This window comes from Oryx dammah, unplaced genomic scaffold (genome assembly GCF_014754425.2).
Source record: "Oryx dammah isolate SB20612 unplaced genomic scaffold, SCBI_Odam_1.1 HiC_scaffold_4, whole genome shotgun sequence".
Taxonomy (NCBI): domain Eukaryota; kingdom Metazoa; phylum Chordata; class Mammalia; order Artiodactyla; family Bovidae; genus Oryx; species Oryx dammah.
Window position 1 is genome coordinate 15,817,233 of NW_024070188.1, and position 144,179 is coordinate 15,961,411.

At 38.3% G+C, this 144,179-nt stretch overlaps 1 protein-coding gene across 2 annotated transcripts; it reads right to left on the minus strand.

The window, feature by feature from the left end:
• Positions 1-10,812: 10,812 nt before the first annotated feature.
• CLVS2 (clavesin 2) lies at positions 10,813-98,462 on the minus strand. Of its 2 annotated transcripts, none has more exons than XM_040239009.1 (6): positions 97,949-98,462; positions 96,600-97,530; positions 84,249-84,423; positions 37,142-37,252; positions 29,940-30,160; positions 10,813-22,489 (listed from the first exon to the last, which is right to left on the minus strand). In XM_040239009.1, exons 2-6 carry the CDS (start codon positions 96,986-96,988, stop codon positions 22,402-22,404), a joined length of 984 nt encoding a protein of 327 aa, XP_040094943.1. In that variant the 5' UTR covers positions 96,989-97,530; positions 97,949-98,462; the 3' UTR covers positions 10,813-22,401. The 2 variants fall into 2 exon arrangements, with proteins under 2 accessions (XP_040094943.1, XP_040094945.1); XM_040239011.1 differs by having other exon boundaries at positions 98,001-98,204.
• Positions 98,463-144,179: the final 45,717 nt, after the last annotated feature.

The window sequence follows — 144,179 nt, forward strand, 5'->3', positions numbered from 1 at the left end:
AGAATGGACTGGTTGGATCTCCTTGCAGTCCAAGGGACCCTCAAGAGTCTTCTCCAACACCACAGTTCAAAAGCATCAATTCTTCGGCACTCAGCCTTCTTCACAGTCCAACTCTCACATCCATACATGACCACTGGAAAAACTATACCCTTGACTAGACGGACCTTAGTTGGCAAAGTAATGTCTCTGCTTACCCCTATCTAATATTACTATTTAAATGTTATTTCTGATTATGGTTTTCTGGAACACTCATATAAAATAAAGTAGAACCCTAAATCCACATAGTTATGAATTCTCAGGACCCATGCATATTTTCCCACCATGGCTCACACTACTACCTATAAGTTTCCTTGTGAGGGTGGATTTACTAATGAAGTAGCTAGTCTACTCTTTTAATAAGATTATAGCCCTTTGGGAGGGGCTTAGCTCAGTGCAGGATCTTATTTCTGATTCACCACCCCTTCCCTGGACCCAAATTCTCATTAAACTTTTACAGCCCAAGCCAAATAAAATAGCAACCACCTCCACATACTTCTCCAGAGAAGGCAATGGCAACCCAACTCCAGCACCCTTGCCTGGAGAATCCCATGGATGGAGGAGCCTGGTAGGCTGCAGTCCATGGGGTCGCTAAGAGTTGGACATAACTGAGCGACTTCACTTTCACTTTTCACTTTCATGCATTGGAGAGGGAAATGGCAACCCACTCCAGTGTTCTTGCCTGGAGAATCCCAGGGACGGGGGAGCCTGGTGGGCTGCCATCTATGGGGTCTCACAGGGTCAGACACGATTTAAGTGACTTAGCAGCAGTAGCAGCCACATACTTCTCACCCCAATGTTCCACAAACTCACCACCCAGTATAATTCAAGCACTTCAATACTTTTACTTTCTTGAGTATTTCCTTAATTTTCTCACTTGCCCAGCTATGCACTTAAAAGGATTTAAAAAAATACTGTGATCATTCTAGTTATTTTGTTGCTTATAAGTATTGTTATAAATGGATGACCTGTTTTTCTAAGTATTGTATATCAAATATATTCCCTTACTGATTCACTTTAATTAGATAAAGCAGGAATTTTAGTCTTAAAAAATTAATAAATAACTGTTCTATAGTTTCTATTTTCATTTCAGCATTTTTATGCATTTATTTTCTATTTAGAAATCACTTGGGAGATACAGCAAAGAGTTGAAAATCCAGGTTAACTTCCCATAAACAACACTACATCATGAATTATTTATTTTCAGAATTTAAACTCACTGTAACAACCTACCAAATTTCTGCTGTCATGTAAATTTCAAACCAAACAAAACAACTACCCAACTGAGATATTGTGCTACAAAGAAATGTTCCCCATCTCTACCACTTGCGAGTGGGAGCAGGGACAATTTAAATTTTTCCAATTTATGTCAAGAATATTTTTGGGTCACATACAGAACATCTTTCTAGGCAGTTTCCCAACTGATCTACTACTAATATCAGTTATCTAGTTATAGAAACAAATGATTCAATGTGTGTTAATTTCTCACTTCTTATTCCAGAGAGACTAACCAGGAAAAAAGTAAAAATCAACCAAAATATTTTTTATATATCACATGTCTTTATTTGTGCTTCTTTTTGTTTTCAAAATCTATGTTCTCGTTTGCCCTTGGAGAACTGGTAGAGGCCATATGGTTAATATAATCAACCAAGTAAAGGTTGGTTTCAATTGTTAGTGTTCCCAGAAATCTGTTAAATATCTTTTTTTTCCCTACTATGTCATCTCAATGAATAAGCGACATAATAAGGTTAGATAAATGGAATCAATGTAAGAGATTTTCTAAATTAGAGTTAAAAATAAGAATAAGCACTTGATTATGACTTTTTTTCCACTCAAAAAACCTGTTATGTTAAAGAGAGCAAGAAACCCACCCCCCAATGTCCCATTCTCTGCTCTATGAAGATTATATGTGTGTTAAATAAACTTTTCATGAATAGTAAGTGACGAGAACATTGGTTTCTCACATTTTTCTTTTATAAAATATTTTTGCTTAAAACCAAATCTTCAAACAGCTTTAACACATATAACATGTGCCACATTTCTTCTCAGTTATTAGGTACATTAAAAGACACTTCTTGGTTATCACTTCCAAGTAGCTTGAGATAAGTAAGATACATAATGTTGCGATAATACACTTGAATATGTTTTATGAGAATGTCCATCCTTATCTTCAATTCCTTTTTTTCACTTAGCTTCACTAGGACATTGAAGTAGTTATATACACCCACCAGAACTTTCACATCACCAGTCACTACCCTGAACTAAGAGCATGTCAACATTGCAGATAGTTCTGTTTTATGAGATCTATGTCTTCAATTTTCCCTTTACTAACACATTTTGCAAATGTGTCAATGGTGACGATCACATTATACAAAATAAACATAATAGAGAGGGATTTTTTATTACTATAAAGTGGCAAAATCAATTTTCAATAACACTTAAACAATCTAATTGCTTGGATTACATAATACATGTTATATATGACATGACCGATATGCTTCACAGGAAAACATGCTACGTTAAAACATTTCTATTACTGAGAAATATACAAAACAGAATATCCTGATTAAGTTAATTTGGGGTAATGTCAAGATACCTTCCAATGGCAGAAAGTTGCAATAGAAATAATTTACATTAGCTATTGCTCATTAATTATTGAGCATTAGATATCCAATTCTTTCAATCCTACTTTTCCCATTTATTACTCTGAACTTATCTTCACACAGTCTTTGCTTTCATCAAATTGAAGTATAAGTTAAAATAGCTTCTTACATTAAAAAAGTACTGTACATAATATATTCTCTCTTCTTCCATGTTTAATGTGTGTGTGGGGGGGTTGTGGGTGTGTGTGGGTGTGTGTGTTAGTTGCTAAGTCATGTTTGACTCTTTGTGACCCCATGGACTATAGCCCTCCAGGCTTCTCTGTCTGTGGAATTCTCCAGGCAAGAATACTGGCGTTGGTTATCATTTCTTTCTCCAGGGGATCTTCCCAACTCAGGGACTGAACCTGGGTCTCCTGCATTGCAAGCAGATTCTTTACCATCTGAACCACCAGGGAAGCCCCTCCATGTTTATTAAGAACATTTAAAAAGTAGAATATGCTATCTATTAATAAATAAGGTAAAGCTATATAATCCAATGTCTTGAATGATTATTAATCAATAATTATTTCACTGTTTGTACTGCTGACAATATTGACAACAGATATGGTGACCAATACTACTTCAACTTTCATCAGTATTTTGAGACTTTTTTGTCATGATATTCAGTTTTGTTCAATAACAGTCAGTGCAAACTGAGAAGATATGGTCTCCTCTGATTTCTAGTTCAGTTTCAAAACACTTGCTGTTTTCCAGCTCCCATTTGCCTTGGTGGGCTGCATCCACACCAAGGATGAGTTACTAGTGGCAAGAGCCCAGAGGATGGAAGTAGGTACACATTGATCAGAAGCACCGTGGTAGTTTCCTCTCTCTTCAAACTGGGCTCCAAGGCCAGGAAAAGGCTACCACACAAATCAATATAATGGGTGAAGGAATCAGAAGCAAAAGAGGCACAGAATGTTTATGGCTTTCAGTTATAGATGTCCCCTTAACACGCATGTCAGTTTATAATGATAAAAGGGTCAACTCATTGAAGACATACAGTTGTAAACCTTCAGGTTCATGATAGTAGAGCCCCAAAATACATGACGGGAAACTGACAGAACTGAAGGAAGAAACAGACAGTTCAACAGTAGCAGTTGGGGTCTTCAAACCTTCATTTTCAACAACAGATAGGACAACTTGACAGGTCAACGAGGAAACAGAATACACGAATGTTAGGGCTTCCCAGGCGGTGCTACTGGTAAAGAACTCACCTGCCAGTGCAGGAGAATTCAGAGACTCAGGATGAATCCCTGGGTTGGGAAGACCCCACTGAAGAAGAGCAATACCCACTCGGGTATTCTTGCCTGGAAAATCCCATGGAGAGAGGAGCCTGGCTAGCTAACATCCATAGGGTCGCAAAGAGTCGGGCATGACTGAAGCAACTTAGCACGCACATACTTACTTGATATCTTCAGACCCCTTGGTATTTCACAATTTTTACCAAAATGTAAAAATACACACTCTCCATTCCATAGTAATGAACACTAGTAATTAACATTTGCTATTTACCAGGCATTATCCTAACTGTTCTGCATGCTTCTTATTCTTTAAGAGTCATAATAATCCTAATAAGTACACGGAAGATTTTAAAAGATAGACATGTCTCTCACAGTTGATGAACAACAAACAAGGATGTTATGATCTGAATTCTGTTCTCACTTGCTCTCCACCCTGCCAAATTCATACACTGGGGCCCTAACCCCCAGGACCTAAGAACATGATGGTATTTGGAGATAGGGCTTTTAAAGAAGTGATTCAATTAAAATGAGGCTGTTAGGGTAGGTTCGAATCTAGTCTGACTGGTATTCTAATAAGAAGAAATTTGGGCATGGAGAAACACCAAGGATGTGGGTGCACAGTGGAAAGACCATGTGACATTATAGCGAGAAGCCAGCCACCCCCAAGTCAAGGAGAGAAGCCTCGGAAGAAACCAAACATGCAGATACCCTGACCTTGGACTTGTAGCCTCCATAATGGTGAGAAATAAATTTCTATTTGTTAAGCCACCTAATCTGTGGTATTTTGGTAAAGCAACTCTAGCAAACATACACAAGAGATATAAACTTACATAAAAGACATAAGACCTGAGAGGCTTCTGTGCTAACCCTTATTTTGGGGTATCATGGCAGACATGGTTAATTTCGTTTGCCTCTGATTTTCTATCTGTATTATTAATACCCACTTTGAACCTTTTTATCCAAGCAATTGTAGAGAGCTATTTACTAATCTGAAAGTCACTTTAGGTTCTGAGTATTTTGTGACAGATTTTTTTGTTGGTCCACAAATGACGACTCTTACAAGAGATCACCTGATTCTGGTACCTCCATTCTAAAAGGTGTAAAATGATTTTGTTAAGAAACTATTTTAGAAACAATCTGGAGGTTCTAAACAGTAGAAAAATTAGACACAGAATCCCACTGAAGTATTTTGCTTACTATAACATTACCCCCTACAATCCTGAAAGGATTTCACCTTTTATGTAATTATTTAAACAGAAGGAATCCATGGAAATGACAGATTCCATGCTGGATATTTTCTGTATATACATGACCTCAGAAAGTGCTACCTAAACTTACGGAAAAGTGCATAGGCAGCAAGTGAAATGTGAGAGCATTTTGCCTAGAACGATACATCAATTACATGCAAGAGAAAAATAAATGACTAAGCAATTGTGATTCCAAGGAAACTTACCAATTCCAACCAATAGAGAATACCTAACTTAATGTGTATCTACAATATCTAGAACACCTACTCTTAAATCAGTGAGTATTCAACTTTCTGTGTGCGTGCTGAGTCGTTTCAGTCATGTCCAACTCTTTGCAACCCCATGGACTGTAGCCCTCCAGGCTTCTCTGTCTATGGGAATTCTCCAGGCAAGTATACTGCCACGGGTTGCCTGCCCTCCTCCAGGGGATCTTCCCAACCCAGGGATCAAACTATATCTCTTAACATCTACTGCACTGGCAGGTGGGTTCTTTACCGTTAGTGCTCCCTGGGAAACCCCTTCAGCTTGCTACACTAATAATATTTTCTTTTCTGTCTTTTAATGTACAATATTGGAACACATTGCATCAAGGAAAATGTCAAAAGTATTGGTGATAAAAAACACATCACAGAGAGAGTAGCAAAGTTCCTAGAATATATATTTCTTAAAAACTAAATTATACTCATTATTCCAAAGCTTTTATTCTGCCATAGTTAAAAGTTCTTAAAACGGCAATCTTTATACTGTAGATATTGTAACAATTTCTCTTTTTACAAAACAAAAAGAAATGCTATACAATGCTAAACTGAGAAGAAAATAAGGGAAATTCTCAGATGATAAATAACAAGACGTGTGTGAATCTGAAGAAGGATTTCTAAGTCTGATGATGGTCACTAATCTGGAATTTTTTGCCATTCCTGTTTCATTTAAAGTTTTGGTTTAGATAATTACTGAGAGTACAGGAGATAAAGCAAGGGAAATATAAAGGGGCTGGAACATTTGAAATATACAACAATAAGAGAAGTCAGGACTACCAAACACTAAGGTTAGATGCTTGATGAGAGGCAATATTTGATCTCCACCATTCACTGCATATAAACAGTAATTCCACAGAGGTCAAGGATGAAATGTGAGAGGCAACAATGTAAAATACTTTGGAACAAAGAGGAAAACATTTTTTCTGAGAAAAAAATCATAGCTTAAAAAATTTTTAATATTAGAAAGACTCAAAATTAATAGTTCAGAACCCAAGTAAGAATTCATATTTTAAAAAAGAATATCCACAAAATTTAACACAAAGAAAGAAGCAAATGAAAAATAATATTAGTGGATTCATGTCGATCTATGCCAAGACCAATACAGAATTGTAAAGTAAAAATTAAAAATAAATAAATAAATTAAAAAAAAAGAAAAATAATATAGTGGAGTTAGTGAAATAGGAAGCAAAAGTACAATACAGTTTCAACTAAGCTATATAAAGGAGGCATATGGCAATACAAGCAAAAAAGATATATTATTAATATGAGGAATAGGAAGCGGAGGTGAACACAAATGCAAAAAACAGAGATTAGTATAAAGAGTTTATTGAAAATGATCAAATTTTTAGAAAAAGAAATACAGACAGGCATGCCTCAGAAATATTATGGGTTGAGTTCCAGACCACTGCAGTAAAGTGAATATCGCAATGTAGCCAGTTACACAATTTTTCTAATTTCTCAGTGCATATGAAAGTTTTGCTTACATTAAACCCTAGTCTATGACATATGCAACAACATTATGTCTGAAGAACAATGTACATACCCTTAATTAAAATATTCTCTATTGTTAAAAAATGCTTTCCGTCATCTGAGCCTTCAGTGAGTCATAGTGGTACAATTAAAGATCACTAATCACAGATCACCATAACACATATAATGATAATGAAAACGTTTGAAATAGTGCAAGAATTTCCAAAATGAGACACAGAGATACAAAGTAAGAAAATGCTGTTGGAAAAATGCAGCCAATAGACTTGCTTGAGGCAGGGTTGACTCACACCTTCAGTTCAGAAAAGAAAACCACAGTATCTGCAAAGCATAATAAAGCAAACCACAATAAAATGAGGCATGCCTGTACAATAGCGTAAATAACTCAACTAGAAAATGAAAATTGCAATAGTCCTGAAATCATTGAGGCTATGCTATTAAGAATATAAATATTTACATAAGGAAAAAATATCAGCCCCAGATAATTTTAACTGTGCTTGCCATTCAAAGAAGAGAAAATTTGATCTTGCTCTTTGCAAAAGCTATATTTTTCAAAGAACTACTCATAAGTGATAAAAACTACAGAGAAAATAAAATTAATAATCAACATAATTTGGGATAGCAATCTAAGCGAAATCAGATGTCACCATATGGAGATGTGAAGGAGGAGTTAAAACTATTGGTACTGGTCTTAAGCCAAAGTGTGGATATATGGGTACTCCTGTTATTCTGTATATATACTACAGACTTTTAAACTATTAGCAATGTCAAAATGGCTTAAGACATTAACAATTTCTTGCTTTTATTTGATTTTTCAATAAACAATACATGGACAAAGTTCAATTTAAAAAATACAGAAATGTGAAAAGTGCAAATTTCCTTCCCACCCTTGCTGGATCTACCCAATTTCCAACTCCCCCAACAGACAACCAATGCTATTAATTTTTTTATAGTCTTCTGCATTTTCTTAATATAGAAGCAAATATGTACATTTATTTTATTCCCTTCCCCACTTTTTTTTTAACATTTTTTTTACATTAAATAAACACATTCTGAACAGTAGAAGACTGTAATAAACACATTCAGTACAGGGGAAGACTCTTGAGAATCCCTTGGACTGCAAGATCAAACCAGTCCATCCTAAAGGAGAATAGTCCTGAATATTCATTGGAAGGACTGATGCTGAAGCTGAAACTCCAATAGTTTGGCCACCTGATGGGAAGAACTGACTCATTGGGAAAGACCCTGATGCTGGGAAAGATTGAAGGCGGGAGGAGAAGGGGATGACAGAGGATGAGATGGTTGATGGCATCACCGACTCAATGGACGTGAGTTTGAGTAAACTCCGGGAGTTGGTGATGGACAGGGAGGCCTGGCGTGCTGCAATTCATGGGGTCGCAAAGAGTCGGACACGACTGAGCAAATGAACTGAACTGAACTGTACAGTATTCTATACCTTGATATTTTTCTGAACAATGTATCTTTCTATTCTAGTACAGAAAGTGTTTCCTCATTTTTTTAGGTTTGTATGGTATTCTGGTTTATTTAAGCATTTTGTATTAGATCCGTATAGTATAGATTTGCACGTATTTTTTTCTATAGATATAGCATGTGCTGCTGCTGCTGCTAAGTCGCTTCAGTCGTGTCCGACTCTGTGCGACCCCAGAGATGGCAGCCCACCAGGCTCCCCCGTCCCTGGGATTCTCCAGGCAAGAACACTGGAGTGGGTTGCTATTTCCTTCTCCAGTGCATGACAGCGAAAAGTGAAAGTGAAGTCGCTCAGTCTGTAGTTTTTAAAGATACTGCCAAACTGTCATCCATCCTAAAAACAATGTGAGGAAGAACTTATTTCTCCATCACCTCCTCGAGAGAGGGTGTGCTATCAGACTATTCCACTGAATTTTTCTTTCTCTCATTTTGAGCATTGGTACAGGATCTCTTTATATTTTTAGAGATACTATATTTTCTTTTCTGTGAACTATAAGTTTAAATCAGCTGCCATATTTCTATTAGGTTTTTCTTTTTCTCATCAATTTCTAGAAACATTTTAATGTATTAGAGAACTTAGCTCTATGTCTGTGATATGAGTTGAAAAAATTTCCCAATTGTCATTTAGCTTTTGACTTTCAAATGACTTGCATTTGAAATTTATCATAATCTATGGTATGATGTATGAAACTATGCTGTTTTTCATCATAGTTTTGTTTCCCAAAGAGAAACTATATTTAAATTAAATTACTCTCAACTTAGAATACAATTGCATTATGAATACTACGGTTTTTTAAGTGCATTATTTTAAGATAGTTTACTCTGTGTAACATTTATGTTACTATTCTCAGTATGGGTCTAATACCATATTTTCACACATTATTTTAAAAAACAAAAGGGAGGGATATATGTATATATTAATATATGGCTTAAGCACTTTGCTGCATAATACAAACAAATACAACATTGTAAAACATCTAAAGTCCAATTAAAATTAATTAAAAAATTAAAAGAATGCAGTTTAAAAGTCAACTAAAATGATAATGACCCAGTAACTCCAAAGCCACCATTTTCCAATCTCAACAATAGCAATGCTGAGATAATCTCAGGTAAATTCTGAAACAGAATCTTCTTACTCCCTTTTAGTGAACTGAATTAAATATTTTTGTATACTTAGATTAACCAATTTATTAAGACCCAACTTTCTCTCCAACTTTCTCTTAAGATTTGAGGAAATCCAATCCATTAAGATTTTTGTTGTTTAGTCACTAAGCTGTATCTGACTCTTTGGCAGTCCATAAAATTCCTATAGCAAATCCTATGACCAAAGTACATAATAAGGTAACACATTAGGGAAAATGCGTGTGGGAAGCTATCTCCCAAACAGTACCACAACTCTCCCACACAACACAAAGTTGATTGGCAGCCACCATGACAGGAAAAGTCACCAACTTCCTGATCTTTGACTTGCCTTCAATCATTGACAAATGTAGAGAAGATAGTCAAGAGTTAAGCTGAGTAATTATGCTGAGGTGCTCCCCATCCCATTTTCTTCTTGAAATAAAGAAACACATGCTTCTGAACACAAGATAGCTGGCTTCGTAGAGTGACTATTGCTATTTTAGTCACAGGCCTGATAAACTTTCATCTTCCTGCAGGACTGGGATTATGCCACATATGCTGATGGTTAAGATCCTTTCAAGGTCTTCCCTTGTGGTTCAGCTGGTAAAGAATCCGCCTGCAATGCGGAAGACCTGGGTTCGATCTCTGGGTTCAATCCCTAGGTTGGGAAGAGCCCCTGGAGAAGGGAAAGGCCACCCACTCCAGTATTCTGGCCTGGAGAATTCCATGGACTATGGGGTTGCAAAGCGTCAGACACGACTGAGCGACTTTCACTAAAGATCGTTTCAAAGACGGAATAGGGGATATGTACAGTCTGTTTCTAATTTTAATAACCCTGAATATTGTGCTTTTTGCATTGGTAGATGTTTACCCAATATAATACTGGTTGAGAATTCCAAGCACATTAAATGGTATGGAAAAAAAATGAAACGGGATCATATGCAGAACATAGTTTAATAGAAAAGGGTGGAGAGAACAAGGAAGCAACAACATTGCTTAAAAGCAACAACATTATCTCCAAACTGGTTGAATCTTCATTCTAGTACCAGCATTTCACTTAACTAGTTGTGTGACTTTTAGCAAGACAAACCTTATATTATACTATAAATAATCGTATATTTATAGAAACACCAATAAAATGAGCAATCTGGATTGCTTAATCTCTAAAGGATCTTCCAGTAGTAATATCTATTATTCTCAAAGAAAGCAAAAAGAGAGGTGGTTTTGGGTTATGGTGAGGGGAGCCATGCCTGAGGGCTGAGTAATAAGAAAGCTTTTTTTTTTTTTTCCCGCTTTTTTTCCTTGGGTATTAACAATTCTTTGTCAGTGTTCATTAATCAAATATATTGAATAATTATCAAATATTCTCATCATTGTTCCAAGTTTAAAATTATTTAGGCCTACAGATTCTTAGATCTTTTTTTAAGTCTTGAATTATATCAATAATTTGCTTTATTATTTTTGAGAAAAATTTGTTAAGCCATGTTTATAACATCCGTTAAATGACAAAAGAGCAACTGTGGCAAAATAGGTTTAAAATTCTTTCTACAAGAAAAATTGCTTTCAAATGCCTTTTTGTATGAAAATTGTATAAAAGTCACTTTTTTTTTCTAGCTAAAATCTTTAGTATATAGTCAATGAGAGAAATAAATTTACAAAGACTTCAGAAACATATCAGTTCACAAAAATAGGCAATACTTTACTGCTTTCAAAGGCAGGATGTTTTATTATAACCATAATAGATTATCTGGGTTTTCCCCATGAATTTAAGAATCAATTGTTGACCATCTGAAATATCCCTTTATGAAAGTATATGAAAGATGACTCAGTTTTTATTTTAATTAATTAACCTGGCATTCCATCCTGCCCTAATGTAGATACTTTTATTCAGTGATTTGTTTTTCTAAGACAGAAGTCATTTGCTGTTTTTTTAATCTGTTTCATAAGAGAAACTTTTATTTGCTCACAGCTCCTCCTAGATGAGTTATAATCAATATTCATGGTATCCTGTACTCTGTCCAAATTTTCAGACTCTCCCATGACAAGATTCTCTGAATATTTTATAATATGACCCATTTATAAGAAAACAAAACTCACTAAGTTTCACATACCAAGAGGAAGTAATCCTTTTCATGCTACCTAAATTAACACCTCTGGGTGGACAATCAGAGCTCCCTTTAACTGTGGTACATAGAAGAAATACACCCAAACCCATCCAGGTTTTCTCTGTGGATAAGGGAAAGTAAGCTATTAAATGGAAAAATCAAATTGCTCAGTCTATTAGGACTCATTTATCTTTGGTTCTTTAGTCTTCTTTTCTTATGTTTCACTCATAATAAATTAAAGCAGTATGGAATTTCCCTTAAAAGTGACAAAACTGAGGAGAAGCTGGCACCGCTGGATGATCCTGAAAGGCAGGTTGCGAGATGCATTTTCTGTGAGCATAGGCAACCCTGGGAACCACTGCCAGCGCTGAGCAGAAAAGAAGAAACTGAAGAATCCTGATCACCATCCCCAGATAGCATGGATATAGAAAGATTATATTGTATTTTTCCATGAAGAGTAAGGGGCCAGACTAACAAGAGGATATATAATGAGATCTAGCTCATGTTTTCGGTACAAGTATTGTCCTACTTCACAGTTGAGGAAACAAGAGTGCCACAAAGCGTTAGTTGCTCAGTCGTGTCTGATTCTTTGTGATCCCATAGACTGTAGCCTACCAGGCTCCTTTGTCCATGGGATTCTCTAGGCAAGAATACTGGAGTGGGGATCTTCTCCAGGGGATCTTCCTGACCCAGAGATCAAACCCGAGTCTCCCGCACCTCGGCATATTCTTTACCATCTGAGCCTCCAGGGAAGCCCAGTGTGCCAGAGAGGACACAATTTAAACTAAGAAGTCTTCATTGTACTCACACTACTAACTGACAGTATATAATTTTGCTTATGTGCTTTTTGTATGTCTTCTCCCCTAGAATGAGACTTTCAGAAGGACACAGGCTTGGTTTTGTTTACTCCTGTACCTCTGGAGCCTAGGACAGTACCTGGGACAGAATAAGTGCTCAATAAATGTTTGTTAACGTTAAAAATGAAATAAACTGAAATCATCATCCAGTCCATTCCACTGCTTCAGGGGAGGACTTTATAACTAACACTGGCTTGGAGATACTCTGTCATTCCAGAAGTCACTAAGTTCTTTCTAGTGACTTGTTGTTTATAATAATCTCATAAAATGTATTTGATTGAGTCAACAATAAATTCAAAATAACATTACAATATGCCCACACATTCAAAGTCTTTTTAAAAGTATTTTATACTTTCAAATACTAACACCAGCTTCATGTTTCCATGTTTAATGACAAATGTATTATTCATAGCTATTTGATATGATGTGTCTTCTACATTTACAAAATTTTAGTTTATGATGAAAAGATTTAAAGGGCTACACACATTCACATTTCAGAATCTGAAATTTCATTTAGCAACATTTTATTTAACAGAAGTCCATTTGTCCTCAGAAATCAACAAAGGCATGAAATAATCTAGACATTAAATGAAATAATCTAGACATTAAAGGAAACATTGATACTATGGGCTTAAGAATATAATAAAAAGTGACCTACTTTGTAAAATTTCTTCGTGCATTAAACAGTGAATGTAACTAATACATTTATCAAAGAACATATTGTTAGGATTAAATCATAAAAAATAATAAAACAACACAACCTATAGTATCTTTCATATTCTATATGTACTGAGCTTGAACTCTTTATCTCTGAAGTGGTACTAAACACATTCTTGAAGACTGACAAAAAAGGAGACCACAGAGGCAAATGGCTTCCACTCTACAGACTGTCAAGGATATAAACACAAGAAAATCCTGCCTCGTTTCTGAGCAGGAGCCATTTAGACTCTTCTCTGTAGAAGATTTTCCAAACTATCCATTAACCCTGAATGCTATATTTTTAAGTAATTGACAAGAAACATGATCAACACTGAGTATCAGTGCACACAATATCCACCAAAAAGTCACTAAAGACTGGTTGTCTTCTGAAAACACTGTCAAATATCTATATTTTTCAACTTCTAGTTCCTTCTTCAATACCACTAACCAACCTTTTATGTTCAGTGTCTTCTTAACAGAAGTCCTGGTAGAAAAACTATAAACCTGTTGGATTGAACTACTGTAATGTAGGAAAAGGTGTAGTGGAAGAAAAGGAACAGAACCAGTTTAGTAAGAATAAAACAAACTGCAAAGGATGAAAGTCAAAACCTGTCATACCAAGAACCAATATCTAAGATCTCTGTTTACTAAAGCTATAAGGAAATCTGTCAAAATAGTAAAAAAAAAAAAAAGGTTGGAGGGATTGTTAAGGACCAAAAATGTGATTGTAAAATTCAGAAAACAGTATCTGCAAGTGAAATACAGAGGTGAAGGGAGAAAGCTGGAAATGCAGTTAGAACATATAAGCTTGATCAATTCCTATCATGTGGTGTCAGGATAGTGAAAAATATGGAAAGATATCAAATATAAAACCCAGTTGCGATAAGACTTCTGTTAAGAGGGTTCATCGATTAAGTGGTTGCAATATATAGATTTCTAGATAAGAAGAAGATTTAGAAACATAAAAGAACTTCCTCATTTATACTATTTATTGTTTCAGAGGAAGGATGATCATAATCTATTTCCTTCCTTCTCCTCTTTTCCTTTCCAGTAAAAGTAAGTATATATGCATATTCTCTTAATCTTTCTTTCATATTGAACATTCTTCAATTTTTAAAGATTGGAATTAACTAGAGTAATCAACTAAGAACAATTTGCTATTGTTTTTGAGTTCAAAATGACTTTTCATCTGAGGTATCTTGTAGTCTCTCTAGGTATAAATATAAGCCATGATTCTTTAGACACAATATTTAATGATCTTAGATAAAGCTTCCAAAGATGAAGCTCATACACTGATGTAAAACTTAGGCCCTGGGGTGGAAACCAGATTTGGGAGAAAGAGGAATGTAATTCTTGGTTCATGATTCCACCATCATCAGAGAGGTGAAATTCTCACTTTGATGATGAATTTTTTAAAAAACTTCTTAAAAAAAAAAGAGCCCTTCTCAAATGTATACTACCAGCTAATATATAACGAGCTGAAACAACAAATTAAGATATTCATGCAATCTTCTTGGATTTGCTACTAAATTCCAGGCACTATTCAAGGCACTGGTAATGCAGTGGTAAAGAAGACAGACAAAAATCCCTGCCTGTGTGTTCATATGCTATTAGAGGAAAATGTAAAGTGACCAAAATAAATAAGCTTTATGGCGTATTAGGAGGTGATAAAAGCTATGGAGAAGAAATAGAGCAGAAAAAAAATGTGAAGAATCAAAGGACCATGTAGTTTTAAACAGGGACATCCAGAGAGTTCTAAGAAGGTGATATTTGAGCAAAGATCTTAAGGAGATGAGGGGAAAAGTTACGGGGCTATCTGGCGGAAAGAGGCAGGAGCAACAGAGAGTGAAAGTTTTGAAGTGGAGGAATGCTTGACAAGTTCCTAGAATTGCAAGGATGACAAGGAGATAATAAAGAGTAGATGAAAGCTTAAGAGATGACCTAAGAAAAATCAAAGTCGGAGTGAAAGAGTACAGTGTCTAGAACTTCAGAAGCAAAAGATTACTTAACAATTATGTTGGCATTGTGCAGGTAATGATGCCAGCCCAATCAGAAGATATGTTCTTCTGCTATTCTGGTGCTTACAAACTTTCTATCAATCCTCAAACGTCAACATAAGGACCCTGGTTTTTACTCTTACAGAGGGTTTTCAGAAGAATGAAATCACCTGAGCTCATCCTTGCTAATGTGTTAGAAATTGACTCTAGAGGGCAAGAGCAGAAGCAAGGAGACGAGTTTTCAGATTATTATTCCAGGTGGAAAGTGAGGTCTTGGAGCAAGGTACTGATGATAAAGTTTAGAGAAGTAGACAGAGTGTGGAAACTATGAGCTAGCAGATTGGATGTGGTTCTGAGATATTTTAAAAAAGAGAGAGAAAGGGTGACTATAAAATTTTAAGCCCTAGAAACTGGAAGGTGAGGACTGACTTAGTGAGATGGGAAGGTTATAAAGAGGAAGCAGGTTCAGGATAAAGAAATTTAGTTTCATCAGTGTTAAATGCGGTATTCCATTAAATATCCAAATGAAATGTTTAGATATATGGATTCAACAGAAAGGATATTACCAGCCTTTTCCATGAATCCCAGATACAAAGAACATTTAATAATTTTCTAGCAATAAAGTCTTATTATATGTATTTTAAAATTTTCAAGACTTATAAATCAGCATGCAAATATTTCAGTCCTATGCAACTGAGTGAATTGTGTTTTTATGTGTATAATGCAGCATTTTTTTTCCTGAAAAGATTACAAAGCATATACAGTTTCCAGTGGATACTTTTATGTTTCCAGTTAGAAAAATGGGAATAAGAGCATCTGTGTGTGCTAAGCCCACTGAGTCGTGTCCTATGGACTATAGCCCACCAGGCTCCTCTGTCCATGGAATTCTCCTGGCAAGAATACTGAAGTGGGTTGCCATTTCTGCCTCCAGGGGGTCTTTCCTACCCAGGGATTGAACCCATGTCTTCAGCAGCTCCTACATTGCAGGTGGATTCTTTAAGGCTGAGCCCCTGGGGAAGCTAAAGGGGAATAAGAGTATATCTTATCTTCAGAGAAAAGTGATTACTCAGAGATAAGGGTTTTGGTGCTGCTCCACATCACCGCCCTGTCCATCATGTCCCCATGCCTTCTTTTCTTGATATTTAACTCTTGATATCAGAAACTCTTGACATTTTGAAATCATCTTCTGTATTTAGAATTAATGCTACAGTTAATGCACTTTTAGGCGACAAGAAGTGCAGGCTGTATCTCTGGCTTTTTTAGTATTCTCTGGTTGCCTGCGTTTATTCCCATCAGAATGCTCCAGTAGCTGCTAGAAAACTTGGGCTTCTCCTGACAGAGCTGGGGAAAGAAGTAACTCTAAGAGACATGATAACCTCAAAAGTTGTGCACAGGAAAATCATTTGCATCTGAGCTAAAGTCATACATCAATTATAAAGGGTTCCAGATGTCTCTTTCCCTCATTAGATGATTTTTCATGCACAGATAGGATAAATGAGGAAACTCACAGAAGATACAACGGTGTATTTATTGAGTAGGCATTTTTTTCAAGTTAAACTGAAAATTTTATTTTACTTAATATTTTGAACCAGAATTATTTTTATAGGATTTATTTAAATTAATGCTTTTAAAATTAGTTTCTTGTTTAATCCAATAACTTTGCATGAAAATGCTATTTTACTTATTGATCATTCCCACTGCTCCATGAGACTTAGAAGTTAACTTTCTTCTTTCAAGCTGTCCTTTGAAGACTTATCTAGAAGTTACAACATAATGAAAATGTAATTTTGATGAAACTGTGTTTTTCCCTTTAACCCCAAACATACAAGTATCAGAAAATTTCAGGTGTTCTAACCAAAATGGCTAACTACAATTTCTCTCAAAATGAAATTACTGTTGTCCATTTTTAGATGACATTTTAGAAATCTCCATTTCACAGATGCAACAGATCCACACTACAAAATTCAACATTTACCATATGCAAAATAAAGGCTTTTTTAAAAGCAGAAATGTATATTTATTCAAAATTATATCATTTATAATATTGTATTATAATAAACAACTCCTTCAAAAGGTCAAAGGTAGTTGAGCCAGATAGTAAAGAGTATGCTTAGTAGTATTCTTATTTAATCTGGACAGTTTTGAAAACAAAAACTACTTAGGTTGGAAAGTTTCATTTATCTTTTACAAAAATATGAAAACTGAAAGACTGAGTGAGAAACAAGACAAAGCTTTGAACCTCTGTTATATGTAAACCAATTATAATTCATTGCAATTTTTTAATATGGTTTAGGATTTGTTTACTCTTAACTGTTTTGTTAAAGTTTATTTTGATTCTCATCTAGGTCCCTCTCATTCACCATAAAAACTAATTTTGACAGAATAAATGCATCAGTATCATTAAGGACAAAAATGTATGCATGAAACTTGAAACTAAGTCAAATACTGACCAAACACCATCTAAATATAACAATGTCCACAATTTATTATAAAAGTGCATTTATTGTATTTAATACCTATACTTATTTGGTTTCTAAATATATCTTTTTATTTCAACAGTACCATTTGCACTCCTTTAAAAAAATAGTACAACTTGGGTGTTTCAGTCCAGTGAATGACTATATTTTTTCCCTATGGAACAGGGGAATAAATTTCTACACAGCACAGAATAGATTTCACAGTATTATGTCCATGTGTGGGGCTAACCTATAGATATTTACAAAATAAAAACTTCAACTCATGAAAAAAATTATATTCTTTAAGTTGAGATATAATAATTTTGAAAGCCAAGCCTTCTTTTATATTGATTATTTTCTCCCTTTCACTGTTTACTAATAGTGCTGGATATGTGTGTGTGTGCTGGGTCATGTCTGACCCTTTGCGACCTCATGGACTATACCCCACCAGGCTCTTCTGTCTGTGGAATTTTCCAGGCAAGAATACTGGTAACACTGCTAACTAGTTCTAATAACATATCAGAAAGCAGTTTTCTCAACTAAAGGAAAAATTTAAAAAAAAAATCCTTTTCATTGCTAAAGATAATTACACATGCTACCCACCTAGCCAATCCTCTCTGTTTGTTCCAATATATTTTAGATAATCTGCTGATTCCTACATGATCTAATAGCCTCATAAATTTAAAATGTATCACTGTTTCTTAGACCATATATCTATAATATCTATATAGCACATATAAAATGGAACATTTGCCTATTAGCTGACTGATGCAAAAAATATAAATACCAAATCTGAACGTTCACACATCGTACCAGAGCTCTGCTCCATTTATTTTGTGTGTTGAAAATCATTCTGAAAAAGCCGCATAACTGAAAGCAATGTTTCAAGTAATCATCAATAAATACATAACAAATAAGAAACCAAAGAGGTATTATTAACCAACCAAACCAGCTAGACACTTAAATAACAGAGGACTGTACAACTTTTCAGCAGATTTTCTTGATAGAACTTCTGTAAAGGTATGTCCATATGCTTTGGGGTTATTTGTAGAAGAAAAGGAAGTCTGTTCCTAAAGACACACTGCCATGGCCCCAAGTTTCTCTTTGTGACAAGTTGTAAACATATTTCTTGATATCTAAAACAACTCTGCATTTTCTGGATGCCTTAGAGGGCCTCTCTTTCCTCAGGAATATTACAGAAACTTCAAATGTTTAATTTAACAATGTGACCTAGTTAATATTAAAGAGAACCCGGCTGCTTGGCTTTCCTGCTTATGATTGTGTGAATTTCCAGTATTGTAAAGAAAACAAGGATTTTACATGGAAACACTTAAGGAATGTCCCTGCTCACACCTACATAAACCATTATTGAAATAAAAGTAATCATGCATGCCCATTTCAAAAACTTGCTTGCAAAACTCAATTTAATACTGTCTTTTTGTTTGTCAATAATGTTTTCAAGTTACTGTATTGAACTTGCACAATGAAGACTTAATACTATACAAGAAAGCTCAAAGTAAGACCTTAAATATCCTTCTTCAAATGACATCTGTATTTCACCCTTATAATAGAGATGCATGTATTTACTTTTTGGAAGAGAGAACAAATAGAATCCATTATTCTAGTATCACTGCTTTATTCCATTTTAAAAGAGGCACTTCATATTTCTTAGAGGATATTTTTATGATAATCTCTTCCTTTAAAAATATCAGTCAAAAATGTGTGCAAATACCACTGAAAACATAAGGAAGCTACTTATTTTTAACCAGCTTTGGAAGCAGCTGCCCCTGAAAAATTGGAGAAAAGAAATGTTACCAGATGTAGAAGGTAGGGAAGGCTGAGTGAAGGGAGTAAATGAATGACTGGCCTATCCCAAATCAAATGTGATGATTCTTTGACGTCTACAAAGTTTAAGTAACAAGATAACTGAAAAGGAAAAGCACAGCTGTCAAAATAGAGAGGCAAATCATTAGGGCGAACAGTGTAGTGTTTGTGTCTGTGTATGAGTGGGGATGTACTATCTCAAGCAAATCGAAAGAATATAAGGGTGCTTATTTATTAAGTACTGCAGGGGGTTGCTGTTTCCTTCTCCAGGGGATCTTCCCAGCCGAGGAATTGAACCCGGGTCTCCCACATTGTGGGCAGATGCTTTACCCGCTGAGCCACCAGGGAAGCCCCATTTATTAAGTTATGTAACATTAAACATAACCACATACCACAGAAAATCATGAGGAAAAAGAAAACTCCTAAATGGTGTCAGTTAGCTGGTGCTGAGGGGAAAATTCGTAAAGTTGATCAAATGTTCTATAAGCAGCTTTAAAAGATTACTGAAAGTTTTCTTTTCAGGCTGCAGATATCATAGGCAGACTGAACGAGATACAGCAATTTCAAATACAACATTGTTGTCATTTGTTCAGGCATTTAAAAATATTTTACACAACCCAGACAACTCTCAATTGCTCATTTGAAGGAGAGCAGTCGAGCAGCAATGCCAATGCAGGTTCCAAATGTTGGGTAGTGAGAGAGTGTGAATGACACTCATACGTGGGTAGGTATACATATAAAATATGCCTTCCGAGTTATTTTTACATATGACAGGGGAAAAAAGCCGGCTATGCTGGTTGACATCCGAAGCTGGTAGAATTCTGAATTTGGCAATAAATGGTGCATATCAAAGAAACTCATGAAAATGAAAAGTTGACTGGCCTTCTGAACTTAGTTGTTTCATTTTATTCCAATGCATCATACTGTCTAACACTTGCTTGTACAGTATATAGAGCCCAGGGCTAAAAAATGTACGACGCCAAGTAGGAAAAAAACATAAGAACACCTTTGGTCAGGGTTCTTAAAAAGATTAGAGTTACTGTGGCTTTTTCTTCCAGTGCATTCCAATCTCTACAACATTTATGGGTAGAGCAGAGGAACTGACTCATTATTCTTCTGCAGTTGATTGGAGGTTGGCATTTTAAAGGTATCTTTCATTCATAATATCTATGTGTATTTATGTATTTTTACAAATACTAGACAGTTCATTGGTGACACAGCAGAATCATGTATTGATATTAATTTTAAGATTCTGGGCTACAGAATTATAACTGGACTTTTTAAAGCTTTTGGCTAAAAAGTATATAAAGGCTGCTACATGCCTTTATTTCTGTTGGTTTCCATAAGTTCCTTGAGATAGTTTTCTTTCAAGACAATATTTTAATGGTTAAGTCTCAGTCTCAAAAATTACCACTCTGAAAGGGTGGTAAGAATCTTGGCTTTTTCACACTAGAATTGAAATTTAAAGTTAAATTTTTAAAATGTGCTATCCTTGCAAAATTTTTGTGAAAAGAAAACTTTAACATAAGGATTCCAAATCTAGATTTAATAACATAGGCTCTCAGATGCCCTCAGAAGCTTTCATTATGTCTCTTAGATGCAATATGTTCTTAAAATCTTTTCTGAGAAGAAAATGTGTACTTCCAGGATCATTAGGATAATTAACCTGAATTTGAGAAAAACAGTATTATTCTCTGTCACCTGATACTGCCTATGCTATGTTGAGACCTGTTGCGTTTTTTTTTTTTGAAGAAAAAAATATATTTCACTGACATGGCACAGATACAAGATTGCATTACAAATTAAATTGAATTCCCTTAAATAAATTCACAGGAAGTCTGTTTCACAATACCTCATTTTCATTAACTTTAGTGGAAGTGGTTTTCCAGAGTTAACATCTCAGACAATAATCTATAACATCTCTAAGACCATTGAATATGCATGATTTATTTTATAAGCCTGTCACGTCACAGATTTACCAAAGCTCAGTAAAAATATATATGTGTGTGTGTGTGTGAATATATATATTTTTTCAACCAGTCACAAGAATTAGAAATTAGCCCCTTCTCAGTACTTGGCAACTTTTCTGTTCAAAATCAGCTGTCAAACACTACTCAAGTATTGGTTCTCTTTCTCTTGGTCAAAGAGTTTTTTGGGATAAAGTTCTTAAAGTACACCAGACAGGCATATAATGGGATCTTGAGTCAAGGACACAGTGTGAAGGTAGCAGTTTATAAAGAATCCACTCCCTTTCAGAATTCCACGTCTTACTTTGGGGAACATATTTTTTCACAAGACTCCAGGAACTAAACAACATAGAAGAGTTCAAGTGTTGACTTTACCAAGTTATTTGCCATTTCTTGCCTCCCAAATTCAAGGCCAGTGATAGTCACTAGGGTACATTTTCTGTGAACTGAAAACCCCTAGACAGGAAATACATTTATCATAATAATTTCCTAGAATCATTTAGCTCCCTGTGCCCATTAAACATACATTTGAGTATGACAGAGAGTTTCAGAGGAAAACAACGAAACAATCACTATGATAGCTGAAATATGGCTCCATAGGAAACAGGGCTACATTTAATTAGCTTCGATTGTTTATGTATCTTTTCTGTTCTTGTTACAGTTCATATCACTGGCATGGACTCAAAAGCCAATCTTCCAATTTAAGTTACTACTAAAATTTACAAACTTGACGTGAAGATTACATTGTATTTACAAAGAACTTGGCACTTACAGAATAAATTATTGACTTTTCTTTAAATCTAGACCAGGGCACCCATGGTTCAGGCAAATGGGAAAGCCTGATGCCTTATTATATATTATGCTACATTAACATGAATAAATAAGTTTCCAGCTGGTAATTCATCCACAGCGCTGGCCCTGGTGCTGAAAACATGTACCTTCCGTTTCTAATCCATGGAGAGGGTAGAGACGCTATCAGTCCAGAGAGAGCAAAGGCTGCATGTTTTCTTCCTCACTTTTATCCATGCGTTTTAGCACTGTAGGATCCACAACTGATTGGGATCTGGAAATGATAAAGCCAATGTCAGCGCGTTACTGCCAAGCAATCACATTCTCTTCTCTGTCTTTTCTCCTTTATTCCTTCTCTCTCTGATGTGGATTAACTTCTACATCAAGGGATTTATGAACAGAGAATGCCGCACATTGAGAGAGATTCACACTTACGGTGATTGTTTCAGAGGAAGCAACCCCCTCTGGCCTCTAAACACAATAGTGCACAACAGAGGATTCTAAATACACCATAACAGGCTTAAGTTCTCATCTTTACAATCAAGAAGAGCCTTTCCTTTGCGACTGAGAACTTCTAGTACAGGACTGACATATTCCAAGAGGACATTACTAAAAGGGGAAATGATTATGGTGAATTTACCATGATAAGAAATGAAGTGGAAATAATAGGAGCCTTGATTTCTGGCTAAAAGGGCTTATGAAACAACTTCAACAGGAATGTGCATTGTTAACCATCTTTTCTTTTAACACATAACGAGCACATTAGGAGAAAATCAATATTTCAATATGAGTTTTGTTAAATTGTCCACTAGAACATCTGAATAAAATCAATCTTATACTTGAAAATCTATGAAACGCTTTAAAACTTTAAAAAAGTTTAAAACTTTAAAAAACTCTCTTATTTGGGCAGCAGTACTTTACTATTAGAGAAACAAATAATGTGAAAACCCTTACATATGCTTTTGATAGCAGGTGGGAATTACATCTCAATTCATCACCAGGAAACAACACTGAGAAGGAGGAAAGTCAATGAAACGTGCTACTGTGGTGGCAGGAAGCTGCCATCTTAATGGCTACGGCATTAAAGAAGCAGCCGTCCTTTTAAATTCCTCCTCCGTAATGAATTTTTCCCCTGCTGCTGCATTCCAGGCATTTGGCTATTGCTGGGACAATATGCATCTTAGTAGACCTCATTAACTTTCAAAAAGAAAGACTATAAGTGAAAATACAACTACACATGCTAATGAAAAAGAACAGCAATGGAAGGAATTATCAAAGCAAAAATAATTACAAGATTAACTGATAAATCGACTCTCATTTAAGTAAACTTCAATTCATTTCTAAAGCGAGAATAAAGAGGAAGGTGAGAACAGTTACATCAGGAGGTTTATTTTCTAAGTCATTTTCACTGTTTTATCTCAGTAATAGGTATTAGATGCATAAATCAGAATGGAGACTAACCACAGTTGAATATGGTGTGTGTTTGTGTGTGTGTGTGTATGCACATGTGTCTGTGCAGGAGAGAGAAAGAAAGAGGGAAAGGAGCAATGATAATTTATCTTAGAACATAGTACATGAATAAAATACACTTTAACACAATTGACAATTGCACAAAACACTTAGTGATTAGACCTGTCACATTATTTTTCTTAGACTCAACTAAAATAATTGGTTCCCCAAGATGAATCCATGCTAAAATACGCAGAGGTTCATTTAACGTCCTGCACTAAGAGGGTTAACCTGACAACTAGTGCCCGCTGGACTATGAGTTCCATAAGCAGGGACTTTATCAGTGTCTCTCTTACAACAGACACAATGTATGTCACAGAGTCTGTTACACAGTAGGATTTCAATGTCTTAATTCTTATCCAATAAATACTTTCCAAACTGAAAGAAGCTGGATGTCAAGCATTCAAACTGGAGAGTGATGAAGATAAAGCAATTTATCCTGTGAAGAAAAAAATTCTTTACAGAAAAGTTATTTTAAAATCTCACAAAGTATACAAATGTTGAGGCACATCCTAATAATATTAAGTACACGCTAAAGCTCTTCAGACAGCATAGAGTCTACACATTTAGCATTTGCTATAATGTTCTATTAAAACACACATTGTACACACACACACACACACACACACACGTCTTATATATTGTTACTTTCCTTAACTACTTTGGTGGTTCAGGTGGTAAAGCGTCTACCTGCAGTGCGGGAGACCTGGATTCAATCCCTGGGTCAGGAGGATCCCCTGGAGAAGGCAATGGCACCCCACTCCAGTACTCTTGTCTGGAAAATCCCAAGGACAGAAGAGCCTGGTAGGCTACAGTCTGTGGGGTCCCAAAGAGTTGGACACAAATGAGCGACTTCACTTTCTTTCTTTCTTTCTTTCTTTCTTTCATGGCAATTTTAATAAAATATTTTAAATTGTAGTGCACTATTCAAGCTGGGATTAACTTTCTAGTTTGTTTTTATCATGCGCTACAGATGTTAGACTTGTCTGATTATGAACGCTGCTGGCTCCATAGGCAGAGAAATTCTTCAATAAAGTAAGACAGAAAGAAACAATTTTCGATTAAGACTTTTTTGGTATTTAATTGTCCCAAGTGTCCTGTTTTGTTTTAGTCTAAACTTTCTTCTTGCCCTCTTGTACAAAACAACAGGGTTATTTGTGCATGGTTGGTTATTGAATTGGTCTTTTTCAACTACAACAGAGGAAGCTATCTGTCATTAACTTATGGTACGTCTTAGTCTCCAGCCTCCGCTGTCTTTCAATGAATAACTTTTTCCTGTGAAAACCTGTAGTTTGACTTTAATTATCCAGGTATCATTTATTCATTTATTATGCATTGACAATATTGTGCTATACCTTGGTGCTTGAAAGACTCGATTTTGGACAGAAATGGATTCCAATTCCACTTCCTGTGATTTACTAGTTCCATGACCAACTGGAGGCTATTTGAATGTCCTAAGATTTGTTCCCTTACTTGTGAAATGGGGAAAATAACATCTGCATCATAACAAATGTACTAAGGATCAAGTGCAATCAATAATGCATGCATAATCCCCAGCATTAATTCTGGTAAATAGCATATGGTAGCAGTTAAAGAAATGACTTACAGAATACTGCTGCCTGTGTTCCAATATTAGCATTGTGGCTTTGTAGCTACGAACAGGTAGAAGTTACTTACCTTCTCTGTACCTGGGTTTTCTCATCAATAAGATGGATACAGTATCACCTTATTAGTTGTTTAGAAAAGTAAAGGAGTTGATATATAAAAAACATTAGATAGAATTTGACAGGTAGTAACAATAGATGCTGAATATTATTTAATAAAGTGGAAGCACATATTACCCATCATCTAATGAGCTTTGTATTCTTTCACTTGATTATGCTATCTTTCCACAAATTTACACAAAACATAATCTTCTTCCTATCATGCTCAGTCACACAGTCATGTCCAACTTTTTGAGACCCCATGGACTGTAGCCCACCAGGCTGCTCTGTCCATGGGATTTTACAGGTGAGAATACTGCAGTGGGTTGCTATTTCTTCTTCCTATACAAGAAGCTGAATTCACCCAAAGGAACAGTTATCTACAACTCATTTGTGAAGGAATGATTTTCCCCCCTCTCAATCTAAAAGTGATATAAAACTGGAAAAGAAAATGAAGGAAAGGTGGGATCCAGAAACAATTTTATCCCATCCTTGATGGGGAACTGCTATTCCCTGCCAAAGAGAAGATAAAAATCATGTGAAACAACTCTCTTGATTTCATTCTTCAGGAGTTTTCAAATAGAACCATATAAGCTTCACAGGATGCAAAACCTATACCAAACAAAGGGTGTCTGAAATTCCAATTGGCCCAAGTTAGAAGCAAGAAACTTGGGGTTGGGGACGTCATCATGCTATGAGCTAAGTCTGCAGGGGACAAAATGGCCTAATTAATTGGGAAAGAGAAGCAGGATCCAAAAAGACTTCAAAAGGTGGATCGCCAGAACCAAATCTGACAAGATGATGTCAATCAATTAAAATAATGTGCTTAGAAGAAAGAGCTAAATATAGAAATAGAGAGTTATGAGGATAAAGGTGTAGAAGTAAGGAGACTAGTTTTAAGGATCTCAATGTGAGTCAGCAATGTACCTTGGCAGCCTGAAAGGCAGCAACAGTGAGAACAACAGTAAACGGAGGAAGCCAGTGAGGTCTACGCTGCAGAGCCAGGATTCTGGAATCTCAGCGGAAGCAGTGATAGCATCAGATGTCACCTCTACCGTTCTAAACACTGACCACTGACAGACAGAAGAGAACTCTTTCATTTGGCTGGTACTTCGTGAGCATGCTTTGTGCACCACATTCTACTCCAGGCACTGAAGATTCAGAAGAAAACAGGATAGACAAAGCCAATGAAGTCTCCCTGAAGCTTACATGGCAGGATGAAAGAGATAAACAATTAAATCCAATCAATCATTTCACAGGCTAATAATGAGCTATAAAGAAAATAAAGGAGATGATTGATTGGAAGTGGCTAAAAGGCAGAGTAGAGCTTATTAAGACCTGGTGACTAACCAAAAGACCTTCTGGAGGAGGTGACCTTTGATTGGGGCCAGCCATTGGAAGATAGAGGAAAAGGACATTCCAACCAGAGGCTGAAGGAGAATAAAGAAAACTGCTGTGTGTGAAAGGTGGAGAGTAAAGGGAGATAAACTTGGAGGAAAGAGGTAGGCAGAGTCAAGATTACACAGCATATTGTAAGTCACAATATGAAATTGATTGTATGCCTTGTATAATTACCAGTCATTAAAAATTCAAAGCAGAGAAGTTAAACAACCTGATTTATACTTTAAAAACATCATTTTGATTGACACATGGATAATAAATGGAGAAGGATAAGGGTAGAGGCAAAGACAGCAGGTAAGAAATTTTGGAGGAAGTGCAGGTGATGAGGATACAGCCAAGGCTGCAGAAGATATGGAGAGAAGTATGCTCAGAGGAAGGCACCGCACTAGTTAACAAGTCACAGAAGGCGGGGCTGAAGGAAACAAGCATCACTAGCTGGCAAGGGAAGAAACTGAGGACGCCTATGAGAGCTGTCTCTGAATCCTCCTATAGCTCAGTTCTAGAGGGAGGGCATTCTGTGTCACGCTGCCACAGAAGAGCAGAAAAGAGTTATATTCACAACGGGAAAGACTCCGTACCTCATACACTGGAATCCTGTTCCTTTACATATAGACTATGTGAGTTTGGGGATACAAATATCTATTTAATAGGGTTGCTATGAAAATTAAATGAATTTTACCCAAAAAAAGTACCTGGTAAGGGCTTAACTCAGGGCTTCCCTGGAGCTCAGCTGGTAAAGAACCTGCCTGCAATGCAGGAGACCCTGGTTCAATTTCTGGGCCAGGAAGTTCCCCTGGAGAAGGGACAGGCTACCCACTCCAGTATTCTTGGGCTTCCCTGGTGGCTCAGATGGTAACGAATCCACCTGCAATGCAGGAGACCTGGGTTCAATCCCTGGATTGGGAAGATTCCCCTGGAGGACGGCATGACAACCTACTCCCGTATTCTTGCCTGGAGAATTCCCATGGACAGGGGAGCCTGGAGGGCTACAGTCCATGGGGTTGCAAAGAGCCAGACATGACTGAGCAACTAAGCACAGTACACAAGGGCCTAACTCACGAGAAGTTGGTAATAAGTGATCAGTTCAGTTCAGTTCAGTTCAGTCGCTCAATTGTGTCCGACTCTTTGCAACCCCATGAATCGCAGCATGCCAGGCCTCCCTGTCCATCACCAACTCCCAGAGTTCACTCAGACTCACGTCCATTGAGTCAGTGATGCCATCCAGCCATCTCATCCTGGGTCGTCCCCTTCTCCTCCTGCCCCCAATCCCTCCCAGCATCAGAGTCTTTTCCAATGAGGCAACTCTTCGCATGAGGTGGCCAAAGTACTGGAGTTTCAGCTTTAGCATCATTCCTTCCAAAGAAATCCCAGGGTTGATCTCTTTCAGAACGGACCGGTTAATTACCATTAGGATTTTTATTTTTATCAGAAGGAACCAATTCTTAGGCAATGGCTTTTAACCATTTTTGTCTTAGAAAACTTTGAGAATGTCATGAAATATGCCTTCTCTCCTGAAAAAAAATGCACACAAAAACACACGTATATGTGTGTGTATATGTTAGCACTCAATTGTGTCTGGCTATTTGTGACCCCATGGACTGTAGCCCACCAGGCTCCTCTGTCCGTGGAATTCTCCAAGCAAGAATACTGGAGTGGGTAGCCATTCCCTTCTCCAGGTGTCCTGCACTGTAGACAGAAACTCTACCCTCTTAGCCACCAGGAAAATATATACACCCATATATATACACCCACACATATACACACACAGTTTTGAACACAACTTTTAGCACTTAACAGACTCCTTTGAGAGCCCATCAATGAACCCTTTTAGCAGAGCATAAAACTCAAATTAGGAAGACTTGTTTTAAAGGGAAATGAGTTGAGAATCCCAAACTTCATTTAAACATAATCTTGTCGATTAATGGAGAAATTAAAGCTGGAGATGTCACTGACCTTCCCATTTTGTCCAAGTTGTGGAGCAATCTGGGAGAGAAAGGCATCACACACACACACACACACCACACACACCACACACACTAGCATCAGCAACAGCAACAAATCTAAGAGGTCAGTCTAAAATAACAGGGTTGTCACTGCATGAGTCAGTGGTAACTGAAAGACCACAAGATTGTCACCAGAGAAGGATGTAAGACAGTGTTGGGGATGACATATAAGATGCTCCTGGGTCCTCCCTGAACTAGGTGAAGAAAAACTGTAGGAGCTGTGGTTCGTAAGTTTCCAGGACAGGAAATCAACCAAGAAATAATATTTGTTGCCATTATCCAAATGAAGCCTGGGCTGGTACAGCCTGGGGTGGCATGAGAATTAGAAGTCTTCTGGTTTGCTACAGAATGCGAACACAGAGTCAGTTCTGCATTCGCATGTGTCTAGCAACTCCCCTGCCCTCAGTCACCAGTAGACTATGGCAAGACATATGTTTTATACGCACTGAATCCAAAACATTTAGGAAAGCTTCTATTACAGAGCATGTGTTGAATAAATACACATTGATTGAGAGAAAACAGGCCTAATAATACTGCAAGAATCAAAGCAGAAAATGAGATATTCTCAAGAATGAATTCTGTAAAGATTAAAGCCGTAGGGAAACAGAAGCTTTTGCCCCGGGAATGGCTCGATAGAAACGTTTAAAGAGAAACCCGGCATGATACTGAAAAAGGAACAGCTTTGAATGATAATGTTTGAAGTGTGTGTGTGTGCGTGTGCTTGCTATGGATCCCTCTAAATCTTACACAGAAGTCCAAAAAATTGTTTAGACCATCAGTCTCACCGCAGTGGAGAGGGGCACTGTCCCCACGCCACCCCACTTGCCCTGAGGCACTCAACAAGAACCTTAAAGTACAGTTTGAAAAGCCCCTGGATTGGGTGACTTCTAAGGGGCCAGCTAGACTCTCTGTGAATCTGGAGCAGAACTCTGGGTTGAGGTGACCTCGAATGACTTCATCTTTGACTCAAAACTCCTAGACATCCAAACACAGGAACATGAAAGGCTTTAAAATCCCACCAAGTATCTACTTTAGAAAAATATAAAATCTGGGGTTGTATCAAGCGTGCCCACTGGCCCAGCCCACTTCCCAGGTACCCCCAGCTTACCTCTTCATGGACTTGGGGGACAGTTCCTTCTCTACCTCCTTGACAGGCATGCTGTAGGAGTCCACACTGTATTCACTGTCATCATCGTACTCATGGTCCAGCAGCGTTCTTGCCCAGGTGCCCATGTCATAAGGGGGCAGCATTCCTCCAAACTCAGAGGGCAGAATCTCAGGATGAATTAGTTGGTGTAGACTGTTCAGGTTGTTACCATGCAAAAATATCTACAAACACAAGAAGAGGGTGGGGAAAACCCATAGAGGAGAATGAATGCCACGTGGATGCCAGGGATTGGGGTAAGGTAGGAGGAGGGATTGAGGATAGAAAGAGCCAGAACAAGAGTTTTCCATGTCTGTTAACATATTTGAGCCTCTCTTCTACTCTGTGAAACAGGCAGGCTGGTATCGTAATCTTAATATTTCATAAAAAAAATCCTGAGGCTCAGGGACTTTAAGTAGCTTCTAGAAGGTGAGATCGTTTTTAAAGAATTGGAACTGAAAATGTAGTTTCCTGCTTCATAGCTGGGAACAAGAGTAGAATCGAATGTGCCTACTTCGATCTGCACATTATCCTGGTGTTAGTTGGGCAAAGCTGATGATGTCCATAATGAACGCTATTAAAACAGACTTTTCTCATGAGGGACTCATCCACTGCTGAGCCCATTCAAGTTATTGAACCCCAAAGCTGTCGCCAGTATGGCTTTGTCGTTATCATCAATAAAAATAAGAATACTATAACCACTAAATTACTGCTTTATAATGCAAAGTATATGATGTAAATAAAAGTAGATTAGCATCATCACAATGAAAGGTTGACTGAAGAGTCACATCCCAAAGGAGTTATGTCCTGTAGTGTTGCCAGCATCTTCTCTGCTACAGATTTCCATGCTTATCATTCAAATCGTAAATGGAATGAGTTGAAACTGTAAAGCTGCGTGTATATGTTAATCATTGTTATTACTGTCTGCACAGAGCTTTTTGTTAAATTGGAGGATCACTTAAGCTACATACTCAAGATTTGTTTCTCCCTAAACAGCTACCTCTTTTCTCTTCTTTTATATGAATCTCAAAACTGCAGGTCGGTCTTCTCTAATAAAGTACTACTGTCATCTTATATAGATTTATACATTTATTTAAAGATTATAGCTTATAAGTGGCTTAGAAATAATTTCATATTTTAGGTTCAAGATGAAAGAGCTAAGCCATTCATCTTGCTTTCCATACTTTTAGAATCCACTTAAGTAAATATTTTGGAAAACAAAGAAAGACTGTGTGTGCTGTGCTTAGTCATGTCCAGCTCTGCGACTGCATGGACTGTAGCCCGCGAGGTGCCTCTGTCCATGGAGATTCTCCAGGCAAGAATACTGGAGTGGGTTGCCCTGCCCTCCTCCAGGGGATCTTCCCAACCCAGGGATTGAACCGAGGTCTCCCACACTGCAGGCAGATTCTTTACCATCTGAGCCACTAGGGAAGCCCAAAGAAAGCCAAAGAAAGACTAGTCCATATCAAATAAAATGAGAAGAATGGGAGTCACCAATCAACAAGTAATACTAATAAATTATGGAAGAATGTAAAAGCACGTGAGAGCAGGTACTGGCCAAAATGACCACAGCAAGCGGCTGGAGGAGTACATAATACTACTGAGGTGGAAGATACTTTCTGACCCAAGTTAAATCAGGTTATCTGCAAATTCTCCACCTTCCCACTCCTATTTACAGAGCACAACAGCCCAGGAAAACATACACACCCCTATAATTTTCCCGGGAAGATGAAATTCTAGTGCCTGAAACCCCTGCTTTATTAGGTATACAACCTTTCTTTCATCAGATGTATTGCTTCACATCAGAAACATTCTCTTTCAAGTCATGCAAGAGTTATGGTGATAAATCCATAGAAAAGTAAATGTAATTCACACTACTTCTTCTCTTTTTGCCAACACTCTGTTACCTCCTCCCTCAACATCACTCTCAGCTCTGGCCTTGTTTCCTCTTTCCCAGAAAGAAAACAGGGCGGCCAGATGAGATCCGCCCACTAGCATCTGTGTCCACATGCTCTGCCTTTGCTCCCAGCACGATGGAAGAATACGCTCTACAAAGGCCAACCCCTCCACCTGTGCACTAGAATTCATCCTCTCTTGCACTCAGCTATATTTCCCCAGCAACTCTCTCTTGTCTCTCTCACATCATCAGATTTCTGCTTTGTGCTGTATGTTTTCCATCAAAGAACACACATAACAACTCTACTCTTGCCTCCCCCCCATACATATGCATTAAACCTATCTTGACCCTACTTCTATTTCCAGTTATTATCCTATTTACTCCTTCCTCTTACTGGAAAACGCAACGAAGGAATTATCTATATTCATTGCCCAAGTACATTTGTCCCATTTTTCCTGAATCCAATCCAAATAGGTTTGCCTCCCACCACTACACGGAAATAGCTCTTGTCAAGATCCTTCTCACTGCTAAATTCAGTGTCCAATAATTCTCTATTCTTATTTTTCTCAAACTCTCAGCAGCACTGGGTAGAGTAGATAATTCTCAATGAAAACACTTTCTCCCAAGATCTCTTGGTTTCCCACTATCTGATAGATGCCTTCTTCGGTCCCTCTTGCTGGTTGTCCCACTTCTGCAATATCTTAACATCAGAGAGCTTCAGGCTTCAGTTCTTGGATTTATTACCTTCTCTAACTGCACTCAGGTAATTTGGAAATCAACCGCAAATATTCATTGGAAGGACTGGTGCTGAACCTGAAGCTCCAATACTTTGGCCACCTGATTCAAAGAGCCGACTCATTGGAAAAGACCCTGATGCTGGGGAAGACTGAGGGCAGGAGGAGAAGAGAGTGGCAGAGGATGGGATGTTTGGATGGCATCACCAACTCAACGGACATCAGTTTGAGCAAACTCTGGGAAACTGAAGGACAGGGAAGGCTCATGTGCTGCCATTCATGGGATCACAAAGAGCCAGACACAACTTAGTGACTGAACAAATACAAGGTTTAAATATCATCCATACACTGAAAATGTGTATCCTGAATCCAAACCTCTCTTTTGAACTTCATATTACTATTTTTACTCTCTGTGTCTCACCTCCATTTAAATGATCAATGGGCACCTCAAACATGTCGTATCCAGAACGGAACTTATAACTTTCTCCCCTAAGTCAGACTCTCCCTATTTTCAAGGTCAGCTAATGGTACAAATGTGCTTCTAGTTACTCAGGCCAAAACCTCTGACTCATCTTTTACTTCTCTCATAATCTAAGTTGTCAGTAAATTCTTTTGGTACTACCTCCAAAATCTATCCTGAATTCAAACGTGAACAACTCCACTGCTACAACCCTCACTCAACTCCTATCATCCCTCCCACTGTGTTACTGAACGAGCCTCCTAACTGCTCTCCCCACTTCCACTCTTGCCACCGGGACTCTACTCGCAACACAGCAGCCAAAGGACTGTGTCAAAACTTGAGTCAGTCAGATCATACTAGTCTGCTCACAGTCCCCCACTGGCTTCTCCCTTCTCCTTGCTCCATTCCTTTAAGATCCTCTATGAACGCCTTCAGTGAACACATCTCCAGCGACTCATCTGCTGGGTTATCCACACACACATTTGTCTCATCGTTTATTGAAGTTTTACTACATTCTCCCTCTTACATATTTTTCTTCCTCCATTTCACTCAAGACATCTGGTCCTTAGGGGCTCTTTTGCCTCAGATTACCTTACAATTATACTTAGGCTGAATTTTTTAATTAAAAATTTTTTTAAAAAGTTTTTTTCCTAAACTGTGCCATTAAAGAGATTACGGTAGGAGACCATAATTATAGGAAGAGGAGGGTAAAATATTTTTAAGAATTAGCAAGAGAAAGTCCATGATACTGAGGAAGAAGTAGAAGCTTGTGACAACTAGGAGGAAAAATCAGTTCCTGTCAGCTCTTGGGGTGTGACAGGACCACATCTATGAACCGGCTAAGAAGTTCACTGGGATAGTGGATTGAAACCTAGTCATTGGACTCTAACATCAATAAAGATGCTTGGGTCCAAAAAGAGACCTTAATTCAAGGAACTAATACGAGCTTGAACAGTGAAGATGTCAAAAGTGGTCACGATGGATTGTAAGTTAGGCTATAGATGAAATATTCCAGACGTTGGTGAAATTTTGAGAAAGGATTTCTGTAACACTTAAGGTTGACATTCCCACCAGCCCAGCATGTTGGAAACTCAAAGTCTGCTTTGATTTAAGAAAATGAAGAACTAAATGTACATTTGTGAAAGATGATTCACAACTTTTCTTTAGGTTTTCTTTCACCAGCTTTTCAGAACATAAATTTATAGCATTTGCATTATAAGGTGCTTGAGTAATACTGTAAGGCTGAACCACTTGGGGTTCCAGGAAGGAAATATAACAACAGCATTGTACTGTGCATTGATTACATAAGCAGAAATTAAGGGTGCTTTAATTTATAATTATTTTCTCATACAAAAATTCCCAAATCGTGTAGTTTTAATTAAAATGGTTAAATTCAAATACCTCCCTTCCATCTAGAATAGTGCCAGCACTGTCTTCTTTTAGGCATCGTCAAAATAATCAAATTCCACCAAATAACTCCCGAACCTAGAGCTTTCCTCGTTTTAGAGATTTGACACTCTTCAATCTTTTCAACAGAGCAGAATCATGTCAAAATAATGTCACAACAAGTCACCCCTGAACTCAGTCTTTCAACTGCTACTCATTTCACTCTGACGGAAAGCCCAGATCTGATGGCAGTGTGCAAGGCCCTCCGAGAGCTGGCGCACCATGTTCCCACCCATCCAATGCATTACTATCCTCTCCAATGACTCATTTGGCTCCAACTTTTGTGATCTCCCTGCATGTGTGCTAACTCACTTCAGTCGTGTCCAACTGTTTGGACTCTATGGACTGTAGCCCACCAGGCTCCTCTGTCCATGGGATTCTCCAGGCAAGAATACTGGAGGGCGTTGCCATGCCCTCCTCCAGGGGATCTTCCTGACCCAGGGATTGAACTTGTGTCTCTTATGTCTCCTGCATTGGTAGGTGGGTTCTTTACCACTAGTGCCACCTGGGGAAGGCCTTCTTGCTATTTGTCAAATATTCCAGGCTTGTTTCTACTCAAGAACCACTACCTTTGCTATTCCCTGTACCTGGAACAGTCTTCCCAGTAAATCTGTATTTTCAGTTCTACTATTTCCTAGCTGAGATTTAGAGCAAATGGTTTCACCTTCCATGCCTCATTTTCCCATCTATAAAAGGAGAAAAATAATAATGCTTACCGTAAAGACTTGTTGGGAGGACTAAATGAGTTAACATATTGCAAGTACTTAGAACAGCACATGGTGTAGAGGGAAAGCTACATTAGCGTTCACAGGTATAATTTGTACTAAAAACCCCAGCAGGTACTTTGGATCACCTGATCATCCCTTCACAAAAGATTGCTTGAAAATGTTATTTCTGAGGCATGACATCCATTGTTTTGAACTATAAATTGTAAATTAACTTGATTTACAAATATTCATTGGAAGGACTGATGCTGAAGCTGAAACTCCAATACTCTGGCTACCTGATACAAAGAGCTGATTCATTGGAAAAGACTCTCCCGCTGGGAAAGATTGAGAACAGGAGGAGAAGGGGGCAACAGAAGATGAGATGGTTGGATGGCATCATTGACTCAATGGACATGAGTTTGAGCAAACTCCGGGAGATACTGAAGGACAGGGAAGCCTGGCATGCTGCAATCCATGGGGTTGCAAAGAGTCAGATGTGACTTAGCAACTGAACAACAAATTAACTTGAATCTTGGTGACAGACATAATTCCTAATATAAATTACCATTGTCTGCAGAATTCTTCCTCCTAAATTACTAAAACATATTCAACAAATTCATAAGCAGAAAACTCTGTTCACAAATGTTTGAAACCAACACATACCTAACAATGGCTTTACTTTCACACTTACAGGAAGGCTTTTATGGCACTAAAATACCTGAAGTGCCGTCTCATTCACTGAGAAACATGGAAAATTATCCTCTGTATGGATTTAGAAGGAACTATATTTTACTGTGGAACTAATCATTTGAAAATTGGTCACAGCACAGTGGTAAAAATATCTCTAAATGCGAAGCTATTTGGATTCAAATGTTAACTCTACAACTTTACAGCTGTGTAAATGAAAGCAAGTTATTTACCCATCCTAAAACTTACTTTCCTCAGCTTTAAATAGAAAATGATGCTACTAATCATACTTTTCAGAGATGTTTGCAAGATAAGATGAAATAATGTATATTAAATGCACTTTAAAATCATTATAATGATTAGTGTGTTTGGTATTATAGTATGGGGGCTTCCCAGGAGGCATACTGGTAAAGAACCCACCTGCCAATGCAGGAGACACAAGAGACGCAGGTTCCATCCCTGGGTCAGGGAGATCCCCTGGAGGAGGAAATGGAAACCTGCTTCATATTCTTGTCCAGAAAAATTCCATGGACAGAGGAGCCTGGTGGGCTACAGTCCATGGAGTCATAAAGAGTTGGCCACAGCTGAGGAACTGAGCACAGGCATTGTGTTAAATGAGTTACATAAATTTTTGTATTCTCAGAAAAATGATTATTTTGAAACATACTTTGAATATCCTAGTTGTTGGATAAAACTAAATCTTGGAATTCAAGTAACCTGTAATTTAAGGTAATATTAAAATTTCTACACATGAACATTCTGTCTGTAATGTATGATTGCTCATGACAATCACTACAGAATTATATTAAATATTACAAAATTCACCATATATAATGCAATACATATTGTAAAATTACTAACACCCATTTATCAACATATAAAAAACTTCTGTCTAAATGTTACTTGAAATTAAGTATACCAATAACAATACAGTAACAGGGCATAATTTTTTTTTTTTACTTTTAAACTGAGGATTTAATATATGATGATTGTGCTAAAATGTTCTCCCCATTTGTGGAAAAGCAAGAGAGTTTTTAAATATTTCTTTTACAGATACACTGTTCAGAATTAATCACAAAGTTTTAAATTTTGTAAAATATCTTTTATCTTAAATAGTTACATTCAGTATAGAAGCACACTTTTGCTGTAGCAAATGTTATACACACAGTATGCATGATAACTTATTGAATGGGGTGGGGAAAAAAAAAAAAAAAAACAAAGAAGCAAACAAATACCCTTTTCCGAGTCTTCTCCTTCAGGAAAGGCCGGATCACGGTGTACAGGGCATGGATGTACCATGGTTGGTTAACAAAATGAATTCCTCCAAATCGTGCTGGGAAACTATCCTAGAGTGACATGGAGGGGGAAAAAATCAAAACACACTTTAAAACACTGAGAAGGTTAAGGGAAGGCGTTATGGTGAACAAATTTGTTATTTCACACACTTAAATGAGATCATCTGTATAGCAAAGGACAAAAAGAAAAAAGAACCTTACTGCAATTAACACTGTAAATTTCATATGGAAACTGAAGGAGTATGTAATAAAGCATATCTTTCTCAAGAACTGGTTGTTGATAGGAATTTCAGTGTTTTTAAGAGTGCCACATTTCAAGCTTGCAAATTCTTAATTGTCATTATAAACCAAGAAATATACATAAAAGACCTGAGAAATTTGTTGCACAATGACTCTTTGTTAGATATATGTATGTTAAATTACATTTAAGTTAAAATGTTTTATTAATTTTCAATGTAGACATCTATAATGTAAGGACTGTCACATATCAAACTCATTTTATTCTCTTTATTATCAACTTTACTATGAACACTCTCCTTATTCCAGCTACCAAAAAAAGGAAATGTGCTTAAGCAAAATAAAAACCTGGAAGTGTAGTGTAAGAAAATTTGCACACGCATTTTGTCAGGGTAAATGAAACTCACATGCTCTGTTCTCATCCCACAGGAGGAAAATGGGGCTATCATAAAGCCAGCTTCTCTTTCAGTAAGAACTCTCCTGCGCAAGATTTGCATCTGAAGTGATGCAGAGGTGTTTTCTTCCCATCTGTGACTAAACAAGTGCATCTCAAGTGCACCCCCAAATCTGAACAGAATCCTTAAATCAAACAGATTACGACACTTGACAGTCCTAAGATTCTGCATAAATGCACCTGATGGTTCAAAATTCCATGCTGAGCTGACTACAAAGTCTCCTTTTAAATATCCATCCACTAGAAGTCTCTCTTGAGTGGCATCATAATAATTAACATATTTCTGGGTACTACATAGAGCATAAACAGGAACAAAAGAAAAGAAACTGAAATAATTGTAAATCTATTTTCTTAATCTAAATTTTCTCTTGAATAAGATTCAAAAGACTTGAAAACACTATTTTGGTTTTAGGGAACACATGAGCATTAAGGGCTTGGTTGGCTCAGACAGTAAAGAATTAGCCTGCAATGCAGGAGACTTGGGTTTGATCCCCAGGTGGGAAAGATCCCCTGGAGAAGGGAATGGCTAATGACTCCAGTATTCTTGCCTGGAGAATTCCAAGAACAGAAGTGCCTACCAGGCTACAGTCCATGGGGTTGCAAAGAGTCAGAAATGACTGAACAACTAACGTTTTCATTTTATGAGCATTAGAAATTAATTAGTGATTTTGTACAGTGGCTTTTGAGTCAACAAATATTATTTTGGCAAAGAAATTTCTATCTCTGAGAATAATACACTATGAAAACACCACGGTACTTCTAATAATAAATTGGTAAAATGTGTCTTATTGTATGTCAGTGTCTTACTTCTTTTATAAATATGTGGTTTTCATTCATCAAAAGATTACTACAAAACAGAAATGAATCAGGTAGAAAAGAAGACATCAGTTCAGTTCAGTTCAGTTGCTCAGTCGTGTCCGACTCTTTGTGATCCCATGAATCACAGCACGCCAGGCCTCCCTGTCCATCACCATCTCCCGGAGTTCACTCAGATTCACGTCCATCGAGTCCATGATGCCATCCAGCCATCTCATCCTGGGTCGTCCCCTTCTCCTCCTGCCCCCAATCCCTCCCAGCATCAGAGTCTTTTCCAATGAGTTAACTCTTTGCATGAGGTGGCCAAAGTACTGGAGTTTCAGCTTTAGCATCATTCCTTCCAAAGAAATCCCAGGGCTGATCTCCTTCAGAATGGACTGGTTGGATCTCCTTGTAGTCCAAGGGACTCTCAAGAGTCTTCTCCAACACCAGAGTTCAAAAGCATCAATTCTTCGGTGCTCAGCCTTCTTCACAGTCCAACTATCACATGCATACATGACTACTGGAAAAACCATAGCCTTGACTAGACAGACCTTAGTCAGCAAAGTAATGTCTCTGCTTTTCAATATGCTATCTCGGTTGGTCATAACTTTCCTTCGAAGGAGTAAGCGTCTTTTAATTTCATGGCTACAGTCAACATCTGCGGTGATTTTGGAGCCCCCCAAAATAAAGTCTGACACTGTTTCCACTGTTTTCCCATCTATTTCCCATGAAGTGATGGGACCGGATGCCATGATCTTCGTTTTATGAATGTTGAGCTTTAAGCCAACTTTTTCACTCTCCACTTTCCCTTTCATCAAGAGGCTTTTTAGTTCCTCTTCACTTTCTGCCATAAAGGTGGTGTCATCTGCATATCTGAGGTTATTGATATTTCTCCCGGCAATCTTGATTCCAGCTTGTGTTTCTTCCAGTCCAGCGTTTTTCATGATGTACTCTGCATATAAGTTAAATAAGCAGGGTGACAATATACAGCCTTGACGTACTCCTTTTTCATTCCAATCCCAAAGAAAGGCAATGCCAAAGAATGCTCAAACTACCGCACAATTGCACTCATCTCACATGCTAGTAAAGTAACGTTCAAAATTCTCCAAGTCAGGCTTCAGCAATACATGAACCATGAACTTCCTGATGTTCAAGCTGGTTTTAGAAAAGGCAGAGGAACTAGAGATCAAATTGCCAACATCCGCTGGATCATGGAAAAAGCAAAAGAGTTCCAGAAAAAAGAAGACATAGTTGTTTTTAAATCATATTTTTATACATAAAAAGAAGATAAATAAAGTATACACAGTAAAAAGAATACTAAAATGTGCCCTCCATTCAGCTTAAGAAATAGAATATGCTGGTAACCTTGAAGCCCACTGTATTTTCATATTCTTTCACTTACCCACATTTTAAAATTTCATATTTTATTTCAAATATAAGCATTTCTTTTGCTTATATTTTATATTATAAATATTATGACTATATATCATGTTTATTATTTTATATTTTGCATATTTTGTTTATTTTTATATTTTATTCTTTTGCTATGTGTGTTAGTTGCTCAGTCATGTCCGAATCTTTGAGAGATCATGAATTGTAGCTCACCAAGCTCCTCTCTCAGGCAAGAACACTACATATACAAATATACCAGGCTTCCCCCGGTGGCTCAGCAGTAGAAACCCGCCTGCAATGCAGGAGCCGCAGGAGATGCGAGTTAGATCCCTGGGTTGGGAAGATTCCCTGGAAGAGGGCATGGTAACCCACTCTAGTATTCTTACTTAGAGAATCCCATGGACAGAGGAGCCTGGTGGGCTACTGTCCATAGGGTCGCAAGGAGTCAGATTCAACTGAAGTGACTTAGCAAGCACCACGTAAACTTTACAAATGTCATAGTGAATGTCATCACATAATGGTGTTATTGAGGTTTGTTGATGTGAAATGTAAACATTTTGTGCGTAGCTGCAGTTGGCTGTCACTATCGTATAGCACACCATTGCATGGTTGCTGTCCGGTCGTTCAGTCATGTCCAGCTCTTTGTGACCCCATGGACTGAAGCACTCCAGGCTTTCCTGGCCTTCTCTGTCTCCCAGAATTTGATCAAACTCATGTCTATTAAGTTAGTGACACTATATAACCATCTCATCCTCTGCAGTCTCCTTCTAGTCTTGACCTCAGTCTTTCTGAGCATCATGGTCTTTTCCAATGAGTTAGCTCTTCGCACCAGGTGGCCAAAGTATTGGAGCTTCAGCTTCAACATCAGCATCAGTCCTTCCAGTAAGTTTTCAAGGTTGATTTCCTTTAAGATTGACTGGTTTGCTCTCCTTGCTGTCCAAGTGACTTTCAGGAGTCTTCTCCAGCACCAGAGTTTGAAAGCATCAATTCCTCGGCACTCAGCCTTCCTTTTGGGCCAACTTTTACATCAATACATGACTAATGGAAAAACCATAGCTTTGACTAGATGGACCTTTGTTGGCAAAGTGATGTCTTTGCTTTTTATTATGCTGTCTAGGTTGTTCATAGCTTTTATTCCAAGGAGCAAATGTCTTTTAATTTTGTGGCTACAGTCACCATCTGCAGTGATTTTGGAGCCCAAGAAAATAAAATCAGACAGTTTCTACTTTTTCCCCATCTATTTGCCATGAAGTGATAGGACTGGATGCCATGATCTTAGTTTTTTGAATGTTGAGTTTTAAGCCAGCTTTTTCACTCTCCTCTTTCACCTTCATCAAGAAGCTCTTTAGTTCCTCTTCAGTTAGAAGAAGTGAGATCAAATTGTAGCAATTTATACTCTTCCTTCTGCCAGCAATGCAGGAAAGTTCTGGTTATTCCTCGTACACTTGGTATTGTCAATCTTCCTAATGCCAATCTAACGGGTATAAAATAGGTTCTCTTGACACTTTAATTTGCTAGTTGCTTGGTCTTTGCTCTTTGTAATTCCATCATTAATAACTTGTTTGATAGCATAACCATTTTACTCAGAGGTATTCTGCTTCTGAGTCCTTGAGGGCCTGTCTCTGCTGACCTTTTTCATGATATCTTGTTTACAGTGAGTTTATATTTGGCTACTATTAATCATTGGGAATCCTGAAAGAGCTATCTTGAGGATGCTTCTCTCCAGGAAAGATCTATATCAGCTCCTATCAGGTTCTATCAACCTAGTTCGGCTATAATTTAATTTCTCATCTCACAGTTTCTCTGCCTGTAGAAGGTATGTATGTGCAAATGTCAGACACATGAGACGATTATTACTTCAGAGTATCAGGGAAGACTATTATCATCATCATTATTAATATTAATATTATTACTATTATTTTTTTTATACCTGAATATGGAAGAGGTGGACTTCCCTGGTGGCTTGGCAATGAGGAGTCTGTCTGCAATGCAGGAGAAGCAGGAGATGGGGGTTCAATCCTTGGGTTGGGAAGATCCTCTGGAGAAGAGCGCGGCAACCCACTCCAGTATTCTTGCCAGAAAAATCCCATGGACCGAGCAAGCTATTGTACGTGGGGTTGCAAAGCTAATCCCATCCCTGGCAAGCTATTGTACATGGGGTTGCAAAGAGGCGGACACGACTGAAGCAACGGAGCAAGCACGCATGGGAGAAGCAGACAGGTTTCCTTAAAGGTTTCCTGGCCAGCCGGGATTTTCCCAGCACAATCTTCCCCTAAGGATGTAGCACTTGGAGGAATGCAGGTTCTCATCAGTCACCAACTTGCCCTCAGTGTGTGCAAGCCTCATGCCTGCTCCTGCCAACCCCACAGCCCCAGCAACCATTACTCTCCAAAATTCTAGGTTCTTGTGTGTGTGTGTGTGCTCAGTTGCATCCAACTCTTTGCAGCCCCATGGACTGCACCAGGTTCCTCTGCCCATGGAATTTTCTAGGCAAGAATACTGGAGTGGGTTGCCATGCCCTCTTCCAGGAGATCTTTCCAACCCAGGGACTGAATCCTCATCTCTTGTCTCCTGCATTGGCCGGTGGATTCTTTACCACTAGCGCCACCTAGGTTCTTACAGTCAACATTTACCTGCAGAACCATTCAAACTTCACTTAAATTCTTTTTTCTTTCAAGTAGACTCTGTGTGCTAGTCTCTGTTGGGACTTGTCTTATGTTCACTACAGTTCAGTAGATCACCTAGACATATTTTCATTGTGATTTATTCAAGACTTTGATGTTTCATGGTAGGGCGTTCTTGAAGAATCTTTAACCTACAGCACTGCCTAAAGCAGAACTACTTGGTACACTTTTAAAATATACTCCTGAGTGGGCATTTTGATGTCTAGAACAAAAGGGAATGAACAACAGTTATCGGTTTATTTAACCAAAAGTCTTAGCTCGGAGACTTTTCACCTTTGAGAATCATTTGAAGGTCATGCTTCTATTGTGAAAAAGGAATATGCACACATAAGCACATAACTTACAAATGATGGCATTAGACACATCTTAACTTGGTCACAGTTAAGATGGTATAAAAGAGAAAGAAAAGCACTGACTTTGAAATCAAGTAGACTTGGGTTAAAATTCTAACTTAATACCGCCTGTGTCCTCTCAGGCACCCAGGTCCACAACAAGGACATAACAACTGATTCCTTCCTTTCCTCACTGTGACACCACTCATTTCCTCTCTCTTTCTCTCCTGCTTATGGTGTTACCATTATCCGTATGATACATCTTTTGTGGTTGCCCTGCAGTCCTTGGCTATTCTGTTCTGCTTTTTTCCCTTGGTTCTCTTTGCATTTCAGTTTTTGAGGTTCCCTATTGATATATCCTCAAGCTCAGGGCTTCTTCCTTAGCTGTGTCCAGTCTACTAAAAAGTCTATCAAAGACATCTCTCAGTCTTGTCACAGTGTTTTTGATCTCTAGCATTTCTTTCTTCGTTCTTTTTTAGACTTCCCACCTCTTGACTTACACTGCCCAGTTTATCTATTAAACTGCTTTCCAGTTTATCTAATAAAGCCCTTAGCATATTCCTCATAGTTGTTTAAATTCCCAGTTTAATAATTCCAGCACCCCTGCCATGTATCATTCTGATGATTATTTTGTCTCTTCAAATTGTGCTTTCTACCTTTTTTGAGCTATGCATTTTAATTTTTTCATGATAGCCAGGCATGACCTACCAGACAAAAGGAACTATTGTAAAAAGCCTTCAGTAGTATAACGGTAAGATGCGGGGCAGGGTAAAGCATTCTATAGTCCAGTGGACTAGCTCTCATGCTTTTAATGATCCTGTCACTGGACTGTGCACTCCCAAGTGTTTGGTTTTTGTTTTTTAATTTTTTTCTCCCCACTTAGGTAGAACAACACGGCTAAAGCACCCAGAGTTGGGTATTTCTCTTCTCCCATGTGGAAGACTAAAACTGGGAATTTTCTTTCCTTAAATTATTTGCGGTAGTTTAGTCACTAAGTCATGTCCTACTCTTGTGACCCCATGGACAGTAGCCTGCCAGGCTCCTCTGTCCATGGGATTCTCCAGGCAAGAATACTACAGTGAGTTGTCATTTCCTTCTCCACATAGGTCAGTTATATTCTAACAATACCCAGCCGGTTGGGCTCTGGTTACCTGCACCTACCAGGAGATACTAAAATTTTCTCTTAATTTACAAACTGTGAGCTCTTTAAGCGCAGAGTTTGTGTGTTCTCCTGAGAGCAAGCCTTGATGGCCAGAGCACAGTGCTCTGGCATATTCAAAAATGGTTCCTTTTCCCCACCCCCAAAGCAAACACAAGGGGATTTTTCTCAAATACTTACTGAGAAAACTTGGGTCAAGATTCTGGAGGAGGTAAATCTCACCAAAGTGTGGATGGCCCCCTATACCTGCACCCTTACTGGAGTTTTTCACTCTCAGCATTTTGTACAATGAGCCTCCAGCAGTTTGTCAATTATAATTCAGGCTCCAGCACTGGTTCCCACGTTGGATTCTGATCGAGGGTTTCTGCCCCACTAAGCCAAGACTGCCTGTATTCACCTGTTTCTCCAGTCTTGGAGGTAGGGGATTGCCCTGTATCCTTGTATCATCTTCAAAAATCTAAGAAGAGTCGTTAACTTTTCAACCTATTCCATTTTTTCCTTGTTAGGACAGAGTAGCAACTTCCAAGCTTTTTATATATGAAACTGAAAACCAGAAGTCTGATTCCTTCACTTCTTACCACAGCCCAAGTCCTGCAATATTTATACCCAATGCTGTGCAGCTTCATATTTTCATATTCACCTTCCATATGATGCCAATGTGATCCCAGGAAAATCTGAAACCACTATCCCCATTTCTCTGCTTAGTACCGTGTCACTTCCCTCCATCCCCTTCATGTCTGTTCATATTCATGTGCTGTTTTATTATTTGTTGATTCTATTTCTTTTTCCCCCTTTTTAAAATAATCTGCTCATACTGAACCCTTAAGAATCAGCTCAGGCAACATCTTCTCCAGGAAGCTTTTTTGATCCTTTTCCTCTCTTCTCATCCCACTGAAAGAAAGTAAAGTGAAAGTGAAGTCGCTCAGTTGTGTCGACTCTTTGCAATCCCATAGACTGTAGCCTGCCAGGCTCCTCCATCCATGGGATTCTCCAGGCAAGAATACTGGAGTGGGTTGCCATTTCCTTTTCCAGGGAGTATTCCTGACCCAGGGATTGAATTCGGGTCTCCTGCTTTGCAGGACTCTTTACCATCTGAGCCACTGGTAGCCTCATCCCACTACTCTCCCATAAAAGCCTACCTCTACCATCACAGTGCTGGAGTCCATCACTGCACCTACCATGAGATACTAAAATTGTCTCTTAATTTATCTGCTTTCACTACTAAACTGTGAGCTCTTTGAGTGCATAAACCTCTGCACTCAAAGTGTTCCATATGATCTGTTGGTGCTGGGCCTGCCATCCATTTCCATCCACTTCATGCCCACCTAAGAGAGCAGGGCATGGAAGGTTAAACCATAGGAATCTCACCACTGGGGTTCTTAATAGGAGAGATCTACATGAGATCTACTTGAGTAAGATTTAAAGGACTAAAAGGAGGCAGCAGTCACCTTCCTGTGCAATGACAGCTGCTAAAAAGCACCAGGCTTCCCCAAGGGCTCAAGGATGGAGAATCTGTCTGCCAGGGCAGGAGATGCAGGTTTGATCCCTGGGTCGGGAAGATGCCCTGGAGAAGGAAATGGCAACCTACTTCAGTATTCTTGCCTGGGAAATTCTATGGATGGAGGAGCCTAAAGTACATGGAGCCACAAAAGAGTTGGACATGACATAGTGACTAAATAACAACAAAAGCAAGCTCTCGAGGAGCAACTGTTTACAGCAGAATCTGGACGTGATCTTCCACTTTGTAGCTGTCACTTTGGCAGGTAAAAGTCTGCTGGGACATCAGTCAGTAAAAGAAGGTAAAGACATTTGTTTATTGAGCTCTGAATCTCATCTGCAAGGTTGTGACCTCAAAACAAGAGAGTAGTCACAGTCCTCCCTAATTTTCATTCCTCCTGCTCTTCCAATGAGGTTTCAGGCACTCACTCCCTGCATTTAAATCCACTTGAACTATCCAGAGATTTCTGTTTTGTGCACTGAATGTTGATCCAGACTGTGCTTGATTCACCTTTATACTCCTAGTGTTTTGAAAATGTGTGTATATATGTGTGTGTCCCAGAGCAAAGCTAGATGAATATTTATTAAATGAAATAGATCTTGATATTTATTATTTCAGTTCAGTTCAGTTGCTCAGTCATGTCCTACTCTTTGTGACTCCATGAACCGCAACATGCCAGGCCTCCCTGTCCATCACCAACTCCCAGAGTTCACCCAAACCCATGTCCATCGAGTTGGTGATGCCATCCAACCATCTCATCCTCTGTTGTCCCCTTCTCCTCCTGCCTTCAATCCTTTCCAGCATCAGGGTCTTTACAAATGAGTCCGCTCTTAGCATCAGGTGGCCAAAGTATTGGAGTTTCAGCTTCAACATCAGTCCTTCCAATGAATACCCAGGACTGATCTCCTTTATTTATTTATTTATTTTTGAGATAATATTTATTTTCCAAAATATTTTACAAGGGAATCGAACTAAAAATGAAAAAAAAAAAAAGCTTCAATTATTATGTTAATGCAGACATTTTTATTTTGTGCTCTCATGCTTCCTGTAATACAGAATGTTTCAGTGTATAACTTTAAAAAATATAAAAGGAATAGTTTGCTAATCTTCAGTTTCTTTATTTAATTTTTCAAAATAGATATTATTGTGTGTTATTTGGCACCACTTTTTAACTTAGGTGAAAATTTTGGCAATTTCTTAATATAATAGAATAATAATAAATGCTGAAAATTCTGTAATACTGTGTTGCATGATATGACAAACCATTTTTATTTTATTTTATTTTTTTTGACGATTGCCACCCTTTTATTTATTTATTTATTTAATTTATTTATTTATTTTTAATTTTTACTTTACAATTCTGTATTGGTTTTGGCATAGATTGACATGAATCCACCACAGGTGTACATGCGTTCCCAAACATGAACCCCCCTCCCACCCCCCTCCCCACAACATCTCTCTGGGTCATCCCCGTGCATCAGCCCCAAGCGTGTCATATCCTGCATCAGACATAGACTGGCATTTCGATTCTTACATGATATTATACATGTTTCAATGCCATTCTCCCAAATCATCACACCCTCTCCCTCTCCCTCTGAGTCCAAAAGTCCGCTATACACATCTGTGTCTTTTTTGCTGTCCTGCATACAGGGTCATCATTGCCATCTTCCTAAATTCCATATATATGTGTTAGTATACTGTATTGGTGTTTTTCTTTCTGGCTCACTTCACTCTGTATAATCGGCTCCAGTTTCATCCATCTCATCAGAACTGATTCAAATGTATTCTTTTTAATGGCTGAGCAATACTCCATTGTGTATATGTACCACAGCTTTCTTATCCATTCATCTACTGATGGACATCTAGGTTGTTTCTATGTCCTGGCTATTATAAACAGTGCTGCGATGAACACTGGGGTACATGGACTGGTTGGATATCCTTGCAGACTAAGGGGCTCTCAAGAGTCTTCTCCAACACCACAGTTCAAAAGCATCAATTCTTCGGTGCTCAGCCTTTTTTATAGTCTAACTCTCACATCCATACATGACCACTTTGTTGGAAAAGTAATATCTCTGCTTTTTAATATGCTATCTAGGTAAGCCATATTCTCTGAGCTACAATTTCTTTATCTGCAAAATGGGAACAACATTTAATAAGATTGCTACGGCTAATCATTGGTGTTACTCGTTCAGCACACCTCCTTGGTACTAAGCTACCAAGTTAACAATGAACTCTCCCTTTACACAAGTGGAAATGACCATAGATGAAATTTTACAATATGGCTTACTGGGCAGTTGCTGCTGCTGCCGCTAAGTCACTTCAGTCGTGTCTGACTCTGTGCAACCCCATAGATGGCAGCCCACCAGGCTCCCCCATCTCTGGGATTCTCCAGGCAAGAACACTGGAGTGGGTTGCCATTTCCTTCTCCAATGCATGAAAGTGAAAAGTGAAAGGGAAGTCGCTCCGTCATATCCGACTCTTAGCGACCCCATGGACTGCAGCCTACCAGGCTCCTTTGTTCGTAGGATTTTCCAGGCAAGAGTACTGGAGTGGAGTGCCAGTTGCTTGGCCTTAAATAACACTACAGAGTGCATGCATGGGTGCTAAGTTACTTCAGTTGTGTCCTATTCTTTGCGACGCTATGGACTGTAGCACACCAGGCCCCTCTGTCCATAGGGTTCTCCAGACAAGAATACTGGAGTGGGTTGCCATTCCCTCCTCCAACACTACAGAGTACAAAACAATAATAAAAATATCAAGAAAATACAATATGCTAGTCGTTGGCTCTGCTGGGCACATTGCTGTTCCCTGGAGACAATGAAACAAGAAATGCTTTGCAATTAATGAGAAGGGCCGAAAAGGGCTGAAGAAAGTTAATAGAATTTCTATCCTCCAAGAGCTTTTGCCAATTCACCTGCTTCCATTCATTTTCCGTTGAGCAGAACATTTGGGCTTAATGTACAAACTATCTTGAATAAATTCTTCAGTTAAATGCAATTGTGACCCACTAAAGCTCTAGTGGAATTCAGCATCTCTCCAAGCCTCTGTAGACCATTCAGTTCAGTTCAGTCAGGTCCGACTCTTTGTGACCCCATGAATTGCAGCACACCAGGCTTCCCTGTCTATCACCAACTCCTGGAGCTTGCTCAAACTATGTCCATTGAGTCAGTGATGCCATCCAATCATCTCATCCTTTGTCGACCATAAACTTAAATAAATATCATTCTTTGGGAGAAAATGGATTTGGAAATACTTCTATCCTGTAGTATGTGAGTTTCTTTAAGAGGTGACTGCCTTGACAAACAATTTCAAAACAAGCTCAGTTAAAGCAAAGCCTTACCATCTCCTTGTTGGCACAGAAAAACTATAGACACTATAGGCTTTGGCACCACTGGCACTATATGGAGGAGTTAACATATTTATGGGACCACCCAGGTGGCTCAGTGGTAAAGAATTTACCTGCCAAGCAGGAGACATGGGTTTGATCCCTAGGAGGGAAGATCCCCTGGAGAAGGAAATAGCAACCCACTTCAGTATTCTTGCCTGGGGAATCTCATGGACAGAGGAGCCTGGTAGTTCATGTGGTTGCAAAAGAGTCAGACATGACTTAATGACTAAACAACAACACAATGACAAACATATTTGTATCTATCAAATATACATAACTGATTATTCACATATTTCTAGCAAAAAAAATATGTTTGCTCCAAATACCTAACCATTCAAGAAGAAACCCAGAGACTCTATTAGCATATTACTTGAATTTTTTAACCAATCTTGATGAAATATAAAAATTGTGTAATAAGATTACTACTACCATGAATAAACTCAGATTTAAGAGCATAAATCAATATAATCTCTGGTGTAAAGTCTGACATCATAAATGTGAGGAAAATGAACTTTCTATTATTAAATCCACAATTTTGGTCTTGTTTCACAAGTAAGACTAGTTAGAATTCCTAAACCACACAGTCCAGGATTCCTAAACTTTTCAACTGTGTTAAGAATTGTCCTCCATGTGAATACAGGCAAAAATTCAACTTGTAGTTCACCCATTCTGAATTAAATCTATTCAGCTTTTTAAAATGCTTTTCTTTTCATCTTTTCTTGCACTTTTCTATAGCACTTAGTTTCAACTACTGTATGTGCTATGGCAAAATGCATTTAGTGATAATACACCAGCACCTAGAAATTAGATCTTTAATTCCATTAACTCTATCCCTAAAGTTACATTAGAATAAAAAATAATACACTATTCTTTTATGATGCTTTTAGCATCATAAAATAATAATAATAAATATAAAACATGCTTGTTGCAGAAATTTTTAACACAAAATAAGTATAATTTTTTAAAAGTCACTCATAATTTTACCAACCGGAGACAAAAAGCAATACTGTAAGCATCTTGGGATATGTTCCATTTTTTTTCAGTTAAATTTTATATAGATGACATGAAACTCTATCTAATAGTCAGGAATTACGATAATAGTGTTTTTTTTTTAAATAATGGCATGTATGTATTCAACATATGTAACATCACTCTCTCTAAAAGTATGAGCAGATATAGAAAGTAGAAGGCGATTATTATAGCAACTGATACTACTGGTTCCTTAGGTGGGCTTCCCAGGTGTCTCAATGGTAAAGAATCTGCCTGCCAATGCCAGAGACATAAGAGACACGAGTTCGATTCCTGGGTCGGGAAGATCCTGAGAAGGCAATGACAACCCACTCCAGTGCTCTTGCCTGGAAAATTCCATGGACAGAGGAGCTCAGTGGGCTTCAGTCCACAGGATGGCAGAGTCAGACATGACTGAGGACCAAGCACATATGCACATTCCTCAGGTAGCATCAGGTGAAATGAAAATATCTCCTGCCATATCAACAAACAAGAAATGTCAGGCCATCAGCAATTTCTGGCCTCCAAATGTGAATGCGGGCTCCCCAAACTGTGATCCAACAGGTGCTGTCACCCCCTACCCACAGTAACTGCTGAGGAGCTGGGGAATGCAAGAAGCAAGATGAAGGAAAGAGGATGGGCCCCAGACAGCTGAGGTTCATATGAAAGGATTGAATTCAGCGAGCCCAGAGGCTTGCATCTTCCCATACACAGAATGTTAAATTCCTTAAACTGACACCTGATCTTTGATGTTCAGATTGCCTGTTCCCTTTGTTGCAAACTTGTATATAGCCTGACTTCCCTTCCTTCCTTCTTAGAGCAGTTTTCTCAGAGCTACACATTCCCACCAAAAAAACAAAATAAAATAACTGTCTTTCAGGTTGTGACTATATTTTTTAGTCAACAGTCAACATTATTTTCCTTCAGATATGTTCAAACTTCTGAAGGTTGCTTTGCCATGCTAACCATACCATGTTTTCCTAAGTATGTATATTGAGGATATCCTTTCTAGATGGTAAACTAGTGTCTTACTACCTCATATCCATCTTCTGGAATGTTGTATTAGCTATCTGACTACATGCCATAACCATCTTCAAGGAGGTTAAATTCCTGAATGAAACATTTGTTCTAGTTCCAAAGCCTTGCTCCCATTCCCTAACACTAGCACCCTGAACAGTGTCTGGAACCAAAAATCAGTTGTGATCCTGTATGTTTAGTGTCCTTAATAGTGGACAGACAGATCCAGGTAAGTCATTCAATTGCGTTCACAAGGGAAACAAGAATTTTTACCAAAACATTCTAACTAGTGCCTTCTGCCAAACTGTGAGCAGACACACAGGAAAGTATTTAGTTATCAGCTAATTGGGATGTCTTTTTCTATGCCTGTCTCATAACTGGTAATAAGCCATATGTAAATAAATGCAAATAACATATTGAAAATGAAGGACTTTGACCCTGGTACACAGATAAGAGTTTACATTGAAATTGCACATGTGCAGAAGGCTGCTTCATCTCCATCCTCTTAACTTCTAACTGCCCATTAAAACCTCAAGCGACCTAGGTAGGCATACAATAAAAGAATTTGGTTGGAGGCAAAGAATAGTTAAGAAACAAAATTTTACCCCCCAAAAAGCAATTGCTCTGATCTGTAGGGAAACAATAATGATTAACACCTTCTAGAATCAGTTTATATAACATTTAGAGTTTGTCATCAGAGAAAAAAACGGGGGAAAAAAGTGAATGGTTGAAAAAATTAGTAAATTCTTGTTACAGGAAACAAGTCAGCCTTCAAAGATAGATCACACTGCATTTTGAAATAAGCACTTAGCAAAGCTTTTTATCTGATGAGCAATCTCTGAAACAAAATGCATGTAAATTACAGATTAAAATTTTATGATTCTTCAGAAAACAGTGTCTTAATTTTAATAAGTATTTTAAGAAACATGGATTAACCATGATGGATCATTTAAAAGAGTGACAAATAGGGTACATTAATTTCTCATTAATATGTGGCATTCTTTTAAAGTTAAAAATGTTTGAGATATGAAAATAATTTGAAATGACTTTGCCCTTCTAAAGGTTAAACTCTTAAATCCAAATATGCGTTAAAATAGAGCTTTCCATATTTTAAAAATATAAAATTAAATTTTATATAAGTACAATGTTAAATTTTTAAATTTGTAAACTGATGTTCTGAGATTTTCATTTGCATACTTTATAGTATCTGTTTTAGGACCTCTGGCAAGGGCCAGCTATTGTTTAAAGTGTCTATCATGAATACAAGTGTGTCAACATGTATTTCTCTTAAGGGTGACCAATAGAATGTGCTGTACCCAAGGGCAAATGCATATCATTTCTGACATTTCTGTTTTAAAAAATTCCACTTTCCTTCATCCTGTATGCATCAATATTTGGCTAAAGAAGACTTTATGACCCTATAACTCCTAATAATCTATCTTTTGCCTTGTCACTCTCCTTTTATAAAATTCAGTTCCCATTATAGAGATGTACTAGCTTTGTTCTTTTTCAGTTTTGTCTGAGGGTGTTTTCTTTTTTTAAGTTAATTAGAAATGATATCCAAGTGCAATGATGTTGCCTGATATTCTCCTTTCTGGGAAACATAAAAGAAAGCTTAGAGGGATCACTGGAGGGCTGTTATCTTCCCAATGCAAAGAACTAGGAAAATGGCCACAGGATTCTTAGGGATTAAATTATCATTTCCTTTAAACTATGAGTGGACATGTGCTGTAGGGAGAGCAGGTCTCACACCAACATTTTGAAGGCAGAGGTATCTGACTGCATTACTCTGGTGGTTGTTTGCACTGAGAAAGTCTTCCAACTTCCACTCCAAAGGACTAGAAAGAACATCTCTTGGTCACCCTGAAGCCAATGTTGGCCACAGGCTGCTCCAGCTCACAAAGCTACAGACCTAGAGAAAGGGAAGGAGTGATCGTTTCCTCAGTCAAGATGGTACATGATTTTCACTTGCTCACATGAATATGAGACTTTTGTGATGTTCTTATTGTTGTAATCTTAATATAGATCACCACTTCCCAATTTTTAATTTTGTTTTAAGAATCTTAAATACACTATAGTTGGCTTTCTTAAATCTATGAAGAACTTTAGAGAACTTTATCTCTTCTCTCACCAGTAAATCATCACTTGTAAATCATGGTTATACACTAATTCCACAGGAAAAAACACAAGTGTTATTCCATTTTTTTTTTCCTATCCTTGTTATGCCTCAAGCACGTGTATTAAAGTAATCCATAATACTCTTGGCTTCCAGGTTGCAGGGATAAATCCACTTACCTATTAGGTAAATGTGTCTCCATCAGCAAAAGTATTCTTGCCCCTTCCTCCCCAGCCACACAATCAGAATTATTAATATTAAAAAGACCAGAGGGATTATTATGGAGAGAACACCCATGAGAGTATCTTATAACTGTGTGATCAGGGTCTCTGAAATTTGTGGGCAAGAACTAATTTTTCTCAAAATCTCAGGTATATTCTAATTCTAGGCAAATCATTATTTTATTATTGTTTTCTTGAGCCTGCAGTTGATCACCTGATGCTTCTGCACTCTGTGATGACTTGGAAGGGTGGGATGGGAGGGGGAGGGAGGCTCAAGAGAGTGGCAATGTATAATTATGTGTGATTCTCGTTGCTGTACAGCAGAAACCAACACAACATTGTAAAGCAATTACCTTCCAATATAAAAGATAATAAATACAAAAGAAGAAAAAAATGACAAAAAATAAAAATAAAACTTTGCTTCAAATATATCCCTTCCCACCCTGTGAAGAACTCTGGAACACAAAGTTGGTCTATTAGTGTCGCTAAATCACTGCTCCTAGATAAAACTCTGAAATTACACTGGTGACATAGTAACATCAACTTTGTACATGTCTGAGTCTTGAGTACAGTAAAATATAGGTAACATAAAGTGGGATATTATATAAAATATTCCTCCTTGAAAGAGCTCTACCTAGACAAAAATATTTCTTAACGTAAAACCAACACTGAAAATGAATTTGTAACATGTTTAGTCATCACATAGCTGAATGAGCAAGAAGATCTCTTTTTCTTGAGCAGTTGGTATTCTCCCAGCTACATTTGCTGTCAGAGAGGGTCTGTGAAACAAATCACAGTCACAGAGCCTTAACACGAAGACACACGACTTATTTGAATTAGTCGCTGCTGGTGTGTGCCTGGTACATGCAGGGGGATGGGGGCAAGCGAGCTTGGAGGACAGGAGACAAAGCCATTCTCACACCTCTTCACCATCCATGAAGCACGGATTCAATCAGATGTAACAGCAGGAGGGAGCCCAAGGTAAAAACTACCACCGCAGAAAATGCTAGGTTCGCCTATTAAAACAACGCAAAGCAAAGGTAAGAAACAATCACACCATTTCTAATTACAAGAGAATATATGGCAATTTTCTGTGACCTGTGTCATGAGTCTTGTGGCTTCAACTTATACGCTAGCTGTAGCAAGACAGCTTTACTTTTACCCCTAGCCAGAAGACTAATCGGAGAAGGCAATGGCACCCCACTCCAGTGCTCTTGCCTGGAAAATCCCATGGATGGAGAAGCCTGGTAGGTTTCAGTCCATGGGGTCGCTAATAGTTGGACACGACTGAGCAACTTCACCTTCACTTTTCACTTTCATGCATTGGAGAAGGAAATGGCAACCAGTGGCTTCAACCTATATGCTAGCTGTAGCAAGACAGCTTTACTTTGACCCCTAGCCAGAAGACCAATTGGAGAAGGCAATGGCACCCCACTCCAGTGTTCTTGCCTGGAGAATCCCAGGGACAGGGGAGCCTGGCGGGCTGCTGTCTATGGGGTCACACTGAGTCGGACACAACTGAAGTGACTTAGCAGCAGCAGCAGCAGCAGACCAATAACGAATCAGGTCTCCTACTTGACTTTTAAATTACTTTAGTAACACACATTCAGAAGTGCTGACGTTCTCATATTCAAAATTGCCAAAGGGGAATGAAGCAGCAAAACTTCAGCCAGAGGAACTGAGAAGAGCAAATTATAAAAAGAATTAGGCAGAAGTCCTTCAGTGAATATTTCAGGTCACTCCTGCCGACTCCGGCAGGAGAAGCTGGCCAAGATTGTTTGTGATGGTGAAATTCAATGCTGTAAGGGTTTGGCAAGACAGGACCTGTCATAGTCTGCCAAGGAAACAGAAACTGGTGAAACATTCTCCCCCAGTATCTCAAAGCATGTAATTTATTTCTTCTAATACCACTTCTAGAAATAAATTACAAGAAATTATCATTAATTGGAGCAAAAATTTTTGTACAAGAATGTTTTGTACATATTTTGTAATGAGGAAAACACTGGAATCAATTTAAATTTATTTAACAAAAGAGTGAATAAATGAATGATGTATTTGTAATATATAATACTAAAGAGCCATTGAAAAGGCATTTTCAAAGAATTCTTAATGACAGAAAACAATCAAAATATAATATTAGGTAATAAATCAGGAAAAATTTTAATTTAACAAAGAATATAAAAGACTTGGAACTATACATCCAATATTGGCCTGATTAACCCTGTGTAATAGAATAGATGACTTTTATTTTATTCTTTATATATTTTATATCTTTCAAATGTTCTGAAATGACCATATACCACACCCACACACATGCGTGCACATGCACACACACACACATACACTTAGAGAAATATTATTAAAAAATCAACATCAAGACAATATAGAACTAAGCATTGATTAATTCTAACAAATATTTACTGAAAACTGCTCAAACCTAGGAAACATCAGGGGAATACAAATGAAGCAGAGCCCTTATTTCGAAGAAATATATATTCTGGTAAAGGGAACAAGTAATGTAAAATAAGGAAAGATGATGTCCACAAGATGTTATCAGGTTTAAAGGAGAGAAAGAATGATAGATTGAACAGAAATTGGAATGATGAAGAAAGAAGTTCCCAAAGAGGCGGTATCTGCAGTAAACCTTAGAATGTCCATGAGAATCTGGTCACTGTGAATGAGGCAACAGAGCCAGGGAAGCAGTGGGACTAGAGAGGAGACTGGGCCCCTTCAGGATACAGACGCCAGGACTGTTTGTCTGCAGCTGAAGCGAAGTGTGAACAAGTATTGGCAGCACAAGTGAGAAGCCGGCTTTGCAGTCCACCCGAACGGTCCAAGCTGTCTCACAGTAGAGTTTGTGTGTATCTCGCATCGGGCCTTCAGAGAAGAGTGGCATGCTCAGTCATGCTGTGGGAACACCTATCTAGCAGGGCTGTGTAGTTTGTTATGGAAATTTGACATTTTAATGTTTACGCTTTAGTGCAATCACTTTGATGTAGAGACAGTCTGTCTCAGGTTGAAAATAGAAAACAAGTGTTGGTTTTGTTTTGTTTTTTCATGACCAAGTGATGTGTGACACAGACATCCATCCATCGGGTCATCACATCACCGGGCAGAGAGTTTAAGACGGTAAGGGGTAGCGATGGGATGGGGCCAAAGGAACTAATGGAGATAAGGGTGGAATGAGAGCCCTGGGTGTCCCTGGTGCACATTTCTTAGAACATAAAATAGTGACTTTATGGTCTGTCCTACCCAGTTCACTTAATGAAGACTTGCAAAACGTCCCACTTTACTTGATTTCAAGTAGGGAGAAAGGGAGGAAGGAGGCATGAGGTCAAGGCTATTAGGACTATGCCAGTAAAAAAAAAACAGATTCAAGTCATATGAACGTGCTACCAATAAAAGGAAAACAAGGTACACTCGCAGAAATACGGGGAAGACAGACATTATATAACTGAAATGACTGAATGCAGAGGAAGCACACAAGAGAATGGCTGAAAGCAGGCTGGTACATTTTAATCTTGCTTAGTTGAGAGACCACTACTTATACTAGAAACTGAAAGAGGGAAAGGATTATATTTGAAGGGAAGTGTGATATGTCGAATTTCAACTGGCAGGAGGCCATGTGGAGCTATCCTCAAGTTTGGATAACTCAGACTGGAGCAGAGACACAGAAAAGCAGAAATGGAGCAAAAACCGGAGACTTGTGAATACACTGAAAAATGTTTTAAAAGGCTACAGGCACTCGTATATTTTTAATGATAATAATACACAGTTGTCTCCCTAATTGAAGTTCTTGACCAATATCACGTGAGTTGCCGGCTTGAGTAAGGAGTTGGAGAGAAGAGGTCACTGAAGCCAGAGTGATGTTTTCCAATCATTCGCCAGAACATTTTTAGCTCTACCAACTCCTTCCAAGACCGTGTGGGGTCCATATGGATGGTGAGGCAGTGGATTATAAAGATAGCTTGAAAGGGTCTAAAGATGTTTAGGCACGTGTCCCTCATAGAAGTACACATGAAGAACAGCACAGCCGAGCTCAGGGTGGAGAGAGACCCTTCGCCCAGCACTGCTAATGAGGAACTCCTATTTGGTCTCTGAGTGCCTTCTGCAAGGGCAAGGGTAAGGAGGATGATGCTTCAGTTTAGCTAACCTGGGACTATCTACTTTTTCTTACCTGGGAGTTTTACAACAGGAAGGAAGCAAGGATATGGCTCTCCAAAATCTGAAAACACATAATGAATGCACCTCTAAGAAAAAGAAATTCTTTCATTTCTCAAAGATTTGACCATGCTTTCCTAGTGTTTATTACAAAAATCAAAGGTACTTATTGATTTGGTTTTAATTTGAGAAGATGCTAATTAGATCACCAGGAAATTCACATGGCCTGTGTAGGATTATCCTTCCTTTACTTTACCCCCTGTGATTTTATTGGCAGTAATAATCATCCAAAGCTATTCCCTGGAAGTTTGCCTTCACATTGCTGCAAAGTCCTCTTACAAATAAATCTCTTTGGGAAGTCGTGTTCAACAAGTTTGTGCACCATGGTACACTTGTCTGGAGAGATGTCACCGATTGGAACTTACTGTCCCCTCATAGTATTCCTACACACTGAAGGGCTCCTGTCACTGTTGAATCTTACAATGGTGCTGGAGAGTTCATATTAGTTTTTGGCCTGCCAATGTGCATGAAAAAGATATGCAAACATCTTTATTTGTCCAAGAATTCATATTCGGGCAACCACACATCCTCTTCCCATAATTTCAATCATGGCATATACATAAAAAATAAAATAAAATTCCAGCCCAGCCACATAAAGTTGCATAAAACCCTCAAGAAAGCACAGATTTCCTGAATAAAGAAATGCTATTTCCAATGATTGCTGAATGCATGAATGTATGTGTTTTAAAAAGCTTCCAACCTTCACCTGTTCCTTGTAACTCATGAGCAGAAGAAATTACACCCCTTGTCCTTCACTTGACCTTGAAATCTAAGTGAACACAACACTTCTGAACTAGTGATAAGGCCGGTAGATATCCATTTTATATAAGGTGCAAATCTGACTGGAGCAGTGCATGTCATTTTAAAAATTGAAGTCTGTGACATTTGAGGCTGATATTTTGATTTGTGTAATTTTTAAAAACTCACACTCTAATCTTTTGGGCTTTCTTGGTGGTTCAGACAGTAAAGAATCTGCCTGCAATATAGGAGACCTGAGTTTAGTCCCTGGGTTGGAAAAATCCCCCAGAGAAGGGAATGGCTACCCTCCAGTATTCTTGTCTGGAGAATTCCATGGACAGAGGAGCCTATCGGGCTGCAGTCTGTGGGGTCACAAAGAGTCAGACACAACTGAGCAACTAACACTTTCTAACCTTTATAATAGTCCATGGCTCAACTGTAAATTACAATTTAGGTAAATTCCAGAGATTTTGGAGACAAAACACCAGGAGCTACACCTTTTCTCTAACTTCAGCCCTCTCTCTGCCTCATTCATATAGTTTGTCATTGGGTCAGGTCTTCATTGTGGTCCTTTTTTTCTCCTACCATCCCTTCAATATGGGTCTTATCTGTGTTCATGTATGTATATATGTAGATATTTGATGGAAAATTCCATATAAAGTTCTGTCTATTAACTCTAAAAAAATAACCCCCAACTTTAGGAAAAGGCATCAAAAATTCCTTTACAAGTACATATTATCACAAGGGTAGATTTGACATTAAAATGTACTCCTTTTATTTCTCTAATAGTCTCTGTCATATAGATCTGATCAAAAACAAAACAGCAAAAAATCTATTTCTTTTAATGATGCAAAATAAAAAATGTTTTTCTGAATGTTATTCTATGGTGTACTTCAAAAGTGATAATAAAAGTGTTTATCTCATTCAACAAGTATTTGTTTTAAGTATACCATGATGCTGATGGTGAGATCCAGGCTATAATATTTTCACTTTTTTCACCAATTGGAAGGTACCTGTATCTATCTATTCACTCACTGGTATTTAAATTTTTAATTATAGACTTGCAGGAAGCCGAAAAACTGAAAGGAAGACCCTCTGCACCATTCCCCCAGTCTCTCCCAATGGGATACTATTTTACTAGAATAAACCATCAAAGTCAAGAAATTGATATTGGTACAATCCACAGAGAATGAGACAGTTGGATGGCATCACTGACTCAAAGGCCATGAGTTTGAGCAAACTCTGGGAGATAGTGAAGGACAAAGAAGCCTGGCGTGCTGCAGTCCCTGGGGTTGCCAAGAGTCAGACATGACTCAGCAACTGGACAACTGAATGAACAACTGAGTTCAGCAACTCAGCAACTGAATCCACAGAGCCTACTCAGATGACATCAGCTTTACAAGCACTCACTGGTGAGTGTGCAAATGTGTAACTTCTATGCAGTTTGGATCATCTGTGTAGCTCAGCACATTCAAGATCCAGAAATCATCTGTCACCACAGGGCTCCCACTCGCTACCTCTTCAAAGTCACATCCAATCCATCTGACGCCAATCCCACACCTCTGGTAGCCACTGATCTGTACTCCATCACTATAATTTGTTATTTTGAGAATTTTATATATAAGTAGAAACAAACAGAATAAAACCTTTTGAGACTGGTTTTTCTCATTTACATAATGTCCTTGATATACTTGAAAACTGCTGTGTATCAATAGTTGCTTTTTCCCTATTTTATTACTAAGTAGTGGCTTCCCTGGTAGCTCAGGTGGTAAAAAATCTGCCTGCAATGCAGGAGATCCAGGTTTGATCCCAGGGTCAGGAAGATCCTCTGGAGCAGGAAATGGCAACCCACTCCAGTACTCTTGCCTGGAGAACTCCATGGACAGAGGAGTCTGGCAAACTATAGTCCATGGGGTTACAAAGAGTCAATGACAGACTGACTAATACTCACACATGCCATGGTATGGATACACCAACATTCACTCATTTAAGGATATTTGGGTTGTTTCTAGCTTGGGGCTATTATGTCAAGAACATCTGTGTGTAGGATTTTGTGTGAACCTAAGTTTTCATTTATCTGCTATATACGCTCCAGGGTGAAAATGCTGGGTCATATGGTTGCATGTTTATTTTTATAGGAAACTATGAACTGTTTTTCAGATTACCACAAGGAAGGTATGGGAGATCCAGTTTCTCTGGATCTTTACCATCATTTAGTATTTTCATTCACTATTTAGCAATTCTGATAAGTATATAGTGATATCTCATTGTGGGCTTTTTTTCCTTTCAATTTTATTTATTGTCTGTGCTGGATCTTCTTTGCTGCAAGCAGGCTTTTCTCTAGTTGCAGTGAGGGTAGGCTTCTTCTTATTGTGGTGGCTTCTCTTTTGCTGAGCATGGGCTCTAAGAGGTTTGGGCTTCAGTCACTGCAGAACGTGGGCTCAATAACTGTGGCACAAGGGGTTGAGCCCATATCCCCTGCAAAGGCAGGCAGATTCTTTACCACTGGGCCACCAGGAAAGTCCTCATTGTAGTTTTAATTGCCTTTTCCTAAAGGCATAAAATGCCAAATATTGAACATCTTTTCTCATCCTTATTTGTCATCTATATATTCTTCTCAGTGAGATATGTGCTCATTTATTTTGCTCATTTTATTCCTGGAGCTTTTTAGAAAATGTTAACTTAAGAGTTGTTTCCTGGACAAAAATTCCTTTTTTCAATATGTGGTTTGCAAATATTTTATCTCAGTTTGTGGCTTGTCTTTTCACCCTTTAAACAATGTTTCACAAAGTAAACATTAATTTTGATGAGGTTCAATTTATTTTTTCTTTTATAGATTGTGTTTTCAATATCAAGTCTAAAAAAGTTTTGCCTGTTCTTAGATCCTAAAGATTTTCTTCAGTTTTTTAGAAGTTATAGTTCTGTCATTTACATTTCGTTCTATAATCCATTTTAAGATAATTTTTGCATAAAGTTTGAAACTTAAATTGGGATTCATTTTTTGCCTATGGATGTCCAGTTACTCCCTGCATCATCTGTTGAAAAGGCTATACTTTCTCCACTGAATAGAAATATAAAATTTCTACAAGAGATCTAAGCATAATTTTATAAGTCTATTTCTAGGTTCTCTGCTCTATTTTTCTATGTGTTTACCCTCTACCAGTTCAACATTCTAATATTTATATATAATATTACTGTGGCTATACAAATTTGACACACAAAAAACAAAATCTACTTCTTCTAAAGATGTAAGTTAAAATTATTTTGCAAATATAACTCTATGTAGTCCTCTGAAATATAAATAAAAACTGATTTTTGAGGAAACAATTCCATCCCTAGAAACAGCTGAAAATTAACTTGCCATTTTATACCTTTCAATTTCATGGGCCAAATAGTATTAGTTTGAAATGTTTCTGTTAAAGCAAAAAAAAAAAAAAGATTAATATGCCAGTATGAAAAAGAGAAACCCGAAAATCTCCAATCTGAATTAAAAAATGCATATCTAAAGATTGAAAAAAATTACTAGGAAGAAATATACAACTAAGAAATAACTTTAGAAAAAAAATCTCTGACATAGACAAAGAAACAACAAACAAACAAACTTTTGGTGATTATGATATACAGAATACCCACAGCCTCTTGGAAACGTCTCTTGTTACATGATCTTAATTTTATAACTGAAAAAACTGAGGCACAGAAAGTTTAAAGATTTTAAAGGACTAAATTTCTAATCAAGCTATAGGTAAGCATGGAGTCTACCGTAGCTTCACGTCTACTTCTTGGTCCACTCTTAAAATTTTGTCTATTAGTTAGTAAGTGAGAAAGAGACAAAAATTTGAATATTAGAGTTAAGTATCATACTAAGAAAATACTGCACATACTCCTTTAATGGTGACACTGCTTCAGTCAGACTACAGTCAACACCCACCTTCCTAATTTTGTTAGTTTAGGCAAAAAAGAACTTCACATTTTATTGATGATATACATATTCTTTCAAGGAACCTTTGTTAAGCCTCGTTTTTTTTTTTTTTGTTTGTTTGTTTTTTTTTGGTCATTCCCTAGTGATGGTAAGAGACCATCCCTGCCACTCATGGATTTTGCCATTTAGTTGAAATAAAATTTTATACTCTATGCTTTATCAGATCATTTTGGCAGCTTATAGTGATACATAAAATTATATGAAAGTACATGAGTATTTTCTGATTTAAAAAGACAGACAGAGCATATATATTTGTTTTCCTTACTCCTGAGACTTCATCAAAATAATGAGAAGGAAATGTTTTTGAGGAAATGAAACCATGAATAGTGAGAGGAGTGGAGGGAAAAAACATGATCACATAAACTATTCCAAAGCATTTTTAGAATAGGAGAAGGGTACGAAAGTCTAATGAATTAAGCAGAGGCAATACAGGCATGAAAACATGAAGGAAATAGATATTTTAATAAGAAACAATAGATTTAAACCAGAAATTCACTGAAGAACAACCAACATGATAGTCATGAATCAAAACTAGAAAGCTATTAGACAAATTAAAAGAGAGAGGGGCTGGGCTAAAAGAAAAATGCTTTTTAAAAGAATAAAAAGAATTTCATGAGTAAGTGTGAAAAGCTGACTATAAGATACTGGCAGTAAACAGCGGGAAAAGTCTTTTAATTATAAGCTCTTATATTTTCTATGAAGAAGTAGATATCTTGATATAATATTTTGGGGGCTTCCCAGGCAGCTCTAGCAGTAAGGAGTCTGCCTGCCAGTGCAGGAGACACTGAGTCAGGAAGATCTCCTGGAGAAGGAAATGGCAATCCGCTCCAGTATTCTTGCCTGGAGAATCCCATGGACAGGGGAGCCTGGTGGGCTACATGCAGTCCATGGGGTCACACAAAGAGTCGGACACAGCTTAGCAACTAAACAGCAAATAATATTTTCAAATAAAATTAAATATAGAAAGAAGAAAAATAAGACCAAGATTCACAATAATGACAATGCAGTAAGATATATATAAGTACTTGTGGATTACAGATATATCCCTGGGTGTTTTAGCAGCAGAATTTGAGGATGTAATTTCTGACAATCCTCAGGAAATGGTCACTTAAAAGTTCATCAGATTGGTAAAGAGATATGTGAAATGGAATTAGGATTAGCATTTGCTTGTGTGAAAACAAGCAGCTTTTAGAGGTGGCCTAAGAGAGATACCTAACACAACATAAATTCATCCTTCCTCCATTCTGTGATGAATTGAATGTAACCTTTCAGGCAGGATTAAGATTCTCCTTACAGAAGTATTTCAAAGCTGTCCTAATGCATAGAAGCAAATTAGCAGTTAAAGCCCTAAGATTTACTCCAAGTAGTTTGGCAGAGCAAGTTTTAGTGTGAAAAAGAAAGTACATGCTCTCATTGGGATCTGCACACCTTAGTTCCACCCCAACATTACCTGGACAGCAAGTCCAGTTTGGAGATATAAGAAAAAGACAAAGGGAAGCAGATTTAAAGAAAATGTTACTGAAGATAGGGCTGACCTTTATGGTTAGCCAGCAGAGAGTGAGCCATTTTCCAAGCAGTCATATATGAGTCTGAACAGAATACAGTTTTAAGTGGCATACAGCTTGATTTCAACATGACTCATTCCTGCTTCTCACTCCCATAGCCCTGAGAACATTTAAACAGAACACGAGATAAGGATTTTGGATACCTGGGACTCCACCGCTGATTAAACATGACACCAAGATTTCAAGAATCCAGTCTCTTATCTGTCTCTTATAATAGCCCCATAAGACGAGAGAGGAGATCAAAGATCAAGCACAGATAGAACTGAACAAGAAAAGACCTAAATTTACACATTTTTATTAACAGCCTATTTAAAAGCCTATTTCAAAGAAGTAAGAAAAAAAATGATATAAAAGGAGATGTTAGGATAGCAAAAGGCAACAGTGTAATGGTGATAAACTCTTAACTTCCTGTCTTTTTTTCCAGTCGGCACTGCAGAGCTGGCACAGAGCTTTGACTCAGCTGTCTGTATGGCTCGCTAAAGGTCCCGTGTGCAGAGGTTATGAGCATTTCACTAAGGAGGGTGATGCATCTTCAGGTCCAAGAGCATTCTCCATGTAAGATGATGTATGAGAACTATTCTCACAGTGCTTTTAGCAAAAACTGCCTCATCAATCTGTGTTTTCATACACTAAGTTCCTTGCTACCTTTAAATTCCATCATCAGACAGTGTTTATTACAAGCAGGGTTGATGATCTGCTCAAGATAAGCAACAGCATGTTGCAAATGTTACAATGTTTGCTTCTGTTTAATCCATCCTTTATGACAGGCCCACTAGATTTTTCTATTAAAATACATTTTTTTCCTGTCAATTCAAACACTTGACTGATCACCCACAGAAAAAACATTCAAACTCTAGTGTATGTAGCATTTATGACCTTTTAGGTATCAATTAACTTTTGCAACTTTATTTCCTACTTTACTTTTTCATGAATGCTAAAGATACAACTAAATTAATCTACTTTCTAATACCCATTACGTACATTACATACATTTTCATCTCTATTTTTCCCCAAACTGCTCCTCAGCCTATAATGCTTTTAATGATACATTTCCCTTCTCTCAAGATCCTTGGAGGGCCTTCTAAAAGAATATCTTTTTTCTTAATCTTTCCTTAAGTAAAATGTAACTGCCCTTTTCATTCTCCTCTCTGGCATGTTACTTGCACTTTTACAGAGTATTTACAATTTTAAGTTAACATTACATTTGGCTATTTAATACTATCTTTTACTCATGATGGGCAACATTTGCACACTGATTTAAACACTTATGGAGTGATTTTTTTTTTTTTAATTTGGAGATACAGTGAAAAAAAAGTTTTGAATTTAGAAGAAGGCAACTAGAAGGATATACTATTTAGAAACTCTGTCATGAGAGAAAAGGATGGAGGAACAGGCCACAGGTATTTGGAGAAGAAAACCATAAAATAGAAAATACCAGAGAGCTTCAAATGTCCCAAGGAACAGACATTCTACGATTTTGAAATATTGTTATGTAAAGGGCCACCCTCCTAGGTGTAATAGCATTGATGAGTTGGTCTAAGGACCTACGGGTGCAATACTCAGAGGCAGATTTTAGCTGAAGAAAGGGCTTTGTTGCCACTCTTAAAGATGAAAAGTACTCCTTTTTGAGGTGCTGTGCTAGCAGGCTCAGAATGTGTATAAACAGAAGCTGTAGCATCATCTCTTAATATTATCACAGAAGTAATTATTACATATGATCGTCTGTGTAATGTCTATGTTTCCTTCAAATGCTAAGATTCTAGCCACATCTACGCTCAGCTCTTAATGGTAGCATTCAACATAGAATGTGCTCCTCTGTCAGGCACCGCCGGAAACTAATTTAGATCTATATAGAATGGTCAAGAGCCCAATACAGAATCACATAAAATGCCAAGAGATAGCATAGCTACTAGACAAGAAAGATCACACTAGGATGCTCTCTGATACTTTAATAATTGGTTTTCCATTCACGTGTACTTAGTTACTAGTCCAGAAAATCTACAGGGAAAAGAAGAATCCAGTCGTGAATCTGTAAATGTTAAACATTTAAATTATGTTTATAATTTACCAACATTTGATCAGATTTTAGGAGAAAATCAATCCATTAAAAAGTCTTATAAAACAGGATGCACTTCTTTATAAATGTGGGGTTCTTCAATATCATAAATATAATTTACATCATATCTTGAGCAAATGAAAGTATAAACCTTCTCAAAAAAATCTTTTCCATATAAAACTTTACCACGAGTAACAAGTAATTTAATATTTTAAGAGTATCTTTAAATGGCATTCTAATTTAGGTCCCAAACTCTTGCCTTGCCAAAACCTCTGGTTTGTTTCATTTGAGGTAAGCCTGACAAGCTCTGGGTCCAAGGAGCATGCCAGAACCCTTACTTCCTGTCTGTGCAAAGAGACCAACATGAGCAAAGACATGAGATGGGGCAGAGGCTTTGGGGACCAGATCACGTTTTAGAAACACAACTGTGGTTTGCACACCCATGATGAGGAGGGACTGGACAGGGTACACTTGGAGGCAGGGCCACTGTTTTATCTTCAGAGAGAACAAAGGTGAGAGGAGGTAACAAAGATTTAAAGGAGGATAGAAAAAAAAATGCGGATGGGAAAGAAAACAGACAAAAAATACCCTCTCCTTCTTCTTCATATCAGTTGGCTGGCACAAATGCAGGTTTTCAGCATCTCTGGGCTGGGTTGCTATAAACGTGTCCTAAATTCCCACTTTTCCAAGTTCTTTCTTTAAAACTAGTCCCACTCAATAGATACTTGTGGGTTGAAATCATGAACAAAAGAATTATGTCACATTAAATTTTCCATTGGCCATTTTCCAAGATTTATTCTCTGACTTAAAATACTCACTGATTCTCCAGTGATCATAAAATACAGTTTAAATTTAAAACATATCCCATTTTGACCTTACCCTATCAGATTTCTTCAGCATATCTTTCTTGCCTACCTTACAACAACTCATCACATCAGACTGCCTAGACTTATTACACATCCAAAATGCAATGTATGAATTTTCACCTCTATACTTAGCTCTGCTGCTTCCCTCCCTGTCTGTATACCAACTCTTGTCTTTGAAGATACATTCAATCTTCAACTCTTCCATAAAACATTTCTAGCACTTTAGTCCACACACATCAACTCTCTCTTTTGATCAATTAAACAATTTCTGTCTGCAAATTTTATTTTGCCACTAACAGAATTAACTTTAATAATATAAGGATATGACTGACAGACAGAAATAAGATGTACTATTTAAAAGCATGATTGTCTTTATTTTTTTAAGCCTTTGTTGAATTTGTTGCAACACTGCTTCTGTTTTATGCTTGGAATTTGGGCCGAGAGGCACGTGGAACCTAGCTCCCTGACCACCAGGGATCAAACCTGCACCCCACCCTGTGCACGGAAAGATGGTCTTTATCACTGGACCACAAGGGAAGTCCCATGGTTGTCTTTATAAGGTGTAATTTATGTCCATTTTTTGTCTTTTACTCAACTCGTCCATGGTTATCATATTCAGATTCGCTTAAAGTGCTTTTAAATAGAGCTTATTAATGGCTATTTAACAATTCCACTTCCTTTTCTCCTACCAAGAACTGGTTAGTACATACAGATACATTAGCATAACATTTGGGATTATATATAAGTCCAGTAGCTTCATAAAACATGCTCTTTTAAGCATGTCTGATCTTTAACTCCAAAACATATTTACATTTTCATTGACTGTTTTCCTAGGTCTTGTTGTAAATTTCCTTTGTGCTCCCCAAATGTGACCCATCACAGTTATATGTGTTAGCACTGCACAATTTTCTTAAGATGAGCAGCTGCAGCTGCTGATTCTATTAATTTTCTCATCAGACTATATCAATATCACTTTAAAATAGAAGCTAATCTTTTAAACATAGCACATTGTATACTTATTTGTTAATTTCCTTTATTTTTTACTGTATATGATGACTGCTTGAAATAAAATGTTTTATGATAAAAATGCAATGTTCCTAATGATAAAATGTATAAAATGCAGAAAGTAGGAAAAAAAAAATTTCACCACAGTCTTAGCACTCCCGTATAATCATTGCTTAGATTCCAAAGCATTTTCTTCTTCTCTTTAACATATCATAAACGTGATCCTATTTCACATTTGTTTCTATCATGCACACCTAAGATTAATAATCCCACTGCCCATATTACCATAAATTCTTTGTAACCATTACTCCTCACAGTTGAAAGATCATCCGTCATAGAAACAACTTAGGGTTGCAGAGTCCTTCGTGAGGATCTATATTCTCCCTTAGTGCGTGGATTCTGAGTTTGAAAACTGTCTCAGGTCAGGAAACGAGGCATGTTATTCTACCTTTATATTCAGATAGCTGCCTTTATTCCTTCTCTCTCTCTCTCTATTCTTTGGTTGAATATTTTAAGCAAAACTTATTGTCTTCCCATCTTTCTTTCCTATAGGAACACCATGTTTAATAACCATATCCATAGCTCCCTAGGATTGGATGAGATGGTTTAATGGCATCACCAACTCAACGGACATGAGTCTGAGCAAGCTCCGGGAGCTGGTGATGGACAGAGAAGCCTGGCGTGCTGCAGTCCATGGGGTCACAAAGAGTCACACACAACTGAGCAACTGAACTGAACTGAACTGAACTGATTGCTCCCTAGGGGCCAGGCCCTTAAGATTGTCATTCCAACCTTGCTCCTCATTGTAATAATTGCACCCAACATACTTCTGGTGTGTAAATGCCATCAACTGCCCAGTAGTATTTCTGAATCCAGTCATCCCCATTGCTCAGACGATCCTTTCACTGACTTTCTCTAATGTACCAGCTTGCTTTACCACAGTCCCTCAAAGCTCTCAAATGTCCTAGCTACTGCACTCTCCAGTATATGCTCTTCCAAGAGTAACCCATCCTATTTCACCACAGGTGAAAAGTTTTAAAGAATGCAGGTCTTTAACAAACCTTTAGTCCACCCAGAACCAGAGACATAATCCTCCTTGCTGGACAGTTGGTGAGTTATTTAGCTGAACTAAATGTTGTTCTTATCATTGAGGAACTCATCTAGTTAAGTGAGGAGAGCTATGTATAATAATCATATAAATATAAATCTCTTAATTATTTCAACAGAAAATATTTGTGATATTCCCAAGAGTGAAAAATCCTGTCTTACATCCTAAGAACAAACCAATGAGTTCTACATGTTATAAAACACAATACTTATTACACTTGTTATAATCACATTTATCCATTATCTTAGCATCCCAGATGGCACTAATGGTAAAGAACCTACCCGCCACTGCAGGTAGATGTTAAAAGGCACAGGTTCAATCCCTGGGTCAGGAAGATCCCCTGGAGGATCTCTGACCTATTCTAAAGTTTGACCATGGCAACGCACTCCAGTATTCTTGCCTGGAGAATCCCATGGACTGAAGGAGCCTGGAAGGCTGCAGTCCATAGGGTAGCATAGAATTGGACATGACTGAAGTGACTCAGCCTGCAGCACGCGCCCATTATGTTACAACTTAGAAGAACAAAGCCAGGGACTGTAAATTTCTAAGAGAAAATTATCCACTTAATTTCTTAAAAGGTGGACCATTTGTTAAATATCCAGGTGGGGGAAGAGTTTCTTCCCACCTAACTTTAGTTGGTGAGTTTTGTTATGATCTGCCAAATTAGACTAATTACATTACAGAACAACCATATTCTGTTCTAAATATGTAATCATCTTATTACATAGTTTACTTAAACTATCTTCTCTGGTACAGGGTAGGGGAAAAGTGCATGGGCAGGACTGACTGTAACCAAGTGACTTCTCTAACTAGATATCATGCCAATCTCTTTCATATATGTTACCTTATTTAATTCTCACAATAGCACCAGATGGAAAGTATTAATTCCAATTTTATATGTGGTAACAAAGCCTAGGTTCAGTTAAGCAGTCTATCTAAAATTGAAATCTGGCTGTGACCATGGCAAGATTTAAACCCAGGAATACTTGATTCTAAAGTTTGGCCTATTCTAGCACTTGTCAGGAAGAGAGACAATTTTATTTTCAACTATATCCTATATAATTTTTGTCCAAATGACTCTTTATGAAGAAAGCATATAATCAAACCACCACTTCCCTAGCAATTTTCTTGGGTGAAAGAAGACAATCTCTTTCTTCCTTACATGGCCTTATGATGAAATACAAATCACTGTGTCATTTCTCTTACCCTATATCCAACTTTAGAAAGTCTTGTAGTTTTAAAATTAGAATATAAATAACTTATGGGAAGATTTCAAGAATAAAGCAAAGAGAGGAGATAGTTCTAATTCCAATGCCAATACATGAGTTTCCAGCAAACAATCCCCAAAAGATAGGAGCTAAATAATAATGGAAAAGAAAACTTAAAAGCAAAACCTTGGACCATGTGAAAAATGTAGCTGTAACTCAAACACTGAATCATTGAAACCATGAGACTAAGGAATAATAAAGGAAATCTCTACTTCTGTGAGGACTGTGACCTATTCTAAGAGGTAGAAGGCTTACTCTAGAGGCTTTGCATGTGTGCGTGTGTGTGTGTGTGTGTGTGTGTGTGTGTGTGTGTGAGTCACTCAGTCACGTCCAACTTTTTGCAACCCCATGGACTGTAGCCCGCCAGGTTCCCCTGTCCATGGAATTCTCCAGGCAAAATACTGGAGTGGGTTGCCATTTCCTTCTCCAGATAATATTCCTGACCCAGGGATCAAACCCAGGTCTCCTGTACCGGCAGGAAGATTCTTTACTATCTGAGCCACCAGGGAAACACTTTAGAGGCAGTGATGGCCAGAGGAAAAACAGAACTGCAAAGTGGAAAAGATAAACCACAGCCTTGGAATTCAAGGAGCTCTCCGTGGTGCTGCTCAATTCAGCCTAAGCCTCCTTTGAGGGTTTCTATGGGCTTTCCTGGCGGAGAAGGAAATGGCACCCCAACTCCAGTACTCTTTGCTGGAAAATCCCATGGACAGAGGAGCCCGGTGGGCTGCAGTCCATGAGGTCATTAAGAGTCGGACACGACTGAGCGACTTCACTTTCACTTTTCACTTTTATGCATTGGAGAAGGAAATGGCAACCCACTCCAGTGTTCTTGCCTGGAGAATCCCAGGGACGAGGGAGCCTGGTGGGCTGCTGTCTATGGGGTCACACAGAGTCAGACACAACTGAAGCGACTAAGCAGCAGCAGCAGCAGCAGCAGCAGCATGGGCTTTCCTGGAGGCTCAGATGGTAAAGAATCTGCCGGCAATGCAGGAATCAAAACCCAGAGTTTGATTCCTAGGTCAGGAAGATCCCCTGGAGAAGGTCAGGAAGATCCCCTGGAGAAGAGAATGGCAACCCACTCCAATATTCTTGCCTGGAGAATGCCATGGACAGAAGACCCTGGTGGGCTACAGTCCATGGGATCATTGACAGTCCCACAACTGAGCAACTTAACACTATGCAACCCTGAAGTCACATTAGTTCTTCTTTGAGTTAATGCATGTTCCAGATCCAAATACTTAGGAAGCTAGAAAACAGCCTGTTATGATTTACAGCAGAGTGCTTTTACTCTCCTTTCACAGACTAAATTACATCTCTAAGTTTAGCATATAGTAGTAACCCACTCTGAGGCTGATTATCTACTTCCTATTGAGACAGCAAGCCTCATATATCACTGAGTGTAGCTTGCTTACCAGTTCTGTAGTAACCCAGCACTGTCCTATGTGGGGCAGAATGTTCTTTTCTTAGCCACTTTAGGAGATAATGGGTTGACTGGTAGCATTTCTTTGAGGTCTTTTTTTAAAGCCAAGTGATAAAACTGCCTATCAACCTCAATTACTTCCTTGTTGTGTTGCTTAGTTGCTCAGTCATGTCCAACTCTTTGTGACCCCATGGACTGTAGCCTGCCAGGCTACTCTGTCCAGGGGATTCTCCAGGCAGGAATACTGGAGTGGATTGCCATTTCTTTCTCCAGGGGATCTTCCTGACCCAGGTCTCCTGCCTTGCAGGCAGATTCTTTACCATCTGAGCTACAAGGAAGCTCCAAATTACTTCTTACTTGCAAATAAGCCTGGTTTTCTAAGTTTTGGAGTTTTAGTTGCAAATAAATCTGGCTTTCTAAGCTTTAGAGTCTTAGTTCTATAATGACTGGCAAAGAATTGTGGGTATATCTCTTGGAATTTGGCGGGGAGGGGAAATAAACTTACTCCATATTTCATTCCAGAAATTTAAAGAACATAATAATAATAATACAAGCTATAACTACATAGAATAATAATAATCTATCCCTTAGATCCTTGTCTATAGATAAAAATGATGGCTCATGACCTTCATTTCTATCATCTCATGATCATAAACTATAAAATGGTTGGTTTTAAGGAGTTAAGGAGCTTCCAAGTCAATAAGGCAGACTGAATAAGCACAATTTCCTCACCTTCCCCCACAAACTTAAATGACACTAAATATTACAAGCTATAATAAATTTACAACAGCTTCAAAAACTAAATAAGGCAAAGTAACTGTATTAAATCAGATATTCAATTAAATTTTGAAAGGTGAAAAATACATGTTTACGGCTTCCACGTCAAGAAAGATGAAGTAATCATTTTTTTCCTTATTCTTCTCATTAAGTATGACTAAAAAGCCTGGGCACTATACGTAAGACAAACATAGTTCAGTTCAGTCGCTCAGTCGTGTCCGACTCTGCAAACCCATGAACCGCAGCACGCCAGGCCTCCCTGTCCATCACCAACTCCCAGAGTTTACTCAAACTCATGCCCATTGAGTCGGTGATGCCATCCAACCATCTCATCCTCTGTCGTCCCCTTCTGCTCCTGCCCTCAGTCTTTCCCAGCATCAGGGTCTTTTCAAATGAGTCAGTTCTTCCATCAGGTGGCCAAGGTATTGGAGTTTCCGCTTCAGCATCAGTCCTTCCAATGAATGTTCAGGACTGATTTCCTTAAGGATGGACTAGTTGGATCTCCTTGCTATCCAAACAAATTTAAGAGGACTATAAAATGGTGTAGAGAAGGAGGCAGACCAGCTGGAGACTTTAGGATCCAAAGAAGGAAATGCTAGCAAATGCCCTGGGTTTGAATTTGCTTCATGTAGTAGGAGTAGTGTTAGTCATTCAGTTGTGTCCAACTCTTTGTGACCCTCTGGGCTGTAGCCCTCTAGCATCCTCTGTCCACAGGATTTTCCAGGCAACAATACTGGAGTGGGTTTTATCCCAGATTTATAGTTCAGGAAATTGACCACTAGAAACTACAATGGGCACAGACCAAAAAAAAAGCCCTAACTAAAGTTTACTGTCACTGGACAGAGGACCAGGAAGGTTGCCTCATAGCAATGCATAAAAATTTTAGGCAGTAACTAGTCTACTCCAGCCAAACACTAAAGGGGACAAAAAAAATGTGACCTCACTCCCACCCACACAAGCAAAGGATGAGAGCACCCTCACCAAGCTGTGAAGTATCCCAGCCCCCATCAGAGTAATGTAAGAGAAGACAGAGTGGGTAGCCAAGACTCTCATCCCTATTATATGGATGTTAATATCCTGGTTGTGAGATTACACAATATTTTTTCAAGATGGTACCACTGAGGAGAACATATATGAGAGTTCTCTGTACTGTTTCTTATAACTGCATGTGAATCTAAATTAATTTCAAAATAAAAATGGGATAGTTTAATTTAAAAACATGTGATCCAGGAACATTACAGTACACAGAGGATTAAGTTCACAGCTACAACATCCATACAATAGGAATACCAGAAAGGGATCAGAGAAAAATTGAAAGGAAAGAATCACAAAAAATGTTTCTTTTTTTAAGTGAAGGATTCATTAAGGTCTGGTAGACACATCTCCCAGATGCATTCTTGTAAATGCCAAAGATGAAAAAAGATCCTGAAATCTTTACAGACAAAATACAGGGAGCTACAAAGTAAAAAAAAAAGGCTGAATTCAGGCTTCTTGTCAGAAATAATGGATGCGTAACAACAATAAAATAATGATTTCAAAGTACTGAGGGAAATTATTTTGAGTCTATAATTCTATGTCTAGACAAAACTATCAACCAATGTAAAAATAAAAACACTTTAGAGAGTGCATGTGTTCTGCAACTTTACCTCCCCTGTACTCTTACAGGAGAAAAAAGAAAAAAGGGAGAACTAAGAACTTAAGGACTTGAGGAAAGGAAATCTAAAAAACAGTAACTACAAGTGAAATTCTCAAATTTTCTAGAATGACAGCTTAATATAGACTTAATAAACAAGAGGAAAAAATCATAACAGGAAATAAAGAGCTACTAGAATATAGTCAAGAGGAAAGTGGATTCCTTATATTAATAGTATACAATACAATTGAAAAACTAAGTACTGATAATATAATTTTACTTTGTTAATTTATGTGCTAAAATTATGTTGATGTTTTTGCATGTTTTGACTAGATGACTCAACAATAAGTAAAACTTCAACAGGTTTTTAAAGCATTTGATAGATATTGACAAAATGGTGAAAGCTGGTGGGCTCTACATCTTAAAGTCTGACACTGATTTTAGTTTTTAAGTCTACATAATAAGACTTTATAGTGAAATCTTCTCAGTGTTTCAACAGCTAATAGTCTTTTCACAGAGTTTCTCAAAGTAGGTAATCTCAAGTTATTTAAAAATCATGTTTTCACTTTATGAAAATTAAAGCCCCAATTCAGAGGCTTTCTAACTTTCAAGGTGAAACAACAAAAGTATCACTATAGTCATCTTACATGCAGTCTTGAGACCCTAGAGGAATGACTTGCCTTTTTTCTCCTTTTAAAATCAGGATCTTAGGAGTTTGGCTGTTCTTCTCCTTTTAAAATCAGGATCTTAGGGGCACTGAACTGACTGAATCACACCCGAGCTACCTTTGTAACAGGGATACAGCTAAGTGATCCAGGTACATAGAAATTGCCAGCACCCCTGCCTAGGCAAAGCTAGCTGAGTACAGAGATTCCAATAAGTACATAGAATGAATTGTAGGAAAACTGCATTTACTCCTTTGAGCTTGAATGTTGGAATTAAACTTTCTTGAAACACTAATTATCACTTCTTTTCAGAGGACATAAGCAAACATGCTATAAAGAGCTGACAGAAGAGTCATCAAAGCCATTTTAGGGAACCAGCCTTGCAACAAGGTGTCCACCATCCCTCTTCCGAGGAGGATCACAAGCTACATTTCTTCACCTCCTTTAGGGTTATGCATGTCGACTTGACCAAGTTTTCTAGCCAATAGAATTCAAATAAAGCAATATACACTGTTTTCAGCTTTGGCCCATAGAAATGTTATCATATGTGTTTCTCCATGCTTTTTCACCTTATAGGGAAATGTAATGTAACTGAACAATGTAATGTAACTGAACTGACCTGGGAAACCACATATAGAAAACAGCGGGGTAACAAGGTGGAAGGAACATGGGTTACTGACTCAGTAGGAAAAGCAACATACATGGATCATAGACTCTATTTGACTTGACCATGAGATGGCTAAGCCAATGCACACATTTTTGTGTGTTACAGCAGCTATTACTACCTTTTGTAATTACCTCACAGTCACCTACATCTTAAAATTCCAATGACTGAAGCCTTGCTGTTGACTTGAAGTCATAAAAACACGCTATAATTCACTGTGCATGAAATATTAGCCCAGGATAAACACAAGGAGACATTACTCTTATGAGTTTATTGTGACTTCTCCAATTGCAGAAACTGAAGAAAATTAAGACCATTAAAAACAAATCCTCAGAATGGTTATAATGAAGAATAAAATGAAAGTCACTCAGTCGCATCCCACTCTTTGAGATCCCATGGCCCATACAACCCATGGCATTCTCCAGGCCAGAATACTAGAGAGGGTAGCCTTTTCCTTCTCCAGGGGATCTTCCCAACCCAGGGATCAAACCCAGGTCTCCCACATTGCAGGAAGATTCTTTACCAACTGAGCTCTCAGGGAAGCCCTGATATGAAGAATAAAGAGTATTTTAATTTCCAGATCAATCTTGAGAATATAATAAGACTGCTATTTATGGATGGAACAGAAGAACTGCTCACCTCCCAAATTCTGGCAACATGGTACTAGAATTTTAAAACCTAAGAAAACAAAAATGACGCCTTAATTTGTGATTTTTAAAGGTTTTGATTTAGAATCCAGGAGGTTACATTTATGAAGGGGAAATGACTAAGCATTTAAGAGATAAGCATGTCAACTTTATTAACATCTGTAGGAAATCTGATGGCACATGGGTCTTAAACCAATTTTTTTCCAGTTTTACTAAGATGATTGACAAAAATTGAATATATTTAAACCACATGGCATGATGTGGTATGCCACAAACAGGCTAACTAACGAATCAGTCACCTCACATAATAACCTTTTTTATGTATGCGTGATAAAAAACAGTTGAGATCTACTCTCTTAGCAAATTTCAAGTAGGCAACACTTTATTATTAATTATAGTCACCATGCTACCATTAGGTCTCTGGGATTTATTTATCTTATAACTGAAATGTTGTACCTTTGACCAACACTCTTTTCCCCTCATCTTCTCCTCCCTGTTAACTATGAATTTGACTTTTTAGCTCCCACATATAAATGAGACCATGTCGTCCTTGTCTTTCTGTGTCTGGCTTACTTCACTTAGCATGATATCCTCAAGGTTCATCCATATTGTTGCAAATGGCAGTATTTCTTTCTTTTTTAAGGTTGCAGCTAAACTATTTTTTTGAAGATACATGAACATTCACATTTTGCCACTTTGCTTGGAAGAGAGTGAAAAAAAATGTAGTTCTACTGGGAGAGAAGAATATATCAAGATACATTTACATTGCTAATAAAAAGAATAAGAAAGAACTTGCAGTTACTCATCTTCTTTGTACTCCAGTTAAGGACTTGTCTAAACACAGCCAATAAAATGAAATGCAGAATAACTCATATGACTTGTTCAGTTTTTCTTTCTAGATAATTACTTTCTATCCATTTATCATTATCTCAATGACTCAAACAGAAAGATTATTTGCTTCCTTCCCTCTTGTTGCTTAAATTATTTGACTATTTGAAAAAAAAAAAAAAAGGTAACTAGTCTCCTTTTCAGTGGCTGAAAGTGTAGAGGTATTAAATTTTATTGATACTTATTGATATTCTCTACTTCAATTCAGTAAGTGTATGTTAAGTAAATCTAGAGCACTCATCTCTTCGTTTGTCCAGGTTGACAGCTACTTCCTATAACTAGACATTTTAAATAGATTTAACTGCTAATATAAAAAAATAGCAGTTTTAATGCAAGGAAAAAATTGTGATATATATGCAGATACATGTGTATATAGGCACATAAATGTGATGTGTGTATGTGTATATATGTATATAGAATTAACTTAGCCTGATAGCAAAGATTATATAATCCTTAGCCTCCTTGCTGAACTAAATATTATATATAGCTTTTACAAGCCTATGGTCAGCTTTTAAAAAGATTTCAACATTCTACTTCTGGGGACTAAACCTCTCAACCAAACCACATTATCACACCATGAAATAAAGTAACTTTAGAGTTTTCACTTATTTGGTTTTAGGTTAAGAAACAACTGAAAGGAAGCACAATTAGCTCAGACAGCAAAGCATGTGATGCACAAAATGTCACTTTTTTTATACACTGCCCTTGTCACTGTTTCTCAATATGGTTCTGCCTGTGCATACAAAATGTGGAAATAAATGCTCCCACCTCCAGGCTGTCTGAATGAATACAGTTCATGAGGCCATGTGTTCATTTTCAAAAAGATAGCTATTGTTTCAGACCTCTCCCATCAATGCACCATCATGCTGCCTTAAATTTACAAGGTAGCTTGCATGCAAGAGGTTTCTGCTATTGTCCAAAGTTAATAAGCATGAAAACTATTGGCAGGTTAACAACCATTGCAAGAAACAGTTGCAAAGCAGAGGCCTTTTGTTTTATTATGAAAGCCTAATTTACTCAAGATCTCACTGACTTCTTTTTTAATATTCTCTCATAACCGTCCTACATACAGACACACACACACACGTACAGTTTCAAAGCTAGTGAGAATTGTGGGTAAGATCGGGAAGACTAAATAATGTAACACAAGACTGAAGTTAATGGAGCTCTTCACCCGCTGGCCTTGGATAGGGATATTCCAAGTCATTAGCATGGCCTCTGCTTTTGGCAAGATCCCCTAGGTAGGACTGGGCTTCCAAACAGTTAGAGCCAGAATTTGTAGTGGCAGCACTCTCAGCCTTCTGCATGAATGACCAGAGCTCTCAGAGCTAGCAGATTGGTGGCTGTTAGTAACACTGGACCCTTGAGTCAAAAGAAAGGGCCAGCACTAAGTACTGTGAATTGATTACATATTCTTCATTCTTTCACAAGTCCTATTTATTAAGGGTTCTTACAAAATTTGGCACTGATTTAGGCACTTTGTGACAGCCCTACATCTGAGTCTTATGTAGCAATTCAAAGAGCTATTCAATTCCTTGTTACAGCCAAACCCCTTGCCAGCAAGCCCCGTCCTGACTACATTATGTACTTTTTAGCAGATGGAGTTTGGGGATTCCTGTGAAATTGTGAAAGCAAAAGCACAGAGACTCAGCAGGACAGAGCTAAGGGGGAATAGCAGATAAATGTATCCAAAAAGGCAACAAACAACAGAGTCAGGATATGTTTTTTAAAAATCATGAACAAGAGATTCAGAATTCACAAGAGAGTCTGAGCCTTTCATTACCAAAGAGTTTTAAGAATTACAATATTTTATAAGAAAAAAATTAAAACAGAGCAATAGCTACCAAAAAATATTAAAAGCATACCACTTCATTATAAGTTCAATTTCAGCTGTTCCAGGTATTTCCAAACATTTCATGTTTTAATTGGCTTCCCAGGCAGGTATCTTAGAGTCAACAAGTCACATCCACTTAATCTTCTATTGATTGTTCTAAGATGCTTCTTGTTACTATGACTACCTTAGTCAATTAACTTCATGTAAGTTTTAGACAATTTTCTCTTTCCCGTTTCTTTCAAAAAAAAAAAAAAAAGCCTGAATTCTTTATATCCACAAAAAATATCTGATGCTGCTTCTTATCTATCAAGGAGCACTGTGTTGGTAAAAAAAAATGCTTTATGCCTTTCATTTGAAAAAAATGTTTGAAGAATCTGCAGAAAGAAAGCCTACAGAATTGCCTTGGATCAATATAATGAGTGGCTTACCAATTTGTGGTTGTGAGTATAAAAGTTTTCTTTGGCTATCAGAAAAGTGCCTTGCCCTTGTCCTTCATCACAGGGAACTGGGAGGCTTGTAGTCACTCAAGGAGACCACTCACTGGGAAGAAGAAAATAGTTCCGCCCCTTGGTTTCAAAAAAAGTGCAAGGTCAGCCATTTGTGACTATTTTAGTACCGTACTATGCCGATAAAGCAATTTCACCTGTACGAAAATGTGAGGGTTTTTGGCATGGGGAGGGAAGTTACCCTAACCTGAGCTGACCCATGTTTTCGTAGGCGCAGTCTTGGAAACAACAGAAACGTCAACAGGGAATGGGAGGCAAAACCTATTAGATGTAAAAGAAGCTCAAGGATGTATTATACAAAACAAGGAATATGTGCAATATTTTATAATAACTGTAAATGGAAAATTGTATAATTTTTTTAATGTTTAAACAACAGGAACAACAGATTCATGGAAGATATTCATTCTTTGGAATCCAGACAACCTGCACTCAAGCCTTGATATCTGTTGAGAAAATTTAGGTAAGTGTCTTAAACTCCCTGAAGTTTCATTATCTGTCCTATAAAAAGGGACCAGTATAACTACCTCTAGGGAAGTTTGGGGGTTCTCTATATCTAACCCTTCCTCCTTTGATCCCGGTCATTTCTTCTACTCGCCAGATCTTTCCAAAACAGAGGGATGACCAGGTCACTTTTCTATCCCAAACATCCCCATGTCTGGAGAACACAGGTCAAACCACAAAGCATGCCTTCCTCCAGTCCAAAGAGCCAGGTCTCAGCCTGTCTTTCCCAGATCATCTCTGGTCACTCGTTTCATTTCTCACTCTAGCTACACCCAGACTTACCACATACTTCCTTTATAACAGCTGTTGCTGTTGTTTAGTTGCTAAGTCATGTTTGACTCTTTTGCAACCCCCATGGCTTGTACCCCACCAGGCTCCTCTGTCCATGGGATTCCCCAGGCAAGAATACTGGAGTGGGTTGCCATTTCTTTGTCCAAGGAATCATCCTCACCCAAGGATCAAACCCGTGTCTCCTGCATTAGCAGGAGAATTCTTGATAGCTGAGCCATGAGGTAAGCCCTTTTTTAAATAGCTATATATTTGTTCAAATTACCTCCCTAAAGTTTCCTTGTCCAAACTGTTCTTCTGCCCTTATCCACTTAGCAAACTCTTGCTCATCCCTTAAGGCAAAAACTATCTCTACAATCACCACCATTCCAACTGTGCTTGGAGCTTCTGGCTAAAGAAACAAAGATTAATTTTTACCAGGTGAAAAAAGTCTCATTTTTTGCCTGGCTTTCAACAGGAAAAAATATACCATTTGGCACCTACTATGAAAATATCTAGATGCTACTTAACCACAAAGTGAAGCGATTTTTTTAAAATGTAATCTGAGCATCTATAATCTGAGCATTTAAGACAAAGTATGATATTTTTCAGATTCCCAAAGTCAAGCATCTTAAAGTCTTCACACTCAAGGTAGTCACTGAATTGTGAGAAAATCAGCACACATCCAGAAAGAAATGCCACTTGAAAAATGAGCTTATCCACATCAATTACTTTGATCATTAATATCACCTGCTAGGTGCAAGATGTATCACTTCTAATTTAATACTTTAAAATTGGTATAAATGAATAGACTGACATCCAAACAAGTTAAGTAATTTTCTCAAATATTTGATATGTGGCAGGGCTGCCATCCAAATCCAGGTCTGTCTGCCTCTATAGCCCATTCTTTCTCCCTATTGGCCTTGTACTGTGAACAGGGGTGGACATTATAGCAATAGCCTATATATTTTATCCAAAGTATAAGGTGCTATCTCCAGTTGAGTCACTCAAAATACTTGAGAAAAAAGGGGATTGGTGAGGGTAGACAGGTTACATAGTCGCCTCAGAAGGATGAGAGATAAGCCCTCTTCAAAACATAGTAACATCTCATTAATAATATATATCATTAAAACAAGTTTCCTCCCTGGCACTAGACCCACTGGTAGCTTTTCTTACTTTGGGTTCAATTCTCTAGGATATACTTTATGCTTGATAAAGTAGGCTTCCCAGGTGGTCCCACCTGCAATGCAGATGTTTGATCCCTGTGTCAGGAAGTTCCCCTGGAGGAGAAAACGGCAACTCACTCCAGTATTCTCGCCTGGAACTCCATGAACAGAGGAGCCTGGTGGGCTACAGTCCATGGGGCTCACAAAAGAGTTGGACGTGACTTAGCAACTAACAACAATGAGTAAAAGTAACAATATTACAGCAGGATGATAGCATGATATAAATGATCACTGAGTTATTAAAAATATTTTTACCTCTTAATTTCTCCAATTGGGTTAATCGGAAGGGGTTTATTATTGTAGTGTTGGTGGTGATCTTAGTGATAGTGATAACTGTGTTTAACAATCAAAAATTGTGTATATGTATCTTTACTTCAAATATTTTATAATCTTATGTTAATCTCAAAAGAAGTTTATTCAAACTCTGCATGAAACATGTCTCATTATACAATAGTATTTCTCACATAGTAAACGTAAAATAAAACAGTCAATTAGAAAAGTCAGAAAATGTTACTTTCGTATGTAAAACTGAGTATGAAGCACGCATGTCACAATGGAACCTTTTTAGCACATCTTACACTCCTGTTCAGAATCACCATTGTTTACAGATACCAATATAGACACAGACACAGATATAGATATGGAGCATTTAAAATCAATCTGAGGAGAAGCTACCACAATGAGAATCCCGTGCACCACAATGAAGAATAGCCCCCGGCTCACCACAAGTAGTGAAAGCCCGGCTCACCACAAGTAGTGAAAGCCCGCATGCAGCAATGAAGACCCGGCACAGCCAAAAAAAAGATTAAATTAAAAAGAAATTAATTTGAACCAAGGAAAAACTGAGTTTAAAAGTAGTAACACGTCAAATTTATTAAGTGGCTTCCCAATCAGCAACCAGGAGGAATCAAGCCTGCTTACGCAGTCTGGGTCCCGGTAGCAAGGAAAGGGAATTTGGAGAGTGATGGTGGATAGAGACAAGGAAGTTCAGTAGAGGTCCCTGCAGGGAGAGGGGACCATTTGCCTCTCTAATACAAGCACAGACGTTGACTCTGACTGTAGCTCTTGCTGTGCTGACTCTCAGCACTTAAAAAGTCCTCATTGGGGCCATGAGTCATGGGAAGCTCCCAAATATGTACAAGCTCCCAAGCATGTTTTTTTCTCCAGTGATGACTTATTACTATTAAATGACTCCGTAAAGTGTGTAAATTAGTAAATAGCAAGATACTAGGCCTACCCTTGAGGTGGTTTTTTTCAATCTTTCAGAAATAATATGAGTTCTCCAGTTCTTCATGTGCTGAAGGCCTAGCCTATGCTTCTTGCCAGCGAAACTGGAATCACAATAATCAAGGCCTAAGTTACCATTCTGTGTCAAGCAATATGCTGGCGCTAACTAATTTTCTCTGTGAAGAACACTTTACATGCTACTGGCAATAGGGCAGAATTAGGACTGATTCTACCTGATATACACATTTCCAAGTGTTGCCCTCTCTCCAAACCATATTAACTAACTCTATGGAGCTGAAAATAAAATGTTGTTCAAGATAAGGTAGCAGCAAGGCTGACTCACCAGGAGCAAGTCAAGAAGCCTGCATCAGGAAAAACATATTCATATAAAAAAAATCAGTTTTTTATTCACTCCAGAGACAAAACCCAAACTGTGAATTCAATTTGGTTAGGATGCCCTGCTGCTTGGAAAAGTGACCCTATTTTAGGGGGTCATCATCCATCAATTTAGGTACCTATAGACACAGTCAGAAATTATTATGAAGAAGGCAGGAGGAGAAGGGGACGACAGAGGATGAGATGGCTGGATGGTATGACCAACTCAATGGACATGAGTTTGAGTAAACTCCAGGAGTTGGTGATGGACAGGGAAGCCTGGTGTGCTGCAGTCCATGGGGTTGCAAAGAGTTGGACACGACTGAGCAACTGAAATGAACTGAACTGACAGCTCCAGATAATTTATTTGACTTAAAGAAAACTAACATCCTGGTCTAATAAATGACAAAGATAAAATTAGTTATTTTATGATATTTTCATTGGTAAAAGTTACAAAAATTTAACTGCTGCAAAATTCTAAAATGTACATTGAACACACTGAGAATAAATACTGAATAATATCACTTAAGAATTAATTTGCAAATCTTTTTAAGACTTTAAATTTTATTCCATAAATATTATATATAAAGTAGCAGACAGCAGAGAGTAGAAGAAGGACATCCTAAAAGCTAAAAAGAAATTGTCAATATTAGGTTTATAACATGCCACTGAATAATAATTGATTTTCTATTTCATAATCTGTAACCAGGTAAATGTCATTCACTGGAAGATGCACCATGCCCATGTCAATTCCATATGAGGGCCCCTCCACAAAAAAAAAAAGGCAACAAAAATCCAAATTAAATCTAAAGAAGTAATTCAAAACAGTGATTTCACATCTTAGGCGTGAAAATACATATTAATTGACTGGCTTTCCAACAGTTGTTGGACCACATGAAGATATGGCTAATCATCCCCCAAATTCACCAGGTTAAATGTAATAATGAAGCAAACATTTAGCTAATTAACAACTATACACAGAAAAAGAAAGGGAAACAAAAACCTAAATAGCTAATAATTAAAATCCAGAGTTTGTTCTGATGAGCAAGATAAAAATCTCAGCTCATCATCCACTTAACGTTTAGACATAGTGAGGGCTTTGCCAAGTACCACAAAATTCCCTTCACTGAAAGGCCCACATCTTCTAGCTTTTCTTCTATGATCCTTTGTCCTATTAGTGTTTCAGTGTTTGTGCTTAAAAACTAGTTTTTAAATTTTTATTATTATTATTTAAGTAAGACATCTTGTTTCTCTACTATAGATAAGCCAAACACGGGAGACTGAGAAACTCTGTAAATCATTACCTGAAGGCCTTCGATAGCCAAGCGCAGCATGCTTGGTGTCAGTTTAGAAGCTTGCTTGAAGGTGAAGTTACTCCAGTCTATGATCAAAACAAATCCATTCACCTGAAGCTCAGGATCTTCAATCATGGCTTCTAAAGAAAGTAAGATGGCACGCAAAATATCCACCAGCGTGTACCTATCAGCAACAGAAAGTACTGCATTAAATCTGACAACCACCATTTGTAGAAACTATGGAATGTCTTTAGCATCCTAAAAATTCCCTTTAAAATACCTCAGAAAGCTTAAGGAAAATATTTTGTTTAAAAATCGTCTAAGATGATGTTTACTTTATTCACTATACTCAGGGGACATATTAGAACTTAACATGCATTTTGCAAAACAAATTCCAATGCTTTTGAAAATTCTATACATATTTTATAATCATTCCTTTTCCTTGCAGGCCTTCTTATAACCTTACAAAATCTCATTTTTAGCAAATGTACTATTCTGTAAAAATTAGGCATGGTACTTTTAAATAGTTCAGGAATGCTTTTAAAAGTACTGACATTTCATATCTTCACATGTGAAAAATTTGAGAATGAGATTTGAAGGAGTTTCATCAATAAACAACACCATGTGTAAACAGCTGTGGTTGAAAGTGGCAACCGATTTTAATTACTTGGACTGAGTTTATATCATAAAGATAAAAGACAAGAAAAAAGGAAAGGTGGGATGGATAGAAAAAAGGAAAATCAGTAAAATCAATGAAAATAAAAGGGAAAATGTATCTGCCTGTTATTACATAGGCCACCCACATTCAGGAGTTGAGTCTTTATATTTTTCTACCTTGCAGCTTAGCACAGTCCCTGACACACTGTAAAAATCCAATAAATGCTCTTCCTTTCTTGTAAAACGGAACTCGAGTGCAAAAACACTAATTGTACACTAAGGCATTGTCTCAACAAAGGCAGTGGAAGTAAGAAGAAAAGCCAAATGTAAGAAGTGTGTTTGAAGTAAACTTGTTAAAATTTAATACTTAATTAGATGTGGGGGCTAAGATTGAGGGAAAAGTAAAAGATGACACACAGATTCTAGCTTCAGATCCTTGCCTTTGACAGTACCAGTAAGCTATATAAAGTAAATGATACTTTAGATTTTACCATTTATCAAATGGTAAAATCTTTCATCAAAATCAATAATGCAAAAAAAGGATGCAATTAAGGATGGCTGGAAATGTAGAATTTGGAATAGAATAGATTGTCCTTGAGAAATGGGTAGTACACCCAGGAAGATATATCAAGTAAATATCTGAGAAAGTAGATTTCAAACTCAGGAGAAAGCTCAAAATTGAAAATTCCAGAACCAAAGCATATCAATCCCATGTTCACAGAAGTGAAGGAGGTAATGCAATCAGAGCTGAGAGGAAAACGAGGTAATTGTTCTAAGAGGGAATCCCTGCATTTCAAGAGAAATTAGTACACTCATGGAAGATGTTAACAATTTTCCTTTTTAGCATTTCTTTCAAGTTTACTTTTTTGCTCATTCAGGTGGAGGTGTCCAGGAAAAGCTAGAGAAAGAGATCCTGATATCAGGGGAGAGGTGGAATGGGGAGGGTGGTGGATTAGGAGTTGAAATCACTGGGATTTAGTGGAAGTGATGGGCTCACCAGGAAGACGTCTGAGACAATGAGCACATGTGAGGGACTAGTTCTATTTTTACTTCTAAAAACATTTGGAGGAGAAGGGAGAAAGCGTAGTAGTTCAGAAAGGAAGGAAAAATTAACAGTGAAACCTCGGGCAATTTTTCACTTTTTCTGGGCCTCATTTCCTCATCTGTAATAGCAGCAGTTTGGAATAGAATCTCTTGAGGGTCCCAGCATTAATCAAGCAAAGGGCCTGGTGTCAGAAGACTTTAAAATGGAATCTCTCCATTGTTCCTCATTAGCTGTGTGGCCCTGGACAAGTCAATGATTTATCATTCTGAGGCTGAGTTTCTATGACTGTCTCACAGCATCTCACTGGCAGTGGCCAGGTGAGAGGAGGGGAATGGGAAGGGAAGCCAAAGATACGATTCAGGTGAGAGCAAAGATCAAGAGACTATTTTTAAATCTCTGGAAAGTATACAGGCTATGTATTTCATGCATTTGAGAAGGAAATGGCAACCCACTCCAGTGTTCTTGCCTGGAGAATCCCAGGGACGGGGGAGCCTCAGGGGCTTCCGTCTATGGGGTCGCATAGAGTCGGACACGACTGCAGCGCCTTAGCAGCAGCAAGGATATGGCATTGCCCAAATACTATGTAAGTCTATAAGATAAAACTTTTTGTAGAGCTCTGTCACTTATTTGTCTTTAAAACTGTAAAATAAGAATGACTGAACACCTTTATCAGTCACTACTTCATAGCTGGCTCATCTCCTTTTTAAATATAATGGCCTAACATGGTACTGTGACCAGAACCCTATGAACTTACACAGACTGAACAGTTTGGAGCAGGAAGACTACTTCTGGTTAAAATTTAAAGTGAAAAGTGTAAGTTGCTCAGTCATGTCTGACTCTATGCAACCTTACAGACTATAGCCCACCAGGTTCCTCTGTCCCTGAAATTCTCTAGGCAAGAATACTGGAGGGGGTTGCCATTCCCTTCTCAGGAGATCCTTCGAACCCAGGGATTAAACCTGGATCTCCTATAATGCAAGAAGATTCTTTACCATCTGAGCCACCAGGGAAGCTTGGTTAAAATTTAGTGCCCCCTCTAAAAAAATACTCACTTTAATTTTTGAAATTCATAACGGTTGAAAAAATTAAAAATTAGAACAACCCAACTTAGAACTTCCTCCCATTATGATTATTCTTAGATTTTCCTGTAAGAATACCAAATAGAATTAAGTAAAACTTGAATTTGAAATCAGCTTTGAAAGAATGATGCACTGTATAATAATAAGAATAAACATGACACCAGTAAGGGCTGAAAATAAGCGGCAATTTATTTTAAATAACACATTTTAAGTATGGTTTTCCAAAACTGTGTCAAATCAAGAGAAAACCTTACATGCATATCATTATTCCAAAGGAAGTAAAATAAGGTAAATCCCAGGATCATCAATAGAGTAAATCTAACCAATGGTTTTTTTTTTAATTTAATATCTTCTTCCAAAAAGAGAATTAAATGACCTTTATATAAATTATATTTGTGTGTGTGTGTGTGTGTATGTGTGTGCATGTGTGCACTCAGTCACACAGTCATGTCCAACTCTTTGCGACCCCATGGACCTTAGCCCACGAGGCTCCTCTGTTCACGGGATTGTTCAGGCAAGTATATTGGAGTGGGTTGCCATTTCCTCTTCCAGGGGATCTTCCCAACTCAGGGATCAAACCCTAGTCTCTTGCCTGTAATGCACTGGCAGGTGGATTCTTTCCTGACCTGCCCTTTGAATGCAGTTACCTTGGGGTGTTTTTATATTTCTTTTATTAGAAGTATACGTTATATACTACAAATTTAATAGAAGAAATATAAAAACACTCTAGCTATTAATAACGGCATTCAAAGGGCAGGTCAAAACCACTCTTGATGTTCCAATCCTCTGTTGTCAAACATGTCACATCACTACCATTAGCAGCTCAGCAGGTTATTCCTAAGCAGAACATTATCACATGCCAAAGTCCATAAAATAGCTTCTGAAGAAATGGAGTATTTTATGAATTTTCTGTCTTTAGGAACCTGACTTTCATTATCCTTGTTAAAACTATTTTCTAACTGCTGTACTTCACAAATTAGATGTTACTACAGTAAGCGTTTCTAAAGCTCATGTTTGAGGTTTACACCCCAATTATAGTAATCCGCCATTGCTATTCTTCCCTTCTACATTGAAAGAAAGCCATACAATAAACCAACATGTTAATCGAGCTCTTGACTCCTAACTGAGCTTCCCAAAGCAGCATCGGGTAAAGTCCGCATCCGAAATCGACTTGGAGATGATGAAATAATGACACCAGTAAGGAATTTTACAACTTGGGACTATGTAAACCATTGCTCTTAAATCAAACCTGCTACAATATGTAAAAAAAAAAAAAGTCCTATTTTTTTTTTTTTACGATCTGAGTGATCAAGAGCAGGGAAGCCTCTTCTCCTGCCTCTGACCTTGCAAGGTTTTGGGGAGTTGCCTGGCCTGTGCTTCTCTCCTGGGGTTCACAAGGTCTCATCCCCTACTAGAGCTGACCATCAGTGCAAAGAGCAACACAAATCACAAACATGTCATTTCCTTCCTACTCTCCAGCCCCTTCTGTAGCCTGACAATGAAAAACTGGCATCTTGGCATCACATTGAGCAGCACAACAGCAAGCAGCTTGCCTTGGTCATTAAATCAATCAGCCATTATTAAATTCTTCATTAAGGCTGCCCCCAACCCTCAGCTTTCATTAAGCCACATTTCCTAATGTCTAAAGCACTTGTGTTAGAAAGGTGCTAGAGGGAGAGACAAAGGAGCAGAATTACCTTCATTAATGCCTTGGGGTATCATTGGTGCTAAAGTTGATGAATCCATCAAGGTGCTTTATATTACTGAGTGGTAATAATAATATCTCTATCTGTGTAACCATTTAAGATTTCCAAAGCAATTTCAAAAGCATTATCTTAATCTCAAAATAAGCCCAAAGTCTCTGTGCATGGCTTAGTTCCTATTATTTTGAAGATAAAGACACAGAGGAGGTCTCAGAGAATTTAGAGTTTTTCTGAAATCACTGTAAGAGTAAAACTGGAAGCCTAGATGAGAAGCTAGGTCTTTCTAACACCACAGAGCTCTCCACTCCTTACGGTGCCAAGACCTAGAACAGAGTTTGATGAATAGCTCTTCTGTGTTTTTACGTGTCAGTGGCATAATGTACATCAGAAGAAGGATCAGAAAGTCGATACCAACATGGCACCAGGCCAGGTATCAGGGCAGCTCCAGCCTGGTCCCAGCAAGGGGCTTTGGCAGAAGGAAAACATCAAGACATTTTGAGTCAGAATGGGAAGACGCTAAGTCTCTACAAACCTTGGAGGCAATATGAAATCCAAAATCATCACATCATCACTAGGCATATGAAGCTGTCTCAGCCTTGCTGAGTATTTTCCAGAATTTTACTGCTATGGAAACATAGGTGAGTGAGAACAAGAAAATAACTGGAAATGAAACATCTAGAGGAAAAATGTCTTTCTTTGGAGAAAAAAAAAAAGTTTAAAAATGTGCACCTACTACCACCAAAATGAAATAAAACAGAATGAAGTCGTGTTGGAAAAAAATACAAACATTGGAAAGGCAACTCTTCCTCAGGGCAGAATACTCTGTTTACTTAGCTGCTTAGTACAGTCTTTGTCTTAAGAATATTTATTCTACCAACTTAACTTTCTGTGCCTAATTGTCTACATTCTGATGTTTAACCAAGATTTTCTAAACCATAGATGGATTTTTTAATTATCAGGGCTTGCTTTTTTGGATATATTCGGGTTTTTTTCCCAGATTTAGGTTGGTTCACTATCTGTACACACAAAACAAGTTTGACCAGTTCACTTACTCATTGTACAGTTCTGGGTGAAATACTTAACTTCCCTGTGCCTCGGTTTCCTTATCTGCAAAATGTGGATATTAACAGGACCTATCTCATACGATTGTGAAGAAGATTTAATAAATGAATGTTTATAAAGTGCTTAGCATAGTGCCTGACACATATAAAATATATATGTGGATATTAAATATATGACATGCATATATATATATGGGTCTGTGTATATATGTATATATAAAATATTGTATATAATATATATAAAATATGATATATGCTACAATATAGCATACTGTATAAAAGTGTTTTTAAATGAATGAATTAATTGAAATGAAAAAAACAAATGGTTGAATTACATTGCCCAAACAAGTGGTATTCTTTCCACACAACACAGAGCAGGCTGCTACTGCCTCTGCCCGGACTTTTCACCACTAGCGAGCAGTAGCCTCATTAAACACTCACTATCTCTCTGATAGTCATTTAGCTTTTCATGCTTTTCTTCCCAGAGAGGCTGTAAGTTCCTTGATGGTACGACAAATGTGTTATGTGTCTTTTTTTTGCCCCTAGCACCTATTAAAATTCTAAGTATGCAGCAAATGCTGGGGAAAAGTGTACTTTTTAAAACACTGATTTGAATTAAGTACTATTCACTCAGTTTACTTGTTGTAAAGATCCAACCAACATACAAGGACATCTTTTCCCTCACAGCAAGAGTGCCACTGACTACGTTAATGACTATATTAACTATGTTAACATATATATATATAATATATATATACACACATATATACCTCCCTTCAGTGGTGTAAAAGAGCTCAATCTTTTTCTCAGAATGGAGGAAATATAGTAATTTACTAAGGATAATTTGTGAATTTACTAACTGTTGGCTCATGTTTTAAAATATCTTTAAAGATTTCTTTTGAAGCATCCAGAGCACTATAGTAACACCAAATCCATTGCTTCTTTTCAACTTTGTTTAAAGTTGCATATTTGAAACATGAAAATGGCCTGGTTTGGGCCAGACCCAATCAAGGTCCTAGTGAAGTTTGGCACTCCTGGCCATTGCTGTTATTTCAGGATTATTTCTCTAATTACTGCATAATTGTCCTAGTTTTTAGAGACTGTCCTATTTTGTTCAGAGATTTGTTCCAGTATTTCGTAACATTTCTCAGGACAATATTTTTTCTCTTTCATTTTTCATGGTATGAACCGAGGGCATATTTTGAAATATTCTGCAGTTCCCAGAATATCTGTTTAAAGAGCATCCCTATAAGGAAGCAATACAGAAGCTCTGCTGAGACAGAAACCTCGTGGAATCCATACCTGCCATTTCTAGGACTGACCTAACCTTAAAATCAGGCTCCCCAGGTGGCTCACTGGTAAAAAATCCACTTGCTAATACAGGAGATGCAGGAGATGCGGGTTCAAATCCCTGGGTTGAGAAGATGCCCCGGCACAGGAAATGGAAAATTGCTTCACTATTTCTGCCTGGAGTGTCCAATGAACAGAGGAGCCTGGTGGGCCACAGCCTGCGGGTCTACACAAGAGTCAGGCACAACTGAGCTACTGAGCACAATCTTAAAATCAGAGGTAAGACAGCACAGCAGCGCCTCTAGGATTTTGAAGTTAAGGAATCCTGACCCTACCATGAAACAAAAAGTTGAGAAATATTTAAATACTTTAGTAAACAGAGCCAGGAAGACTTGAAAAATCAGTCCAGAAAATTAAACCTCTTTTTTGGCTTGCTTTTTGCAAATTACCAAGTAAGTGTTTCTCTGTAATTATCTAGTTAATTGCTCTTGTCTATTTTAATCTAGTCCTAGTTATTTTATTTTATAGTTAGTTATTTTATTTTATAGTTATTTTATTTTATTGCCCTTTCACAGAATAGTAAAGCTTTGTGGCTGAGAATAAAACAAATATGTATAGTCTATGGCTGTTTTTTTTAAAAAATTTAAGCTACCATCATCATAATCTTCGTTCATTTTGAAGGTTGGCCACATAATTTTCTTTGGGACTCCATGGACTGTAGCCCACCAGGCTCCTCTGTCCATGGGGATTCTCCAGGCAAGAATACTAGAGTGGGTTGCCACGCTCTCCTCCAGGGGATCTTCCCAATGCAGGGATCAAACCCAGGTCTCCTGCATTGCAGGCAGATTCTTTACTGTCTGAGACACCAGGGAAGTCCAATAAATTACAATATAATCGTAATTCAAACTAAAGCTTTAAATAGCTGGCCATTTGTATATTTTCTTTTGTATGAAAAAGCCATACTGTGGGAACAAACAAACTGACAATAGTACATTTTTCAGGGAAATTCCAGGACAGGTTAGAGGATCTTAGCATGGTCTCACCAATCAGCCTTCCAGCCCTTTCAGACTTTCAGTACTAAAAGTGATAATCAATGTCCATTATGATAAGCCAAACATGCTGCAAGACAGTCAGTGCTTTCTGAATTGCCACTATATTAGAATCATTAACTTCACTGTATTTAATTGTTTTCTAGTGGTTGTTAAACTGATTCCAAACCAATGGTTGTCTGCTGGATTAAATATGGCATCAGCAACTCAATGGACATAAGTTTGAGCAAACTCAGGGAGAGACTGAAGGACAGGCAAGCCTGGTTCACTGCAGTTCATGGGGTTGGAATAAGTCAGACATGATTTAGCAACTAAACCACAGGAACAAATGTGACATACCACTTGCAGGCTAACTGACAAATTACAGGCCAATTATCAGAATATATGTTATCATTATGTTTTGGGTGACACGATTTACTCATGAACATTCCCAATCATTACATGCCAGTGAATTTCAACCTCTCAGATACCTGCTCTCATGCTCTAGGGTCTAGAGCACAATCTACTTTCATTCCAAACTTCCTTTCTTAAGGTAGTGTAATCTGCTCTAGATTCCTGGTACATTATCATCACATTCTGTTGATGAAATCAGGTGGGAAATGTGAGGGTATTGCTGAGTCGTGAAGCAGGGTGCCGTCACCCAGGAAAGCAAGACACCACGTCAGGCATGGAGGACTACAGCGTCGTCGTGCTGCAGGGTATCAATTCAACCGCTTTTAATTTTGTGGAATCTACTTTTGCTTTCAGAAATTCTGTTGGACAATTTGAAAGAAAGAAGATAAGATTATGTGAATCTTTTCCAAGGATAGCCTACTCAATAAATGTAATAAATCATCTGAACCCGTTCTATGTTTTTTTAAAAAGAACCACAGACCACACTGAAAGTCATTTTGACATTTCAGCATTTCGATTATCTTTTTATTTTTATTAGGTGGGCACACTGTAAATATTATACCTTCGTCTTACCGACAATTCCATATTTCTTGTAAAGGCTTTGGAAATGGTCCAGTTATTTGCAATAACCTGAAACTGACCTGCACTATACTGCAGTAGGAAGAAACATTATTTTATTTATAGTCACCATCTCACATGTATTTACTGTCTCCAGTCTCCTGAGAAGCACAGAAAACTGCCCTAAAAATTTAATATAGGAGAAAGTATATATCTGATAACTTCCTACTTAGAAACCTTTTTTTAAAAAAAAAAAAAGCCTAATTCAATTCAACTCAACAAACATTTACTGAACATTAACTCTAGTTTAGGTGCTGTTATAATATAAAGTTTAGTTTTGTTTTTGCTTTTTGTTATACAGATCAATTATTTCATGGGTCTTTACAAAGTTTTTCAAAATTCACAGAGAATATTTTGCTTATCCCCTTTGAGAAGTTGGAAATAAAAGGGGAGGGTGCATTTTCTTCTACCTCATTTCTAGAATTTCCCAATGTAACCCTGATCAATTCCCACCTATTCTTTCTTTAAAACAATGCTATTTTGTTTCTTCTAAAAAAAATTTTTTTTTAAGTTACTGAAAGCCAGACAACTCACTGAACAACTCAAGGAAGACAGCCAGAATTATGTTGAGATATGCAGTCTTCTCCAGGGACCCAGGTTGTTTGGGCTGGAGGGAGCAGGGCAGGAAGGAGAGAACACCTGACTCACAGAACAGGGGAGGGACGGGGAGCAAGAGAATCCGGCACACGGCATATCCAGCTAACAGAACAATCAGAAGGGAACATCTAGGGAAGGTGGCAGAAACTTCTGTAGGAGTCAGGTCAGATAAGCCCTGAAGATATATAGTGGAGGAAGGAAGAGGATTCAGGCAGAAGGCAGGAAAAGGGCTGGTGACATTCTGGTACTGTTAGAAAGGCAGCTGTCCTGCTGGTTTCAGAGCAGGGCAGAGACAGTCCTTATGCACATGTCCCCATGATAAAGCTTCACAGAAGATACCACGAGGATGGACCTGTTTATCCACTGCTGCTGCTGCTGCTGCTAAGTCAGTCATGTCCAACTCTCTGTGTCCCTTTGTATGTAGCCCTCCAGGCTCCTCTGTCCATGGGATTCTCCAGGCAACAATACTGGAGTGGATTGCCATGCCTTCCTCCAGGACATCTTCCTGATCCAGGGATCAAACCCATGTCTCTTATGTCTTCCGCATTGGCAGGTAGGTTCTTTACCACTAGTTCCATATATATACTTAGATCTGGGATGGGGGTGGCAGGAGACAAGGAGAAGGAAGGGGGAACTTTTCTTAAAGAATATAGGAGGAAGAAACTCAACTGAATTTTAGATGAGCTCTAAATACCGTGTATACCTTTTGACCTTGAAGTACTATTACTTGATCATACCTATTCATTTAAATCTTAGAAACAGAATTCACAATTATTAGTCTATAGATCCTGTAAGGTATTTTTACAGGACACAGCATTTCATTTTAATGTCCCATATACATTAATGTCACAAATGTTGATTTAAAGAAATAATTCTACATATCAATTAATAAGTCCCCTCCCATTATAGATTTCTAGGGAGATATACTTTGATTACTAGCAACTTATACTTTACATGAAAGCATGAGATAGACAACTAAAACATAGTTTCTTTAGTAAATCCAGAATAATCACCTTCTCATATAGGTGAGAACTACAAGTGATTTTCAACTTAATTAGGTTTATAAATCAACGTGAATATTAGATCACTTACAAAAATAAAGGAAAATAGGTCTGATGTATATTTAAGTCTCTAAGGGCTATCTGCCTCCCTAAGGGTATCTTTAACAGACTCTGACACATATTTAAACATACCATTCCAGAGGTCCCACTCCATGGTAGCTCAATAAACTAAGTTCCTGCCTAACTGACATATGAAATACTATATTCTTTCTTGAATAAATTTTTTCGACTTTGATCTACACAATAATTGGTTTGCATAAATCTTCAACATACTTCTCAGATGAAATAAAAACTTTTTAAAGAGAAACTGTGGTCAAAGAATGGCATTTCATGAGGCTTTCAACTTTGCTACCTGATAAAAAGTAGAATAAAATCTCTATAAATAGCCAAAGTAACAAACAGAAAGAGAACTTCATTTCACCTCAATGGCTAACTCCTTCAATGAGTGTCTTAGCTTTATGATTCTTCAGGTAGTAATTTATCTTTTTATTTACATAAAAAGGAGTTAGAGTAGTTTTCAACCTAAAATTAAAGAGAACAGGAGACCAATCAAAGAGTTAAACACCTGTTAAAAATATTAATTTGCATTCTAAAATCCCAAGACTCTGAGAAGCCATAGGAGATCTATAAGATCTATAAGGTTTCTCAGTAACTATAAAGTCTTTTAAAATTGCTCCAGAGATGGTTTAAACTAACCAGATGCATCAAAAATCACGGTTCACAGAACTAAAAATACACTGACGTTTTAACAACAGGCTTCCTATGATTCATAATTCTGGCAACATTTTTAAGTTTCATGAAATTTATTTAACTTCGAACTGAATTGAAACTACCTTCCACAAGAGTCTTTTATAATTTCTTATATCTTTCAGTCTAAGAAAACAATTCCCCCGACTGAGGAAGTAGAAGTCATCGTCAGTTATTTTCTATTGTCATGTAGATGAAATAAGAATATTAGTTCTCCTCTGTTAAAAAGACAGAGAGCTCAAAAAAGTCTACCAACTGACAGATATGAACATTTTTCACTTCCTTCCAAAAGATGAAAAATCACATCAGACAGGAAACACATTCTTTAGATTAGTGACAGGTGTAGAACAAGCAGGCCAGTCAGCCTTCATATTCAGTGTCGGCAGCACACTCAGCAACAGAGGGGACAACTCTTCGTTTTTATTGAAGTGACACACATCGTATTATTCCTTCATCTACACATCACCAAGCAGAAAAGTTCCCCAGCAATAAAGCTACTTGATATTGGTTGAACGCCAGGCTCTTCTTTCAAATAAAATAAAATAAAATAAAATTGCAGTGCTAGAGAGAGAGAGATATGCAAAGGAGGAGGAGGTCATGGAGGGGAAGGAGGGTGGTGATGATGAATCTAGCTTAAGAATTTCTTTAGGAAAAAAAAAAAAGAATTTCTTTAGGGAGGAAAGAGGGAAAGTTGTCTCTATTCTCAAACTCATTTCTCCACAGAACAGTAAACTTATTCAGGAGCTGAAAAATGTAGCCGCTTTATTTAGAAGCCAAATGATTTAGATTACACAGCACAATAACATGGTCAGGATATACTTAAATCTCCAGTAGAAAAAGGGTGCTAGTGAAGTAAAAGTTTCAACTGTAAAAATAAAAGCCCTCGCCCCCCGCTCAAGGCGGCCACCAAAAACTCTTGTCTTAGTTCAGGTCTCTCTTTTTCTCAAGAGCCAAATAAACAGTACCATCAAAGCAGTAAAACGGCGACGCTGCTCAAGACACATTCTGGAAAATGGGAGAGTAAAAGAAGACCCAGCACAAGACTGCATTTAGGACTTACCTGCTCTGATCCCAGTTGGCAGCGAAAAGGACTAGAATCTTCCTGCCATAGTGGTCCAGATTGGCCAGGCCCCCAGGGAAACCATCCTTCAGTGCCTGCTTGATCCCAGGGTCAGTGGCCTTGAAGCTTTTGAACATGTCCAGGTTCTGCTGCCGGTACTCAAAGTATTGGGCCAGGAGGCGGAAGGCCTCAAAGTGATGAAACTTCCTAGCCCGCAAGAAGCGTAAGATGAAGGCATCATCTGTGCGGAGAAAGCCAATGTCCGGCCTAGTGATGACCATGTCCCTCACCTCCTGGATGTCCTGGTGCAGCGTGTCCGGATTCTCGTTGAGCTCCAGGCGGGCTTTCTCCAGGGTCTCAGGAGAGAGACCCGCTTGTAAATGAGTCATTGTCCTGCGGGTTCCTGAGCCTTGCCTCTCTCTCGCTGACTGTCCCACCACCAAGCTGGCCCTGGTCACCACCACACTCCAGCCTCTAGACCTCCCTGCTGCCTGCTTCCTCTTCTTTACAGGAAATGATTTGTCTTGGTGTCCAATCAAGTACCCTGTTGCTTTCCTGCACCTTTTCTCTGAAAGATAGGAACTTCTTTCCCCACCCCACCTTAAAAACAACGTCCTGCCCCGGTTCCCTCTTCCTTTTCCTCCAAAGAGATGCGGCCCTCCGGTGGCCCAGGACCCCTCTTCTTGTCCTCTCTCTCTCCTAACAAAACACCCCTAATTGCACCCAGCACAGGGGTTGCTGATCTTGGTACCGTCCTCTTCTCTTCCGAGATGGTACAAAAACAACCCCCACGCACATCTCAGCCCCAACACTGTGATGCTTCTGCGGTCCCTACTGAACGATGCTCCTGCCAGGGATAACGATGGAAATTCTGATTAATAATAAGGCGGCTCTTCAGCGCGCTGAGCTCGGGGCGGGGGAGAGAGAGCGTCTTTGCCAGAAGGAAAAAAGAGAGAAAGAGAAAGAGAGGGGAACGAAGCTTATTTCTCCTACTTATTCAGAGATGCTATTTCTAAGACATTTGTGGGATTCCGTTGAAAACGATTAGGATCCAATTAGGTGGCGACTGCAGAGAGCGCACCTTCCCTCCTCCCCTCCTGGATACACCGTGATCTCTTAAGACACCAGAAGGGTTTTTGGTGGCGTTGGCACCCGCGTGGGCTCCCCCCCCAACCCCACCCCCACCCCCCAACTTCTGCCTGCCTCTAGCCCTTTATTTCAACGACTTGCTGCGGAGGAGGGGGGTGGGGGGGAGGGATATCTCTCCGGGAAGGTACATTTCAAAAGCGAGGCTGGGGGGAGGAGAGGGTGGGAAAGAGGAATGGAAGATAAGATTAAAATATCTCTACCTTTTCTACAATGCCCCAAAGCAAGAGAGAAGAAAGAGCAGCCGGCTCCTACCAGCAAACCCGGAGGCGGGGACGCTAAGCAATGCGGCACTCCCTGGCATCCATCAGCCGCGGCTTCGGAGGCGGCGGCGGCGATCGCAGTATCAACTCCTCTCGGTGGGATGGAGCGAGCAGAGAAGAGGGACGGCAGCGGGGACCCGGGCAGAAGACGCACCTGGGAGCAGCCCTGACCACATCGTCGGCGAGCAGCCGCTTCCTCTCCCGGCGGGAGGGGTGGGAGTTGGTGGCGGGGGCGGGGGGGGGGCCGGGGTTGGGGGGAGACCAGAGCTAGGGCCACCGCTGTCCCAGGTCCTCGCCCGGCCCTGCCATTCTCGCCTGCCAGAGAAGAGAAGGAAGCGAGCGAGAATCGAACGCCTGGATGGAGGAGGCCACGCAGGCAGCCGCCGCCTTTGTGCGCTCGGAGCCGCTGGGGCCGAGGGCGCGGCTGCTGCGGGCCCCGGGCCCTCAGCCTGTGCGCGCCCGAGCGGCCGAAGTCAGACGCGCCCCTCCGGGCTGCCGCCGCGGCCGCTGCTGCTGCTGCAGCTCCGGCTGCCGCTGCTAAAAGAGGACTCGGCTCAGCCCAACTCCTCTCTAATTATCCCAGCACAGATCTCGCTGCGACGTAAGCACTCACTCAGCTCGCGCACGCACTCCGCTCCTCTCGCCCTGACTCGTTTGGATAGGACCGCAATTTCCGTGGCGTTCAGATATCCCGAGCCCCAAGTTTAGCCTGCTCCTGGTCCGCCCACTCCCGGGCCGTCTACTCGGGACGGGCGTCGCCCCGCAGCCTCCCCACGACCCTCTCTCATCCTTTGTGTGCAAGACCCTTGAGCTGCCCGGCGGCGAGTGGCTGTTGTAGATGGTAATTCAGCGACACATTTCCTAGTTCCTGTAGGAGGTAATTTTGATGTGGAAGAAGTAGGGAAACATTTTGTACTTTCCGCATTTGTTGTTGACAGAAATGTTGAATTTAGAAAAGACCAGAGTGGTTCCACAGCATTGGGCTGATGATTAAGCCTCCGGAGGAACTTATATGAATAGTATTTCAACCACTCTGGCTGCTAAATTCCTATTGAAGAGGATGGAAATGAGCCGGGGTAGGGGTGGGGGGACCCGTTTTCAGAAGAAGAAAAACAGGCACTCCTTGACTTACATTTCATAATAAAACATGTTTCTAGAGATGCATTTGATAGTTCCCTCAGTTTGATACATCTGTATACTAGAATCATCATGATAGAACAGAAGTCTTTGTGGTTAAGATGACTGTCTAAGAGTTTGAGAAAAATGAATGTTTTGTATTTTCAACCACAGCATGTGTTACTGAATCTGTCACTTTATAAACTTTTGGCTTATAAAGTGTCGAATGGGGTCGAGTTCAGATTAACTCAATGCAACAAATATCTACTGAGCTCCACTGGGTGTGAGCCATTGTCCTAGAGTCTATGGATGGCTGGTCTTGAAGATAAGAATACATTGTTGTATTAGATGACTATTAGAACCTTCAGATTAAAAAACAGGCTTTCTGTTATTGCCCTCAAGGTGATGGTGCTGACAAAGGGAAAGAAGACGGTGGCAGACCTGTATCAGTTCAGTTGCTCAGTCGTGTCCGACTCTTTGCGACCCCATGAACCCCAGCACACCAGGCCTCGCTGTCCATCACCAACTCCCGGAGTTCACTCAGACTCATGTCCATTGAGTCGGTGATGCCATCCAGCCATCTCATCCTCTGTCGTCCCCTTCTCCCCCTGTTCCCAATCCCTCCCAGCATCAGAGTTTTTTCCAATGAGTCAACTCTTCGCATGAGGTGGCCAAAGTACTGGAGTTTCAGCTTTAGCATCAGTCCTTCCAATGAACACCTGGGACTAATCTCCTTTAGGATGGACTGGTTGGATCTCCTTGCAGTCCAAGGGACTCTCAAGAGTCTTCTCCAACACCACGGTTCAAAAGCATCAATTCTTTGGCGCTCAGCTTTCTTCACAGACCAACTCTCACATCCATACATGACCACTGGCAAAACCATAGCCTTGACTAGACAGACCTTTGTTGGCAAAGTAATGTCTCTGCTTTTGAATATGCTATCTAGGTTGGTCATAACTTTTCTTCCAAGGAGTAAGCGTCTTTTAATTTCATGGCTGCAGTCACCATCTGCAGTGATTTTGGAGCCCAAAAAGATAAAGTCTGACACTGTTTCCACTGTTTCCCCATCTATTTCCCAGGAAGTGATGGGACCAGATGCCATGACTCTACACATGGACATCACCAGATGGTCAACACCGAAATCAGATTAATTATATTCTTTGCAGCCAAAGATGAAGAAGCTCTATACAGTCAGCAAAAGCAAGACTGGGAGCTGACTGTGGCTCAAATCATGAACGCTTTATTGCCAAATTCAGACTTAAATTGAAGAAAGTAGGGAAAACCACTATACCATTCAGGTATGACCTAAATCAAATCCTTTATGATTATACAGTAGAAGTGAGAAATAGATTTAAGGGCCTAAATCTGATAGATAGAGTGCCTGATGAACTATGGAATGAGGCTCGTGACACTGTATGGAAGACAGGGATCAAGACCATCCCCATGGAAAAGAAATGCAAAAAAGCAAAACGGCTGTCTCAGGAGGCCAAATAGCTGTGAAAAGAAGAGAAGCAAAAAGCAAAGGAGAAAAGGAAAGATATAAGCATTTGAATGCAGAGTTCCAAAGAATAGCAAGGAGAGATAAGAAAGCCTTCCTCAGTGATCAATGCAAAGAAATAGAGGAAAAGAACAGAATGGGAAAGACTAGAGATCTCTTCAAGAAAATTAGAGATACCAAGGGAACATTTCATGCAAAGATGGGCTCGATAAAGGACAGAAATGGTATGGACCTAACAGAAGCAGAAGATATTAAGAAGAGGTGGCAAGAATACACAGAAGAACTATACAAAAATGATCTTCACTACCCAGATGATCACGATGGTGTGATCACTCACCTAGAGCCAGACATCCTGGAATGTGAAGTCAAGTGGGCCTTAGAAAGCATCACTATGAACAAAGCTAGTGGAGGTGATGGAATTCCAGTTGAGCTATTTCAAACCCTGAAAGATGATGCTGTGAAAGTGCTGCACTCAATATGCCAGCAAATTTGGAAAACTCAGCAGTGGCCACAGGACTGGAAAAGGTCAGTTTTCATTCCAATCCTAAAGAAAGGCAATGCCAAAGAATGCTCAAAGTACTGCACAATTGTACTCATCTCACATGCTAGTAATGCTCAAATTCTCCAAGCCAGGCTTCAGTAATATGTGAACTGTGAACTTCCAGATGTTCAAGCTGGTTTTAGAAAAGGCAGAGGAACCAGAGATCAAATTGCCAACATCCGCTGGATCATGGAAAAAGCAAGAGAGTTCCAGAAAAACATCTATTTCTGCTTTATTGACTATGCCAAAGCCTTTGACTGTGTGGATCACAATAAACTGTGGAAAATTCTGAAAGATATGGCAGACCTGTATACCACTTTATTAATTAAATCAATGCAAAGTAAAGCAGGAACCAGAATAAGAAAAACTGTATATGTACAGGTAGTCATTATCCTAAAAGAATAAGGGAGGTGGAAAATAAACCATATATGTGCATGTTTGTATAAACACGCACATCTATATGTATATAATATGGGCTTCCCAGGTGGTGTTAGTGGTAAAAAAAAATCGCCTGCCAATGCAGGAGACTTAAGAGAGAGGGTTAGATCCCTGGGTGAGAAGATCCCCTGGAGGAAGGCTTGGCAATCCACTCCAGTATTCTTGCCTGGAGAATCCCATGGACAGAGGAGCCTGGCAGGCTACAGTCCATAGGGTCACAAAGAATCGGATACCACTGAAATGACTTAGCACTACACACACACACACACACACACATATATATATGTATTACTTAGCGTATACATATATATATATGTATTACTTAGCATATAAATATATGTGTATAGTGCATATATATAAAAAAATATGTAGTATGGAGAAGGAAATGGCAACCCAGTCCAGTACCTTTACCCAGAAAATCCCATGGATGAAGGAGCCTGGTAGGCTACAGTCCATGGGGTGGCAAAGAGTCAGACACGACTGAGCGACTTCACTTCACTTCAAACATATTATATATATATATATATGTATATATATAATCTATATATACTCAAAGTCCTTCTACGACTTTATGTGTTTATGACTTTCAAAAGCATTCTGAGTGCAACATGAATTGTTAAATATTTGGGTTCCTATTTCCAAAAAAATTGAAAAATTCAGTGTAGGAGAGTATTCAGCTTTCAGTTTCTAACTGAGGAAAATGATTCATATCAAATGCATAGAGAGGTTTTAACTACCACCAATAAGGAGACACAGTTCTCCATGAGTCTCCTGTTTCTTCATGTCTTATGAGCAAGGCACTAACTATCCTTTTTTCAAGACCATCTTTTCAAGGCTGTGTGCATAGAGAGCAGCTTTGGAAGAGCCTTAGAAGCTGCAGATAGTACTTCCATCTAAAGGAAGGACAGGTTTGCTTAGGGCTTTAGAGGAAGAGAGATACTGTCTCCCTCCTGAACAAAGGGCAAGCATATTTATTTGGTTTCCTTCAACTCAAGAGTTACTCTCCTGTAAGGCCACCCACTGGGTATGCAAATGTAACTCTTCTCTTAGGCTTGTGGGAATTGGGCTCAGAAAACCAGCCCCAAATATGCTGACGTTCAGACCGCTTGCTGAGTCTGAGTCTTTCAGGAGTTTTGTATCCATAAAACTGTGGCCATCTAACTTGTTGACTTGCAGGAAGGGTTAAATCTCAAATCCTTCAAGGTGCTTAAAATTGCTTAATTTTGTTCCCTGAGATGGAAATATTAAACTATATTTTTAGAGAAGAATTTATAAAATAAAACCTGTTGGTCATTGAAATGGTATAACCCATGTTTAGTGATGATGCTTTCATTATATATCAATAATACAATTGCCTCAAAAAGGTTCATGTCAACATATCAGTATATGATATAGATCACTTCTGTCATGCAGTAGCATTTTTGGAGTTGGCCAGTTAGTTGTATTTACAAACTACTAAGTCCTTCAATGATTGTACTTTTATTCTGTCTCCCTTGTACACTTGAAATCAGTTCTGAAGCCAAAATAAATATGTAAAGCCTTCTAAGAATGAAACAAGATGTTTATCCAGATGACACCAGAGCATTTAATTCTCATTCAAAATTAACGCACTTTGACAAATTAATGGAAAGTAATGTAAAAACTGTTGTTGTTCAGTCACTAATTCATGTCCGACTCTTTGCCACTCCATGGACCACAGCAATGTAAAAACTAGAATATGAAAATAAATTAACTAAGCAACAGGAATAATTAAATCATAATTAGAAAATGATTAAACTAAGGACTTCAGGTGTTTTCAAGCAACCAAAAAGACAGTTTGCTTTACTGCTGTATTAAAATGGAGAGAGTGGTTTGTGTTTTAAAGCATTTTATCCCATTTGTTGTCCAATAAGATATATGTACCATAAGAGGCACAAAACAAGATGTATAATTCAGTGACATATTATAAAGTAAACACTTACCCAGGTTAAGGAGTAGAACATTGCAGGTACCCAAAAAAGCCCCCTGATCCTTCCTTCATAACTACTGGCTTTTCTTCCCAAAAAACAAAACCATTCTATCTTCATTTTGGAAATAATCCCTTCAAATCACTTGTCTTTCTTTAAAATTTTGCAAACTAAGTAACTATGCCCTACAAATTAGTCTTTTTTCTTTGACTTAAATAAATATAATCATTCATATGTGATTTTGTGATTGGTTACTTTCTTTCAATATTCTGTTTATAAGATTCACCCAACTGGTTGCATGTAGTTCATTCAACCATAATCAGTGATGATGCATAGAATTCCATTGTACAAATGACATTCTTATCCATTCTCCTGTTCATGAAAATTATGTTGTTTTCTCTTTGGAACTATTAGGACTCGTGATGTATGAACATTCTGGTACAAGTCTCTTACTGCATGTGGACATAACCTAGGAATGAAATTGCTGGGTCATGTGGAATATGCATTTTCAAATTCAGTTGTTATCATTGTTGTTTAGTTGCTCAGTTGTGTCCAGCTCTTTCTCAGCCTCATGGACTGTAGCCCATCAGGCTCCTCTGTCCATGGAATTTCCCAAGCAAGAATACTGGAGCAGGTTGCCATCAACCCAGGGATGGGCCCCATGTCTCCTGCATTGGCAGGTGGATTCTTTACTGCTGAGCCACCAGAGAACACCATCACCAAATTCAGTAAACAATGCCAAACTATTTATATCCTAATGATTGTGTCATTTCACCCTGCCTCCAACAGTATGTAAGGTTTTTCACTGTACACAGTTCTCATAAGTTCTTACTATTGTCTATCGTTTTAACTGTTTAATTAAAACATGGTTTAATTAAAACCATGTTTTAATTTTAAACAGAAGAATTTCTACCTTTTTTGTGAAGTATCATTTTGAGAATTTTGCCCACTTTTAGAGTGAATTGTTTATTATAGTTATAGTTCTTTATAGATTCAGAATATGAATCCCTTGCCAGTTATATATGTTACAACTATCTTCTTCCAGTCTGTGACTTGTTTTTTTACTCTTTTAAATAGTGTCTTTTGATTAATACAATTTAAATTTTAACGTAGCTTAATTTTTTCCTACATATAGTGTTTTTGTGTCTTGTTCAAGAATGTTTTAGGTCACTGAGATATTCTCTGATATTACCTTTTAGTTGTTTTGTTCTTTTGCCTTTCACATTTGGGCCTCCTGTAGTCCATCTGAGACTGAGTTTAGTGCAGGGTGTGGGAAAGATCAAGCACGGGTTTTTTTCCCTATGTGAATATCCAATTGACTCAGCACAAGACTATGTTTTTCCTAATGAGCAAAGAGCTACCGTTGTCACAAAATAACTGTCCGTATATACATTGATTTTAACTATATACAAATTTTAAGCCCCACAAGACATCATTGTTTTACAACCAATATTTCTCAGTGTTTCTCAAAGTAGGTACCCCAGGCCAGTACCGTCACCTGGGAAGTTGTTAGAAATGTAACTTCCCAACCCTGACATACTGAATCAGAAATCCTGGTGAGGGATCTCAAACTGTCATCCGGACAGCCTTTCAGGCTTTAATAATTTACACTAAAGTTTGACAATTGTTGCTCTAGATTTACATACATATCTAGAGCCAGACATATTGGAAAGTGAAGTCAAGTGGGCCTTAGAAAGCATCACTATGAACAAAGCTAGTGGAGGTGATGGAATTCCAGTTGAGCTCTTTCAAATCCTGAAAGATGATGCTGTGAAAGGGCTGCACTCAATATGCCAGCAAGTTTGGAAAACTCAGCAGTGGCCACAGGACTGGAAAAGGTCAGTTTTCATTCCAATCCTAAAGAAAGGAAATGCAAAAGAATGCTCAAACTACCGCACAATTGCACGCATCTCACATGCTAGTAAAGTAATGCTCAAAATTCTCCAAGCCAGGCTTCAGCAATACGTGAACCGTGAACTTCCAGATGTTCAAGCTGGTTTTAGAAAAGGCAGAGGAACCAGAGATCAAACTGCCAACATCCGCTGGATCATGGAAAAAGCAAGAGAGTTCTAGAAAAACATCTATTTCTGCTTTATTAACTATGCCAAAGCCTTTGACTGTGTGGATCACAATAAACTGGAAAATTCTGAGAGAGATGGGAATACCAGACCACGTAACCTGCCTCTTGAAAAATCTGTATGCAGGTCAGGAAGCAACAGTTAGAACTGGACATGGAACAACAGACTGGTTCCAAATAGGAAAAGGAGTACGTCAAGGCTGTATATTGTCACCCTGCTTATTTAACTTTTATGCAGAGTACATCATGAGAAACGCTGGACTGGAAGAAACACAAGCTGGAATCAAGATTGCTGGGAGAAATATCAATAACCTCAGATATGCAATGACACCACCCTTATGGCAGAAAGTGAAGAGGAACTAAAAAGCCTCTTGATGAAAGTGAAAGAGGACAGTGAAAAAGTTGGTTTAAAGCTCAACATTCAGAAAATGAAGATCATGGCATCCAGTCCCATCACTTCATGGGAAATAGACGGGGAAACAGTGGAAACAGTGTCAGACTTTATTTTTGGGGGCTCCAAAATCACTGCAGATGGTGACTGCAGCCATGAAATTAAAAGACGCTTACTCCTTGGAAGAAAAGTTATGACCAACCTAGATAGTATATTCAAAAGCAGAGACATTACTTTGCCGACTAAGGTCCGTCTAGTCAAGGCTATGGTTTTTCCTGTGGTCATGTATGGATGTGAGAGTTGGAGCACCGAAGAATTGATGCTTTTGAACTGTGGTGTTGGAGAAGACTCTTGAGAGTCCCTTGGACTGCAAGGAGATCCAACCAGTCCATTCTGAAGGAGATCAGCCCTGGGATTTCTTTGGAAGGAATGATGCTAAAGCTGAAACTCCAGTACTTTGGCCACCTCATGCGAAGAGTTGACTCATTGGAAAAGACTCTGATGCTGGGAGGGATTGGGGGCAGGAGGAGAAGGGGACGACCAAGGATAAGATGGCTGGATGGCATCACCGACTCGATGGACATGAGTCTGAGTGAACTCCGGGAGGTGGTGATTGAACAGGGAGGCCTAGCGTGCTATGATTCATGGGGTCGCAGAGTCAGACACGACTGAGCGACTGAACTGAACTGAACTGAACTTATACTTTTCATTATTCTTCATTCCAAATTATCGTTTGTAGTCTCTATTGTGATAGTCAATAGGCAAGATTCTTTTATCCAGAGGTTTATTTTGGTTTTTTCTCTCTCTCTCTTTTTTTCCTATATAGGTAGAACTACAGAAAAGGGTATAGTCTTTAATAGTATTGCATAGATGAGATGTTGCAGAAAGTGAAAGTGAAGTCGCTCAGTCATGTCCGACTCTTTGCGACCCCATGGACTGTAGCCTACCAGGCTTCTCCCTCCATGGGATTCTCCAGGCAAGAGTACTGGAGTGAGTTGCCATTTCCTTCTCCAGGGGATCTTCCTGACCCAGGGATTAAACCCAGGTCTCCCACATTCCAGGCAGATGCTTTAACCTCTGAACTGCCAGGGAGGTGTTGCAGAAGTAGTTGACAAATTCTCATTTCATCTTGGTATTGTATTACTGGTAATATCACACCTTCACAGAAACCAGTAATAGGAAATTGATCCAGCTATCCCCTTGGTGAACAAATACTTCCCAGAGACCCTATTTCATGCAGTCTAGGTGACTGAACTGCTCTCTCCCTTCTTTCAGAGAAGTAAATGTACTCAAGGAGGTGATTACATTAAATTATTAGCCTGATAGTTTTTGTTAAATTTATAATACATATTATATATAACTATTTTAATTATTATCTCATATCACAAATCTCAATTTCTTAGTTATTTTATTTTACATTGCAAAGTTGTTTCCTACTTTTTTTTGTTTGTTTGTTTCCTACTTTTAAATAAGATTTTACTAAAAAGATTTGCCTGGATCACTTCATTCTATGTGTCAATAGTTCCGATATAGCTGTGCAGATGAAACTAGATTAAAATAATTATTAAGGACCACCTCAAGGAAAAAGATTCCATAAATGGTTTAAGAACTCTGTGTGTGTGTGTGTGTGTGTGTGTGTGTGAAGGTCTGGATGGATGTATATGAACCTCAGCTATTTTTAACACAATCACCAACTGAATGCTCACTCCCTGGGCAGCAGTTTTTTATAAGCAACACTAGCCCCCAAATGAGTCCCCCCAAATACAATACTAAAGAGTCTGTCAAACGGAAGATACTTCAAGAGAAAAACATGTAGAAAACTAACATTATGCTGAATTTCCCAGACTTGTCACTCTGTAAATAAAGGCAGCATATCCAGGCTTGTCCGTGGCAGTGAATATCCTTGTGACTAAATGTCATCCTGTTGACAATGTCTCATTAATAGATAAGAACAATTTCAGTTCTGCTTCATTGCTCTTACTTTGAGGCATATAATTTCAGTTATAACATATTTTCATACCAACTGCTCAAACTTGAATCTCTTTCATTTTTATTCTCCAAAATATTGAGAATCCTGTTATTGCATCATATCTGTTACCAATCAGTTAATAGGACCTAGGTTTGTTCTAATGGAACATAATTAGCTAAACTTCATGAAAGTTTGAAGTAAATTTTGTACAAAAAGTGCACGGAAGTCATACATATGTTTGTCCTGCTTATAGCCCCAATGTTCAGCACACGTTAAATGCTCAAAAAGGCCACCATTGAAAACAAGTGGAAGAAAAGTAAAACTTGTGGAGTTAAAAAAATCCCTACGTGTTCCAACTATAAGTGAGCATTTTTAAGTGAGAATAGACCACATAATATACCAGTGAAATATTTTAGATTCTTGAAAGCAATTGTTTTTGACAATTGACTGTATGTTATAAATTGATTTTCTAGGATTTCTTTTGCAGTTCAGTTAAATCATCCTTTGAAAGTGCCTTCCTTAGATATCCATTGGTTCACTTCCTTTTAGGCTACAAACATTCAAGTGCCTTTCCCAAACTGTTTATCTTCTGGCTTACTAGAGAGGATTACGTAGTAGAAGAAAGTCTTGAAACTGTCCAGCTGGATCTGTGTTGACAGATTATTAAGATGACACTCTTACTGATACAAAGAGTACTTTAAATATCATTCTAGTAAGTCATGGACGATCCTCAGATGAAGTTTGAAAAAAACAAAATGTTTCTTAAAGATGGGAATGCAGTTTCAGTTTTCTGAAAATTCATTTATTCTTTCACCAAATATTTATTGAAAACCAATGTAGACCCTGTGCCAGGCAACTTTTGCTTCCTTTTTAGCTCACCACTGTATAATATACTGTAGCTAAATTATCTGAACTATTAGAGGATTAATTTGCAAAAGCCACATTGTTAGGGTTGTTTTGCTAAGATCATGTTTTCTGGTTTCAGATTGGCTCAGTCTATAAATTCACACAGAATTCTTTGGGATAGTAACCGTTACAAGTGATACTGTGGCTTTTCAAACTGCAACCTAAAGGATATCCTTTAGCATCTCTTTAGGAGCACCTAAATTTTATCCAAAACAGGTTTCCTCAACCTATTTAAGATATTGTCCAATGACCTCATAGGTAAGATAGACCTTTGGGTGTTGTGCAATCTCTGGAAACTTGCTTATCTGGTTTTCCTCCACTCAAATAAGTATAGAATACAACCTGGAGTCCTTAAAAAACGTGTCTGTTCAGTTCAGTTCAGTCACTCAGTCGTGTCTGACTCTTCGCAACCCCATGGATTGCAGCATGCCATATTTCCCTGTCCATCACCAACACCAGAAGCTTGCTCAAACTTGTGTCCATTGAGTCAGTGATGCCATCCAACTATTTAATTCTCGGTTGTCTCCTTCACCTGCCTTCAATCTTTCCCAGCATCAGGGTCTTTTCCAATGAGTCAGTTCTTCACATCAGTTCCAAAGTATTGGAGTTTCAGCTTCAGCATCAGTCCTTCCAATGAATATTCAGGACTGATTTCCTTTAGGATTGACTGGTTGGATCTCCTGCAGTCCAAGGGACTCTCAAGAGTCTTCAACACCATAGTTCAAAAGCATCAATTCTTCTGCGCTCAGCTTTCTTTATAGGCCAACTCTCACATCCATACATGACTACTGGAAAAGCCATAGCCTTGACTAGACGGACCTTTGTCAGCATCAGAACAAGACCCAGTTTTCTCCACAGTCAGTCTCTCCTATCAGGAATCTTCCATAAGCCTCTTATCCTTATCCATCTGACGGTGGGCAGAATGAAAACCACAGTCACAGAAAACTAATCAAACTGATCACATGGACCACAGCCTTGTCTAATTCAATAAAACTATGAGCCATGCTGCTTAGGGCCACCCAAGACGGATGGGTCATGGTGGAGAGTTCTGACAAAACATGGTCCACTGGAGAAGGGAATGGCAAACCACTTCAGTATTCTTGCCTTGAGAACCCCATGAACAGTATGAAACAGCAAAAAGATATGTCTACTGGTTCCCTGTAATTAAGAGCAACTGGCCTTGGTTTCATCAACTGACATGAAGCTTAGCTAGTTTCTGTGTCAGAGTAACCAGACGTCTTTGATAGTATTTCTAACGACAGTTTTCCCTTTAGCAATGTCAGCAGCTACTTTACCTTTTCTACCTCTGATCGATCTAGCTTCTCACAGGTGGATCCAATCTGCTTCTGAAAATTCCAGCCCTTCTCAGCTTCCCAGGTCAATCAAAACAAAAGTCAGGTGTCTACCAGAGTTTCCAGATTCAGATGGCATTAGGGACCCAGCAGCGGGGTATCTTAAAATGTGAAACAGCCTGTGTAAGGCTACAGGGAGTGTTGACAAATGTGAAAGCATATTTAACTTTCAGATCTTCTGATTTCTTTCCACACTATGTGTATGTGTGTGTGTTAGTCACTCAGTCGTGTCCGACTCTCTGCAACCCCCTGAACTGTAGCCCACCAGGCTCCTCTGTCCACGGGATTCTCCAGGCAAGAATACTGGAGTGGATAACCATTACTAAGCCCCCAAAACATCTGCTGGGCTGTCAGTTTCCATCCTTTAATGTAAGCTAGCATTTTCTGCCTAAGCTTCTTCTCCATCATGCGTCAAACACGAGATTTTGTGAGCTACTGTCCCTGCAGCTTCCAGATGCTCAAGTTGGTTGTGCTGCCCCACTGACCTCTCCTGCCCCTCAGGTTTATCTGCCAAGCTCCCTGGGACACAGTATGCCAGAAGTTCATTCCCATATGATCCATGAGTCATAGCCCCTCAGAACTCCCTTGTATCTGACACACAAGTGGGTTCACTCTGCAGGATTGAGCTATGAAGCCTGCCTCAGACACTTCCATGCTGAACAGCCATCTGTTACTCTGCTTTGCTGGTTCTGGTTGCTCCCCTTGTGGCCAGAATATTGCCTTGTGTCTGAAACCAGGCATCAGTCCTCAATAGAAAATTTCTCCAGAAGTTGACCAGGAACTCTCTGACTTGTGAATGTTCTCTCACCAGTCTGAGCACTGGAGGCTGCACCATCACTTTCTGTACCTACAGCCAGGCTGCCAGAGTCACGGTCAAGGGCATGTCTCTCCTACAACCCTGTGTGGGAAAGATATAGGCCCTTCCGGAGAATGGAGCCCAGCAACATCTCAGAGATAGATTTTCTGGCTCCACATTTCTTCTCTACCCAGCCAACAACTGTCCCGAGTCTACCAAAATTACAATTCAAGGCAGAATATACCTTGAATAGGCCAGAATAAGCCTTCTGTTTTCCACTCAGTGGATTATGCAAGTTTCTCCTCACATTTCAAGAAACTGATGATGAGTTTGATGTTGGCCACCAGAGGCAAAGCTGTTCATAACATACAGGCCAGGGTATGCTGCCCTGTAAAATTTGCATTTGGCTCAGTCAACCTGCTAGCTGTCCATTTTCATACTACTTGATTCCAAAGGGTGAAAGACTTATTTACTATAAATACTTCCCCACAGCTCAGCAACTTTGCAGCAAGTGCCTGTCATATCACTGTGGAAAAGTTACTGTGGAAAAAGATCTGAAGGACTCTCACAAAGAAGAAAATATAATTTAAAAATAACATTGTAATGAAAAACAAAAGCCATTTCTCCAATTGGTAGCAATTTTCTCCAATTAGAAGTTAGTTTCAAATTGTCTATTTCTCATTCACTCACTCATGTCTGACTCTTTGCAACCCAATGGACAGTAGCCTGCCAGGCTCCTCTGCCCATAGAATTTTTCAGGCAAGAATACTGGAGCAGATTGCCATTTTCTTCTCCAGGGGATCTTCCTGACCCAGGGACTGAACCTGTGTCTCGTATATTGGCAGGTGGATTCTTTACTACTGTGCCACAAACACTAATCACTAGAAAATAACATCCTATTTCTATCTTTTGATCTTACAACCCTCAAGAACCTACAAAACAACACTTTAAAGAAAGTTGACATTTTCTGGGATCCAAGTTACAAAAGAATTTTGTAATAGTTTGATATATATTTATTATAGAGTAGAAGAAATAAAACACAGATGTCATGATTCCAAAATTAATTGAACAATAAGTGACTTCATATGACTGTAAGAATTCCTAAAATATAAAATAACTGATGGAAAAAAATGTATGGCTCAGTTCTTCAAAATACCCCATGCTTCATATGAACGGATTTACTCACTATTCCCCATTATCATGTTATACTTTCTTCCAGAACTACCCTTTGCTCACTACTCACAGCTTCAGAGCAAAGCTAAAGTCAAAAACGTGGTCTGGCTTCCCAGCAGAGGGTGCTACAAACTTGAACAAGCTTGGCTATCATTCAAGGGCCAAAAGTACAGTGGTCTCCTGGGGTCTGGACTATCAAAAGCTAGTTGAAAGTAGGATTGCCTGATTCAGAAAAAAAAAGAGAACAAAATTGCCCAATTCAGAAAAAAATTGATTTTCAAATAACAAATAAAATTTTACCATGAATATGCCCCATGAAATCTGAGATACATTTATACTAAAAAAAAAAAAAATTAAATCTAAATCTAGTCTGTACAGCCCACTGTTTTATCTGGCGTGCTGTGCTTAGTCGCTCAGTTGTATCTGACTCTTTGCGACCTCATGGACCATAGCCTGCCAGGTTCCTCTGTCCATGGGGATTCTCCCGGCAAAAATACTGGAGTGGGTTGCCATGCCCTTCTCCAGGAGATCTTCCCCACCCAGCAGTCGAACCTGGGTCTCCCACATTGCAGGTGGATTCTTTACTGTGTGAGCCACACCAGGGTAGCCTTAGTTTAAAAGCCTCTTGCCCACAGAAGGGAAGAAAGAAACTTTAACAGTAAAAGACAGCTCCTGTTTAGTCAATACCAGAAATGGAAGCAGGGAAGATATAGGCAAGGAGCTGGTGAGTAAGACCAGGCCCATACTAACAGCACTGAACCTGACTGCTAGGAGCTTAGACTGCGGGTCTGTGGGGTAGCCACAATGAATAGGAGCAGTGGATCCAGGAGGTACTTCCCACTGGAGTTCACCACGGGCTTCTGTAGTCTGGGAAGACTACATTTGATTTACCTGGTCATTTGATTTACCTGGTCCATCTTACAGGATTGCGTCGACCCTTGTAGGGAGGGCAGAGGCTCCAGGACACTGCTCTGTCTCATGCAAGGGAATAGAAAGGCTGGAGAGTTACAAGTTCAGAGAAACTCAATGGATGTTTGAGTTACATGTGTCTTTTGAGATAATCCCTGCCTTTGAAGTGTGCTTGGTTTAAAGGACCCAGAAAGAGCAGGCACAGTGGGGTCTGCTTGCATCCTCAAAGAAATACTTGGGCTTTCTTCAGGAAATTTGTATTGACTTCCCAACACCTAATGGCAATCATGTCTCAAAGGAGCTGCTGTGGATGTTTATGTTAATGTTTTGTGATTATGAGACTGAAACTTATTTTTCTCCAAAGACAAAAAATGGAACTTTCAGAGCCTCAAGAACTGTATGTTTGTTTCAGAAATGATCAATGAATCAAAATGTAATTGAGATTTTCAAAAAGAGGGGAAAAAGTAATCTGGTAAAAAATAATTGCATCTCTTTATTGCTGTAAAACTGAAATATTTCACTGTGAATACTAGAACTATTGAAGCTAAATCTGTGCAAGACCAAGTACTCCTGTCTTACAGAAAATGGTTAGCTATCCTTCAGTGACAAAGTGATTTTAACGTGACCAGGATTTAAGTTATTGGATAAGCAAGGAGTACCACGTGGACTTTATTAATATCTGGTGATGTGCTTCTGGACTTATGTGCCATCTTCTCCCCTTCTCATCTCACACCAACTAGCCCAGTGTCTGGACTTGCCCTGCTCGCCTGTATAAACAGCACAGCATTTCTGCCAAATGAACTGTAACATTCACAAGGAAGACTGGTATTTCAGCCTAAGAGGCTTAACCCTGGGAAAAAATCATTCTGAGCACAAAATACCATATTACCTTATCACCATGAGAATAAGGAAATGGCATGAAATTAGGAACACCAGTCAAAGCAAGAGCTTTAGTTTAGCTCATAAGCTTTATCTTTTATTATAATGCCCAGACTGTCTGGTTTACATGAGAATTTACTTATCCTGCAGGGCTTAAGCCATCTTCTAAAGTTCATTTTACTGTTTGTATAAAAATATGTTTTAAACTTCTTCAAAATTGAGAATTTCTCGTAGTATCAAATAATAAATCAACATTATACTAATCCTGATTAGTGGTCATTTTACTTTCAGGAAAATGACACATGAGAATGTATTCTTAGTTTACTTCCTGAGGAGGTGTCACCAAATTTATAATGCTGGTAACTGTTCAGGTAAAGGCAGGGAGATAAAATCAAAGAGGGGCACCTTGGGGCTTTAAGCAATTTGGCATTATTTTATTTTATAGTATATAACTGGGTATAAGGGTTACCTCATAATATACTTTCTGTGTCTATATCTTACATGTTTCACAATAAGCTTTTAAGAAAGAAGAAACCAGAGTTGTTTCAATAATATACATACTTCAGTGACTCAAATATACAAATCAAAGTATGTGATACACATTTATTTAGTATGATTTTTATCTTTAGGTACACAATTATCCTTCCTGTTTGATGTCTCTATATTCATCCAATTACAAGTCAAAGAAAAATATTTTTATGAGTTCTCAAAAGGATTTTGTATTTTTTAAAAATGTTGTTGTTTATGGGGTTCTTCAACCTCACAAACCTCTCTGACTCCCACCCTGCCCCTCTCCTCCCCACTCATCATCTCCTTTAAACCTTTCCAAAAGGCTATTTAAAGTCTTTGGCATCAAGACAAATTTGGCACCAAGGTAGAAGAAACAGAAGCAGATCCCTGTAAACTGTGTAAGGAGATTAGACTCTATCCTAAGGAGAATGGAAACCAATGCAAATCAGGAAATCACCTAGCAAGATGACTACCTTGACCACAGAGGTGCCGGTCCCTGCCCTTAGACCACAGTGAACTTTGTATCCCCTCCTTACAGCCCTTCACCAGATCTCTATTTCCCTCAGTTTAAAGTCCAAATATTATCTGAACCTTGCATACCTCTTGAGTCATTTCTCTTGTCATTCACTCAGCTTCAGTAAAATCAACCTCCTAGCATATCCTTGAAAGTATAAGTACTGCACAGTCTCACTTCTGAGCCTTTCCACACTCTGCTCCATACTCTGCTCCCCAATCCTGGAACATACTGCACTGTAGTGGAAACAACTATTAATCATTTAGGGCTCTGTTTGAAACCAACCTCTTTACACAACCTCTGGCTAAGATTGCTCTGAGCTTCTACTCTACACATAATGCTGTATGATAACCTTACTGTATCACACATCAAGCTCCAGCTTAATTGCCTGCTTTCTCCTCTTTTTCCTGTCCCTTAGTGTGCATGAGCTTCCCTGATAGCTCAGTTGGTAAAGAATCCGCCTGCAGTGCAGGAGACCCCAGTTTGAGTCCTGGGTTGGGAAGATCCCCTGGAGAAGGGAAAGGCTACCCATTCCAGTATTCTGGCCTGGAGAATTCATGAACTGTATAGTCCATGAGGTCGCAGAGTCAGACATGACTGAGCAACTTTCACTTTCACTTTAAAGTTATGGTTTTGCCTTGTAGGGATGTGATAAATATATGTTGAATTAATGAGTAAAACCATTTGTCTTTCTAGCTTAAGGAATATGCCAGGTTTCTCAGTGGATTTGAAAATTCAAATAAATATATCTAATGATATATGATAGCAGTAATTTAAAACAGATAAGAAAAAGCTTTATGAATTACATGGTAGAAATTATGTGAGTAGGAGTCAAGAGACCCAATATTAATTATGTCTTTCTTACTTGCTGCACTTTAAGTTATTTAAGATCTCTTAACCAGTTTTTCTTCACTTACGAAGGTGTTCAGTTAGACACTTCCCAATATTCTTTCAAATTTAAAATTCTCTACTCAGATAATAACATCAAATGTAGGCAGCATCTGTGTAAAGTATGAATGTTTCCCAGATTATTTAACTAGGAATAGGGCTTCCCTGGTGACTCAGCTGGCAAAGAATCCATCTGCCAATGCAGGAGACACAAGAGATGCAGGTTTGATCCCTGGGTTGGGAAAATCACCCGGAGAAGGAAATGGCAACTCACTCCAGTAATCGTGCCTGGAAATTTTCATGGACAGAGGAACCCGGTGGCCTGAAGTTCATGGAGTCACAAAGAGTCAGACATGACTGAGTGCACACACACACACATGATGGTTTGTTTACTTCTATTCAGTTGTGTAAAATGGGAGTAAATGAAATAATATATATATTTATTAGTCATGATTATTTGATTAAACATCTTTAACATTCTTTATAAATCAGTTTGTTTTTTACGATTTTGCTATAGAATGAAAAACTTAATTCTTAAATAAAATTGAAGTGGAAAACAAGTTTGTCTCAGTTCTAAATGGTGTCTTGAAACCCACACTTAAGTCTACTTTTAGTAATTCAATTTTAATTACTAGGATTCAGTCTCAGATAGAAATTCACTTTTCAATTAGGTCTTTTTTCCTCTGACTCTGTGTCTTTTATTAGTACCTTTTTATGCATCCTTCTTTGATGAGCACAATACGGAAGCCAGCATGGATAATTCGAAATGTTAACATTATTCTCTTTCAAATGAATATGATTTAATGTCAGTGTGTTGCTATGAGGCCACAGAATTAGAATTTCCAGTTTTCAATGAATAAGGTAATATCACCTTTGAGAGTCCACCACAAACTGTCAAAGCAAAATTAAAAGCAATTCATCAAAGAGCATACTGGCTGTCTGAGTAGAATGGACATTGATGATGTACCAATTAAAGCAAACATGACTCACTCTGAATGGAAATCAGTTGACTCTGTCTGTATAAGCATGATCCTCCTTTCACTGTCTAAGACAATGGCACTGTGAAGATGGCTGGGGAGAGAGAAATGTGTTTCATCCGTGTGTCACATAGCAAAGTTCAGGAAGGCTGAGGATGATCCCAAGGAATGTGAGGCCAAGGGAAAAACAAACACAGTGCGCCATGTATGTCTCCTCAGTCCAGCTGACCTGAGGAGGGCCCTGGAGAGAGAACGCTGTGCAGTGCTGGCCCCAGGGAGACTCAGGTCTTCTCCATGGAAGAAGCCTGCACTTCCAGGAACAGCTAGGTGAGGGGCAAGAGGCCCTTTCTTCCATTATAGCCAGCAGGTGTGAATTAGGAGGACAGAATATAAAGTACGGGCCTTTAAAGAGTTGGGTGTCGATATCCCTTCGAAGCCCTCACAGCGGTAGAAATTCCACAACACATCTTCCCTATGCGGCTATGTACAACACGTTCAAAGACTCTAGTCTGTTACATAGTCCTAGAGTGGTGAGAGCTACCGCCTTGAAAGCTCATCAGCTCTGTTTGTTAGACACTGTAAACCTTTTGTGGCTTCTACATACAGCTGAGTATTGTAGGGTGATGAGACGAGAGCAACACAGTTGACAGAGTAAGCCCTCTGGGTTGTGTGGCTTCAGTAAACCCCACACAAATCACAAGAGCAGCTGCTTTGACTAAAAAGCTTCCTGTAATTCTATGCCATTTCCCCCACAAAAACTGTTTAATTCTACAATGTTATTTCCAGGTCATGCTAGTGGTAAAACACCTGCTACCAAAGCAGGTGAGATATGAGTTCAATCCCTGGGTCGGGAAGAGTGGCAACCCACTCCAGTCTTCTTGCCTGGAGAATCCCATGGACAAAGGAGCCTGGCAGGCTAAAGTCTACGGGGTCCCAGAGAGTCAGACACAACTGAAGCAACTTAGCATGGCACACCATACAGCACATTTAGAAAAACTGCTGATTAAAGTTCTTTCTAGAACTTTCTGTCTAGAAGCAGACCTTTATTTTAGCATGTTTTTCTCTATGATACAATTGTAAGCTCTTAAAAGGCAGTGCCCATGGCTGTTTCATCTTAACATCTTTCACAACCACAAAATATGGTACACTCCAAAGAGACAAAATTTCAGTATTTTTGTGTCTAATTGAACATGGTTTAATTTAACCAGTTCAAAATATTCTTACTTTTAAAAAAATAGGGGAGAACATAATTTCTTGCAAAAATTATGTTGCTGCAGTTGCCACGAGCAGCTAGTAATCAATAAGAATTCATGTGAGAAGGTTTATTGAGTCACCATGTTAGGCAACAAAAATGCCAAACACACAGGTTGCAGATCTGACACTTAATATAAGCAGTAGTATGCAAAATATAGCATTTTTCTTGCTATTACTACATAATAGGAAAGCCTCTAAATGAAGAATGAAAATATCTGTCCATAATATGGTGTTTTATTGACAAAAGACTAAAAGTCAAATAATCTCAAGGTGTATATACTTTTGGAGAAGGCGATGGCTTCCCACTCCAGTACTCTTGCCTGGAAAATCCCGTGGACGGAGGAGCCTGGTAGGCTGCAGTCCATGGGGTCATGAAGAGTCGGACACGACTGAGCGACTTCCCTTTCACTTTTCACTTTCATGCATTGGAGAAGGAAATGGCAACCCTCTCCAGTGTTCTTGCCTGGAGAATCCCAGGGACGGGGGAGCCTGGTGGGCTGCCGTCTATGGCGTCGCACAGAGTCGGACACAACTGAAGCGACTTAGCAGCAGCAGTATATACTTTATATACAATATATGGTGGTGGTGGTTTAGTCACAAAGTTGTGTCCGACTCTTGCAACCCCACAGACTATAGCCCACCAGGCTTCTCTGTCCGTGGAATTTCCCAGGCAAGAGTATTGGAGTGGATTGTCATTTCCTACACCAGAGGATCTTCCTGATCCAGGGTCAAGCCCGTGTTTCTTGCATTGGCAGGTGTGTTCTTTACCAACTAAGCTAGCAGGGAAGCCCATAAATGCTATATATTCAATCACTGTGACTAAATAGCTACCTGGTCAACATCAGTTGAGCAAAACATTTGGTGACGTGATTTAACTTTATGCATTTTGGATAACAATCTGACATTGTACAGATAATGTCTTTAACTCATTTTTTATATACTTGTTCTTCCATTTAACACGTACTTATCTGATGCTTTTATGCTAAGTTTCTATTAAAGTTGCTGTTGTATTTGAGATTAACAGAGTATTTATGTGTGTATGTATACATTCATACTTTGTATGTGTGTATGTGTTTGTATGTGTGTATACCTCTTTGTATGTATGTACACGTTCTTTGTTGGAGAAGGAAATGGCAACCCACTCCAATATACTTGCCTGGGGAATCCCATGGACAGTGGAGCCTGGTGAGCCAGAGTCCATGGGGTTGCAAAGAGTCAGACACGACTTAGCGACTAAACAACAGCAACATACATGCTTTGTATGTATTCATTGTAACAACACAGCATTTGTCTCTGAGGTAAAAGACATTTCAAAATTTCCACTTTAGAAAAGAAATCTGAGGACACAGAGGGAAAGGTGCATGACTGAAATCTCATTAATATGTGCCTGAGTCAGGATTGTCACACAAGGGAACTAGAAGCTTGCCAAGGCTCCTTTTCACTCTCTACTACTTGAGCATATCTAGAGGTGTTAGAGGAGGCACACAGACTGAAACCACCCACCCTGGCCAGGCACCATAGTAACTATTTGCATGAGCTGTTTTACAACAGGAGGTCCTGTAAGGAACATGGAACTAATAACCCACCACCAACCGGAAGAGTTCAGGAAAGGTCAAAAGGAGACTCCAAATGTCCAACCACCTCCCAGAATCCTTCTCGTTGGCCTCCATCTTGGCTGAACAAGGCGTGCACCACCAGGAAGGACTCCGAGTTCAGAATGATTGGCTAAAGATAATCCAGAAACTAGTCCCTTCACCATAAGACCTGAGACTGCGAGCCACATGCAGAGCAGCTCTCTTGGGTTCCCTTACCCTACTGCTCTCTGCCCGGGCCCTCTTTCCCAATAAAATCTCTTGCCTTGTCAGCACATGTCTCCTTGGACAATTCATCTCAGAGTATTAGACAAGAGCCCAATTCCAGGCCCTGGAAGGGGTCCCCCTTCCTGCAACAGAGGGACAACTGTGATTTTCGTATTCATTTTAATGTTTTCTTTGCACAATTCTTACTCTTTAATAAGAGCTCAATGCAAACGATATTATTTTACTTATAAGTGAAATGACACAATGTCCGGGATCTACTTTAAAGCACATGTTAGGAACAAAAAGTTGAGAGTAGTGGAAAGTTTAAAAATAATTGGGATAATGTTGATAATTGTTGAAGCTGGGTTATGGATATAAGTGACTTTGCTCTGCTAGTCTCTCTAATTTTGTGTATTTTGAAAATCCCCCTAATGAAAAGTTAAAGGAAATAAAGAGGATTTTGAAATGCACACTTGGGAGCGTAGATGGTAAATTATTCAAGTAAATGGTTCCTTGTGATACTGACAAGAGTATAATTTTGGAGAAAGTCCAAGATTACAATTTTTAGAGTTTTAGACCTGGATAGTCTACTTACTTTCATTCCCTTTCAATAGACAGAGCTTTCACTTTCCAGAATGTTCACTGATGATTCAAATTATTCCATGGACTAACCAAACAGTCAAAGAGAAAACTATGCATAAAAAAAAAAAAATTAAAATTCCTTCTCAGAACAATGGGTAAGAAGAACTATGTGGAAAAGGGAAATTACTGTATAAGAAAATACAATATATAATATTATTTTCAAATTCTATTATACTATGACCTGGCACACTCAAATTTAAGACTTTAATAAAACTTAGAATATATTGCTTTAAATAATTCAAGAATAAAACTAAGAATATATACAAATTTAATATAGTGTTGAGAAGAAAAATTAAGTTTGACTTTGAAAACCATAATGTCATACAACTACTTTATTCTGAGACCCCTACATGGTTATTCAGAGAAAGAGGGACACAAGAAAATGACTAGAGATCCTTTGTGATGGCACCACAGTGTAGGTGTGACACCCCTTAGCATGTCACCTGTGAAAGGGAAGGAATATAAACTAAAAATGTAAAAGTAAAAATGGAGATGAAAGTCACCAGGCTTGCGCCCATTCTTCATTACACAGAAGTAATATTTAGCCCAAGAGATTAAATGTCCCCTGGAGAATCAGCTAGTACTGGTCAATCAAGACAATTTTTCCAGTTTGCTGTAGAGAGCTACAGAGCTAAACTTTCTAGGGAGAGTAGCTAATTCCTTTAAATGATTTACGGTTACCTCTTAGAATATTTAATTGTACTTTGTGTCTATCAAGGTAGGCAGAAATTAAGAGTGCAAATATTCGTTCTCTGATTGTTTCTGCATTAACTAAGGACAATAGAATTCACACCTTTTTCTGTCAGGAAGTCAAGAGAATACCACGTTTAAACAGTGAAGGAGAAGGGTGTATGTCAGGGTCACATCAAGAGAGACAAAATATTATTGATTCTTCCAGTTCCTCCTTTTATCTTCAAGTGATCACACATCACACAAGATGCTGTGAATCAGCGTTAATATTTTTGTTGCTTTTGAACTGCTATAGTGATTTTGTCAATCATGTAAGGCAGGCTAACTCTAACATACGTTTTTTCATAACAGAGCCCTCTTTGGAGTTTTCTCTCATGTGTTTCAAGAGAGTGGGCTCTACAATTATGCTACTTGTGTTTGAATTATTTTTCTACACTTTACTTACCTGAAGCAAATTGCTTTAACTTTCTGCTCTTAATTTTCATGTCAGTAAACAGACATAACTGCATTTACTTTAATAAAATTGTTTTGAGGGTTAACTTAGGTAACACATATAAAGAGCTTAAATAAGTGTTTGACATATACTTAAACAGTAATTAATAATATTATGCTCATACAATACCCATTCCTTTTACCTAAAGTAAATTTTCTATTTTAGAGGAAATAAAAAGCCTCTTGATGAAAGTGAAAGTGGAGAGTGAGAAAGCTGGCTTAAAGCTCAACATTCAGAAAGTGAAGATCATGACATCTGGTCCCATTACTTCATGGGAAATAGATGGGGAAACAGTTATTTTGGGGGGCTCCAAAATCACTGCAGATGGTGACTGCAGCCATGAAATTAAAAGACGCTTACTCCTTGGAAGGAAAGGTATGACCAACCTAGACAGCATATTAAAAAGCAGAGACATTACTTTGCCAACAAAGGTCTGTCTAGTCAAGGCTATGGTTTTTCCTGTGGTCATGTATGGATATGAGAGTTGGACTGTGAAGAAGGCTGAGCACCAAAGAATTGATGCTTTTGAACTGTGGCGTTGGAGAAGACTCTTGAGAGTCCCTTGGACTGCGGGGAGATCCAACCAGTCCATTCTGAAGGGGATCAGCCCTGGGATTCCTTTGGAAGGAATGATGCTAAAGCTGAAACTCCAGTACTTTGGCCACCTCATGCGAAGAGCTGACTCATTGGAAAAGACTCTGATGCTGGGAGGGATTGGGGGCAGGAAGAGAGGGGGCGACCCAGGATGAGATGGCTGGATGGCATCACCGACTCGATGGATGTGAGTTTGAGTGAACTCCAGGAGTTGGTGATGGACAGGGAGGCTTGGCGTGCTGTGATTCATGGGGTCTCAAAGAGTCGGACACGACTGAGCGACTGAACTGAATGGAACAGTAGATCACAGGCCAACACATCATAGCCTCTGATGCTGAAATATAGTCTTGATTCCTCAGGAATCAAAAATGCTGTTTTAATAGAATAGATTGTTTGCTTACCCAGAATCTAACACTGTTCTTCCTTTTTAACAGAACTCAATTTTTCAATTTGTTTTTATTGTGGTAAAAAAACAACAGAGTGAAAAGGTGACACATTGAATGGGATAAAATATTTGAAAACTATATATTTGATAAGAGGTTAAATCCAAAATATATCAGTATGAGAAACTCCTACAGCTCAATGATACAAAAACAAATAACCCAGTTAAAAATTCGATAAGTGACTGGTATAGACGTTTCTCCAAAGAGGACATTTAAATGGCCAAAAGATATGAAAAAATGCTCAATAACACTAATCATCAGGAAAATGCAAGTCAAAACCATAAGGAGATACCACCTCATATCTGTTAGGATGGCCAATAAAAATAAAACCAAAATAACAAGCCGTGATGTAGAGAAATTGAGACACTTGTGCACTGCTAGTGAGAATGTAAAATGGTGTAGCCACTATGGAAAACAGTATGAAGTTTCTTCAAAAAAATTAAAAATAAAATTGCCATATGATTCAGCCCCATATCCCATTTCTGGGTATAACCCCAAAGAAATAAAAAACAGGATCTGAAAAAGATATTTGCCTTCTTGTGTTCATTGCAGCATTATTCACAGTGGCCAAGATGTGGAAACACATATTCATTGATAGATGAGTGGATAAAGAAAACGTGGTATGCACATGCAGCAGAATATTATTGATTCTTAAAAATAAGGAAACGCTGTCATATGCTACAGTATGGATGAAGCTTGAGGGCATTATGCTAAGTAGAATATGACAGTCAAAGGGTAATCACTGTATTATTCTACTTTCATCTAAAGTAATCAAATTCATAGAAGCAGGAAATAAATTGGTTGCCTGAGGCTGGTGGAGGGTGAGATGGGGAGTGGCTGTTAAGTGGGCATAGTCTCATTCATACAAATGAAAAAATTCTGTCAATTTACTGTACAACATCGTGCATATGGTTAACAATACTGTACTGTACACTTCAAAATTGGTTAAGAGGAATTTCACAATTTATTTTTTACCACAATAAAAACAAATTGAAAAATTGAGTTCTGTTAAAAAGGAAGAACAGTGTTAGATTCTGGGTAAGCAAACAATCTATTCTATTAAAACAGCATTTTTGATTCCTGAGGAATCAAGACTATATTTCAGCATCAGAGGCTACGATGTGTTGGCCTGTGATCTACTGTTCCATTCAGTTCAGTCGCTCAGTCGTGTCTGACTCTTTGAGACCTCATGAATCACAGCACGCCAGGCCTCCCTGTCCATCACCAACTCCCGGAGTTCACTCAGACTCACATCCATCGAGTCAGTGATGCCATCCAGCCATCTCATCCTCGGTCATCCCCTTCTCCTCCTGCCCCCAATCCCTCCCAGCATCAGAGTCTTTTCCAAGGAATCAACTCTTCGCATGAGGTGGCCAAAGTACTGGAGTTTCAGCTTTAGCATCATTCCTTCCAAAGGAATCCCAGGGCTGATCTCCTTCAGAATGGACTGGTTGGATCTCCTTGCAGTCCAAGGGACTCTCAAGAGTCTTCTCCAACACCACAGTTCAAAAGCATCAATTCTTTGGCGCTCAGCTTTCTTCACAGTCCAACTCTCATATCCATACATGACCACAGGAAAAACCATAGCCTTGACTAGATGGACCTTTGGCAAAGTAATGTCTCTGCTTTTCAATATGCTATCTAGGTTGGTCATACCTTTCCTTCCAAGGAGTAAGCGTCTTTTAATTTCATGGCTGCAGTCACCATCTGCAGTGATTTTGGAGCCCTCAAAAATAACTGTTTCCCCATCTATTTCCCATGAAGTGATGGGACCAGATGCCATGATCTTCATTTATTTTTGCTTTTGTTGCCTGTACTTTCAGTGTCATGTCCAAGAAATCATTGCCAAGACCAATGTGAAGCTTTACCGTAATGTTTCCTTTTAGGAGTTTTATAGTTTCGGGCCTTACTTTTAACTCTTTTATCTATGTTTAGTTGATTTTTGTGTGTGGTGTAAGGTGAGTCCAGTGTTATTCTTTTGTATGTGGATATCCAGCTTTCCCAACTGCCTTTGTTAAAGAGATTTTTTTTTCCCATTGTGTAGTGAAGGACAGGGAAGCCTGGCATGCTGCAGTTCGTGGAGTTGCAGAGTCAGACAAGAGTTGGCGCCTGAACAACAACAGTCTTAGCACCCTTAGCATCTACTAATCTTTCCCTGATGTTGGGAAAGATTGAGGGCAGAAAGGGAAGAGGGCATCAGAGAATGAGATGGCTAGATGGCATCACTGATGCACTGGACATGAACTTGGGCAAACTCCGGGAGATGGTGAGGGACAGGGAGGCCTGGTGTGCTGCAGTCCGTGTGGTCACAGAGTGACATGACTGGGTGACAAAACAACAACAACAACCACGTAAATTTGTTTCAAGTCTCTCCATTCTATTCCATTAGCCTATATGTCTGTCTTTATGCCAGTACTATACTGTTTTAAATACTGCAGTTTTATAATATGTTTTGAAATCAGAAAGTATGAGGCCTCCAGCTTTAGTCTTCTTTAACAAGATCCTTTTGGCATTTCAAGATCCTTTCTCATTCCATATGAATTTGAAGCTTGTTTTTTCTCCTTTTATATAACATAATGCTAGAATTGTGATAGGAATTGCATTGAATATATAGATTACTTTGGATAGCATGAAAATTTTAATAATATTAATTCTTTCAATCTGTGAACATGAATGTCTTTCCATTTATTTGTCTTTAATTTATTTTACAATATTTTAAAGTTTTCAGTGTATGAATCTTTCACCTCCTGGTTAAGTCTATTCCTAACAATTTTGTGCTTTTAGATGCTATTATAAATATAATTGTTTTTTTTTAGTTTTCCTTTGGGATTATTCATTTTTATTGATAAGAAATGCAACTGATTTTTATGTGTTGATTTAATATCTTGCAAATTTACTGGATGTACTTGGGCTAACAGGTTTTGTTGCTGCTGTTGAATTCTTGATAACCTATTTAGCTCAAATCAATCAACACTGGAGCCCACCCTTAGCTCTGAATTTCATGCAATGTGAATTCTTAATGTGTAAGTTAGAATAAAAAACTCTAATATGTGTAGACCAAAGCATAGTGAAGAATTTTGTTAATACCTCTAAAGCTCAGCTCTCTGATCTATAAAGTTCTTGTCATGGTTAAAAGTGATAATTTTTGTAAAGTTTCTATCAGTGTCATGCACATTCAATTCTCAGTAAGTATTAGTTCCCTCTTCTTTCTTGTATACTGAGACCCAACATTTCTTTCTCCACATACTCTTAGACTTATTAAGGAAAGTGCTTTCTGTCTCTTGTTTCCTAAGGTAAAAACAAATAAATTTCACATGGTTCCCAGAAGAAAAGAGTACAACTCCTCCATCGGAAAAATGTTTTTTGTCTTTTGTTCCAAGTAACAAGATTGGTACAAATCCCTTGTCAATTCCCACCCTCATGCCTCAGCCACAGTTTTTCTACAAAATTTAAAATTCTTATACCTGAGAGAATTGTTGTTTATTTTTTTATAAAAATTGGAATATAGGAACAAAGGATCCAAAGCTGGTAGTTGATGTTCGAAGTCTAAGGGCAGAAAGAGTGTCCCTTTGCCAAACTCTACACACTAGGCTGTATTTTTTTTTTTTTTTTTTGCATAAAAGCAAAAGAGAAAATCTACTAGCCTTGTAGGCACTGGAAGAGTCCATTGGGTTTTATTCAGTGGAAAATACACAAATACATATGCCAAAGGAGTGGGATACCTAAGGTCCTGCATGTTACCATTTGTAGTTCAAGAAATCAGTTGGTTCAGCAACTTCTTTCTGTAATTGTGATCATGTCAACTTCCATCTTTGTTTCCCAGACACGTTGGGGTATCAGTCATATGGACACGATGCCTTGTAACAAGGTAAAACACATTTAAGCTGATATAATGAAAGTTTAGTGTTTTGTGTTCCCTTGTGGAATACCTGTGCATTCATGAACTGTATCATGTATACGGTTTGTGTAGTCATTAGATAAGTGACACTGATTCAAATAGTGTCCGTGGTGCCACACAGAGGTTTTTAATTCTGTGTGTTACCAGGTAATGTTTATCATACTTCAAAGCTTACACATACTGCTGCTGCTAAGTCGCTTCAGTCGTGTCCGACTCTGTGCGACCCCATAGACGGCAGCCCACCAGGCTCCCCCGTCCCTGGGATTCTCCAGGCAAGAACACTGGAGTGGGTTGCCATTTCCTTCTCCAATGCAGGAAAGTGAAAAGTGAAAGGGAAGTCGCTCAGTTGTGTTCAACCCTCAGCGACACCATGGACTTCAGCCTTCCAGCCTCCTCCGTCCATGGGATTTAGCTCTAAAATAACTCTACTATAGATTTTTTCTCTTAGAACACATTATCAGACTTTTTTTCCAAACTTAAAACACATCAGTGCCCTTCACTTGTGGATTTAGCTTCCTCCAAGTTGCTATCACTTCTCTCACTTACATTTTCTTTTTAAACAAGAGTTACACTTCTTCAGTGAAGCTGCGTATAGTTTGGGACTACATGGTTTCAAGCAGTATTGGCCATGTTACTTTTTAATCCATCAATGTCCATAGCTTTTAAAATGGAAAACCCCTGTGGAAAAGAAGCATATAAAACTAACACAGAAAGTTCTGATTCAATAGTACCTCAAGCTAGCTACCCACTATGTGTAACTATCTGTGGCTAATAGGGCACTTTAAGAAGTTCGTTAACTCGGAGACTGCTTAATAACAACTCACAGAGGACAGCGTATTTATCCTGCACACATATAATTGTTCCAGCAATAAGTTACTGATTTATACTTGAATCATTTATTATATTCAATTTCATATTTTTCTTCTAAATCTCTGACATAAGCCTTCAATTTAAGAGCAACTGGTTATAAAGGTCAGTGGGTTAAGAATTACTATAACTCAAACAATTTTATGCACCTCAAGTATTTATTAAACACTTTAGCACCAGGCTAAATTGAGAACTAAATAATAAAGAAATTATAAGGCCTAGTTCCTATTTTAGAATTTCACTGAGAAAAGATAATAAAAGTTGTGGAGACATGCATATTTTTTAATATCACACTTGTGATGTATGGCAAAACCAATACAATATCATAAAGTAAAATAAAGTAAAATTTTAAAAAAAGGGTTTTTAATATATACACATATATGTATGTATGAGTTATGGAGAGCTAAAATTATATATTATTATTGTAGTTGTTGCTGTTCAGTCACCCAGTCATGTCTGACTCTTTGCAAACCCACGAACTGCAGCAGGCCAGGCCTCCCTGTTGTTTATATAATGTTATACAGTATAGACAATTGTATAGCATATAGAATTGTGCCATTAAATAATATTTATATATTATATAATGTACTTCTGCATCTAATATACATGAAATTAATATATCTACAATATACATTTTATTTGTATGAATATATATTACATTTATACATTAATATATGTACAGTGAATATTAGAAAATATACATTATGTGGTCTATGATAATATAATTATATGATAAAGTATCAAAATTGAGGTTTTTTTCATTCATTCAACAAATATCAGTGGAGTAGAACGGAGGTTGCAAACTCTTTTGTAAGGAGTCAGATAATACATATTTTAGGCTTTGCAATCCTTATAGTCTGTTGGAACCAGTCTACTCTGCAGTTCTGCAATGCACAAGTGAATGGGTGTGTCTGTGGTCCAATAAAGCAAAATTTGTTTCTATAACCTAAAAGGCTCTACATGACCTATCCTCCTGTTTGCTTACTGTCATCATTCAACCCTTGCTTGCTCACAGACACAAGGACTCCTTGTCTGTGGCCTTCACCACAGGGCTTAGTTTTTTTTTTTTTTTTTTCTATCTGGAATTCTCTTTCCTCAGGTATCTGTATAACTTGCTTCATCACCCCTTCAAGTCTTTGCTCAAATACCACTTCCTAATGACGACTTTCTTACTGTTATTTACTGCATGGTATGTAATATCGTCCCCAAATATCCTATAGCCTTGTCCAAAACTCTACGTTTTGCTCCATGGCACTGATTTAGCCCTGTGGTTGGGAAGAGCATAGACTCTGGAGCAAAAAGGTTTGAGTTGAATTCTGGCTCTTTTAGAAAATACAAGTTGCAAGAGTAAACCCATGCTGTTAACCATTAATTATAATCATTAGCTCCAATATATGTAAATGGATTAAATCCAACTATTGAAAAACAGATTGTTGGGTTAAATTTTTTTTTACAGAAATCCAGCTTTATGTTGCTGATAAGAAAAACATCCAAAACACTCTTACACACACACACACAACACATGTACATATACACACACATATGTATTGAAATTAAAATGATGCTGCTGCTGCTGCTAAGTTACTTCAGTTGTGTCCGACTCTGTGCGACCCCATAGATGGCAGCCCACCAGGCTCCTCTGTCCCTGGGATTCTCCAGGCAAGAACACTGGAGTGAGTTGCCATTTCCTTCTCCAATGCATGAAAGTGAAAAGTGAAAGTGAAAAGTGAAAGTGAAGTCGCTCAGTCATGTCCGACTCTTTGTGACCCCATGGACTGTAGCCTACCAGGCTCCTCCATCCATGGGATTTTCCAGGCAAGAGTACTGGAATGGGTTGCCATTTTCTTCCCCTTAAAATGATGGGAGGAGATATATTTTGCAAAAACTAATCAAAAGAAAACCAAGGTAGCATATTAATTTTAGATAAACTATAAGTTATAGCAAAATTCATTATATGATAAAAAGACAGAAAAAAATAAAAATACAATTGTATCAGAGATATAATGAACTTGTATGTTCCTATCAGTCTGTTATCATAGTGTGGGTGGCTTATGAACAGTAAACATTTATTTCTCACAGTTCTAGAAGCTGAAAGTCTGAGATCAGGGTTTCAGTGTGATTGGATGAGAGCCTTCTTTCAGGTTACAGACTTCTTGTATCTTTCCATGGCAGATGGAGCTAGGGAGCTCAGTAGGACTTATTTCATAAGGACACTAATTTAATTCAAGCAGGCTCCACCCTCATGAGTGAAACACTTTCCAAAGTTCCCACCTCCTAATATAGTTACACTGGGTGTTAGGATTTCAACATTTGTATCCTTTGCAGTGGGAGCAGAGACAAAAATTCATATCACAGCAGTACCTAAGATACATGTGCAAGGATTTTTTCTTGTGGCACTATTTATAATAGCAAAAACTTATGACATGTTAAAAATTATGGTTAAAAATTCAAGTTATAAATATATTGTATATGCTATGTTTGTAAAATATATATATATATTTATATTTGCATAGAAAAGAAATTTAAAAGATATCAAACACTTAGCAGTAGTTGTTATTTCTAGATGGTAGAATTGTAGGTATTAATTTTTAATTTCTTTCTTAAAAATGTCTTATTATTTAATACAATGTATATCAATATGCATAATATTTAAAAGCAGGAAAATAAATAATTTTAATTCAAAATTTTACTAGTAAACCACAGAAGTTTAAATATATATGTATCATGAAATAAACATTAACTTAATTTTTAAAAAGGAACTTCTCACAGAGTGCTTATTAAACAGCTATTTCCAACTTAATGTTGAACACATTCAGATATTTCAGTTCCTTATTGCCTCAAACCTGAGTTCAACCCTCCAATTTTAACTATATATCCATCGTAGAAGTTCTTCACATATTTATTGAGAACATAAATATTTATTAGCATATCTTATTTTCCTCCAGGGTAACCTCAATCTCTATCAACACTCCAAACTCTGTTTCCTCACTTCAGTTTTGCAGGAATGAGGGTATATTATTTATGTTTTCACACACATACATTCTAAACATTTGAGATATGAAAATCCCCTGTTCACACTATCACTCATTTAAATCGTTTTGCGCAATGCCACAGGAGAAATGGTAAGAAGAAATAAAATGGGCTTCAGTTGTTACATTTCATGATCTAAACAGAAGGGTCTGGACAAGGAGCTTGGTCGGCTATGCCATGGGGTTGCAAAAGAGTCAGGCACGATTTTGCAAATAAGCAGCAACATTTTAAAGGAGGTTTTCTGCACTCATGGGTGGTTCTCTCTTAAATCTGCACTTGACCTCAGGTGCTGCCTACCTGTCTTCTCTCTCTCTCTGATTCTCCTTTCCATCCCTAATCTTAAGCCTTGGGTTAGGCTTGAGTTAAGAAAAGGAGAGATGCCTTGAATTGTAAGTAAAATTAGAATTTTACGTTAGATTCCATTTTTCAATATTTGAAAATGACTGAAAACTATGAAATCTTTCCAAGATGCTGAGAAGAAAGGATAAGAAAGATTGATCCTGGAGATTATGTTTGAGTGGTGGTGTTGGACCCTACTGAGTTGGATCCATGTAAAGAACCAATTACAATTCATTCCTCTGGGAGCTCGAACCAATTACAATTCATTCCTCTGGGAGCTCAAACCCAGTGCTCTGTGACAACAAAGAGGGGAGGGTTGGGATGGGAGGTAGGAGGGTGGTTCAAGAGGGTGGAGACATATGGATACTTATGGCTGATTCATGTTGATGTATGGTAGAAATCAACACAATACTGTAAAGCAATCATTCTCTAATTAAAAATTTTAAAAATTCTAAAAATTCATTCTTAATTATCCATCCATTCCATGTCATGCTTACTGCACTTCTCATGGGTTGTTGTTTTACCAGAGTTTCCAAGTTGATATGAGCTCTGAAGGTCTTTCCTGCAGTCTTAAAGTATTTAATCTCCTCTTTATCTTCATCATAGGAGCTGCACTGCACTATATATATATATATATATATATATATATATATATAACTCTTTTCTTCAGTGCAGCTGTCCTTCATATATTGTGAATTTGTTACAATAATCACATTGAAAAACTAGATATATGTTTCTAAAATGAAGTGAAAGTGAAAGCCACTCAGTCATGTCCAACTCCTTGTGACCACGTGGACCATAGCCTGCCAGGCTCCTCCATCCATGGGATTTTCCAGGCAAGAACACCGGAGTGGGTAGCCATTCCCTTCTCCAGGGGGTCTTCCCGACCCAGGGATCTAAACCAGGTCTCCTGCATTGCAGGCAGATTCTTTACCATCTGAGCCACCAGGGAAGCCCCATACGCTTCTAAGTGCATTCTTAAATCAGTCACCAATACATAACAAGTGCAACACTCTCATTTATGTTTAACAAATTCCTTTGGCCAATATTATAAAAGACTTCAAGTTGCAGTCAAAATTACATTAGATGTTTTTGAGAAGGAAGAAAGATATGAAATATAACAATTATAATAACTGTCTCTCTCTGGAGGCTTTATTGTGTAGAGATTGGCTGTAATTTGTATCTGGATCTTGAGAAACATGGAAAGACATATATACTCCTATGCCTAAAAACAGAGAATGTATGTATACGATGTATATGTAGATTTATATCAAGTCATTTTTGGTATAATAAATCTCTTCAGAATTAAGACATTAAGTTGCTGATTACTGTTTTAAATGTGTCTGGGCTAGAGCTTCTGAGAGTCTGCCCAGACAAAACAAGGGGCCCTGGAAAGATTCTCAAAAATATTCTTCTCATTTATGCCAATTAAAGGTTATTGAGTTTTCAAGATCTCTCTTCAGATCATTAATCATTCACATCTAAACATGAACTAATCAGCTAATTTGGAAATCTTACAGATTAGCAGATTTAATAGATGAGTAAGATAAGTAAACTAGACGTACTTTGGGGAAAGACAGGCCTGAAAAGAATCTCAGAGTAGATAAAGTGAGAGCAGTGACCAGTTTGGGTTTAGAGAAGACAGGAAAAAATAGCTATAAAGAATAGGAAAGAGAAAGAGAACTAAACAAATTCAGCATCTTTGCGATTTTGGCAGTGGCAAGCCTTGATGATGTCCCCAGGATACAGCACTGAACTCAACATCCGAGCTGTCATACATCGTTGGTTCTTGCATATATCACTCTCCACTCTGCCTGAACTAGTCTTGTCAGCCGAGGAGTAATGGCTTTATAAAGTCAATATCTCTGTATAGAAATAGAACCATTAAAGTTCCCCTCAATCCTTTTGTCAATTCAGAAATGAGAAAACACATTATCCGCCTGTTAGTAGTAAATAATGAGACAAGTAGACTTGAGTATAAATGTAGTTGAGACTGGAGGAGATATCACGTCTATATCTAAAACAATACCCTGCAATAAAAAAAGTAATAATAGGAGTAAATTTAAAAGATCGTGAAAATTTTAAATATGATTACAAAAATAAAAATTCAGCTGAGAATTAAGTGATAAAATGAAGATCACCTCTCAGAAATCACCACAATTAAACAGAGGTGGAAATGTAAGAGTAAAGATTAAAAAAAGAGAAAAAAAATAAAACTTAGAAGACCAGTTCATGACATCTTCATCCAACATGCAATTAAAAGAATTTCCAGAAAGAGAGAATGAAAAAGAGAAGTGGGAGGAAATCATCATTTGATCAACAAAACTAAATATCCCAGAGTGGAAGTAGATCATAAAACCCTAGATTCAAAGGTGAATGGCACTGAATGAAAAAAAAAAAAAAACAGCATTACATTAAGAAACTGTAGCACACCAAGAATAAGGAGTATATCCTAAAAACCTTCAGAGGATTAAGCTGATCACCTAAAAAGTCCTGTTTGGAAATTCTCATCACTGGATCCTGGCTGACATGGAGAAATTCCTTCAAAGTCCTGAGGAAACACCTTTTTCCATTCTGAGAATCTGAAAGTAGACAATTACCTGTCTTTTGGGAGATAAAATTGAGACATCTTCACATATGCAGGGACCACCAAAACCTACCTCTGTGCACTTCTTAGGATACTCTTTCTGGCAATGTGGCTCAGAACAGTGCGGTCTCTGTCAAAAAAAAAAAAAAAAAGAGTATTTCAATAGCCAATCTTTCCATTCTTCTGCTTTTGGAGTCAGGAAGGGACTGGGTAATTGTCTCTCTCCCAGATGGCCTTGGAATGGTAATCCTAGCTCCTACCTTATAGGTAAATTTTGATTATTTAAGCCAATCATACTAATTTCATTTTCTTTCCCAACATTTTGTTTAGGAATGAGACAAGAGCAGATATCTGCATAGGCTTCTAAGTTAAGTTTTTCTAACCTTGAAGTAGAAAAATAAAGAGATATTTTCATGCCTATGTGTGATCCTTAGAATTGTGACCTCCATGTCGCCATCCTGACAGCAGCAAGACAGTTGGACAAAGATGATAACTCTCAGGCTGGCAAAGCAGAAAGATGGAAAGTAATTATATCCTTGCTTCCATTTAGTTATTAAATTAAACAGCCCTAGAATCACTCTATCTCAGGCATTCTTTCGTGTGAGGTGATTATTTTTGTAATTACTTGGGTCATCTCAGTGTAGTTTTGTTCCTTGTGGTTCAAACTATTCTAGTAATACAAAGAAAAAGATGTGTGATTCAGGAAATTGGAGGATAAAATATGAAAAACAGAGAAAGTCTCCAGATGATAGTTATATAAAAGGTCTAGACGGCAAACAAAACCAGAAAAAATTCATAAGAGAGCCTCTAGAGAAAAGGTGAAGCTAATAGGCTTGATTGGTAGATTAAAAAACAAAAGTATGATAAACCAAATAGTACAGGGAAAAGAAAAAAGCAAGGGAAATGAGGAAAAATAAAAAACTGTACACAAAAGAAAAAACCTCTTGGCAAACCATTGGTTCTGTAAAGAGCAAGATCTTACTATTCACAGTAATGTAAACACTGTTTTCTTTTGCATTTTTAGAATGAACTTATGGAAAATTGAACAGCTTAGTTTGGGCTATAGAACATAAAATAGAGTTGTTAGCATTAACAATTTCAAAGTTTAGATGACAAAACTGGAAAAGGGAAAAGATGGAAAGGAGATTTTAAAACAATGAAATCCATATCTTATATACTGCAAAAATGAAGATATGCTAATAGAAACGGAGCAAAAGCAATTTCTTAAGTATGCAAATGTGTCAAAATTTATGTAAAATGTAATTACTGTCATAATGGAAACATTTTCAATTCCAGGGTCTTTGCTTTTGCTTGATGTACAGCCCAGATTTCCGTAAAAGGAACCCCTTTATCCCAGTCCTAGCTCAAGATCTCTTTCCCAGCAAGAAGACTCTATGTAAAGCTGTATATCGTTCCACCCACATTTTCCCTTAATATTGCCATGCTTTATTGTCTTCATTTCACTCCATTAACATTTGAATTTTCTCATTAATTCGTTTACATATTTATCTCTCTCCTCATATAACCATATGCTTTTTGAGAGCGTGGACCTTATCTGCTTCATTAATTGTTGTATCCCCATGACCGGGCACACAGTGACTATATCTTAAATGAATAAATGAGGAAGGGGATGAGAAAAGCACCATAAGCCAGCATAACATGAAATAAAAATATAAGGCATAAAATCAATAACATAATACATTTCAATGTGAGGATATTATAAAGAGATATAAAGACAACCAGAGCAGAAATAGTAAAAAGATTTAAAAGTGGTTAAGTTGCCTTTTGGAAGGCATTGTTAATAGTCAAGTATGAACTTTCTATAAATGGTGTTTCAGACTGTATTTATAATATCCTATGTTTTCTTTGTGATGACATTTAATATCCTTAATTCATTTTTTTAACCACTTGCACGTGTCTTCCTAGTCCTCCCATGCTGGGACTGAAGATCATAAATTGAGGAAGATGGTGCAGCAACTTCATTTCTTAGACAAATGAGTAAAATACTTGGATAAATCATTATCCTGCTGGCAGTGCTCTCATAAAATGCTTTATGCTTCTAAAGCATTTCTTAAGCAAGGGCTTAAGAAACAAGTGTCTGAAACAGACTCATCTACTGGAACACTGACCTACCCTTTCACAGCCAACTGACAGCTTGATCTTGACTATAAACTTATTACAGAAAACAGGAAATTTAAAGAGAAAGACATTTGTCTATAAGTATACCAGTGTCCCTTACTTATCCATGTCCTCAGTTGCTCAATCATGTCTGACTCTTTGCAGCCCCACAAAGTGTAGCCTGCCAGGCTCTTCTGTCCATGGAATTTTCCCAGTAAGAATACTAGAGTAGGTTGCCATGCCCTCCTCCAGGGGTTCTTCCCAGTCCAAGGATCAACCCGCATCTCTTGCTTTAGGAGGTGGATTCTTTACCTGTAGCACCACCTGGAAAGTCCTACTATCCATAGAGAAATAATTTATTTTGTAGATTTCATAATGAAAAGATAATTGTTTTGTCTGAATTTAGTATTCCTGGGAGAAGTAACAAGGATTCACTTAGTGTTTAAAGATAAGAGTTGAAGGAAATATTATTTATTTTTAATAAAAAATAATTATTGAAGGATACTGAAACAAAATTGAAATTCCCTGGGGTTTTAATTTCATCCTAGACCTCAAAGAAATATAACAGAAAAATTTTCCTTTTTATTCTGTATTATAGGCATAGTTAAGACATTTCTCAGTATATCATTACTGTCTGTTTATTCCTAATGTCTTTTATATTGCAACTCCTGCTGTTATGAGGTCAATAGAGTCTCCTATCAAATTGGATAATCTGTACCCTATCATTAAGTGTTTGGTATGAATTTTTTGATCTGACTCTGAATAGAGTAAATGACTCATGGAACAAAATTCTTTGATGAACTGTGTATACTCTGATTTGCTGTTTTTAATAATACTATTTACTTTCACCAACAAGGATGAAAAACAACTTTTCTCCTATAAGACCACAGTAGATTTGATGGAGAGAAGTATGGAATATGACAGTACACAAAAGAGAAACATAAATGAAATCATTTAAAGCTTTTTAAATTTCCAGAAAAATCTTTATAGATAATTCCAAGTTGTCCGAGTCCTCTGTTTACTTACTGATTTTTGAAAGTTTGGTATTAAAATTTTCTATTATTGTTTTGTTGTCTGTTTTTCCCTTCAGTCCTGACAATGTGTGCTTCATATATGTGGGTGCTTTGATGTTGGGTGTACACATATTCATAATCGTTACATCTTTCTGATAAAGTGACCCATTTATTATTATACAATGACCTTCATTGTAGAGTTGATTTACAATGTTGTGCTAGTTTCTTCTGTGCAGCAAAATGAATCATTTATACATATACATACATCCACTCTCTTTTAGATTATTTTCCCATATAGATCATTACGGAGTATTGAGTGAAGTTCCCTGTGCTATACAGAAGGTCCCCCTTAGTTATCTATCTTATATATAGTAGAGTGTAAATGTCAATCCCAACCTCCCAATTTACCCCTCCCCCACCCCCGGTAACCATAAGATTGTTTCCGACATCTGTGATTCTATTTCTGTTTTTAAAATAAATTTATTTGTATCATTCTTTTAGATTCCACATACAAGTGATATCATATGATATTTGTCTTTGTCTGACTTAAATCACAGTTTTGAGTCATTTTGCCTGCTTTTTATTTCCTTTTTTATTTTTTTATTACAGTTGACATACAATATTATATTAGTTACAGGAGTAAACCTAGTAATTTGAAATTTAAATTCATTATGAATTGATCACCATGATAAGTGTAGCGAGCATCTGTCACCATACAAAGCTGTTAAAGTTATTGACTAAATCATTTATTTATAACTTGAAATGTGTGCCTCTTAATCCCCTTCATCTAGTTTGCCTGACCCTCTGCTGCCCCCTCCTCTGGTGACCACCAGGTTGCTCTCTGTCTCTATGAATCTGTTTCTATTCTATTTGTCTCCTTGTTTTCTTCTTTTCAGTGTCATCCATCCGTCTATCAGTGGACACTTAGGTTGCATCTATATCTTGACTACTGCACAGGTCTGGCCCCTGGCATGACTGGCTGTGAGACCTAGCTGCAACTATTCTGGGTACACTGGTGTGTGTGGCTGGCCCCCAGAGTGAGAGCCACTTTGGAGGGGCACTTGTCCTGGCCAAGGCCACCTTCCAGGCTTGGAAGGACTGGGCCCCCTTCCCCAGACCAGGAACCACATTGAAGGGGTTCAGGGATGTTCACCATGTGTGATGGGACAGGGACTCCTTTGGAGGTGGCAGCCAAGCCCTGTAGATGACATGAGGCAGATCTCAAGGGAACGCCAGAACAGGGTGCATGATGTTGGCGAGGTTGATGGAGAGTGACAAAGATGGCACCCTCCAACACTGAGCCTGATAGCAGGAGCTTGAAACTTGGTGCCCACCAGTATTTCTGTCTCTGGAGAAAGTCCCACCAGAATCCTGCCCTTCTGGCACACATTCTGAAACTAGTCAGTGACCTTCCTATGGCTCAAGCTGCTGCCTTGCCTGAGACTCAGAGTAAGTGAGGCTGTGTGTGAGCCTTTCAAGAGGAGAGCCTCAGTCTCCTGCAGCCCTTTGGCTCTCCAAGATACAAGCCCTGCTGATTTTCAGAGCCAGACATTGTGGGTGTTCATTTTCCCAGCGCACTTCCCCCAGGATGGGGAGGCCAACCTGGGACTTGCATCCCAGATTCTTCAGGGCGAAACTGCCGTTGTGACATCCATTTGTGGGTTCCCACACTGAGGTGTGGGTTCTGACATCTCTGCCCACCTACTCGTCTCATTGTGGCCTTTTCTTTATGTCCTTAATTGCAGAAAATCTGTTCTGCTAGTCTTCTGGTCATTCTCAGAGATAGTTGTTCTCAATGTAGTTGTTAATTGTATTTTGGGTGTGTTCATGGGAGGAATGAGTTCAGGATCTTCCTACTCTGCCATCTTGATCTAGAACTGCAGCTATATGCATCCTTAAATTGAAAATGAGTCTCCTGTAAACAGCATTGAACTGGATCTTCTTTTTTGTCTTTCTCTTTCTTTCTTTTAAAAGTCTTTTCAGCCCCTCTATGCTCTTTACTTAGGAGTTTAATCCATCTACTTTTCTACTTTTAACATAATTAAAGACAGTAAGCTGTCGTTGTCTCAATTTTTTTTTTTTTCTATTCTGTAGTTCTTTCATCACTCTTTACTTCTCTTGCTGGCTTTGTGATGTATTGATTTTTTAAGTAATATTCTTTGACTGATCCTTGTGGAGAAGCCTCCAGCTCTGTGCCTTCTCTCAATCTCACAGAGCTGTGCTGAACACAAGTTTCTTGTTCTTAGCTGTCTCCACCAAACTTGGCAGGTGGTGTCAGTCATCTTGGTGAGACAAGACAAAAGCCAGCCCCTCAGACAACACAGTAAAAGATTGTGCTCCAGGATACTCCCCTCTCCCCTGGGGAAGAAGCCTCAGGTTCTGTGCTTCACCTCCCTCTCAGAGAGCCATGTCAGCCACAGTAAGCCACCTGCTCTTTCTCCTCTGCTCTTAATGGAACCAAGGTTTCTGATGTATGTCAGATCCATCAGTTCTCTCCATAGGAGGTGAGACAGGAGACTGGCCCATAGGGCGCTGCAGCAAAAGGCCTGTTCCATCCTCTCTTTCCTGCCAGGGGCTGTCTTGGGGAGGGGCTGATGCAGATAAAGTGAGACTGCTGTTCTCACTCACTTTTTGTGGCTTCTTTTGGTTTTATGCTCATTTGAAGTAATACAACTTTTTAACTAGACTCTGGAATTCTCATAACGTTCTTTTTATCTACATATCATTGTTAAATTGTTGTTTCTGTGGGGGTAATGAGGGCCAAAAGTTCTTATTTGCCAATTTTTTTAAGGAACTTCTTCTATGAATGTATATTTTATAAATTTTTTTTCACATTCCTAGCTAACTTCTTCAATGCTCAAGACAAATTGAATTACTTTAATATATATAGTTAAAAGTCTAGTGATTGCAGTCGAATGCCTTATGATTAATTTAAATTATGAGGCAAAATTTTTTAATATGAATATTGCTAAAATTATAATGTTTATTGCAATTGAAATGACTCAAAATCAGGGGGGCTGGCAATACTAATATTTTGTTATTTAAATGCCTACCCATTTAACTGTATTGAAGGAGATCAGCCCTGGGATTTCTTTGGAAGGAATGATGCTAAAGCTGAAACTCTAGTACTTAGGCCACATCATGCGAAGAGTTGACTCACTGGAAAAGACTCTGATGCTGGGAGGGATTGGGGGCAGGAGGAGAAGGGGATGACCGAGGATGAGATGGCTAGATGGCATCACTGACTTGATGGACGTGAGTCTGAGTGAACTCCAGGAGTTGGTGATGGACAGGGAGGCCTGGCGTGCTGCAATTCATAGGGTCGCAAAGAGTCAGACACGACTGAGTGACTGAACTGGACTGAACTGATAGTATTTACTTGTGTGAGTTATGAAAAAAATAGGAAGATTTACCTTTAAAAAATTAATTTGCTGAATGATAAACATCCCAATGAGTGCTACCATCCAAACACTCCATTTGAAAGACTAAACACAAATGCTAATGCTGCTGGAACCACTTTTGGAAATTCTCCTTTGAAATGTCCTCACAAGTCAACTTAGAAAACAATATTCACTGTTTTCTAGTTTCATATTTTATTTATGATTAAAATTTTCACATTTTACCAAACATAAAATGAGATGTAAAAAATTGTTGCCACTGCATTAAAGTGTAGGATCTACTGAGAGCACAGCTGACGTGGATGGAAGAGCTGCTGACAGATGGAGAGCCATAGGTGGTCACTATACCTGGAAGAGTCTAAGGGACAGATGGTATTTGTCTGTGCTTTTTGAGCAACAATGAAAAGATGCTTATTCTTTTTATTTGAAGTGATATCCAGAAAGATATGAAAGAACAAAAAACTGCCTTGAGAATATCATGGTGAGCAAACAATGAGGACAAATAAGTTTTATGTGCTACAAAAGGAAAGAGCACATTTTCTTTCCATTTAAAAAGCTATAATCTAAAGAAGTTTGACTTAAAGCCTAAATCAAACTATAGAAAATGCATATTTTGAAATGCAGTCGATCTTGATCTTTTTACTAGCCCAATTACACAAGCAGATTGATGTCAACTTTATGGTAGAAATTATTATGTTTCAAAGTGCCTTTTGCTTAGTATTTGAATTATCTTTGTACTCTTATTCCCCCTGGGTTGCCTAAGTGACAGAAATTAATATGATAAACTAACTGGTCTATGGTGGTAAATAGTGGATTTTGAAGCAAGTTATTTCTCCTTTAAAAGCCTTCTAGAAATAGTGGTAAATTAATAAGATATCTTCTTTGAAACCAAAGAATGTGTACATATAATTGAAAGTTACTCTTCAGAATATCCTTCATCTTAGAAAACTAAGCTCAGTTGGTAAAGAATTTGCCTGCAATGCAGGAGACCCCAGTTCGATTCCTGGGTCGGGAAGATCTGCTGGAGAAGGGATAGGCTACCCAGTGCAGCATTCTTGGGCTTCCCTTGTGGCTCAGCTGGTAAAGAATCTGCCTACAGTGTGAGAGACTTGGGTTTGATCCCTGGGTTGGAATATCCCCTGGGGAAAGAAAAGGCTACCCACTCCAGTATTCTGGCCTGGAGAATTCCAGGGACTACAGTCCATGGGGTTGCAAAGAGTCAGACACAACTAAGTGACTTTCACACACATACTCATTCCAGGGAGGCTGTCACTAGTCAAAATATTTCAGGAAATTTTTTTTACAATTACCTTATACAAGTTCTGAAACCAAAATTTAAAAAAAAAAAAACACTTATATTTACATTCACATTGTAATGATCATGCATATAAATCTAATAAAATATTTTTTATATTACTTTTGGGTCCCAACAAATTGTGGAGCGTCCATTGAACCTAATTATAATTATCCACTAAACAAAAGAGATAAGAATCTGCCACTATTGAAGATTTTTGTAAGATTTTGACACAGATTCTCAGGACTCAGACATGAGTTTGAATTCTACTTCTACATTTATAACCATGAGACTTTGAACTAGTATTACTTAAACTCTTCAAGTCTAAGTGTTTCTGTTATGAAATAATAGTGATAATATTGCTAATGTTTCAGCCCCAAATCATGATGCTGGAACACTAGAAATAAATTTTATGCATTCTATGTCCTCAGAGCCATACATATCATACAGGGCATGCATTTAGAAGATGTTTATTGTCTACATAAATGATGGTTTCATTTTTCAAAACTATGATTTCTGCAATGAGAGTTGATATCCTCTATTAAGATTATTGGATGATTTTAAAAAAAAAACAATTTGAGGACTGTTTAAAAAACAAAAGTGAAAAATGTGTGATGGGTTAAAAAGAGGATGTTTTAGAGAAATGGAGAGCAGAACCTCTGCAGAAACTGAAAAGGAGACAAGATAGTTTGTTCAAGGTCATAAGAACACCTGAACGCGTTCATCAGCCAGGATGCAGTATGATAACATTAGAGCAGGAAGAGGGGTCAAGTAAGAGAGAGTTCTCAATCCAGAGAAAATACAAAATACTGATTTCAGACCTGAAAACAATTCTTAGTTAGGATGAATGGATGATACTGGGTCTTAAGCAGAAAAAAACCTACTTCATTGGAATCCATGAAATCTCTGAGAAATATTTCTAGTATCCTATTAAGAACACTATTTATGTGGTTTGTAAATCCAAAGTCACCTGTCCATGTGCACTGAGAAGCAGAAAAAGGCAGTCTGCAGAGAGTGACAAGAAAACGTACTGGCTTGTAAAAACCACCGAGAGACCTCACGGCCCTGAGAGATGGAGTGAGGAACACCAGGTCATCACTGCCCAGTTCCGGGTGCCAGGGCCCCCTGAGGACCACCTGAACTGCTGCTAGTCAGTCACACAAAGCAACTCTGAATACGTCCAAAATTTCCCATTTTCATTAAGCTAACTTAAATAGGTTCCTCTTCTTTGCAACCAGACTCTCTAGACTGTCAGAGAAAGATTCAGAGAGTGCAAACTTATCAGAATTTATAACATATTTTTGGATGCAAACATGCTTGAATTTTAATTTTGAAGCTACCAAATGTCATTTTCCCAAGAACAAATCCAGTATAACAGGACTATTTCCCATGGCCCCAGGTAATGAGGTTGAAGGAGGAAGAAGCCATATCCTTAAGGACCTAGGGGAGTTAAATAAGATGAGAAAGAAAGGAAAGGAAAAAAAGCAAAGAGGGCTTCCCTGGTGGCTCATTGGTGAAGAATCTGCTTGCCAGTGCAGGAGACACAGGTTCAATCCCTGGTCTGGGAGGATACCATATACCGAGGAGCAGCTAAGCCCATGGGCCACAACTACTGAACCCATGCTCTAGAGCCCGCAAGCGCAACTACTGAGGCCCTCATGCCCTGGAGTCTGTGCTCTGAAACAAGAGAAGCCTCAGCAATGAGAAGCCCTCACGCAGTAACCAGAGAAATCGTGGGAGTAGCAATGAAGACCCAGTACAGACAAAAATTAGATTTTTAAAAATGTCAAAAGAAATAAAAGAAAGGGAGAAGGGAGAGAGGTAGGTAAGAAAAACATTTTAGAGAGCTGTTTTGGTGGGAAGTTAGGGCAGAAATCAAGGTTTCCTTTGATGGGTAAAAGCAATAGAACAGTTGCTGGTACAGAGTAGGTCTGGTTATTTTTATACAATTGTTTACTTGGCTTTTTATATTTTAAACTAATTTAATAAGGAGTTATATGAGTGTGTTTAAATTCTGATGGAAAGAGATAAACCCTAAAGAGTTGTCTCATTTTATTGAAAAGTGAAAACGTTACTCACTCAGTCATGTCTGACTCTGCAACCCCATGGACTGTAGCTTGCCAGGCTCCTCTGTCCATGGGATTTCCCAGGCAAGAACACTGGAGTTGGTTGCCATTTCCTTCTCCAGGGCATCTTCCCGACCCAGGGATCAAACATGGGTCTCCTGTGTTGCAGGCAGATTCTTTACCATCTGAGCCACCAGGGTTCATTTTATTAGGTAGAAAAAAAGACAATTTGATGTAAATATACATAATTAGGTTTATAGGTTCATGGAAAATATTTGGAAAAATAATGTTTGATGGATTTATTTTCTTTAAGAAGTAACAGACAAAATTATTTCCCCAAAATATGAGAGAGCTTAATAGGAAGGTATAATGAGAGGATTAAGAATAGGTTAGGATTTTCAAAATGGCACCTATGGAGAAAGAGAACTGACAAGGGAAACATAGAATTTTTGACAACCTTAAGGGCATGGTTGGTGTGGCCCCTAGGTTCATTAACATGCAGTGACAATTATCTGCTTAATCGAGTAATTACTTCCAACAATGCTGCACAGTCCCTATGCAGACATTTAAAAATGTAAATAGCTGGATTTATCCAATACTGGGTTCAGTTAAGTTCAGTCGCTTAGTCGTGTCCAACTCTGCAACCCCATGAATCGCAGCACGCCAAGCCTCCCTGTCCATCACCAACTCCCGGAGTTCATTCAGACTCATGTCCATCGAGTCAGTGATGCCATTCAGCCATCTCATCCTTGGTCGTCCCCTTCTC

Excerpts from the sequence above, each read along its gene's own strand:
- CLVS2 (XM_040239009.1), bottom strand. The coding sequence starts at position 96,988 with ATGACTCATTTACAAGCGGGTCTCTCTCCTGAGACCCTGGAGAAAGCC. Across the intron at positions 84,424-96,599 it reads GCCAACTGGGATCAGAGCAG|GTACACGCTGGTGGATATTT; the intron begins GTAAGTCCTAAA and ends TGTTGCTGATAG. Across the intron at positions 22,490-29,939 it reads TCCCCCAAGTCCATGAAGAG|ATCCCAATCAGTTGTGGATC; the intron begins GTAAGCTGGGGG and ends TATCATTTCCAG.